The sequence below is a fragment of the Colias philodice genome, chromosome 11 (assembly GCF_061535455.1).
Source record: "Colias philodice isolate Cphi_HAF_F1 chromosome 11, ilColPhil1 Martin Lab GWU primary, whole genome shotgun sequence".
Taxonomy (NCBI): Eukaryota; Metazoa; Arthropoda; class Insecta; order Lepidoptera; family Pieridae; genus Colias; species Colias philodice.
This window is the reverse complement of record NC_143096.1, coordinates 3,685,744-3,829,922: the sequence shown is the minus strand read 5'-3', so window position 1 is coordinate 3,829,922 and position 144,179 is coordinate 3,685,744. Positions and strand designations below refer to the sequence as shown.

The 144,179-nt window shown below is 34.0% G+C and overlaps 1 protein-coding gene across 2 annotated transcripts; it reads left to right on the top strand.

Annotated features, from left to right (window-relative positions):
- The first annotated feature begins 38,276 nt into the window (after positions 1 to 38,276).
- Positions 38,277 to 122,975, top strand: LOC149484448 (GATA-binding factor C-like). Of its 2 annotated transcripts, none has more exons than XM_089700641.1 (8): positions 38,277 to 38,572; positions 45,690 to 46,066; positions 66,805 to 67,335; positions 78,202 to 78,347; positions 103,758 to 103,892; positions 120,812 to 121,022; positions 121,257 to 121,396; positions 121,849 to 122,975. In XM_089700641.1, the coding sequence occupies exons 2-8, from the start codon at positions 45,823 to 45,825 to the stop codon at positions 121,873 to 121,875; spliced, it is 1,434 nt and encodes a 477-aa protein (XP_089556767.1). In that variant the 5' UTR covers positions 38,277 to 38,572; positions 45,690 to 45,822; the 3' UTR covers positions 121,876 to 122,975. The 2 variants fall into 2 exon arrangements, with proteins under 2 accessions (XP_089556767.1, XP_089556766.1); XM_089700640.1 differs by having other exon boundaries at positions 78,202 to 78,353.
- Positions 122,976 to 144,179: the final 21,204 nt, after the last annotated feature.

Genomic DNA, 144,179 nt, shown 5'->3' with positions numbered 1-144,179 from the left:
ACCGATTACAATGAAATTTTGTACATACACACATAGGAAAATTGGAAAAATTACTTTTGATCCCGTAAATCCCACAGGAATGGGAACTATGCGGATTTTTCTTTGAAAACGCATGTATATTAAGTATGTATTTCAATAGTAGTTTCTCATCTATGAGAACTGTCATTTAATCAACCGTTTAATTTTCACATAGTTACACATTTAAAGTAAATGTGTAAAAAAATTTCCAAATAAAAATTCACTCACACACAAATGTATTTATTATCTAAAGGAACAAAAAAAACGTAAGCGTAAGATTGCACAATTCTTCTAGAGTATCCATCTAACACGCAGGCTAACACGCAGGCTCGAAATGCAGTGACACAGACATGTATTGATACATGTCTGTGTGCAGTGAACACAATCTAGCAAATTTCGACGGCGTCCAATCTACACGTCTCATGTTTTATACCCATTTTTTATTTAGCTCTGGAAATCTAAAACAAAATGAATTTATTAATAATCTAAAAGAGAAACAACAAACTAAACAGATAAATCAAATAAAACAACCACGTGGTATTTTTTATTTTCCTGCTGTAGAAAATTTACATCTATTATTTGCTACAACAACTACATATAAATCTGATATAAGAAACAAAATAAATAAATCAACGTTAATATGAAATAGATTTTTTGTCATAAATCGATAATATACGCTAGATGTGTTACAACACTACGGTAGTAAACAAAATGCCAAACGTGATAATATTGTGACATTTTTTAAAAATTATTTCATTCTTTTGTATTCCACAACCCCATCAAGTGGGTAAATGTTACAGTTACAACATAAACTTATAAAAAAGCGCTTGATAAAACCTTCAAATAGGGTTAGAACATAAATATTTATCAATTTGCTGAAAATCACTTACCGATGGAAAGATATTTTTTCATTGTTTTCATCCAAAACTCCCATTTGACTAGTAATAGCCGGTAGCTAAACATACAATAGTCATTTTAGCACACTGACAAATAAAAAGAAACACTATACACTTTATATTTTCTAAATATTTCGTTAAAAACACTTGACGCACCGAGACCTCCAGCTGGAAGGCAAACAAAACATAGCCGGCGCGCTACGTTTGAAGACAGTGCAGATACTCTATCGCTATCTCAATCTGACTTATGCTGTTATTGACTAAGAGTAAGTAGATTAGAAAATATGTATTTTGTTCTGTCTCAATATAAGAACTCTATAGGTTTATTCTCATTTCTCAGAGGGTTTATTCCTCTGAGGTGTCTTCCGATATGCATTGCAACCACTGCACAGTGCTATCACTGTAGAAAAATTCGTTCCGTTATGGACTGCCAGTATACTGCCGCAGTACCCTAGGGAAATTTATGACGTCATTAATCGCCGCCATATTCTACTGTGAGCACTGGCGTTTTCGAGGTAAGGTATAAAGGTACTCGCAGTACTTTGATCACGTGATCAGTCCACAGAGCAAGTAATAATTAATATGATCAGTCAAAACCACTCGAGTGCCTAACGTCTTATAAACAAAGCTACAGTATAATCAGAAAATTTTAAAGTTCTGTAATTAGTTTGGATTAATAAATAAAACAATGGAAGAATTGCAAAAATTAACTTTATTAGACTGTGTTAAAAATGTTCAATACGAGCTGAAAGTTCTTTTTTATTCTTTTTTATGAAAAAGTACTTACTTTTATTATATTATAAATTCAATTTACAATTAATATTAATTAAAATATTTTTAATTGGACAGTACTCCAAAACAGTTTATTTTTATGTTCTAGAAAACTTTAATACACTCATTTGAATGCTGCGTCAAAAAATGCGGCTGACAGTAGGTATACTGGATTGCGTTCCATTTTAAATCGTAACCAGTATAACTGGCTATAAAGGAACGGCTTCACAGTATACTGAATTGACGTCACACCTTACAGTGGTCGCAGTGCATAACGGAATACACCCATAGAGTTTGCTCACAGATTTCAAATATTATTTTTTCAGTTTATATTTAAAAAAATGCATTTTCTGTGATTTTTACTTATCTGTCCCAAAAAAGATTTGAACGACAAGGAATTATTAATGAATGTGAACGTTACCCAACACTTACCCAATGATATTGTAATTAAAAGGTGCAGTTAACTTTTGAAAGCGCGCCCGGGTCGGCACGTTGAGATGTAGCTAATTAGCCAGAAATGACTTCAGTTGTCTCTTTTTCATAGAGTCTGTGTGAAAAGAGAACCGTCCTAAGATTTGAGGGCGCCGCCGCCTCTGTGATTAATTTCCGTGTTTATGATGTTGACAACACTGTTATGTCATTATAGTGTGACTGTACATTTTGATTAGTTAACTGTTAGGGCGTATTCAGAAAGAAAGCTTGAAACTTATAAGCGCTTATCGGCGCTTGTCATGTTCATATATTTTCCTGTCAGTGCTGGTAACCCGCGCAGGAAAATATATGAACATGACAAGCGCCGATAAGCGCTTATAAGTTTCAAGCTTTCTCTCTGAATACTCCCTTAGTAGATTAACAGTTTGACGTTTGACAGACGGCTGGATTGGGTTGCCGTGGTTGCCATGTAAAAATCATATCGTTAGTTCCATTTTACGCCACGCCTATTCTCTTTTCACACAGACTATAGATAACTGAATGCTATGCTATGCTATGATGACGCGGTTGGCGCAGTGGTAAAGTAACTGCCTACTGAGCCGACGGTCCCGGGTTCGATCCCCGGTCAGGGCAAATATTTGTGTGATGAACTCAATTATTTGTTCTTGGGTCTGGGTGTTATTATCTATACAGGGTGTCCCAAAAGGTTACGTAGCTAGGAAGAGGGGTGATAGGGGTGGTCATGAGAGTCACCAGAAAAATAAAAAAAAAATTCCCCTCTGGGTATTAAAAAAATAAAAGGCATTTATAAAAAAAATTAAAATTTTATACCTTGTGAGGCGATTTTGCCCCCGATGACCTACAATTATTGGTATATTTAAAAAAAATTGCTGTAATGCTATCGTCAATAACCCCTTTTCAAATTGAAATAAGAAAAACAATACATATCTAACCAATATTTTAAAGAAAATTAAGTTTTTGTCCAATCAAGGACTTAGTAATTACGATTTCACTCAACTTCCTCTAAGTGTACTGAAAAAAAAAAGTACTATGCAACTCCGGCGAGTAACTTAAAAAGTTAGGTAATTTTATTGCAATTCCAAAATGGTATAACACTTACTTGAAAAATTCTTATTAGGATATGTAAAGATAATTTTCGGGAACAATACCCCAGCAGAACAAAACATACCAATAAAACAATAGTCTCAAACTCGTACGCAAATAGTACATTTTTAAATGTCTATTCTGTTCTTTAAAACTTAAAAAGATAAATAATATTTTATTGCAATGGTTTTAATTGAAACTCAAAAATAAAACAAAATCGTAATTATTTATTTAAACAAAATTCTCGAAATGTCTACCACCAACATAAATACACGCCCTACATCGTTTTAAAAATGAGCGGGAGATATGGCGGGCAAATCTTCTATTGTTTATTGATTCCGCGGCCTCTGTAATCCTCGCCCTCAAGTCAGCCAAGTCCCTGATGGGTTCTCCGTCAACTTTTTCTTTTATAGCACCCCAGTAAAAAAAGTCTAACGGGTTTAAATCCGGTGAACGAGCTGGCCACGCTATAGCACCGGCTCTTCCCATCCACCTACCAGGGTATTCTTCATCTAGGAAATCCCTTACAGGACGTGCATAATGTGCTGGGCACCCTTCATGCTGGAACCACATATTCCTCATTGTTTCTAGCGGCACATCTTCCAATAGATTTGGTAATTCGTTTTGTAAGAAGTGTAAGTACGCCTCTCCAGTCAGTGCCTCAGGTAGCTCAAAGGGTCCTATTATTAATTTACCATTTAGTATTCCGGTCCACATGTTCACTTTAAAACGATATTGGGACCGATCTTCTCTAAGTAGGTGGGGATTTTCTACGTGCCACTCGTGCAAATTGTGTAGGTTCATGTATCCGTCCTTTTTAAAAGTAGACTCGTCGGACCACAGTATTTTATTAAAAAATTGAGGGTCCTCCCTATGCATGCGCAACATCCTACGACAAAATGCAAGTCTCGCAGGATAATCGCGTGGTAACAGACCCAACGTGAACCACCAAACGTGTTTAGTTTGGTTACATTGTTATTGGTATGTTTTGTTCTGCTGGGGTATTGTTCCCGAAAATTATCTTTACATATCCTAATAAGAATTTTTCAAGTAAGTGTTATACCATTTTGGAATTGCAATAAAATTACCTAACTTTTTAAGTTACTCGCCGGAGTTGCATAGTACTTTTTTTTTCAGTACACTTAGAGGAAGTTGAGTGAAATTGTAATTACTAAGTCCTTGATTGGACAAAAACTTAATTTTCTTTAAAATATTGGTTAGATATGTATCGTTTTTCTTATTTCAATTTGAAAAAGGGTTATTGACGATAGCATAACAGCAATTTTTTTTTAATATACCAATAATTGTAGGTCATCAGGGGCAAAATCGCCTCACAAGGTATAAAATTTTAATTTTTTTTATAAATGCCTTTTATTTTTTTAATACCCAGAGGGGAATTTTTTTTTTATTTTTCTGGTGACTCTCATGACCACCCCTATCACCCCTCTTCCTAGCTACGTAACCTTTTGGGACACCCTGTATATGTATTTATTAAATATTATATTTATCGTCGCCTAGTACCCACAACACAAGCCTTAATTGAGCTTACTGTGGGACTAGGTCGATTTGTGTAATAATGTCCTATAATATTTATTTATTTATTTATTTATTTATTTATCTTGTTTTAACGTCTGACTGTGGGGGCGTGAGCGGAAAATCGAATGTTGTCCCCTGCTTTTTAGTATGTATAGCCAACAATCAAATTAAAATATCTAAAAAACAGTATTTAGAATAAGGTGTTTCATAGCCAAATCAGTCAGAAACTATGTAAATTCTTAACCTGTAATCCTGTTAATACTGACGAATTGAATAGAACTCTCCCAACTTATAACATGGTGATTTTTATCCTATTCGTTTCATCCGCATTGCTCCGCTCACGCTCCGCTCCTGTTGGTCTTAGCATGATGATAGGTATATAGCCTATAGCCTTCCTCGATATTTATCGGCTATCTGAAACTGAAAGAATTTTTCAAATCGGACCAGTAGTTCCTGAGATTAGCGCCTTCAAACAAACAAACAAACCCTTCAGCTTTATAATATTATTAATTATTATACATATATTATATTAGTATAGATTACATACATACAACTTTTAAGCAAATAAAAGTATCATGATGATTCTAAAGCTTGTTGTACCTATTGTAAAATTTTTAAGAAAGAGATTCGAGCCAATCAAGCTCTAATATTATGCACTGAGAAGAAAAAAATCCATTAAAAATTTCAGTGCACATTTGCTTCAGTAACCTAAATCGTATTTAAGGGTGGCAGGTTGACTGGCAGCAAATATCATAAATAAATATGCGATTGTTCGGGACAAAGGAGCGGGAATGAATAGCGTTTCTTGGCGTTATCGGGTAAGCGCACGCGCTCCGCCCGCCGCTGACGCGTACGTATCCGAGATTAGTTGATTTGCCGCCACGCGGCGCCACGTGCGCTCTGACTACCCGCCAAATAAGATTAACGGATTTGCACACTACAGATTGCACACGAATGGGCAGGAAGTGTAAAGTGAAACGGCGGTAATGAGATCAATTGATGGAATGTTATAAAAATATTTTTAATCATAGAGTATTGATAAAATGGACAAAATTAGATAATTCTTTATAAAAAAGAAGACGTCTTGAAGATTTTATAGAGAACATGGGGATATAAGGAATTTGGCCAACAAACTTTACAAATATTATTTTATTTGTTTGACTTTATTTCTTCAAGAAAATCTATAAATAAATAACTAATAGAGTAGGATATTGGATAAAACATTTTACATTACCAACAATTCAATCTCACTCAAATAAAATATTGAGTCTGTAGGTATTACTTATTCTTTTTTCTTTTTCTTTAACAAATTAATACTCAAACAAAACAATTAATTTAACTCATTCCTCTATAATGCAGATCTCATACGTTAAATAAAAAATGTAAAGTTATTCAATAGCATTTATATCTAAGTTCGGTTAAAGTTGTACCAGTACAATCTCAATGGTTTATCGCTAGATAAGGGTTGCAGGTCGTAATAGGATCAGATTTAGACACGTGTGTTGCTTAGTGATAAGGAGCCCTCAGTGAATTTATGTTCATGGGGTTTTGTACGATATATTTTTGTGGCCAATAAGACTGTCGGTTTATTCTTTTTTTCAATGGCATGTAAAGATGAATTAGGTATTTTAAGTATACAAACCACAGACTAATAATACAAACCAAACTATAAGTAAAGCTGCATATAAGACGTATAACTTACTAAACAACTACAGATTATATAATTCAATGATTGTAGGTATTTTTTACATGTTTTGATTTAAATGTTTATTGAATGATATTAATCGGGAAAGATTTTATGAATGATTAAAAAAAAAACGAGAAATATTGATTAAAAAAACGTTTTCCTTCACAAGTTTGCTGTGTGAATATAAAATCAAAGTTCATTCCTATGAAATGACGTGAAATTAAACGAAGTTGTTTGCTTCACTTGGTTTGAGTTGGAAGGCTAAGTTATGAGTAGGGGAGACCGGGGTTCGACGTTCCGATTTTGGAGTCGGAGGCAATATAAATGTAATAGAAATGTTTAAAATCAACGATTCCTATATAAAATGGTGCATAATTTATCCTTGTTTCAAATTGTAAACTTAAGTTCTTTGAAATAAGCATATATTATTGCTCAGGATATTTTTTCTGCAAAAAGTCGACAAGGAACAACTCGCCCCACAAAGGGGCTGGTTGTTCCTCAGCTGAGGTAAGTTGTTCCGCTTATCAACTCCAGTCCCTAATAATGTAGTATTAGTTGGAAAGGTATTATATAAAATAAATTAGGTGTATAATTGAATATTTATTAGAGTTTTATTTAGAAAAGTACAAAATCTTAATGTTTTTTACAAACTTTTCAACAAAATTAAAAATGTAATGAACATAACTGCAAACATAAAATAATAACAAGTGTAGTACAACCTAATTAATAGATTTAAGAATAATAAACATTTTTAATATTACTCAATCAACTTTGACAAACGTTTGCTTGTCAAAAAAAAAATTCTTTTAATGAAAACACAAAAAATAACAAATTTTAACATTTCGAGTTATAGTTTCTTAATTCAGTCTTATAGCAATGACTTTACTTATATTAATAATCTAAACTTATAACCCACTCTGGAAAAACAGATTCATTTCAGTAACTTAAAAAAAAAATATTAAGAGTCGTCGTCAGAATTACAATTTTGACAAACATAAGAATGAACATCTTCAGATTTCAGACATTTTGAATGAGCCCAATTCTTACTCATGACGCATTCAATCCATTGTTCACCTGGTCGTGAGTTGGAATATAAATTGCAACATATTAGACAATACCATTCCATGGTCTCTTGTCTCTTCTTTACGATCACTTCCATGATTATCTTCTTGCAGTAGTTTCCTTTTCTCATTTTCTTTAACATTTGCGGATTTACTTGCCACTTTATAATTTCGCTTGTTTTTATCAGTTAATTTATTCTTTCTGACTCTTTTTTCAACTTCCATCGTCTTTATTTTACTATTGCTCTTTACTTTTCTTGCTTTTTCTTCAGCCAAAGCATTCTTTTCAGGCGTATCTGTCAGTATTGCTGATTTTCGTATTCGTCGCTTAGTTGTTACACACGATCTTGGCGGTGCTTTTGGTAAAGGTTTAATTGCTTCAGGCTCAAAAGCTCAAATGAAACCTTGCCCCGTTCGGTTTTTCGTTTATAATTTCTCATCCTAAAACAAAGTTTTAATTTTATTATTTACGTGTTCGTTACGGGGCAGGTTGTTCCGCGGAACAACTAGCCCCCCACCAGAGGAACTTGGAACCCCAAATTCCATTTTCTAAAGTAACATCCAATTATGATAGAATACGTTTGAAAAAGCCAAAAACGATATTAAAAAGTTAATCACTGTAGTTTGCTCGACAGATAATAGCAAGTAACACACAAATAGCTAGAAAATTGATTGAAATAGACCAAAAAGTATGATGACGAAAAAATTTACTTACGTGATGTTTGAGTGTCACCAATCGACTACCACGCTAACACGCGGGCAGACCGTCACTAAAATGACTGACGCAAATGCGCGATGATATGACGTTTCGCGATGCACTTCACACTTATTGCTATCTCTTTTCTTCGCGGAGCTATTTCAATCGGAACAACCTACCCCCGGCACTTTGAACCCCGGCCTCCCCTAGGTAAGATATCCTTCAAAGGAAATACCTACTTCAAGCAAATAGTTTTCTGCAACTTTATTTGTAGATATTTTTTTTTTCTATTTTCCATATCAATTTAAAACTCATTCGCATGTTGTTGTTAGAAAAAGAAAGACACCACCTACAAATAGTGTAGGTATTTTATCTAATTTTAGTGTATTATGTATAGGTCCGATATTTATAACAAAAACCCAATTTAACCTTAGAATTGTTTATTTTAAAGACAAGAAATGTGTGATTAAAATTAAGGCTGATAACTAATTAAATGCTGATTGCTTTGCAAGCTACCTAATTCATTAGACCTAAAATGGCATAACATTCATTGTATTCCCAACCTTTCCCTACGAATTTCAATTTAGTTTTTCGCAATATACAAAGCATACATCCGTCATCACCTTATTATACAGGCAATTATGAACGCAATACTACTTGACTCTGTTTACTCCGTGCGAAAGGAGCCGGCTTAGCACGTCACATTAGTCAAATAAATCCTTATAAATCGTATGAGAACAATGCACGGCTTCTAATAGACATTAATACAACATTAGTTGTAAGGGCGACGGCACACGACAGCAACGCCTTGTTTGCTAACTGCCCTAATCCACTATTTGTAGTTCGGGATGGATATGATTTTGGAATGTATGGGAGACAATGAGACGGTTTTTAGTTGTGTTTTATAGGATTTTGGTTTTGGATTGATGGTTATAAAGTTATTTTAAACAATGTTGTAAGAGATTGTATATTAAAAAGTACTTGAAGGTAAAATAATTAATGATGCGATTATATTCGGTTAATTTAAATTCCTTTTATTTCCTGTGGGATAAGGTAGGCTTACAAAATATTAAAACAAAGAATAGCTATTCTATTCATTCTAAATTTATAAAAAAATATTTTAATTTAATTTATTATAAGAATTTTAATAGTATGGAACATTTAAAAACATGATTTAAATATTTGCAATACACGAGAAAAAAGAAACAAGCATTTAATATCCGTGTAACTTGATACTTACTACGCACTCCTAAACAGAGACAGTCCTCGTAACCCAGTTAAACAAGCACACCCTATATTATTGCCAAACGCCGCTTAACTTCTGAGAGGAAATCCTTTTCCCACGAGCTTTATTCAAACATATGTAAAGCGTATGATGGATGACGCCGACGCCGCCCTTACCCGGGGGTTAGCCGTTTAAATCACAATCACGCGACCCCAAATTTTTTCTCTGGTCACCGATATAACACGGCGAATTTATAATGTAATGGATACTCCGCTAATTCTATGAAAGAGTTCAAATGGCACACGTCACGTTGATTGCGCTTTTTATTGTTATAGGGTGTTGATTTTAAAATTTGCAAGCTATTGTTGATTTGGAATGGTCGAGAGAACTAGACTGTCTGGTTGTTTCTCATGTCGAGAAACCTTCTAATATTTCTTTATGAACTGGAGCGTTTGTGTGCTATTGATGACCATTTTTTTTTGGTTGCTGGTCTACACCCATATGATTTTAAAAATAATTAGTATTTTTTTACAAAGAATACTAAGCATCTACAATAATGTTTGCTGATACTCTTCGTGGAAGAACGCAATGTTTCATAGTCAAAACCAATGATATTATAAGTAAAAAGATAATATCATATCATTAGTGAAAACAATAAGCAGTTCATAAACTATCATTACTGTTGTGTTGTATAATTTCTTCCAAATCTGTCCAGTCGAATTTACATTCAACCAACAACCACCCCAACGTCTAACAAACCAATCCAATTTATTACAAGTAAGATTTCAAAATAATCAACGTGATATTCCAACTAAGCATCGAAACTCAGCATTGATCTTGTACGGGTGGAGGCCGGAGACTTCAAAGTTTTCCCATTACGCAGTTCGCAGACATTAGCGGCCCGCTTAGGTTCATTAAAATTTGTCATCTTGTCGTACGTATACGAGCAACTTCCAAATGGATGTAGGAACTTGTCTAAGTGAAACTCGGCTGACGTGAAAACTTTCCCGCGTTTTTTGACTGCCATTTTTTTTCGACGCCATCAATTTCTCAGCCCGTCAAGAAGATTTTTCGCACTCGTACCAAATGCGGAAAAAGAGTAATTTAAGTTTTCTAGAAGAGTCGTTGCGTAGGAATTATGATCTTTGTTTTCAAAGTTTGATTGATTTATGGAGTTCACTCAGTTTTCGGAAGAGGGTTGGAGTTCTTTTGAATAATATCAATTTATAACCAGAGATGAATTAAGCAGAACATTAGGTAAACAAAAACTAAATATTCGTTTATCGGCTAAAAGTTTCTTTATTATTCGTACATATTTTTGGTAAGTTTCTAAAAAAATTGGACTAAGTAAGTACTAGATATAGACATGAATGAGTTATTTAATCCTTGGTTCTAAAATTACTTCCAAATACATTTAAAAACACATAAAAAGAGTTCGATTAATCTCATTAACGCCACGGATTAACTTAATAAGACAAAGACTCGATTTAAAATCCCAATTAGGTACGTCCCCAAGTGCAGTATTAAACGGGAATCACTTCGACCGCCCCAGCATCAGTCCATTGTTGTAGGGGGTTAAATGAGCTGATACGAAGGGTGTCAGACGATAGTTTAGTTTTAAATAACAGATGTAATTGTGTTCGAATGGCTTAACACGGCTGAATAAATTATTAGCTGGTGTTAGATATGTCTCTGTCGGGGTGTCTGGAGACAGTAATATGAAATGTGATAGTAAAAGCATAAGACGTAGTATGTATTGTAGAGCAAGTTAGTAGTCTTCCATCGCTATAGTAAATTTACCTAGAAATTACCTTTAAAGTTTCTAATATCCTACAAACGTAATTTTTTATCAGTGAAAATAAAAATTCATGTATGTGAACCCTAAAACCATTTTAAACATTAGATAATATTACGAAATGTAGAGCAGGTAATCGATTTAACTCTAGCATGCCTAAACAACCTCGCGGATGTATTACTGGTTCTCCAGTAGTAATTAATTATTATCTATGTTATTAATACCAAAAGATATATTAATAACAAACAGATATATCTCTAAATAAAATGTTATGATTTAATAGGATGCGGTGTAATCAAGGGTGGTAATGTAACTGGATACCAGTAATGTCAGTAAATCAGATTTCGGCTTGGGGTGACTTATCTCACTCGAATTAAGGGGATCCTATAAGTTTGTTCCACTTGGGACTTGAATAAATGGGCCTAGCTTTATTTTGTGCACAATTTTAACTTTTAGTGTCAAACTAAGTATGTAGCAATCTAGTTTCTATTTACGTAGATTCGTATGCAAATACAAAATTATTAATAATCTTTAAAGCATAAGAATTTCATGCCAATTTCATATAGTCATAATTAATTTACTTACACTTTTACTTAGTTACTAAATGTATTTGATTACGAAATGTACCAACTATGAGTTGACAAAAGCTGTAAAAAGCTCTTAAAATAGTACTGAGTACTTGTATATAAATTATGATTTATGTGGAATAAACTATTTATGGAATCGTCTACGGTAGCAATTACAACATAAACCTTTATAGTACTAAGTGGAGTATACCCTTGAACTAGAAATAATTCTTATCACGTGTATTTAATTTAACATTGATACTAGTAAAGTGACATTCCGAGCGCGGTTTGATTAGTTTAATCAAATTTAATGATTACTAATAAGCAGGCTAATTAGCCTGATTATTAATGTACAAGAACGTTCATAATTAAAACAATCTAAAACGTTTGTGTGTATTTAAATGTAATAAAAATATAACATAAAAAACATGTTGCAGACGCGTAAATCATGATCTTATATGATTAAATAACAGTAGTATAATAAACAACAGTATTATGAAGGAAATAATTAGAAAGTAAGTGGGCCATGTTTCCTTATGATGGACTTCCTCACAAATATAGATATAGAATTTAAAAATATTAATATTTATGGCTTGACTAATATGAAATTTTGCTTAATCTTGACCTACTTTGTCGTTAAATTGGTGTTTTTGTCAGGTTATATTATGCAAATCAATTCATCCAAATAATCCGTATTCTCTAACTTTACCTCTAACAAACGTCGATATTGTATTTAAATTAAAATGAAGTAATCAATCCAAAAATTCCCAGTCAGTTTACGCCGTGAATTGAACTGAATGGCAAATTCATATAATACTACCATGGCTGCAAGGGCGGATCCAGCCTTAGTGCCAGGGGGGGGTCACATAGACGTGGGCAATTTTCAAAAGCTATATTTTTGTAATTTAATTGATACGTAGATTAAAAACAAAGTCAAGTGCGAGTCGGATTCGAGAACCAAGAGTTCCGTACAAACATTTTTATATGTTTTAATATTAAATTTATGCTCTTTGCAATTTTTCCTTTATCTGTGCTATAAGAATAAGACGTAAGTTTCTATTAAATAAATATTAAATATCAAGATTCTGTGTTCACGGGAAGTACCCTCTAGGTTTTGATTCCTGGCAACACTTGCGAATGTTGATAAGCATGAAATGTATGTTTTAGCAATTTTTCCTCCATCTGTGCTGACATTGCTTTTAACCAAATTTCAGAACTCTGTGTTCACGGGAAGTAGTACAATACCTATAGATTTTGATTCCCTTGCGATAATGTCGAAATTTGCGATAATTTAAAGCATAAACGTCTGTATCTTTTGATTGCGTTGGCTTATAAGTTTGATTTTTTCACAGCTATAAGGAACCGTAGATTTGAGTATTCGGTATGAATTTCAGATTGATACCTCCACGCGTTCCTGAGAAAAAGGGTCTTGACAGGCAGACAAACTTGAAAAATATATATTTTTTGCAATTATTCCTGTATCTGTACTATAAGATGTTGCTTTGTACCGAATTTCAAGATTCTGAGTTTACGGAAAGTACCCTGTAGGTTTTGAGTTTTGATTCCCTTGCGAATGTCGAAATTTGCGAAATTTTTCGGCATTTACGGCTGTATCTTCTGATTCGTTGACATAGAAGTTTGATTTTATTCTAGCGTAAAGGTATTATAGACTTGAGTATTTGGTATGAATATCAAGTTAATACATGCCAGTTAATACAGCGTTCATGAGTAACAGGGTTGTACCTAAGTTAAAAAATTTTAAAAATATTTTTTTATATTATAATCTAAGGAAAAATTCATGCTTTTCGCAATTAGTAAACAAAGTCGTTGTCTCTGTGCCTATGTCCCTATGTATGATTAAATCTTTAAAACTACGCAACGAATTTCGATGCAGTTTTTTTTAAAGATAGAGTGATTCAAGGGGAATAGTATATAATTTATAAGGATTTAGAGAAAGCGGGCGAAGCCGCGGGTGGTAAGCTAGTCTGCGTTATAAGACGTTTGATTGTACTAAATTTCATGACTCTGTGTACTCGGGAACTACCCTGTAGGTTTTGATTTCTTAGGGAGTGTCGAATTTTGCGAAAAATTTCAGCATTTACAGCTGCATATTTTGATCGCGTTGGCTAAAACGTTTAAATTTTTCACAGCATCAAGGGACCGTAGACCGTAGGATTTCGACATTAGCAAGGGAATCAATACCTGCAGGGAGCACCCTGTCCCGTAAACACAGTCTTGAAATTGAGTAAAAAGTATCGTGTAGTCGTGTGTATAGCACAGATGTAGTAATAACTGCGAAAACCCTAATTATTTAATTAAATTAAATAAAAATATACATGTATTTAATTGATATTCACATCAGAACTCAGGTCTATAATAACTTAAATCTGTTATTTAATTCAAATTCTATGTCAACGCAATCTGAAGAAAAAGCAATAAGAGCCGCATATTCTGTAATTCGCAACTATATACTTGCAAGGGAATCATCAATCAAAACCTACAAGGTACTTCCCGTGAACACAGTCTTGAAATTTGGTTAAAAGCAACGACTTAAGCACTTACAAGCACAGATAAAGAAAAAAATCCTTTAAACAAAATTGTAATACAACATAATGAAAAAATATGTTTGCTCGGAGTCCTCGGTGCGTGAGTCCGACGCTCATTAGGCCGATTTTTTGTTGTAATTTGGCTGTATTTTCTATTGTTCATTTAAAAAAAATTTTGCTATTTTATGTCTTATCCACGAACTGGGATATTTCGATATTTGAGGTTTTGTGTGAAAAGTGTAACAGCAAAAGTTGTAGAAAAAAAATTAATTACATACAACTTTACCATTACACTTTATTCCGCAGTTATAGATTTTTTCAAAAATCGAAAAACCTGTTTTTTGTCCTTTAATTACGACCACAGGTCGACCCTAATAAACTTTTTCTATAATTTTTGTTATATTCTCTTCCGTTACCGTTTATAATTGATTTCATTGTTCTATATTAATTTATGTCTCAAAATTCAATAAAAACATCATGTTGAACAGTATTAATTTGTTAATTTAAAAAAGGTAATATTAAATTAGTGGTCCACTTAGGTCGTGGACCTAGCCCAGGGGGGGGTCATGACCCCGTGACCCCCCCCTGGATCCGCGCTTGCATGGCTGGTTATTGCGATCATAATATACGACACCAGGTCTCTGTAGAAGGAACATAATACCTATACGGGCTGATGATGATTCAAAAAAGATATTTTAATATAGATACCAAATTATATCTTAATGCTTTACGATCAATTTTCAGGAAGCGCACTACACATAACCCTATAGTTATACCACAGATAATATAATACTATATACTATTATACTATAACTGCGCAACAATCACAGTAATACAAACAAACAGTTGGTAAACATTACCACCAAATAGCCGCAAAAACAAGTGTTGACAAGGAATACAGTTGTCCTGGCCCTTTATCAATTGTACTTTATTGTCACACCATGTGCTCGGCGTATTTGCCTTGTTAATATGGGTTGTGGTAAGACTATAAAAATTGTTTAATCTAGGTCCATAGGGAATAGGTGTCGACTTGTGGTAATGTTAGTTGTTGATGATATATTAATAGAACGAAAATGATATATAAAAGAGAACTAAAAAAAAATATGGGATATAAAAAGGAAGTAGAACGTAACTTTAATTGGAAAGTTTAAAATTATTATCATCCTATTATTTCTACAAAATGATATACTTTTACACCTTGTTTCTAAATTGTTTTTTTTATCTTGAATGATGAATTCTATGTTTTTCAAGTTCCAACTACTCTTAACAAAACTCAGTATTAATTATTTTCCCACTTTGCACACCCTTATTTGACACACTATACTATTGTAATTAGAGGGTAGCCTGGCCGGAGATGAAGGCGCGATACAATATCCGGGAGACGCCATCCGCCGCACGGATCATGTGTGATATTGCGAAATCGTTGGATGCAACATCGAAAGTAACTATTAATTGTAAATTAGTTTATGTTTAATTAGATTTATTGCTTTTATTTTTACGATTGTTGGTAAAGATAATATAAAAGATGATGGATATAGTAAAGTTTCATGTGTTGTCAAAATTATATGAAGTTGAAAAAAATAGGTAATTAATTAATGATTACCTATTTTCTTCTTAACTTAATCGTGTTTAAAGAGATTGATAAACTTTTAAAGAACGTATTACAGAATGTATTAGAGTTGCTTTTATTGTAAACAAATTTATAATATGGAGGTACTTCTAATGAAATAAATAATACAATATTACAAATATATCGTGAATTTATTTCATCCTTTCACCAATGCATTTGATTTATACCATAGACATTATTTCTCATATACAGTTCGCTGTCTAACACCAGAAATTGCAAAAGCTAAAACAATTTAAATATACAGTATTCCAAATGCTCTAAACGACACAATAAAGATCGCAATCGCAGCAAAAACTGATTTTCCAAACTACCGAGCGAGCACCCTTCAGCTTCATCTAGTTTATTTTAAGTATACAAATGGGAGTGCCTTTTGTGCGCCGATGACGTCGATAAAGCATACCAGAGCAAGTCATCATCTCTCAAGAGGTCCGTTACCTCGGTCACTTCAGGCTTTTGTTCGGAAACAGGACTCGACGATTGACCGTTTAAGCGATTCTCGCTGAAAAGTGGTTAAGGATTCCACTTGGATTGCGTAGTTAGCGCTTTCGTGTTGCTACGTGATTTCACGTTCATTTGTTTATTGGAATATTGCAATTCAATAAGCTTATACGATTTGTAGCTTACTCCAATAAGTATTTGGGAACATTACGATATTTACATTGATAAATTAAAGTTAATTTTACAGGATCAAATGAACGTTTATAATCCTATTAGTTATTAATTTGTGAGTAACTACGTAGATACATTTTGCATTTAGAAATATATCTATACTTATGTCATGAATAAATATAAAGACACTCATAAATATGTTCGTACCTATTTCTAAATTTAGTTCTGTACCTTTTTGTACGCAAATTTTTCTTCATCTTGAAACATTGCTTTTATTCATAAAGTTCTAGAGAAGAGTAAATACTCAAGTAGTGCATTTAGTTAATTTACTAAAACATCAAGATAAGATCGATGGTTATTGAATCGGCATTCGAATTGCAATCACGCACATAGGTGGAATAGTAATGATAATTATTATCAGGCTTGTTGCGATAATACAGATTTAGATAGCGCTCGCCACCGAGATAACCTCTTACATAGCTAAGAGCATATAACGCGCCACCCCCTGTGTACCGTCAGCAAATAAAGACCGTCTTAGGCACGGAAATTTGGGAAATATTTTGTAAAGGAAATAAGCCAAGTCTAAAAAATTTAAAGGAATTTTATTTACATTTGGGTAAATCAGGGAATTTGAGTAAATTAGGAGACAGCTGTTTAGTGTTTAGTTTATCGAAGTTAAAGATCTTAGAAGATTCTTATTGCTTTATTAGCCTTCTTAAACTTTTCAATTTATAACTATAACATTTCTTAACATAGGTAGAGTTGTTGAGAAATATACAGCAAAATAAAATGATCATTATTCATACCACAGTTTCTACCGTTACCTGTATATAAATTGAAATTTATTTAAATCACCATTCATTATTGTAACATACATTTATTGTTAGTGAACCAGAAAGGTGAGATGGTTGCAAAATGACAATTGTAACTGCTATTTCTTTTCATGATTGCATCATCACAAGAAATATTATTTTGTGTTTAATGAAATCTGTGTCTATATTAACCTTTTTTATGTGTGGTTATAATTTTCCATTAAATGGAAATATATTTTTATGATAATCAATTTTAATGAGAAATGGCTTATTATTATGTCATCATGATTTATTTAAACTCGAAACATATGATTTTCTATGGCAATGTAAAATTTTGAATATGATCGTCACCTAATAAGTGTAGGTAGGTAAGTTTGCGGCAGGTAAGTAAATAAATAAGTAAATATTACATGATCTTATGAGATTTACCAATTTCAAAACGTATTCAGGTGGTCATTAAGAATCCTCAAGCTGAAAATGCTTTGGCAGAGGCTGCTTTTAAATCTCAAGATTTCCTTTTTGCAGTCTGTACTTGGCGGATTTCAGAAAGGATCCAAGGAGGGTGGCAAGGCCTCGAGGATGCGCCTAGGGCGGGAGGCGAGGGCCGTGACGTCACGTCCTATCTCGGCGGCCATCTTGGATTATCTCGTCGCACCTGCGGGGCGCGGGGGCAAAATCGACCGAATGCTTCTAGAGCATTTTTCATGAAAAATCTAAACAGTGTCTTCGACTAATGGGCGGTATACCAAGTGGCGTTGATATTTTTTTATTCTGATGACACGTACAAAGTACCTAAGTTACGACAGTATATTTGTGGATATGCAATTGAATTTGCTAATGTGCAATTGGTATTTACTTGGTCCTACCTAATTTATAAATATTCAGACAAGTAAAAATCAATTTAGATACACTTTTTCAGTTCTATGTTTTTACCTAGGTAACTAATCTATGTCTAATGTATACCTATAAGCCTTAAATATTCTTTAATTATTCTTGAATTGATTTAACAAATATCTAAAACAGATAAAGCACCCTAATAACAAATAATTGAAAGCTCAACAATGAATCACTACTGACTACACGATATGTCATTTAAATATTAATTTAATCTGGCCATGCAACGTTATCTGTCTGCGACAGTTCGGCTGATGCTATCTCTCCCCATCCCCCAGAGCTAGGCTTTGAAAACTTCAAACGATGATCTTCGTACACAAAGACCGCATTTCATTTTTACCCACTCCAATTTATAAAGACGCCCGCTAAGAAGGCGGAGTAATTATTCTGAGAGTTCCGTTTCTGGCTATTTTTAGTGCTCCTTTTAGTTTGTACACAAAGGCTCTGAAACAAGACTTCAGTAATGCTTTATATAAATAAAAAAAGAGAAACATTTGAGAAAAATTTTTGTTGGAAATCTGCAAATTATTGTTTACAATTCAGCTCTATTTCACATTCAAGTGAGTGTATAAAAACAGACGTATTCATACTTGAAAAAGTAGCTACAAACTTTGAAGAGGCGACTAAATGCACAAACCCTATAGGAAACAACGGGGCCTATGAAGTGGTAATCGACGTTAATTGTGGACCACCGCGACGCAAACACTTGGCTAAAACAATGTAATGTTATCATTAAGAGCGCGTGTCGGGACAGCTGCGTGTGCGCACCTACCGGTGGAACTGCGGTGCTATGATGTTGTTCCGGACATAATGGAGTTAGGGTAAACTGGGGCACGTGCTGGCACCCGGTGGGTAGACCTCCGTGATAGACACTCGACAATGGTTCACTGGCCAGAGTGTACAGGAAGGAAAACCTATAGATTATGAGTACCTACCGTGTAAATGGTAAATCAGTAAATTCGAAATTAGCTCTGTCTTATTATGACCCTCTCGTACCTATGCCAATGAACATATTTAAATGAAATTGGGAAAAGATTTAGTATCTTGGTAAATTACATAAGGTACTCTTTGTCAAGGAACATTTTATTTCAAGTTTTCTTAAAAAATATGAAATGGAAGATGCGAGAAATGCCGCCGGCTGAAAGCTAGTAAACTACCATACTCGTATATACCAGTAGCGTTTCATCGTATCGATGGGTAATAAAAGTAATATCTGTAGGTAATATGATAACACTGTAACAACTAACAAGGTTTTTAGAGATTTGAAAATATGCTCAAATAATTACATACCTAGTAGATACCTATGAAGTAAAACTACGTTATTATTGTTAAGTAAGTATTTTTGTTGTAACTGTTTCTAACGCAACAAGATAGTAGATAGGTATACCTACATTTAAATTTCCCATATACGAAACTTTATAAGAAAAAACTTTCAAAGATGTAATGCCACTAACAGTAAAGATAACACTATTTTATCGTCTTATTGGAGAGATTGCGTTGTGGGTCTTGAGTTATAAGATAAAACACTTATAAGATTCATGTAGAGCAAAAATGCGAAAACAACATACGATACAGTAATCACATATATAATGTTTCGTAAAAAAATAAAAAACAAAGTGTCAGCATTAATTTCATATTTCTTTGTTGTAAACCAATCAATAGAGTAGATAGAGCAGTAAAATTATTTACGTTACATAATTTTCCTTCTTTAATAAAAATATGACAACTAAAACTATAGCGACTAGGTAATATAAGTTACGCTTCGCTAGAATTATTGTAACCATCACAGATATCTATGTAGGTACCAACTACCAAGGTAGCTTCTAGCGGTAAATATCCAAACGCGGTATTGATAGGTATGACACAAATCGCTTTTATATACTGTCATAAATAATCGAAGAAATAATCCTATTGCATCCAGATAAAATTGCGTACCTCAGCTTATAAATAAAGGTAAAAAGTCAGCAAAGTATTCATTTACACGCTACTATAATAGACCGGGAGATACTGACACAAAATTTCGAGTCATTTGTAACAGGATGGCGGTTCTACAGGGGTCTTAGTACGCAATGACAAAAAGAAAAACGATGGTGTGAACGCTGGTACCGGCGGCTTAGTCGCGTGGGCGTTAGTTGAACTCGTCGGAAAAATAGCGAAGTCAAACGATTTGTAACACAAAAATTTTAGAATTTACCGATAGCCCATAAAAAACAAGTAGGCGGTAGTGTCATGCCATACTTTTCCGGTGTGACTTACAGCCCGCCATACCGACGCGAATGTGTTGATTTAAAAAAAACAATTCAACCATTTGTACCAGGCTAACTTTTGCACAGGTAACCATCGTCGTGCAGCCATTTACGAAAATCGCCATGCCATACTTTTCGGACGATTCCAAATGGTCGCCATACCGCTGAAAATCTGCAATTTTTTTTTTCGCCGAACCATTTGTAACACCCTAAATTTTTTTTTCAACAACTCCTGAATGATTATAAATAGAAGTGTGATAATGCCATACCTGTGGGAGGTGGCGAATGTGTATAAGATTTTTTTTTATTGTATGATTTTATTCGTATTTTGAACGATTTGTAACAGTATGGCATTAATCTTTCCTATAAGTTTGAGGTTCAACAAATATAAATACAAAATTTCAAAGATCTAGGTGGTAGAAATCTTCACTTCTATAAATTAATAATAAATTTATTTATGAAGTATGGCAGCACTTTTTCCCCCTACTAGAAGTATGGCAAATATAATAATGGTCACATTTTATCAAATACTCTCCAAAAATCCAAATGCAATACTGGTACAAAAAGTTTGGCGAAAAAAAAAAAATTTTGCAGATTTTCGGCGGTATGGCGACCATTTGGAATCGTCCGAAAAGTATGGTATGGTGATTTTCGTAAATGGCTACACGACGATGGTTACCTGTGCAAAAGTTAGCCTGGTACAAATGGTTGAATTGTTTTTTTTTAAATCAACACATTTGCGTCGGTATGGCGGGCTGTAAGTCACACCGGAAAAGTATGGCATGACACTACCGCCTACTTCTTTTTTATGGGCTATCGGTAAATTCTAAAATTTTTGTGTTACAAATCGTTTGACTTTCGCTATTTTTACGACGAGTTCGACTAACGCCCACGCGACTAAGCCGACGGTACCAGTGTTCACACCATCGTTTTTCTTTTTGTCATTGCGTACTAAGACCCCTGTAGAACCGCCATCCTGTTACAAATGACTCGAAATTTTGTGTCAGTATCTCCCGGTCTATAAGTGTTCTGATAGTGGCGAAGTGCGACTTCGGACGCAGTGGCAGAACACGTAGCGATCATTTGTCCTGCGCCCCACGCGGTCGGTGGTACCTTTATGTCATTTATTAGCTCCTAGTACTTTTGTATTAACTTTATACGTGAAACCTTAATATTATTGAAAATGTTTAAAGATTATTATTAATTGTTTAAGGGCCGATTTTTCAATGCTTGGATAAAAGTTATCCGTCCAATAAAGTATTACATACACGATAATATTAAAATGTCACGTAAACTGTCAAATACGGGCAATTAGAATACGTTTTTATAATGGTAGTTTTATATACCTATATTATTCGACGAATAAGTTTTATCCAAGCATTAAAAAATCGGCCCTTAATATTTTGTAAAGCATAGAGATGTTGAATTAAATATTGTTTTCTCAAACAAAATCGAAGTAGAATATGATTTAGGAGATTTCCTATTAGATTGGTTCTTATTTGAAAATGGTATCCATAATATTCAAAACAACTTCACCAAATTCTTCGGCATACAATCTTTAGCAAAATCTTATTGATATTTAGTTTCTATGTAGTATGAAAAAATACGATCACCTAAGTCTTTCTGATTTCAATGTAGAGTACTCCATAATTAAAACAATCCAACCTTACAATGTATGTGACTAGCTGTGGTGTATTGCAAAATCAAGTACATATTTCTTATAGCTAATGTGTTATTCTTTTGTAGGTATATTAACTTAAATTACTGTAAAGTTTCATCAAAGTCCGTCCAGTGGTTTTTTCGTGAATGAGTAACAAACTTTCATATATAGGAACATCCATCCTCAAAACTTTTTAATATTAATACTCTACAACAAAATGTTGAACTTGCAAAGAAAAAAGTTGAATTTCAATTGGAATAATACAGTGACAAGCCTGTGAAGACGAGCGCAACACATTTGAATAGTTGTGGTTTTCAATAGGCATAAAGAATAAACACCTGTTTGAATTAAAGGCGTGTCATAAAAGATAAACCAAGATGTCAATAGAATAAAACATTTTATAAAGCCTTCGAGGCGTGTCTGTTCTTTGAAAGAGGTAAAGCGTCATGTTTCAAAACAACGAATTTGATATTTCAATTTTTCGCGCGTTTTGTGACAGGTTGAGGGAATTTTAATGTCTATTCAAAGGGGTTTTTATATCGTTTCGGCGAAGCTGCTGGTGTCTAATTTCATAATCTTTGGATTCGTTTTATTATGGTTCGTGTGTATGTTAATTAGTTTTATTCCTTCACAGATTCTGAAAATATAAATAGTATGAGCAATAATTTACGTTACTGATGAAATATAATTTTACTTTCTAAAATATAAATATATAGGTGTATTATAACTGCACCAGAATTGGCCCGATCGGGTCGCTCGGTGGTCAAGGGGTTAAGAGTTGAAATGAGATTTTGCAACCGTTTGTAAAGATATAAAGCTTTGTATAAGTAGATGGAGATATTATAAATGTTAGTACAACTCCCAACTTACGTAGGAAGGAAATATGATAAGACCCATACTTGTAAAACAGGATTTATGTAGTGTTAGTATTTGTCTCGAGTTCTATTAATTTAAATGATTGAAAGATATCACAGAGATCGAGAACACGCGTCGAAAAAATAAATCATACGCTCTCAAAATGACGCCCACCATTAATAAAACTGTTTAAAATATATTTAATAATGTCCACAATGGGTCGGGGCACAATGCTCGACCCATAAAGGGGCATTTATTATATGTAGCGACAATATATCGAACACAAAAAGATAGTGTGACAAAGACGCGTACTTTTTAATAATATTGTCATTTCTCAGCAGCAGTGGACTCTTTCAAAAAGCCATAATGCAATAATTTATTTCTTTATAAGAGTTTTTTCTCTGTGGGAGAGTAAGGAGCCAGGTGAGCACGGGTTAACTGATTATTGAAGCCTTTATAGAACCTCTGTTTGATTCAATTATAGACTATACAAATGGTAAACATTTATTGATTTTCAGTTCGAACATTTTGTAGAGCATTTTTGGTATGATAATATTTTCTTACGTATTAATTATCAGAAAATTCATACTTAAGTAATTGAAGTAAAACTCTATCTTAAGATTAAATAACATATTATTGCAATTATATTACATATTTTAAAATACTTACGTGCGAGTAGGTGCTAAACTTATCTACACCTAAGCTACATATGTTTCAGCATTAATAATAATTAATCGTCATAAAAACTTTCGTAAACATAGGTATCTGCTACCTCTATAATATCTCAATGTCATGTTTTGTTTTCAGTATTCGATTCATTTAAATTATCCACATATTTATCGATTATAGAAAGTCTATCGTCTAATAAATTCGGTGCGAAAAAAGCGCGTTGCGTAAAAAATTAACGACAATGTTTATAGTCACAGTCGAGACGGGGTTGACATTGGAGCCACTATAAAATCGATGAAATATCTTTAAGGGGTAGCAATAATTCATAGTGGGCGATTCGAGGCAGAACCATTGTGACAATGTTAAAATGTTTGCACAGGTAGACACGGGCGGCACCCTGATGCTTGCGTGGCGCTAACATCATGAATATCCATAACTTCCTTGTAACGTCACTTTTTTACAATTGTCTTCAATGATTTGTTTGATGCCAAGCGGTACAACAATAGTTTGATCGTTAATAGCCGATTTATGGCGTAGTTGTGTATTTTTTTTGGTTTTGAAACAATTGTTGGTTAGATTAATATTTATTGTTGTGTAATGGTCCTTATAACTATTTATCTATCTAAGGACAATTGTATCTAATATAATCAATGCATGGCTTTGATGCGTTTTTATTATCTTCATTGAATTGATAGTATATTAATAAAATTAATCGTGAAATTCTCTATCCACTGAACTGTGTGAAATGAAAATCTTGCAAATTGAGAAATATTTATCTGAAAAACACCAAAAATTGTTTTGGTAAATATAAGTTATGATAGAGTAAACGTATCTTCATATGCACAGATAATAAAACATTCACACGGTTGGACCATAGACAAAAAAGCTTAGTCCACACGGTGACCACGCAGTCGAAGCACGTACAGGTAGGGCTTGATAGTTAAGTCCCGTCACCCGGGCGTTCCGGGAAGCCGCATGAAGTCGTCACGTGGCGCCCCACTGGGACCCGGACGGTAGCGCGCGGGCGGTCCCTACCCCCCCTAATTAATTTTGATGTATTTACCTTCATGAATGCGAGCGAATTAGCTCCCATATCTCCGCGAGAATGTCATGCAACTTCAACGCGCTTACGTAATTTTTATAGTTGCATTTACCGACCGTTTATCGATGCATTGAATTAGGGCGCGTTCCCACCGTGTCGTGACGACAGATAATCGTGTAGTTTTAAGTGTCGTGGCTTATATGTTTAAATGGAGGTGTTCACATTTAGAACGACACAATTTACTGTCGTCTACGTCAGTTCTTGCAGTGACGACACTTTGTCGTGACAGTGGGAACGGCAAGCACGACAGTCGTAAAACGATAAAAAATCGTGGACGGCAACTCTATGACGTCCATTGAACTCAGGAGAGTAAACGCACTAGTAATCACCAAGCGAACGCAGAGGCGACTAGATTTGTAGCTTGCTGATGATGTGTAAACGACAAAGCGACTGCCAGGAAACGATAAAATGTCGTCGCGATCCAATGGGAACAGCTAGATATGACAGTCGCTAAACGATAAAAAATGTTGACGACAAACAATCGTTATAATGGGAACAGGTAGAGACGACAGTCGTCGAACGATAAATTAGTCGTTACGACATAGTGGGAACGCGCCCTTACACTAAAAGCATTCTAACTCTATTGAATTTCAAGGTATTATACCAAATTTTTTGATGAATGAAATTGTTTAAAAGCACCATCTAGATAGGATAGAACTAAAATGATGACGTTTTTAGCAAATGTTTCATATCTCTCGATTAGATCGTATTTTAATTATTATTTACGTGACATTTTATTTTAACGGGATTTCGACATGTTTACGAAGTTATCTTATAATTATTCAAAATTAAATATCTATAATATTAAGGCTAAGGTGAACGGATATATAGATAAAATTTCTAAACATTTTTATGTATTTTATTATTTATGAGATTTTATAATTTTATGATGAAAATATGGCTTAAATGTAGTTAATTATAATCATCATAAAATACAAGGAAAACCGTATATCATCCTAATCATCACACCTCAACGATATGCCTTCCTATACGAGAATTTTTATAATAATTTTTATTTAATTAACTCGTAGAAGATTCATACATCGTAAATTTCAGTTACCTACATTATAACTGATGTGGTTTAATATCGGAATTATAATATGTATATGTCGGCGAAAGGTGTAGAATGTGGATCTATTTTCAAGCTGTGGGCGTTGCGTTGGGTAATCGAGCAAAGAAACACCTCTAACTCAAACATTTCTTTATTTACCACCGATTCGGAATGCAGTATCTACAGAGAAGAACCGGCAAGAAACTCCATAGTTGCTCTTTTAAATCATGTCAGTTTTACAATACAGTCATTTCTAATACAATTACTTGGTATTACAATATTATGACCACTAATAAAATAAATATCACAAATAAGTTATAGTAAGCTCGTAATAGATGTGCACTCGGCAACGGTCGGCGAACGAATGACCCGAGTCGTGCGCGCGCGCTGATTTATATCGGTTCGCCGTTCGTTATTTTTTAAAGCCTCGACGGTGGCGCCGTCATATATATAGAAGTAGAAAACATTAAAAAAACAACAGAGAATGATCACTTTTTCGTACCTTATAGTATATGTGAACATAGAGTGAGGTGGATTCAGTACCTACTCTGTAATATATTATAACTAGAGATATTATAAATAACACTATACAGGGTGTAATCGTTAAGTGTGCACAGGCGATTTTTCCGTAAGTATTACAGATAACAAAAAACTTTAAACTGATATCGAAAGTACTTAACCTAATGAGTAAAATGGCGGTAATAAATTTTTAAAAATAAATCGAGAAATATAAAAAAAAATATCTTTAAACCCTCCCATACATTAAGTATGAAATATGAATATCCCATATACATTTAATATGAAACATTTTAGCTTTCTTTTTCTTTTTTTTGGTTTTCTCATTTCTGCTTTAATTACTTTTTACTTCGCAAATTTGAAGTGACATTTTCCACGTTTTTCCGGACATTTTCACGCATTTTCCGGGAATTTTCCGGACATTACCCGGACATTTCTCAGGCATTTTCCGGGGATTTTTCAGGCATTTCCACGCATTTTCCGGACATTTTCACGCATTTTCCGGGTATTTTCCAGATATTTACCAAACATTTTCCGGACATTTCCCTGACATAGCCTGTAAATGGCTGGAAAATGTCTGGAAAATCCCCGGGAAATGCTCGGAAACTGCCTGGGAAATTCCCGGAAAATAACCGGAAAATGCCTGGGAAATGTCTGGAAAATATCCGGAAAATGCCTGAGAAATGTCCGGAAAATGTTGGGACATGCGTGGCAAATGCCTGGAAGATCCCCGGAAAATGCCAGGGAAATGTCCGGATAATGTCTGGAAAACATCCGGAAAATCCCCGGGAAATGCTCGGAAAATCCCCTGAAAATGCCTGGGAAATTCCCGGAAAATAACCGCAAAATGCCTGGGAAATGCTCTGAAATGTCTGGAAAATATCCGGAAAATGCGTGGAAATTTCCGGAAAAACCGTGGAAAATCCCTGGAAAATGCCTGGAAAATATCCGGAAAATGCGTGAAAATATCCGGCAAATGCGTGAAAATGTCCGGAAAATGCGTGAAAATGTCCGGAAAATATCCGGAAAATATCCGGAAAATGCCTGGAAATCCCCGGAAAATGCCTGAGAAATGTCTGGGAAATGCGTGGAAAATCCCCGGAAAATGCCAGGGAAATGCTCGGAAAATCCCCGGAAAATAGCCGGAAAATGCGTGAAAATGTCCGGAAAAAGCGTGGAAAATGCCATTTCAAATTTGCGAAGTAATTAAAGCAGAAAACCAAAAAAGAAAAAGAAAGCTAAAATCTTTCATATTAAATGTATATGGGATATTCATATTTCATACTTAATGTATGGGAGGGTTTAAAGATAATTTTTTTGATATTTCTCGATTTATTTTTAAAAATTTATTACCGCCAATTTACTCATTAGGTTAAGTACTTTCGATATCAGTTTAAAGTTTTTTGTTATCTGTCATACTTACGGAAAAATCGCCTGTGCACACTTAACGATTACACCCTGTATATAATAATGTATAGCTAGCTACGCGTCCCAGCTTTGCCCGGGCATAAACAAAATAAAATTAAGCCAATGTCACACAGGAATACTGTAGCTTTCGGTCAGTGAATGAATTTTTCAAATCTGACATTGTTTTCAGAACCTATTCATTATACACAAACAGACACATAATCAAATCTTTGGTTAACATATTAGTGTAGATAATAAAAAAGCATACTTACCACTTATAAAATAAATAAAATATATTTGTGAAGAAAATCGATTCCCTACATAGTAACCTACTGAAAAGTAATGAAATGCGTCGTTTCACTTTACTGGATCTACAAATAACAGATACCACAAATGCAAATATGTAATCATAGTTGATTATACACTTTTTTTAAATGCGTAGGTAATAGTTACCCGGCTCTACGCTGGCCAGACTTCTTTTTTCTAAGTTTTTAAATTATCATCGGAGACAAAACTAAATATCTTTCTAACATGTTCAGTGGTGGCTTATAAATTGGGTATCTAAACAAACTTACTTTTAATAAGTAAGTAGATGTAGATTGTAGATAATAAGTATAATATAATAGATGAAAAAGAAAGAATTTTCCTCAGCGATTTTATACAACAAAGATAGCTATTAAATACCAGACTATATTCTCAGGCTTATTATAACATGGTTACGCTTATACCAGTGCTATTAAGGGATCAAATTTGCGTACACATCCCCACAATATAGCATTAATGATTTGCCGTTACTGATCGACCCTCCGGCAGTAAAAGTCATTTAACTGGTGCGTTACGAATGCGTTTACGTGGAAATATGCGAAAGATTGAGTTTGAAATGTATCTGGAATAACATAAAGGATAAAAGTTCTTCTTCATAATCATCCTATGTGAGTTGTTACGATTAATAACCATTTTAAGGTAGAGTTAAGCTTCTTAGACATAATGTTATAATTAAAATTAAATAAATTATAGTTCTGAATTCTGATCCTGAAAAAATCGCAGTATCTATTCTTAATATACAGTTACCTACCTATGCTTAAAATACACATATAAGTCACATAACTAACTGTAAGGAATATTATGGAAATAGTAAGTGATTAAAATGAATATATGGAAGAAGGAAAGAACTACAAAAATGCTGCAGAAAAATAGAGAGCACCATTTAATTTTATGTCTGATCGTAGCTACTAGACATAGGTAAACAGAAACATTTGCGACGCAACCCAACGCTGTACGGGACAGTTTTATAGGCTTTTTATAACTTTTCTTCATTAAGTTAACTGCTAAATAATCGCTAAAGGCGAACGTTCGCACAATTCAGCCGAACATAAAATTGAAATTGCGATTTCGACAACACGCCCCAACGATTAGAATGTGTCGTAATCTTTGTCAACGAATTAAACTTTGACCGAATTATCGTCGAAGCGGCGCGTTCACATCGTTAAATTATCTCGTATTGCAATAAATGTGTCGTTGTTTTGATATAATATCGGCGTGTTTGGTAACATGGACGAGTCGTGTCGAATTTTAATAGAGCATGCAATGGGGTAGGCCGCTGTGTGGTTCCGACGCTCATTTTTTTGTAGAAATTGTTCAGTCGCTTGTCCGAAAGCTTATTGATTTATAAGCTTACCTTTTGTTTGCGGAAGAAAGACTTTTTTTGAATTCTTTGCGAAAGAATTGCATATTCAATTAAACTGCTTCAAATGGTTTTAGTCTATTTTGGAAAAAAATCTAACAACTAATCTTGATATGAAAATATAGATATTTTGATTTGAGTCTTGGGCTTGAAATACGAACATCAAAATCAAATGAAAGAATTTTATCAAGAAATTCCCTCAAAAAATCAAAGCGTTTCTTTATGTTTAAGTATCGTTTTTATTATGTACAAACATAAAGTCAGGCGTGAAGTTTAAACAATTCATGACAAAGGATAAATGCAGATGAGATGAACACCAGAAAAAATAATTTATTGAATATGTAATGTTGGTAGCTTTCTTTCTTTGTTCTGTAAATTTAGCAGAGAGCTCGCCTTTGTGCGAAATCTAGACAAAGACATCAAACAGACGCGAAATAAAGGGGATAAATGTGAAGTTTTTGTGTATGTCAGTGGCTTACGATCTGTATGCAGGTACTTTCATTTGTTATACTATTGGAGTGAAATGTTTTACGTAAATAAATAATAGAGATTACGCCTTTCATTTAATCCCTTAAGATTTTATGTGGATCAAGTATAAGTGGCAAGAAATATTGTGTTATGTTATGCTAACAGCTAAAGATTTGTTTTGGGTTCATACTTTATAGAGATCAGTATTTGTACAATTTTGTAATTACTCATTTAGATTAAACTGCCTACATAATTTAAATAAGTGTATTCTGTTCTGTAGGTAATACAACCGTTTTAAGTTTTATTTACAGAATAATTTTGATACATGATTGCAAATTATTGAATTCATCTTTGAGATTGCCAACTGACTTTTATAAGGTTGGGGCAATAAAGGCTTTTATTTTTTTTTGTATCCTTCTTATTTTCATGTAACTTTAATGTAGAATAGGTACCTATAAGTTGGCCCTCTGTTTAATGGCCTATGATATAATGTACGTACTTGTCTTCCATACAAGAACCACTTGATATATCTGTTATTTGTAAACATGCTACACAAAAAATCTGTGGCCAACAAATTTGCTAACGACAGGCAAATAATTCCCAACAAAATAAATAATAGATACTATTGTCCACTCAGTGTTGCCAGTTACTTGTGTATTGCCACCGTGGTTAACAAAAGATACCAATAAATATTAATACAATACAACGTCACCGCATTTGTTATGCAATTAATGGTAACTGCGTAAAAGTTATTATATATGGGCGTTAGTATTGTTATAATATTGACGCGAAGTTATTGTCATATATTGTACGCAATAAGAATCAAAATATTGTTAGGATTTGTATGCAATAAACGCCAAGTTCGATGGTTTAAAATATTTTTACGTGAAGTAGGTAGTGTAATCTACAGTTAATTAAGTTACTGAATATGTTCATTTACTATTATTTTAATGTGATTTAATTGAACTACAAATACTTACACTAAATCATAAAAATTATTACCATCAAATACTGATTCTGTATTTTTATAACATACCTACAAAAAATGTAGAGCGATTTGGAATATATCTATACACACTATTTTTTTTATTCTATATGTTAGACACCTTGTATTGCGATTTAAAAGTTTATCATAAGAAAAATAAAAACTGTAAATATCCATTTCGTCTATATTTTCGCAATTCTTAAGCAATTTCCTTAAGTCTTTAATCCAAAAATTTACATTAATCTGCTTCAGCATGTTCCTCAAATATTAAAAGATCATTAGCTTGTCACAGCCCCATACCTGCCTATTCATTATCTTGTCAAAATATTTCTCTCAAATATCTTTTTTTTTTGTAAAATTCCCGTGAATCTATCGAATTGTCGGGCAATGACATCTCAATATTGGCAACAAAGAGATACATTTGTCATTGTCCATTAGACGATATTGTTACGAAACATGTAAAATATTAACTTTTACTTTGAACTGATATTACCACAAATTGTATACGTATTGAGATATATATAAATTATAAGTAAGTTATTATTTAGGAGTTGAAATGTTTGAAAAAGCATGCGTGTGACTTACAAAGAAAGGATATAATAATCTACTTTTTAAACTTTTTTAGAATTTTTACCCGTTTTAAGACCGGATATAGTAAACTCTACCTTTACCTTTCTTTAGGTATTTCAAATAGGTATATTGTTAAAATACGCTAGAAGGATTGAGATTAATTATACTATGCTATTATACTATGACACATAAGGGTACATAATTTTTTGGGAGTGAAAAGAGGTGAAGTTTCATTGTAGAGAGGATTTTTAGAAAATACGTACCTACTGCACGATACAGCCCGTATTGAGCAATTTTCTCTTTATAACATATTGATATACCTAGACAAAAAGACATCTTAAAAAAATCCTTTGAGATATTACAATAATATGAATATGATGCATAAAAAAAATAATAATACGTAGTAGGTATATGATTACAAAGTGGTGATAATTTAGTGAATGTGGTTAGTGGTTTATGCAATATTTTTTTAGATGTATTAGAAAAGTTTTTGTTTATACACTTCGTTTGAATACTGTTTTACAATTTTATCATGCTCTACAAGAGTTTAGTGTGGGTATAATTATTAGCCTGTAGCGCATTTATTTTGGGGATAGATAGATAGTTACAGCTGTCGAAGGATAAAGTTATGTACCTACCAATTACCATGTATAGAAGAGGTTTGTCGCCGAAATATGGCTATAATAATTTTAATTTATACAATGGTACCTTTTCATTTTACCATGATATCTATTCTAAGACTTATACCTAAGGCGTACAATATATACATACTACACAACTCTTCAATAGCCATGCAAGTAGGTACGAATAAAGCACATAGCTGAATACAAAAGCGAATACAGCATAAAATAAAAATCGCATTGTAATCCGGTATTGGCCGTAGATAAGGAGGGTTTGTGACAAGGCAAGAATTATGTGCTCCAGAGGGCAATTTTTCTTTCCCGGGATTTATTCTCGTAATTTATTGAGGATCTGCCTGTATCTGGTCTAACCTGCGCGGGGGTCTAGTTATTCTAGCAATTAAAGAAATCTGGTTAATAATTAGTGAGTCAAGCAATCTATTAATTGTTGGAATATGACGTAAAAATTTGTTCATTAAATTAATTTTTAAAGGTTTTATTTATAAAAGTATAGTAATTTTATAATCACATAACTTTTAATATTAACTTATTTTGATAGACAATCCGTACGTGAATATAAACGGCCGGCGTATTCGCTCGTTCGTCTCTACCTTAGAAAAACACCGCATCAGCGCGTCGATCAAATAATATTCATATGAGAATATAACACTTATTTTTTGCAGAGCGTGCTTAGTCATGAATTATGGTGAAAAGTGTTTCTAGTACCGACATCGAGAGTCGGCTTAAACCAGTCCCTACCCCTCGACCGCAGTCGTAAATTTAGGGTTTCATAAAACCAGATCTGAGATAAGACACAGTGTAGAGAGAGCCCGGATCAAATGCGAACCTTTGAATTGCCATAGACAATAAAAATAACGCCAGCGCATCTGCTGATACATTCCGCGTCCTCGCCACAAAATTTGTCGTGTTTACATAAAATACGCGGCGATAGCGATCGAGGATTCACCAGAAATCGTGAAAAAACGAACGCGTCATTTGCAAGCGCACTAGCAATATGAAACGTACGTATGCGAGCAAAAAATCACAAGTAAACTGTCAAGAGGCACACAAAAGCGCATTATGATTTTAACAAGTTTCTGAATTGTTCGACTATTATGAGGCGTGTATTAAGCCTCACCAATAGTCAGGGTATTTGGGCGCCTTTGTGGCTCGGTATTGACAAATAACTTAAGAATCACTCTTAAAGCAAAAATAATGGAGGATTAGTGTTGAAAAGAAAGTTTTTTTCGTAGTACTTTTAGAGATGGCGCCATTGGCCTGGTATTGCATTAATCCCTATCTGCTCGGCTCGAGCCTTCTGTTTTCTTAGTGAAAGTATTGAAAATATATCAAGTGGAAGTTTTGTTAGGAGAAAAGAAGTTTGCGTAACAATGTAAAATACAATGATCGTTCGCTTCAAATGTTTCGCTTGCGTAATTAAAATTTGTACGAATCTCTGTTTGGCATTCGAGACTTTCTGTCATCGAGATGGTATCGCGGCACTACGTGTTCGAGTGGGCGATTTCGCTAAACTACGACTTATAAAATTGACATCAAAGCGTCGTATTCAGCACGAGAACGGGTTACAGGCAGCGTGTCGGGGACATATATTTAAAGCTTCAGTAGATAGGGGTGCAATAATTTTGACAATGACTAGCAGCCTTACCCGGGCGAGGCGTAGGCGCGGGGCGCGGGTAGCGGGGGGCAATCTGCGCACTAAATCACGCTACGAATAAAATTTATGGCGCCGAGATAAAAACTCGCAGCTTTTCTCTTTTACGTTCCTTCCCCGTCCGTCCCGCGCGCCTGCCCCCTCCCGCGGAAAATCCATAGGGATTTTTCCAAGTGTTCCAGCGACGGCGTGTGTGGGGTCGAAACGATTTTGTTTTATGCTTATTGCCGGCTTGCGATGTTTTGTTTTCTAAGTTGCAAGATAAGGGATTGCTGGCGAGATTGTGTTCTTAGTCGGACTAGACGAGGAGGGTTTCTGGTCGCGTTCTCGCTCATGTTAACATCTTATGAGTTAAGGGAGCGAACCCTTTTGCTTAGAAGTTGTTCTTAGCTACATTACTTCATAATATGTAACGTGCAATAAAATTTAGTTTTAGTTGTTTAGATCATAAGAAAATGATCCTAGTAGAATTTCAACCTTAAAACATACTTTGAATTACTTACATAATAAACAAAATATGTTTGGGGATTAATGGTTTTCATTCATAGGTTTCTAAAGCATTCAAGAAATTTTGCATCTTATCTACTTTGAAATTAATCAAAAATATTGAAAAGGTAATATTTTCAATTTGACCTTTGCATTAAGACATATCTGGATATGCAGCTGCAGGCTTAGCGTCCTAAGCCGTATTTCTAAAACTACGGATTTAGACCACAGCAAAAAGCATCACATTCACATCATTCCGATTGTCTTACTTATCAGTACTCAATCAGTGTTTACATTATTACAACGGCCTGATCTCCGTCAAAATAATGTCCCTATTAGACAACAAAACGTTTTCAAAGGAACTACAACAAAAAATGACAAAAATATCTACGCCAAGCGCAGAGATTACTCGAGAGCAAGGCCATCTGTGGATATTGAGACTATCTCACACGAGACGAGACCTTATCAGCCGATCTCGGTACGATTTTGTGAAGAAAAAGCGAAAGAAAAGGCTCCCATTTATAGCTGAAGAACCATAGAGTACAGCGCGCACGCCACAATCGCATTAGGTCGGCGGCTGTCGAACGCGATGATGATTTGAATTTCCATTGTTTATGGTGGCAGACATGTGTCAAAGTTCGATCGGAATTTAAATTCGGCTCCTTTGTTGTGTGTTTTTTTGTCGAGTTGTAAACACGGCGCAGTGATGTTCCAATTTGGTTTGGGAGGTTGTATCTATGACTTTCTTGTTACTTTGGTAATACTTTTGACGTCGGTATTCCGGATGAATAATTACGAATCATCCTCGTAAGGCCCCCGTTTCTTACTACACTACCTTCTTGTGTTTTTATTTCAAACAAGATTCGTGCTTAAATCCAGTTGGATGTCAGACACATTTCCTGCAGTCGGAACTTCAAAGAGAGCTAGCATCTGGTAAATTACCAAACTCGAAGCATGAGCGAGGGCACGACACAAAGCAGCGACCATTTTGTTCCGACACTTTTCAAAATTGGAACGTGACGGTTGCAAGCGCTGTCGACCAGAGACAATGATATGAAAAGGAAAAATGTAAACGGCCCTACGTTAAGCATAAGCATCGCTCAGTGCTATTTTATATGTGCCTCGTTGCACGTAGGCAATTATGACGTGTTCTGATTTTATTGTCAAGCGCATGAGGGTCGAGAGTGGCGTGTGTTTGAATAGACTGTTTTGCTGTTTTGGTATTCAGAGATGTTAATTTAAAAGTGCGTTCTTGAACCCTTTCAGAGGCATTGTATCTTTGTGTGCTTTGTACAGAGATGGTTTATCAGCGTCGCGGGGTACATAAGTACTGTTTTTTCATTCAGTAATGCTTTTACATTTCAAAGGGGTTAAATGTTATTCAGACTTGCTGCCCGCTTAGAAAACGTGTGGGTGTTTGGGGGATTGGAAAATACCTATTTAGTTTTGTTTGAGTGAACACACTGAATTTGGTTTGCGCTAATGTTCTTAATGTAGATAATGTGGTTAACATCCGTAACATAGAGGAAATTCTAAGTGTAGGTTGTTAACTTGTTAGTAGGTAAAATTAAATATCTACCATCTTATGAAAGTACTACTGGGGATATATAAAGAAGAATATAATATGACTTGAAAATCTTGAATGACCGGTTGGCTCTGGCTTGGAAGGCAGGGCCACTACCAACCAACCCTGGCTCGTGGGTTCGATTCCCACCCGGGGTAAATATTTCTGTGATGAACATAGATGTTTGCTCTGTGTCTGGGTGTTAATTATTATCTATATACCTAAGAATTTATTTAAAATTATATATATGTATGTATGGTTGCCATAACACAAGCAAAAGTTTAGTTTGGGATCAGAACGTGCCGTGTGTAAAAATTGTCCTGAAATATTTATTTATTTATCTGAATTAAGTCTATATTGGCACGTATAATTGGTATAACTTTTCTTGTGTCTAGTGTTAATTAGATATAAAATAATGTACAATAAAAATGTGTGTAAAAACATTTAAAAACAACCCAAGCAGTAGCGCAGACTAGCGGAGACTCACTTGATGGTAGGTGGTACCTAGTCGCCGCCGCTGCTATTCGCAGATGTAGAAAAATTGCCCTCGTATTGCCGGCTAAAACTTTCGATCGTTAATTTTCGATAATTATCGGATCGGAAGCTTTGAGGATCTATCATAAAATAAATCAAACATAAATATTATGTAGAGTACCTATCAAATTTTACTGAGTTTCATTAATTGGAACTGAGTGAATTTAGATACCAAAATAAAAAATTAAAAAAAAATTAAATTCCTCATATATCTACATATATATAGGCAACTTATTGAATAACACATGAGCTCGATAGGTTCGTTCACGGTATTTTATAGGCAGAGTTAAAAAAGTAGAGCTTTGATAAAATTATAAAGTTGTATTAAATAGCGAAAACCTCTGCAAAGTGCTAGTCGAGTCAAGTAAATTTTACTTGACTCGACTAGCACTTTGCAGAGGTGGCACTTAGATTGGTGTATTTTATATATAAAAAAAAATACTTATCACTTTGATTGAAAATAATTTAATAGAAGACTCAATATACCTACCTACACAATATTATGACAGTGTTTTACCCATCCTTAAATCCTACACTTATTTTAAATTAATTTTTGAATTTTTTTAACATTGAATAAATTCTGTAGGTAGGTACCTACCTACCTACCTACTTATGTTGCGTCATTTTCTTCATATTACCTAATTTTGGGTATCTCTATAGAGTAGGTAAATACCTAGATAAAACTGCTTTCCTTATTACAATTATCTATATCTAAATAAATTAAGTTTACTTACGTACGTAACCTACCTAATATGTAGGTACCTATATGTATTTAAGGTCAGATTTTTTTTAATTAAATAAAGATTTTAACTACATAAATATACCTAGGTAGATATTTTTCCCGACAAGAAATTAAAATTCTAGGATAGATAAACATGAAATTTATTCAAATAGTTGAATTAAAATTATGTTTTATTATCTAGGTAGATTTAAATTACATACTTTTATCCTACCTATAGCTGTACATAGTTACCTACTCCTAAACAACGTTTATAGAAAAACATAAAACCCCACACACAAAAATAACATCAATTATAGGGTATTTTTAAAACAAATAAAATATCTCTACATTACCTACCTATCTAATAAATAAATTGTTAAATAATATAGAGACATCTACTTTTAAATTTCGGTATTATTGCAATTATAGCCTATCCATCTACCTATAGTTACGAAATAAAATTATACTTAAATTTATTCATTAACATAAAAAAATCATATTAAAATATTTCTATTGAAATATAATTATGGATACCATTAGGTAAATCTACAATAACATTTTTATAATATGACTTAGGTATTTAAAGCTTATTATACAGACAATTATTGGATTATCACTTTCTTATTTTAACCCTATATGTAGGTTTTTACTAGGTACATAGGTAGAGTTGAGATGCATAATTAATAATGTAGAGCTATTAAAGCATTTTTATAATGCAATACAATTTTAATTAATATAACTGTATGATTTAATACATTTTGATTGAAGTTGATTTATTTATGACGTATTGAACAACAAGTTAAAAACAACATGAAAGTTCTATCAAAACCAAGCCATGGGTGAAGTGTAAACATTTGAAAACATACATTCGTACAACATTAATTACACAACTATAACATTAGTGAATTATGGGCGATCAATCTCAACAAATTGCAATTGTAAAGTCAAATATGTGAAATGCAAAAAACGCCATCGCACTCCCGCCATCCATCAAAGCGCGAAAGCGACTGACGCTGCGCACACAGCGACAATCTCCCGCCCAAAAAGAGAAAAAGAAAATTTAAAAGTGTACACTCCCATCGGCCCGCCTTCGCCGGCCGCCTGTGAGCCGCAGCCAATCCTGAGCGGCTGCGCTCAAGCGTCGCTCGCGACCGCCGACTCGCTCCGAGCGACTCCGACTCGCGCTCACAACAAAAAATCATACGACTGGTTTAGTGTCGGGTTGCGTCCCATCGATGCCGCTTCGCGTATCGCGCTCACTCGAATAACGGCGCGCCTGCGCAATATGGACTAAATATCATCCAAAACATCGTTCCAATCTCATTCCTAAATTCATTTACACAAGTGACCTGTGATATTGCATCAAAATGAACCTGCGGACGGAATGGAGCGCATTTCAGTGTTGTTTATCAGGCCAGCGTTATTTGTGATTAGTGATAGTGATCGACAATTAAGTGATACCCAGCTGATAGGGACATTTTAGGTATGTATTATAGTATTTATAGAATTCAATACAAACGGTCTTTAGATTAGATTATACTATCTAGAGCTGGTAGAGATTGACAAGAAAAATAAAATCTCTACCCCTTAATAAATTGCTTCAAAACTTATTAAAAGTGCTCAAAGTAGAGCAGTAAAAATTTTGTTATTAAGATTAGGTATATTATAATTCATAATATTATGTAAATAAATATTACAATAAAAGTAGAGTCAAGACAGGCAATAAATCTAAGGTAGAGCTGCATACATCAATTGCTCTATTGGACATATTTTCTTATATGAATACTAAATACAACATCATACCATGTAAAATGATTAAAAATTATTATAATTATATAAATATCATAAAAAACATCTTTATTATTAATGAAAACGATCATAAAGTGATTATTCATTGTAAATTGTGTTAAATATCTCTATCCGACGGCATTTAACGGTAGCATGTAAACAAACATAGGACTCATATTAATATTATACACATAATATGAGCTATTTTATTTTCTATAGGTACATATATAAATTATCCAATTGTTTGATATCTTAATAGTCAGTTTAATTCCTTAATTATTAAATGTGTACATAATACCTACATATTAAGTTACCTATAGATAGGTACATGTGTAGGTATCTAGTTACCTACTCATCAATTTTTATTATTATTTCACATTGAATTTAAAAAAAATATTTTTAAATAGATTAATTAAATTCATTATAGATAACCACCCAGTGTGTTTAACACTATAGGTGTTGTTTTATATAAATAAAAATATTTAAATAAAAATCATAATTTATAGCCAAATTAATGTTTTACTTTTTATCTACTAGAGCGAGCTAAATATAAAATTACGATTATTAATTGAAAATAATAAAAACAAAAAAGGCACTTACAATGCAAATATATTATCGGTTAAATTATCTGAAAGTAGGTAAGTACCGTACTTATAGGAAAAAATAAAATAAATAATTCATACCTAGATCTATAAATGCTTAAATTAATACCTCAGTTTAAGTAATTAAACAAAAATGATATTATAATTTTATTGATTTGTTTTTTATTTTTTGTATTTTGTAGAACTTAAAAAGATAAACTGGAATTACAGCTTCAGGTATATTAGGCAATCATTTAAAATTTAATCATAGCTAGATCAAATATATTCACGCAGATATTTTAATTTAGTAGGTATTTATTAGGTTGTGAGAAAAACTAAAATTTATTATGCAATGACATTTACAATGTAGGTAATACATTAGCCCGATGATTTTTTAACATTAATGTGCTAAATCTGATGAAAAGAATATTAATAGATAGATTTATTTTTTGTTATATTTAAATGAAAATAAGGTAGACTTTATCGTTAGTAATAATATTTAAATTTATTAAGATAAACATCTTGAGCTGAATTTAAATAATATTTTTATGAATTCTAATGTTGTCAACATGTTATTGCTTATTTTCATAATTTATATGAATTGCATAAGCAGTTGTTCTTTGCAGCATTATTATTTATAATAAATTGAGGGTATTTATATATTACATTTTTACATTATAAAGGACTATTGGTAGTTGATAGATACATAGTAACAAGTAACAACGCTAAACTTAATATGAAGTTATGAGTAGCTGTGTAAAAAAAACTTGCATTGCAAAAAATATAATGTGTAGGATGGTAGGTAATAACAGTCTGAATTTATTTTGTAATACAGCTACCCAAATATATTTTTTACATATGACATTAGGTTTTTTAAGATATCATTGAGAATTGAGATGTTTTATAACAATATATCAATATAATAATATACAACACATGTAACAGCAAAGATTATTGAACCTAAAAAAGCGTGTATGCATCGTTCATGTACACGGAGCAGGTTTGTAAACAAAAACTTATGTATTCCGACTAGTAATACGAATAAATACGAAAGCACAAATCAATGTCAATGTCAGATCACTGTTTTCGTTCTGAAGCCCTGCGTTTTCGGACGTTACGATTGGCCGCCATGACAGTTCGCGTTCGAAATTTGAATGCGGCCGATGCGCAAACGACGATTAGCATTCGATAAGATTACACATGTGTGCGTTACGTGTGTTGAGATTTCCGCTGGAGATACCTATGTAGTGGATATCCTGTAGGCTATTCTCAAATAATAGACTCAAACTCAAACATTTATTTATTAAATAAAACTTCTTCTAGAAGCACTTTTGAATCGTCATTACATATTTTCAACATTTACCACCGATTCGGAAAGCAGTTTCTATGGAGAAAAACAGGCAAGAAACTCCATAGTTGCTCTATCATGTCAGTACCTATTACAATTTAATTTTACAAAATATGCAACTATATATGTAGCTTCTCCATCGAACGACTACAATTTAATAGGTATGTTGATAAAGCCATGAAAAGCAAAAAGCGCATACCGAAGTACCTACATAGTTAACGGTGAAGTTACTATAAAAATACATTTAATTAGGTACCCTTTCTGCATTGTAACCTTGGCTAGATCGTTTTGCGAGTTCGCGCCTGCAGCAAATTATGATATTTAGGTAACCTATTGCTATCTAAATGTTATAATGCTTCTGGCTGTTAAATGAGTTGCTAAACTGCGAAATATACACTTAAATAATAATTTAATAATATGCGATCAAATGTCGTAGGAATCTGTAAAAATAAAAAGCTAGATATAATAACAATAGAGCCATAACAATAACATTTTATTTTCATATTATAAATGCAAATAATTTTATTCTTGTACAGAAATAACTTAAGTAAGTATGCATCTAGGTATAGGTATGCAAAAATAAAATACCTAAGTAGATCTATATTTAGACAAAATTGTCAGTTCAATATTATAAATCTTTAAATGCCAATGAAAATTAGGTTTTTGTCATCGTTGTATGAATTAAAAATAAAATTTATAGGGTAATAATGTGGTTAATTTAAATAACGACTATTGACCGCCCGCGGTTGTACATGTACTAATTAATTGTTTATTAGTGTTATGACAGCACACAGCTTCCGATCTTCAAAGAAAGCCTACAAGAAACAAAAACGACATCAATTTTATAATAATTTGTTTTTTAGGAGTTTGGAGGAAGAATAGTGGCTTATTCTGGTAACACTAAACATAACTGTTTTATGTACCTACATGTAATTATTAACATGTAATAAATGAACCTAGATTTTCTATTTTAAAGACTAATGAATAATAGTGCATGTCTGTTGTCAATAGGGTTTTACAAAACAGTTTGAAAAAATATATTTAAAATAAAAATAGAAGCAGCAATAAAAAGCACATAAATGTAGAGTTACATTAAATACCTATACGTTACAAATATTTATATGGCTTACCAATTACCAAATAATTGCATTTTTTTAAATTAGGTAATCGTAATTACATTCCAATTTGTAAACATATTACGGTAATTACTTAACTCCAAAATTTATAACAATCTTACACAAATAATTAGATGCAATATTTATTCATGTTTTTGTGGTCTCATGGTCCATTTTGGTCGATTTAAGATTGTGGTAATCTTTATAGCTTTGTCAAACTGTTGTACACATGGGCCTAACAGGTCCAATCAATTTATTTAATTGGAAACTCGATAATAAGCGGCACTTTGATAATGTTTCTATTAAGTAATTAATATTTGTTAGAACACTTTTTGACTGATGAACAGAAATATTTTTGTTGAGTAAGAGTTAATTTTTGAAAACGGTAGCAAAAGTACCTACATGATGGCATAGTGTTTTTTAATAGTTTTTTTTTTGTTTAATGCATTTGCATTTTAATAGAGTTTTATTTAGTTGAACTCAATCTGTATTTTCAGAAGTTAATTTATATTATTAAAAGATAGCAGAAGACAAAGAAAATCCTAATTTATCCTTTCGCATTTTCTTTAAAATGTAGAGAGAGATTGTTATATTTTTTACAATTTTTAGTTTATTTCTAATTGATTTAATGCAAAAATAATTATTTGATTCAACAGTTAATAAATACTATATGAAAATAAATAACGATGTGGCAATGTGATATGAAACCTTATCAGAGATATGGAGTTATGTTCTGTGATTTATAGCATAAATGTTCTTGATAGTGTTCAATTTGAGATTACGCTTATCTATCGTGTTTGTTAATTTTTTTTTGGAACTTTATAGTTGAGGGATTTTTTTTGGCTAAAGTAGGTTTAATTGTATATTGTTTGTTGATTGTTCTAAGAGTAAGTAATACCTAATTTAATGAATAGGTAGGTTTGTAGGTACTTACTGTTGCATTTTGACTGAGTTTTCAATCTCTATTTTTTTTTCTTTAAAGAAGAGTAATTCTGTGTTTTTGAAGAAATGTAGAGTAGGTAGCTTAAAGTTTTAATTTATTTATAAAACAGGGATATGTCGTAAAATAATACATGAATTTACATATAGTCACAGAATTAAAAAAAAATTGAGGAAAATTTTTATTTTAGCCGTATTAGGTTTAAATTACCGAATATTTTATAGATTTATATGCATATTCTAGTGAATTTAACACCCCACAAATCCGTGTCATAAATATTTATTCGTCTGGTTTTCATAATACCTAATCAAAGATTTTTATTGTATATATCTGCAATTTTCTTGTTCATTAGTTATTTTATATTCTTGACATTTAAACAGAGCAATAATAATATGTTCGGGCGGTATTTTAAGAGTCCTGAATACATTTTTGGCTGCAAAATGTAGGTTATATTTAGAATAAACTGGTTAGATTAGCTATTAGCTAGGAAACTAAAACTGATTGTTATCAGAGCTCTTTCTATTCTTGTTTAAAATATTAATAATAAAATAAATTGTTATTTACACTTCCAGTTAGTGAATTAATGAAATTACACGTTCCCAACGTCTTATCATACGTTATCGTTCCGATATTATGAGGAAATCACACAAAATGGACGCAAATTGCGATAAATATGTGATTTCTTTTATTTTATCTTTAATCCTTTTTTCAGTCGATGGTCAGATAGCGGCTTTAGCGGTTGTGATAGAAAGAAGGGCTTAGTATCATTGGTTATGCCTGTATTAGTGGAGATTTCATCTTATCAGCGTAATTGGTAAGAGTTGGATTTATTATTGGCCTTGTGTTGAGATGCCGTTGATTTGTGATTGATAGAATAGGTAGTAATATAAGGGTTGCATAATAATTATATAATAAGTACTTAGTGTGTATAGAGGTTAGGGATTTGGTTAGATTCTTATAAATGTTTCTTAACACGATTCTTCTTATTCTTTAAATACATGTTTAATTCAAGCTGAAGCAGTAGAAAAACGTGCTATTACTTTCATTTTGAACTTCTAGGAAGATATTTACAATATTTAAGTTTTTTTTAAAACCTAGGACGCTACCTTGTACCTACTCTTAATTTTTGTTCTTAACAAGGTAATGCGTTGTTGAAGCCAAAATATTATTTATTCAGATGCTTTTGTTTATAATTACATTTTTTTAATAGTGAAGTGCATTGACAATTAGGTACTAGCATTAGAAGACAATCCTACTTCTGCCTGCGCTCTATATGTTTTATAACCTTAACGCACACGTTTTTTTTAATCTGTAATAAGAATAACAGATAAAAAATAATTCATATTATCAATATTTGGACGGGAATAACTACTGTAAACTAAATCAGCGCGTGATCACAGATTATACTATCTTATTGACACAAGTTAGTCAAATCAAGAGTTATCAATGATGCCGCTGTATTGACATGCATTACGCGATTTGATTTAAAAAGTAAACCTTTGATAAGATTTTGTCTATGGTGTTTTTAACTTTCGAACTTTTTTTAATGTAAATTGTCTATGATATGTTTTTCTTTTATAATTTAAACATGCTGAGATCCATTTGAGAAGTGAGTTTCATATTGATATCTTTTTACATTATTGTGGAGTTTTCTCTACCTATGTTTGTTTTGACTCTACTAATATGTTCATGTAATGTTATTCTTTGTATTTTTACCAGATAATATTTAAAGAAATTACCATTGAGAAATTACTCGTTATTTTTAGTGCGTTATAGTGTAGGTAAGTTATGTACCGTTTTTATATCAACAAGACAGTATTGGTAACCATAATACCTATTATTATAATCCAATTCTCAGATATCACTGCTAATAATCATACATGAGTATGTAATTTTTATTCGATGTATTGTAAGTAAAATTGTAATGTATCACACCCAATAGTAATTAAGACATTGATAATGTTAAAACGATTTTATCTATGAGAACTGACATAATCTTATCATAATACAAATTAATTATTAATACGTAAGTGCTTATACGAGCATTAGTAATCACTGCATTAATACATTACATATTTATTGCTTATATTTTACGCACAATTGATATTAATTGTGAGACAAAATTGCCAAGTAGGTGCCCTTATTTCTTCAATTCATAAGGTAGAAAAAAGTATATTTTACGTTTTTATAGTGCAAGTTGTGTTGCGATTTGGTAAGACTATAAATATTTACTTCTTAGGTTTTTAAACAGCTACTGTTTTATGTAGGTACCTACGTATCGTATTGTATATATGACCATAATAAATCATCAAATGAAGCAAATTCTTGGAGCATGTAAGTCAGGCCGATACATGCATAAATAAATAATTTATTCCCGACGCGTCCAAGACACCTCCATACTACAAGTTTCTTATATAGGTTTAGACAAACTTGGCGATTTCTATACATTCATGTCTTATACAAAATGTGAATGTCCACTTTGTTTATTAAATTCTTCTGAAAGATTTCGACATGCGGGTCGGTAGCGGCTTTAGTAATATTGCCGTCATCTAGATGCAGTATAGATAGATATCTTCAGTTGGCTTAGCGGTAATAAAAATCACGACTCAGTTGGCTAACAACGCTTAATGCCCGGTAACTTATCGCTCGTATCGAGTGTTATTTGCGGTATATCAGTTAATCAAATTGGAAGCGCGTCGATATCGCGGACGTCTTTCGATAGCGCACCGGTTTATCTTAATTGATTGTCTCTTTTTGACATAATACCGATTTATTTAATCGTTTCATTTGCTTTAATGTGCGAATTACCGCTGCCCTTATTGTTTCAGATACGTGCGGCATGAGGCGGATCGATCCGGGACGGTCAAACTTCAGCCGTTCGGGATAGGAACGTTATTTCGTAAAGACTGAATTGAGATGATAGGAGTGCGGACTCATAGTGCGTGTGTATAAAAGCGATGCATGGTTTGTGAGATCGGATCAGCGGTCATGGACATGAGCGGTGAGGGTGGCGGAGCGGGGGCGGGTGCGTTGCAGCAGCGGTGGTACGACAGCCGCGTGAACGGCAGCCCGGCGGCCGGCGACGTCTCCGAGACCAATGGGGACGGCTTCTTCCACTCGCCGCTAGAGGGCGGCCACCACAGCCGCGCCCGCTACTACCATCAGCAAATGCATGCCCCTTATTCTACTGCTGTTGGATCTCATGGTGAGTTCAACATTTTCACTATTACTTTTCTTATTCATAAATCTTTTTGTAATAGATAGGTACCTACTATATGTGTATTAGATGCTATCCTTGACCTTTATCATTAGACATTAGAGACAAGTCTTTTCAGTCGTTAAATTGTAGCCAAAGAAGTTATGCGAAGTTTGGCATTTAAAGTTGTCGAGCTGACTGTTATGTGTGTGTAATTTATAAGTATTAATTAAATTTACGAATGCTAAATATTTCGAAGATTCGCAATCGTAAATCACGACAATTTAAATTAAGTACGGAAAAGTTAGCAGAACCGAGAGCCGTAATAATTAAATATGTTAAGCGGGTAGTAATTCCGTGAGACTGTCAGTATTTAAAGCAAAACGCGGACGGTAGGCAGCCCCGAATCTTATCGCGCATCAGACGATATCTCTCCAAAACTCCACAATTAATTCAACAGAGCCGGGCCAGTCAAAATCGCCATTCTGTAAGGTGACAGCTTAGGTAAACACGATCTAAAATGGGCCTCGGACCGTAAAAGAAAAAAATCATTCCATACTTTTTGTTTTTGCTTTTTAAGGTTTAAATTTTATGGTCGCTATAAAGATTTTCGTGGGGACAGGTGGCTCTGCTTTATAATTTAACTACTCGTGGAAACGCACACAAAATTTAATATTGAAGCTCGTCCTTAAAGGCTAGATTGGCGTGCGGTGGACGTTTTTTAATTTATTAAGCGGTGCGTCGGTAGTGATGTGACACTCAAGAAACTGTGTCAGTTCTCGGAATCGGAACTGGGAATCGATTTCGTCGCGTTCACAGCAGTTATGTACTGTAGTTTATGTGTGTCCCATCCCTGGTACGATTTTAGCCTGTTTGTAAACGAACTCTCTTATCGTGTTATGTTCTCAGTCACGATGCGGCTTCTTGATGCTTTGATTATATCTAAATCTGGTAAATTCATTTGTCGACACACGGCAGTGGACGGCCCGATTAGCCACTAAAATTACTTAAAACATTGATTGTCATTTTATTTTATCATCGTATAGGTAATCAATGTTTGAAGCAATGAAATAAGGTGATTTGCTCAAAAATTATATTTGTTTATTTTATGTTACACAAGTTTGTTGTATGTTAATTTATCTTGTTCTTTATTGTAATAACGTGCTTAAAAATTGTCTGAGTAAAAAAATTTTACTTAGGAATGTTTTTTGTACTCTACAATGTTTAAATAAGAAAGAAATGTACCTAGGTTGCCTCGTAAAATTGTTGATGAAAACCATACATTTCATATAATTTTTGAGTTACAATGCTTTTAAGAAATAACAAGGACCAAAATATGTCTTTGCGTCTATAATAAGGTCATACTAGTCCATACCTCACGTTTTTATCAGCGCACATGTCTTAGGAGAACGCAGAAGATATTTTTAGAGACTGTAACTCAAAAATTATATGAAATGTATGGTTTTCATCAACAATTTTACGAGGCAACCGCGCACTTGACCCCGAACGCCGCATAATTGTACTTATTTATTTTCATAAACTAAATGACATTTATTTTCATACAACATTTACCAACTCGCCAAACGAGTACATCTTTACAGCAATATTGCGGTTATATTTTTTTTATTTATTACCATTTAGAGCTTTTTACGTGGTAAAGATAGAAGAAAGATAATGTCGAATTTTTACTTGACAGATGGATTATCTTTACAATTATTTGAAGTGATACTACTTACTTAATTTAATATTTTATTTCGTTGTTTATTTTTAATGTTTTTATTTGCGTTTTGGGTGCTACTTGGGAGTAAGGCGCTTAGGTACCTATAGTTAGGTATTTACCTACGTCAATAGTTCGAAATAAAAACTCCTGGGGTAGTAGTATTTAGGTACCTGTATATACGATAGAATTTAATTCGTAGAAAGAAGACAACAACGATTTGTCTTACACAATGTACAGGTTGTTTCATTCATCAAGTCCCTTAACTCAAACAGGCCATTAAATAGCTAAAAGTGTATAAAACATAATCCTCAACCGACAACTAGAGTGTTTTTCGTTTTTTAAGGCTCTCGAGGTAGTAATGCAGTGTAATGTGATACCCGCCCGGCGATTTGACGCACCCGCTATAATTTATTTGATGCTGACACGATTGATGATATGGACGAAATTATTTATTTTATAACACCTCTGTTTCATTACCATATCGAATTTTTGAAGTACGAAAAGCAATTTGTGCTTCAACCGCTTATTTCAGAAGATATGGTATGCGACGAGATTATGTTTCGATAAAGTCCCCAATAATAGATCACTATCTAATTGATTTTACACATGTTCTAGCCAATTTAACCCGGCGTCATTGTGGTAGAAAACAGATGCGCGAACGTTGAGGTGGGTCAATATTACCCATATATTTTATAGTTGTTATTTTTAAACTTTTTAAGAAAATTAGTATTCTGTGTTATTATTGTAGGTTATAGGTATTCTGGTTTTGATAATATAAAATAAAAATAATAATTAACCAACGTTTTATTCACTTTAATCAACTTTGACACAAACTCATAAAAATAGGAACAAAATATAGACCTCTTACGTTTTCATGTCATAACTACGCTAATAACCAGTAATTTTGGTTACAAATAGCATTTTTATAAACTTAAGTCTAATATATTAGAAAAAAACTTTTACAAAGATAATTAGAATCTTCGTTGTAAATGAAATCAATACAGAAAGCCATGATGCGTTCAGGACAAATAAATTTGGGGCAAGCTTGACAAAAATGTTTTGTTTTACTATTTTTATTTCCGGACACACATAACATATTTTGCGGGAATTGCAGGTGGCTCCTCTGATGATCCACCAATAAATTCTCTGATTCTTTTACCCATTTGTCATTGCTATCGATCAATTCCTGGCGAATTTTCAAATGTTCTAAGACCAGAGCAAGACCTAAGTTTTTCAAAAAATTACGTCGCTTATCGTTTGGTTTGTTTTTATTTATGCGACGTATTATAAGCGCATTAATTCCTATGTGTCGAACATGGCATAAAAATTGTCAGGGGCCACCTTTTGGAGTTACGACTCACATCATATGAGGCGCAAAGTTCATCAGGGACGTCAACCCCATATTTAGCTTTATTGTAAAAGGTATTGAATTCGGGTTTTCGCTTTTCTCCGCTTGAAACACACTCCGCACTCTAACATGATCCTCTTCTTCTACTTCATCATCATAATAAGGTAAGTCTGAGTCAGACAGAGTCTAAACCCGCCATGATACGTGATATTTTCTATTCTATCCGTTTATAGTACCTATTTTATAATAAGTACCTGTTAGACAAACAAAAACATTAAATTCACAGAAACAAGCAAAAAAAATGTTTGCAGACACCAAGAAATCATACACAACAGTAAAAATCGATAACTTAGCCATGGCGCGAAATTGTTACATCAATTGTGAGGATGGGTCATATTTACCTTTTTCGTAAATACACGCGTGTAGCTCCCAGTACACTCGACGTCGAAAGGATTTCACTTCCAAAACGTTTAATGTACATTATTAGCTCCAGCTACTACAAAGAACAGCACAATCGTGCACGTAATTACAAAGATATTGTAAATTATAAACAAGCCGGGTCATTTTGACCCAACCTCAATGACGCCGGGTTAAATAGAGTTATGACGCTTGGCATCTCATGTTGACATTTGCATGATTTTAAACTTTCTATGATGACCAATTTGTAGCGTGTTTTAAATTGCTAATGTATTAAGTTGTAACTGTATAATAGAGGATATATTATAGCCATCGTGGAGTGTAGAACAGGGCTTAATGTTGGAGATACTGATACGTATGTGATGTACAAAACAATGAATTGGGTAGGCGATGCTTAGACCAGACACGGGCGTATTGTCATGTCGACGTTAGTGTGAAATGTGTAGGTAGGGCTTATAGTGCATTATAGATTTGAGTTTACGCGGCGCTGGTTGTTAGTATTATCTTACGGGTTTTTGTATTTATGAAATAAAAGTTTACAATTTAGTATCTATTTAATGTCGCGGCTTAAAAATTCATCCTCAAATCGATTGATGATCATTTGCATCATTGTATAAATTTACTATCTAGGTATTTTTATATGAATTTTCACTTGTTAAAAATGTCATAAAATCGACCTAAGTAACAAGTTAGTTGGTGTAGTAACAAATAAAATCCGAAGAGCAAGATCTTTCTGTGATTGTGAAGAGTATAAGAATGAAGATGTGAAGCTTAAAAACAAGAAATTATTAGGAATTAAAGCATAAAATAGGCAGAGAAATTCTGTCCCGTTAACTAAGCAATAAAATGAAAAAATATAAAAAGACGTAGGTATCGTGTGTCCGGGAAAGTTAAATAAAACAAACATTGAAATTAATCTGTATCGGCGAATGATCGTCCATGTCACACATTTTGAAACAATAACGTCAAACGTATTTGAGCTTTATAATTATGGCAAAAAGACTGTAAGTCCCATGTAGCTATAGAATATATATTTAATATCTATGTTAAAATTATGTTAACAACGTAATTTCATTATAAAGTCCCAAATAGCATAGCGACAAAGAAATTTACCTAATATAAAGTTGCATTACAATTTACAACATTATCCTAATACAATGTCTTTAGATTTTATGTTACGCAAACAGTGTACCTAGGTACTAATTTACAATAATAGGGTACCTACAGAATTTTATGAAGCATTTATTATTTGTCATCAAAATAATAATGACATGTTCACATTAATTACTTTTTCGTCTCTACTAAACATTTTCCAATTACCTACCTACGCTTGCAAAGTCACTTCAAGTTGAGATGTAACAACTTCCCTAGGTATATGTACCTAGGTATATGTTGATAGATACCTCCCTGGATCAATTTAAACGACTAGCTTTTCCATTCATGAAATATCAACTTTACCGTTTTTAATTTCCCGTCTCTTCATGTCACTCCTGGGTCAATTAGCACTGAAGCCATCATACTTTTATTTGTGTCTGGCTTTAAAGTGTTTGAAGTTTCAATTTTAATTAATATTCACCTTCGTTTTCTGCCAAAATCGTTAGTCACTTGGCATTTTTAGAGTCGCAAACATTCGTTGTTTTAACAAAGAAATGCCAGTTATGTTTAAGTGGCGTTTCTCAAATTTAAATGTATTATTTTGAGTGCCGTACGCCTGTTTTACAATCAAGTGAAAATCAAGAAGCGGAACTGTTCTAAAGTTTATTATTGTGCGTTGTAATAGTTGTTTAATGTACATGGCTTTGCAATTTAGAAAATGTTATTGTTATTAGAAGAAATGTAGGTAGGTTAATTTGCACTGAAGAATAATATAATACATATATAAAATATAAATACATATAAAGTTTATTCTCAGATCATTACATAAGTGCTCATTAAATTCCATGTAAATTAAAAGAAAACTCATGCAAGATTTTCCGATGCATCCAGATAATGCAACTGCAACAGCCAATCGGCAAAACCGCCAACAATGGAACGATAAATAAAAACGTATTCTAACGCAATACGAATTGTGCGTAGCGTTGCGTGCGTAAAAAACGTTGCGTTCAGATTGGCGCAATTAGTGCCGCGGGGCGGGGCCAGCGCGCGCGCAACGACATGTCCTCCTCACGCACACCACCGCAGCCGACGCTAAATAATGATGCCATGAAACTTTAATTATTTCCCCCGAACCAGACGCATTCCAAGCGAAACCTATGGGAACACTTGATCGCTATTCTAATCCCCCTATCGACTCTATCTATTCGTAAACGCTACAAGTTTTTGCCGAGATAACGCGCGAATTAAATTCGCGTTATGATTTACAAAACATGGTCAGGCCTCCGTCACTCGCTCAAGGTCGCGCTATAAGTGCCTACCGCACAGTAGGTCGGTACCGACCCAAGCGGCAGTTGGTTGGCACACGCGAGACTGCGCACCCGCGTCACGTTTCCCGCGCTCGCTACCAAGATGCCCGGTTATTGCGTAAACATTTTTACTTAATTTTGACAAAGTTTTGATGAACCGGCCAGGAAGTACTTTGCTGAATGAGTTACAAAAAATTAATTTCATTCCGCCTTGCCCTTGCTTTCCAAAAGATTATTTATTAAAATTATTCATAAGATTCAGAATTTTTACAACAGTTAAATTGAATAACCGTAAGTTCAGCGATGGTAAAAAAAACATTGAACATTTCATAAAATTAAAGCACATATAATTTTTATCTGTATTGGTCTTGTGGCCGCAGATTCACCCGAATGAACCCTCTACCCGTGAACCCGTAAATCTCAGCCATATAGTCAGCAGCCCCCGAGCCACGCAGTAAAAAAGAAACTCACAAACCTACCAGGCTACTTTTTATCCAGGAGACACATACTTATAGCGGGTCCACGAGGGTGAAACCGAAGGAAACAACTACTATCAATAAGATTTCATTTTTTTTATTGTATAATGTAACAAATATAATTAACAATAAAAAATTAAGTGTTTCAGCAACTCCGTGTTTAATTTACGCGCTCGGTACAACCCTAAAGTTTTCGTTTGATGACGCAATCACGCGGCGTGCGCGGGAAATTCGCTTCTCGGTGCGTGTTCGTAGAGTACATTTCTTACTGCAGCCGAGTTGCGGCGCATTTTGTAGGTAAATATAGCGTAGGTATTTTAGCTTTTGTATGGGAGTGATGTATCTGTTACGAAGTAACTATTCTCTAATCTGTGACATGGTGGCTAATTGTTTCGTAGATAACTTAACGCTAATTGAAATAGAAAGTCTGTGGTGTTATCGTGTTAAAATGTTGATTTTATCAAATTACATTAACTACGTTCTTGAATCAACTTTTTTTAGTGCGTAATGACATATTTTATTGTCGGACGTTGAATTGTTTTGTTTCTTCCTTATACGAGTAGTAAGTAATTTATCCTTACTTTTTTCTTTCAACAATGAAAATGAATAATAAAAAAACAGTTTGTTGTTTGATAAATTAAAATAAATCGATTCTTGTATCTACTGAAAAGTTTAACAAATGAAAAAGTTACCGAAACAGAAACAAGCTGCGCTTAAATATTGTCCTTAGCTCTTGTTATCAATTTAAAAACAATTTGAAATTTGAACTATTTTTCGCACAATAGGTTATTGAACGAAATATGAGTCTGTACAACAATTTCGAAGTAAATTAAAAGCGATGTGTTCAGGAGCCGTGGGCGGCGGACTGGAAGCTTACTGTTAAACTTTCCAGACGATTCTGTTCAGTTCACATACCGAATGTATGGCGTATGTTCACTTTTTATGATACTATAATGAACGTTTTTTTGGAATGATAATACAGTTTTAGTAATTTTCTTGAGAAATAAAGTTATTCCAAACTTTTGAAAAGCTTAATTTTTGGTAGAGCATCATATACTGGATTTTTTATGGATACTTATTTTTATTTCTTTTTTGACGCTTTGTATAGTTATTTTTTGTTTAAAAATTGTAGCCTTGTTATTTTTTTATGTAGGTAGGTATATAGTAAGAATGCAAAGGATATCTACTTATTCGAAAAGGGTTGCGACGTCATCTGAAGTTGCATCGCATTTAATCAGTCAAAAGTTTTGTACTAAGCTGTCGATTTAATTTATCCCTCATCAATATTCATAGCTTACATTTGTTATATACCAAACCGCTTCGCTCAATCTAATGGAATTCACGTATGAAAAACATCAGTATATTCGATGTAACATCGAATGATAAATATTAAAGACCAAAATGATGCTTAAGGAATGAGGAATGAAATAATTTTTTTGCACATAACCGTCTCAGATTAGACCGCGAGTTAGCATTCTAAAGGCTCTAATAAAAAACGGAAAGTCGCAGAAGCTTCACGATTAATTAAGTCAGTCCGTTATTCATCAGAGCGGGCGTTTATTGGCCGTCACAATTCATTTAACAGGCATTTGCTTGTTCAATATGACGCAATTGTAAATACATATTCGATCAAAATTAAGAAAGATAGTTTAAGAGTAACAATTTTAATAATAAACACAGATAGAGAGGTGCGGGTGGAGAGAAATTTTGACAAACTTACAAAAAAGTTTTATCATACAATTTTTATTAAAAAAAAGGTGAATTATACCTACCTACTAAGTTGCTTGTGAGCTCCGTTTTGACAAGGAAAATATGCAGGTTTTTATCTATTACATTGAAGATAAATATAAATAACAACATTAACGTGTAGAAAAACGCTTATTTGTGGACATCATTATCATTCGAATCTGATAATTATTTGTGTTTTATTCGTAGATATAATTTTATTTTTTTATTAAAAATTCATGTCTAGATATAGGTACTTACGATTTAAATATTTATTGCAGATTGATATTTTAATAAAATATGGCCTATCTTTTTTCAATTAAATAAATATTAAGCGTGACATAAACCGTAATTTAATCAAGCTTCGATCAACTATAAACTTCAAATACCTAACTATACGAAAGAACGTAGGTAAAAAATTGTATTTTTATAGATTTTTCCGGATTCACATTTTATGTGTGCAATAAATTCGTTTAAAGGTTATAATTTAAAGAAAAATAAAACTAAGACGTTTATCATAATACATATAATTTTAGATAATTTTTTTGCCCATCCTTGACTAATACTGAAAATACTGTCATATTGATAATAATAAGTAGGCACTTGTGATAATCTTACTATCTGGTAGATAAGATTTTGTTTTCCGTCGGAGTTTTGGCGCAGATTTATTTGCTTACACCTTCACACTTATTTCAATGTCGATCAATATCTAAATAGATAAGTACATGTCTTCTATCAATGAATTTATATCTAGACTAGCGTTCCGCGCGCGGATTCGCCCGTGTTTTCAAAGAAAAGCTCGCATAGTTCCCGTTCCCGTGGGATTTCCGGGATAAAACCTATCCTATGTGTTAATCCACGTGACATAATTACACTATAATATATACTATAAATAAACGTTAATATGTGACATCTCAATGAATATGTGTGCTAAATTTCATTGTAATCTGTCCAGTAGTATTTGCGTGAAAGAGTAACAAACAAACATACATGTACACATAAACATCCATCCTTACAAACTTTCGCATTTATAATATTAGTAGGAGTAGGATTTTTTGTAGTTGGGGACATAAAAAACTATTGTGGATATAAGGTATACTTAATATTGCTGTAAAATAGAACACAAGGACAAAATATTGAACTATCATGGCTCGCATGTCCCAGCAATGTAAACTACACTAGTTTTTAATAGAAAAATCGATTAGTTGCAAACAAATAGCTCGAATAGAAAACAGTGTTCACTTTAATTGGGCCCGCTGTTGAAACTTTCCGATCGATATTGCTTCTAAAGCACGGTACTAACCTAAATACGTTACTTTTGTAGTTTAGTTTGTTTGTGAAAAACAGTGTTGGTGTTACGGTTAGTCTTGTAAGTCGGTCATAGTATAATGCATGAAAAAAATTGCAGCCCCGTGGAGCCTTTATATGAACCGTGAAGCTTTTCATATCTTATCTAGGTAGATATAATACCATTATAAGCTTCCTTTACGTCCTAGAAGATCTTTGCTTCAATAATAATTTAAATTGAAAAAAAAAATGGATTTAAAAAATATCTGTTCTATGAAAAATAACCATTTCAATGAATGAATATGAATGGCAAACTAAAATGAGCTTATGAATAACCTATATGCTTTACTCGTTTGATTGTCTTTTTTTATTGTAAGCGGAACTTCCTGTTTATCTATGTAATCAGATTTTTCATGCTTTTATTGGAATATTCGATATAAACAGACCGTGTAAGAATCGATCAAGAGAGCCACAAAAACTTTAATCAATATTAGCTCTCCGACCCCTCTTATTAAAAGGTAATTAACAAAGTTGCTTACGTCATGACAATATGCTTAATACACAACTCGCGAGTGAGTTTTTCTAATCCGTAATTATTGGGGTAAAAACGGACCCCAGCGCTCGGTTCGTTGAACAATCACCGGTCACTAAGACCTAAATGTATGCAAGCTTGTATATCTTTCGCGTGATTAACTTTGATTGATTGCATCCAAATATTGACGACTCACATTTGAATCACTAAGACTATAACAATCAGAGACAAAACATATGCACTGTAAATAAGAAGGAGAGAGATAGCAATCGCATAAATTCCAGATTACGAGTTTTAGCAAATGCGACACGATGCAATCCGATGGTAATAGTTGGTGTTGCCGACTTTATAGAACGCGAAAGAAAAAATATAGCACAATTTTATTATGCCAAAGGATCCGGTTCGGTGAGTGAGAGGTAACCTTTAAGTTTATAGCCGTAAGGTTCACGTTTTGCGTTACGTAATATAGCGACGGGAACAACGCTGTCGGGGTTTCGTTATCGATAACACTTTTAAATAAACAATATCGGGAATTACGGATTTAATTAATAACACGAGAAGGTTTTATAAGATTGATAGTTGTGTTTACATTGTTATTTATCGGGTCCCTTCGTCCAATTTGGAGGCTGTTGCGGGTCCCGCTTGTTTCCGGTCGATTGCCGCGCTGAAGGTGATTCGCCGAGAGCTTGATGGATGAAGGTAGAGAAGGCATGCGGCCGACCCGACTCAATTCGTGTATTCATTTACCAAATTAATTCTACATCTCCTCGAGTGACCGTAGATACATATTGCGATGAATTAAGAGTCGAATTTCGATTGTCTAAAGAGGTACAGGTTCAGATATGTTTGTAAATGAGTTAGTGTGGATGAGTCGGTGGTTATGTCACGATTTGTCATTGCCATGCGGTTTGGGATGAACTTTAAGCAGAAGCAATGATAAAAATGTCATGTTAATGAACTGAACTAAGACTAACTGAGGAACTATCTAGTTGCGAATGAATAGAATTTTATTCGTACTGACTACATCTCAAGAGGAAAAACGTAACGTCAAAATTCTTTAAATATAATTACGATGTGAGCTTTTAATCCACTGAAAATATTTAAATTCTATAAATAAAACTTATAAGTGCCGGCGAACAATGCTCGGCATTTTAAGCATTCAGCGAGTGTACTGTGTCTCGCACCTTGCAGAAATCGCTCAGGCAAGAATCAAGATTAATGTTTTCATTACGCCATAATTTCTAGTTTAAAACATTTAGGGCAGAGGGCGTTAGCGTCGCACGAGTCGGTTCCGCCTGGAAGGCTATTTTCGCAGCACATTACTGAGGATGAATGATTTCCTGGCGAGCCATGATTTATATTCCGTTGTTACGTAGCTACCAGCTAGACTCTACGTAAACTCATTACCGACCGCTTGTAAAGAATGGAGGTGTCCATTCGTAGCTTTGTATAGAAACTATCGCATTTGTCTTTCTTTGTTAAGTTCGCCACGCGATCGCACTTCCACCGTGTACTTATCGATTTACGTAAGCTCTATTGAGGGAATGATTAAAACGTTCGTTCGTGATATTTTATATTTGCAAATGGGATTTTCTTATGATTAAGTGTTATCATCAATTATATTCTCTTATCATGCATACGCAACCACAATGGTTGCGCGTAATAGCAATCAGCCAATCAGGAATACTTTTCAATCCGCTTAAAATATTAAAAAGATAACGTAGGTAAGTAATTAAGGAACTAATTATATTCATTCACAATTAATAATAATTGTATTATTCCACTGAGGTATTGTAATGTTCTCCATATTCCATGCTTACAAAACCAAGATAAACACGATGTATGTATATTATGTACAAGCACAGATAATATAAACTGCTACAAGGATCGATTGTTATTCCAGTGTTTGTTATAGATTATTTTTAGTGGTGATAATCTGTGGTTTGCGAACGCGTGCCCTCTCAATCACTATCATCAAGACCCTTGCTACGGGTGCATTTACTCTTACTGCTTGTCTCGAGTTTGTTTTCTAAATAACAGATAATTTTAGTATGAAATTACTTTAAAAATCCGAAAGTAAGCGATAATGTTTGCCTCTTTAACGCCGTTTATGTTTATTTATATTTTATACACAGGCCAATTTTATGTCCTTTTGCACCGTGTGATTTTTAATAAAAAAAGAATATGTTTATGTCTAGTGACGTCATTTGTTTAATTCCTCATTTGTAGGTATATTGTGATATTGGAAATGATCTCTAAATAGCGCCAACAATGGCTGCAACATTGATTAATTTGCTGAGTAAGATATAATGTAACTCGATTTATCTATATCAATTACGTTTATGGAATTGTATTTGATTGTACCGCCGCAATCGCTTTTAAACGTAATTAATATAGATGACAAATTTTCTAGAAATGTAGTACTGACTGATTATAACACGCAAAATGTAACAATATACCTTCAATACATTATAATACATTTAATTTTGAAAGAAAATTGTACCTACGGTTTTACAATTATTTTAAATAAGATGGCGTAAGTAAACTGTGTTCCCGTTGATGTTTCTAAACACGTAATAAATGTTTATGGTAATTACTGTAATAAGATAATTATATGAGTTAATTTTAATACATGAAATCGTTAATTTGCATAACCAGTAAGTCGGTAACTATGATAGCCAGCGTTGTACGGAATTCGAGCAACAGTTAGTGCATTTTAATTTAGCCCGTTCACTGGTCTATTTATGAAATTGTAGCATATTGTCATTCAGCCGGGTACGTTGGTCGCGTATTTTTCTCGATACCGTAATGCGCAAGTCACGAGCGGTTATGTAATCGGGCTGCTGACCGGCGCCGTCATTATAGGCATTATTATAGGAACACCGGCCCTCTCGCCCGGCCATTGTCAAGATTGTGGGGTCAGAGAGACCCCGCGAACGTTAACCGACTACGTAATTTCGCTATTCCTATAACCTTATAAATCGTAGCTTGTAAAACAATTACTTGCTCGTTGAAAAGCCAAGATCACGTTTAATGATAGAAATCGTGATCGAGCTACGGTTATTAATTATGGAAATGATTATGACGACTCATATTCCACTCATGTCGTGCCTAATATTATATACTCCGATATTGTTATCATTGAAATCATATGGCAAGTGCCAAGGCTATGTTTTGTGACGAACGACGTTTGTTCTAAGGTCCCTCTTTGACGTGCGAATGCTAGTAGCTGGATTAATAAATGTGCGTTGCAAAGATCAGGGTTTAGTCATGTTCTGAGTTTATCTTCATTAGTTCCTGTGCTGCATAGACTGCATACTTTAAGTCGGCATACCTGTTCTAATTTTAAACTTGTAACTAATGTAATGCTGTATAATTTAAATTCAAATAGAATTGTATCAGTGTAAAGCTACCAGCTCATCAAACCGTGGTCTGTCGTAGCAAGTGTAGTGGAAATTTTCTAGAGGCTGCGCGCACGCCGCCGGCATAGCAAGGAGCGGTGCGTTTGATGTGAATCATTAGCAGGGCTGTCACCTAATGACACGCTTGTATTTAGAGCATGGCTTATTATTTAGTTTTTAGCTACTAAGGTTTATGGCTCTTGATATTGTCTGAAATGAGGTAATGAAAGAAATGTTTTAACATTTCATTTTCGATTAAAATTTTTCCTGTTATTATGAATAGATGAAATAAATACGTTATATAGGTATACTGGTTATGAAAAACGCAAATGGCCATGCTATACATAAATTGCTTGGTTTGTTTTCTTTAAACGACCTGTCTGTCAATAAACTCCATATTAAGAAAAATTAAATCGTTTTTTTTTTTGCAGCTGGCAACCCTAATCACAAATGTACCGTGACATATCCGACTGCTCTGTGCTCGATAGATTTTTACGGATCTATTAACATGGTTGCTATCGCCGAACATTTTATTTGTAACATTAGCTGACTAACCGATTCTTTTCGTGGTTAAACACCGTTGTCTTTGAACTGACCACATTATAGCCGGACCATTAATGCGGAATGTAAATCCGAGCTATATGAGTACACGGATTAAATTATAATTTAAATATAGCAATGATAAAAAATATGGAATACGTTATCTATACTAGGACATAAATATTTGCTTTTGTCTGTACAGGATATAAAAAGGACACGCTTAGAAACATAAACTCATAATAAAGTCCCATTTCCCAATAGTCCACTTAAACAATATTAATTTAACCAGTCGAATACTAGCTAAAACAAAAAGCCGGCTACTTCCTTCCTTACTCGGAAACGAAAGAAAGCCATCGACAACGCATCGAACAATGAAAAATTTATTAAAATGCAATAACAATAAAATTCGTGTCCGGACATTAGTGATGTTAAGTTATTCTCCAAACGCCACTTAATGAGAAGTGATGGGTTCGTAAGAAAATAAAAATACAATGTCCCACCCCGGGTTTGGAACCGTCAGGCATTCATATGCAGGGCGCAAGCCTTGAAATTACATGCCTTGTATGCAAAGAAATGCCACGGTGGAGCCGAATGTGTTGTCAAATTACCTAGCTTCGTGGTTAGTTTTTGGATTAGCGTAATAATTGTATCTAATGCTTTATTGCATAATAACTCAATCTCATATCAATTAGCGTAATTTAAGGTTGTACATAATTCAAGTATCACACAGTGACATTAATAAAACCTAATGATATTTAATGTGAACGTAGAGCCATAGAAATAAGTTGGAATTCAAAGTTTACAAGGAGGTTTTCTGTGTACCATAAATAACCATGCAGGTCTATTTAATAAGGTCATATTGTAAGCAAACGCGACATCGAATCGTATGGAACCTGTTTCTCGCCAATACAAAACAATCGCCACGCGGCCGCTGTTAGACCGTTCACAATTCATATTTATTAAGCACTGGTTATAGTTTTTATGGGAAGTTTATAAACGTTCTGATATGAGGCCATAAATCTCGGCGAGACACCCACGACGAGTTCGCTCTAATCCGAGATGGCTTAACGGCTGCTGTTTCGATAATTATATTGACGTGCCAGTTTGGTTACTCGAAGGATGTAAATCTACTACTTTTATTGTCATTACTCTATAAAAATAACGGTGATGACGGATACGGTGAGCTAATGAAATTTATAGTATGTTTATACGTAGGTAGGTAGGTTGGTACGCTACTTACCTTTAAACTTTAAAGTTTGCAACCGCATGAACTTATAAAAATTTGAATCGCTATTTTGGCAACACTGAGCTTTAAAGTGTCATGCAATTTTCACAATAGTCACAAAGTTTTATGTTGAGTATAAAATAATGCTGAGCATAAGCTCAGCATTATTTTATACTTTTATGACTCTTTTACATCGAAACGTGTATATATTTTGTATGTATGATCTATGAAGAGTGTCACCAAATCGATTATTACTAATTGTCCAAAGAATTCCAAATCACACCAGTGCGTTTAGCTCGTTGTTATTCCTCGTGTAGCCTCTCACGGTACAGTAGCTCGATAATAAGAAATGTAATATAAAAGTATTATAATCCAATCAGAGTGACGTGAGGTGACCGCCCGGGCTCACGATTTACCATTCGGGACGCGGATGGCTGGTCGTAAAACATTTTTTGGACGAACACTTATAAGAATTAGAAGGACATTGTATTGAATCGGCGCATAATGATTACGTAAATGTAAATGATAGCATCATGTGTGGCATGATGAATGCGGTACTGCGTACTCTAGTAGGTAGTGGAAAATGCATTTCAAATGTTATAGGTTAATAATACTTAACCCATTCGGGGGAACGGCCCGATCGGTCCACGACACAATAGATTTTCTATTGTGTCTGTGATTCCGGGGCCTGAGTTATTAATGCATTGCTACTGCTAGATACAACCTAAAAATAACGTGTTTCAATATAAATTATAGGTCTATTTATACGTAGGTTAGGTGGCAGTAGGTAAGTATAAAAATTAGTATCACTATGCAAAATATAATTTGACCATGAAATTCAACATTTAAATTAATCAAATTAAATAGGGGACTTGTTAGTCAAAATCTGAAAACAATATCATTATGTTATCTTTAACATCGTCACCTTGGAGCCGACACATTAGAGGTATGTATACTTGATATTTACAAGATTATCAACATAATATGTGGGAATATTTTGTAATAAATTCAACACATTTATCAAAAAAAAAAATCATCACCAATGTCTCAAATTGCATATTCCCACGCTGTAAACGTCTCATTTAAATAAATTATTCATATATATCGATTCGGAAACTGCTTTTATGAGTCGTCAATTTTGTACCTACTCCAAATATGGGCGGTCGGTTTGTTTGCATGCGAAACTAGCTGCAACTCGAATGGCATAATAAATACGATTATATAACAATTTAGATGTATCGTATGCAATATATCGGTGGTTTAGCATCACATGTTTATAGTGGGTATCTTAAATACTCGATACGACGATCAATAAATTAAAATTAATTCGGCGTGCGAACGGCAAGATCCGATACGCGATATTGACGCCTACATTTATCATTCGCTAACACGTCGGACATTTCACAGGGATTCGGCTGTGGCAAAGTAATGTCTAAAACTAAGGACATAAGGGCGACACGGGTTTCGATGATTGAGCACGTAATGATGGTGTGAGAACAAAGGATAACACGCCTAAACTCGATGTAGCTAAGGGATATGTTGCCTTGTGAGTTTATTAAGGCTGTTGATACGCGCGCCGGTACGCAGCTTGCATGCGGATAGGGTCGTACGATCAGCAAGCAAAGTCGACCATCAAACTATATTAGTTTAATCTGTAAAACATTTTTATTAGTCAACCATTTCCAATATTTGAATAATGTAACTCAAATACATAAACAAAACCCAAAGGATACTTTTATTTGATTAAAATTATAGGACTTTTTTGCTAGCTGTACTCGCAAATATATTGCGGTAGACTGAACGACGCTTTTGTGGCCTTGACGCCTACAACTCTCACCTTTCATTGCGGACAGTAAAGTATGAACTATGAAGTCCAAGTAGAAACGTGTGACATGTTAAGCCATCGCTCGTGAGGACGTAAACGAGCTTCTTCTATTCTCTTTGTATACATATATTTAATATTCTATTTCAAATAGTGGTCAAGGGATTTGTGATTTAACCCTTAACTAGAGTCGTGAACAATTGTTACGTGTGTATAGTCGTGGGTCCATTAGACCCATGTATTTTTAAATGGTCATAATTACTTATTTATGCATTTATTTATGTAAATTTAAATAAAATATGATATTTTAGTTTATGAAGAATATATATTATAAAAATCAACAATTAGAACTTTTATTTACTTAACATAATTTCACTTATAAAATCAGTCGTTGTTTTCTTATACAACAAAAAGGCGTCTTACAAAAATTAAAAATCTCAACGAAATTTTTATTTTTTTTAAATCAATTTTTTTTATCTAACTAAAAAAAGTATGTTGCTTCCTAGAAAAAACAAAAACAAACTAAAAACTCTTATATATAAAAAAATAGCAATCCCTAATTACGTGCAAGATTTACAAATTATATTTGCTCAAGTCATGCATATAGGCTCCCTGCATTTAGTGCATAAATGTACAGTTTTTGCTCTTTTGCCAGGCACACAGAATGAACATCGCTTCCTTTTATTTTTATCTAACAACAAAATCTACATCATCATCGGAAAACTCATTATCTGATTTAGTTTCTGCAATACGGGTAGGTGTTGAGTTTTCATCGGAGTCTTCATCATTTCTTAACAATTCTTCATTTAACCATTGTTCTAACATCTCTTCGTTATCAACACATATACTTCTGGGATTCTACATAGCGATAAACTAAATAAAAATACAATAATAAATTTAATAACGAAAATAAAAAAGATACGTATCTATAGTCGTGGGTCCAGTGGACCCCTGTAAAGGTCAGTACCTACCTAAGGAGTACCGAGCCGAACACGTCTGTCTCACAGAATACGCTCCGGCGTACTATAGGAAGGTACTGAGCAGTGGGAGGTTCTGCGGTAAGTGCCGTGGATTAAACGAGACTTTAAAAACTCAACCTGGGTCCATTGGACCCACGACTCTAGTTAAGGGTTAAGGAGATTTAAAATGTTTTTTGTATTCATTGGAAAATTCGGTAAAAAAGCTTATTGAGATAACTTTTTAAAAACGCATTATTGATTTGTGACTAGGTACATGAAAAATGTTACCAAAAACCGTTACAAAAGTGGCGTCTCTGAAACCACACTTGCAATGCCCCGCGGCTCGGTCTGATAAGCATCTCTAGTTGCATCTGCCGAGCGGACACAGGCAGGGGTTGGGGTTCAATTCCGGTGCTTTGTTTGCTGTGAGAACCCGCTTTGATTGGTTTATGATTTGATTTCGTATTTACTTGTTTTGTTTGCTTAGGTACTTTTCGCGGGATTATTTATTGGCACAGTTTTGAATGATATGGATTTCAGCGTGCGCTTCTGAATAGTGTATTGAGATTTATACAGTTTGTTTAAAGAACTGCTACTGCTAGTGAAATAAGGCTTCGATTTTAGATGAGAATTAAATAAATAAATCTGACTTTGAAACTTTTAGTATTTACATGCAGTAAAGAAAAAAATACAGCTTCAAATTTAGAAACTATACATTAGATTGGCGCCAAAATAGTAGCATAGCGAAATCATTTAACCCGGTACATTACGCACGGTTTTATTGAAACGTCGCTTTGATGGTACGTGGTGGGGGCAGGTAGGGCATGTGGCTAGATGGTGCGATAAGGGAAATTATTCATACACGCTATCGCCCGATCTGCTATTGTAAGGGGTGGCTCCCGTTGGCGCGGCCGCTGTCAAAACGTTGTTGTGTACGCGGCCTTATTGTGCTATTCGTTTTTCCGTAACTATATGAGTGAATTAATTTTTAGTTAGAAGCACATTTTGTATCGATTGGTTGCCGATGATATAACGATTCTTATTTTCGCTTGATAATTTGTACACATTTCATCGCTTGCATTTTAAGCAAAATTAAACTCTCTACTGTAAAAATTTCAAATTGTTTGATCACAATACAAAACAAAACTTTCCTTACATCCCAGTCACGAAAAGTTCCTCATTAACGAACAGTTATCAACAATCATCTAACGGAGACTTTTCATACCAGTTTTAAAGCCCCAATAAGAGCCCATCAAATCAATCCGTCCGTCCAATATTGTAAACACACAATCACTAATGAATTTCGTGTGCCCACTTACCTCATGCTAGACACTACGGGTGCACGTTGATAACAATCTGGGACTTATCTCTCTGATCAACACCTGGGCAGGATCGATGCGGGCAAGGGTTAAAAAACTAGTTAAATTTGAGCTCCACTCTCATATATCGCTCGCTGGTTATATAAATTCTATAGTTTTCATGTTTACGACCTCATTAGATGTTCGAATAACCTACTTAGATATTTACTTTGATTTCTTATCTGATTCTCGTTAGGATTGTCCTTGTGAAAATGTAGCTACTAATGTAGGTGCATCTACGTTATTTAAATTTATTTTGATTATTTAAATGCTAGAATTTTTGAAACAATGTTATGTCGTATATTTTCCTTAAAAATAGAGATGTGATTATCTTGAAATATTTTCAAGCGACAATGTTTCTGTATGCGTATACAATAACTAGCCATAGAGATAGTTTCACGCTGGTAGTCGAAAGCAGCAATTTGTATTGTAAACATGAACATATATGAAGCGATTGAAAACTGTTAACATCTTCGAAGCCAATAATTAGCGGCCCGTAGCGCACCGCATGTTATTCCATTGTACACAACTCACAAGGGAAGTACCCTACGAATAGTGAGCCAATAGTCACACAGTTATTAAAACACCCTTGCAAATGTACATATGTTCGAATTCTTTAAATAATAATCGTGAAATTGAAAGGGGAGTGAACTTACCTAAATTGTATTGGTACATATGGTTTCTATCAGCGTGTTTTATTGGTCTTTTGATTAATGCCGTTTCGCTGAATCATTGAATTGTTGGGTTTATACGATTATGTATGTGGATGACATTGTTTTATGCGTTTTTGGGTGTGTGTAGTAATATATAGTGTGAATATAATGTTTGCCAATATTTAAAATTTAATATGTACCTAGGTAAGAATTTAATTAAGGACAAAGAACCGTATGTACCTACCGTTACATCATTTTTTTATTCGTAAGATTTACTTAAAATAAATAAAAACATGCGGTATAATAACAATTAAGTACGTTCTTAATGAGTAAATATCAGAATAGAAACTCTGAGATGAGAGAGATTTACACTTTCAGATAATTTAAAAAAACGTAAACAAATCACTACACTATATAATTATACTGACAAGTGACAGAGTAATTGTTAAATTAACAAAATTTCCATACAACCGGCTATTTTAATTGCCCTTTGTTGCCACAGTTCGGAAAACTCCAGCCTTTGTTTTTACCGCGTCGTGACTTGACATATTGTGTACGAATTATCAAATAGCCATTATATTTATTTTTAATATAACGTTAATCCTAAACAATGAAGATGTCATGTGAAATAGTTCTATTATTAAGAAAATGTTATCTATACCATCTTAATAAAGTAATTAGGCTATTCATTTTCGTTCAATTAAAGGCTTGCGATAGTGACGTCTGTTTATTACACAATATATTTTAACGAATTTAATTTACTTTTTGTTTTCTTTTGGTTTTGTAGTTCATTATCGTGTCGAATGCAGATACAAGCGCGAGTTTATTTAAAAATAGATATCACAAGTTGTTTATTAATTAACGCAACTGTTTTCTTTCTAGGTCGAACGTTAAGTAGTGGTAGTGGTCAAGTGTGCAGGCCGCACTTCCACACGCCTTTGCACCCGTGGCTCGACTCCAAAGCGCTCGGCAGCGGCGCGTGGGGCAGCGGATTCCAGCAGGACGGCGCGCCGGCGGACAAGCCCCTCTCCCCCGCGCAGCACCCGCACCCCCACCCCCTGTTCTCCTTCCCCCCAACCCCTCCCAAAGACTCCACGCCCGATTCGGTGGCGGCCGCCGCGCTCGGTCAGCAGGACTACCAGGCGGCCGTCGCGCACGCCACCGCCATGAGCGTCGCCTTCATGCAGCAGCAGCAAGAGCTGCCGTTGTGCGGCGACGTCAAACCGATGATGGGCGCGCCGTCGAAACAACGCGAAGGTGCGCAATCTGACTCGTGTCCTCAAGAGAGTCAGCCCTCTGGAGAATACAACGCGCAATACAACGCCGCCGGCGGCGACTACTACAACTACCAGGGGAAGGGATATAGCGCGCAGCAGCAAAAACCGCGTCCGAACAAGACGCGAACGAGCGCCGGTGAGTTCGCGCGAACGTCTACTGCACTCGCTCGCTCGCACTCACACCGAACGCTTATCCGATCATTCAGACCAATAATCTTATCACTAACTATCAAGTTATACCAAATTCAACCAATTTGATTATTCAGACAACATTTTTTGAATACCTTAATACCTTTTTATCAAATTTGAACCAAACTATTCGAGGAAATACTTTAATCATAAAAGTAGTTAGCTTGAGTCACAAATTCGTGACATGAAAGCGCTTCTAATAACTATCTGAGACAGTTTAACAGTACAATATGGCTGTCAAGCTATAACAAGATCTGTCTAAATTAAAACCAGTAACGATTCGATATTGATAACTTCTTCTGGTCTAGATAATGATCTGATAAGCGTGTACTTGCACCGGGATAATCACGTGTTCACTTACATTCACTGGTGTTCTGGTGTCCCAATAACGCTTTACTAAAACGGTGGCGGCTAACTCATCATAGTTTTATTGGTGTTGGTGTTACTAATACAATTTGAAATAATACTTTATATTACCGAATAACACACTTCAGTTATGAAACAGAAACAGAATTCTTCGCTTCGCTCGATAAAAGATTTTCCATATTGGAAAAGCAAATTTAATTTCGTGACGACGTGAATTAAATTAAATGTGCTCACATTAAAAGAAATATTTTATCTTAGATACATAAATAAATTGAATGACGCTAATGGACGGCAATATTGTAAGGGTTTTTAACAATACAGGCTATTTCGAATAGCAATAGAATTATACTAATCGGAAAGTAACGACCTAGCTCAAGACCTTAACGTCTAATTGATTAACGATTACGTCCGATACAATAATACAATATTTGCATTCATTACGGTAATAATCTAGCATTCAGATAAATAGTGTTACATAAAATCGGTGAGTAAAAGCAATTAATTACGGTCTAATCTGTAGAACATTTTTAGTATATTTATTCGCCGGCTCATTGTTTAAGTGACATGTGAACAATCTTCTAAGCAAGTTAAGTTTCACATTACCTAATTGCTGGGTGCTATTGTTTCTCGTGGGTTGCTTTTAATTTTCGGAACGATTTTTGAAATTATGCTGTGACGAAAGTATGTCAATCTTGTTTACTTAACTCTATTTTTTTGTAGACAATTTTCGGGTCGTAGGAAAAACACCGCACTTATTTATTTAAATAAAATTCATACCCTTTCTTGTTGTTGTTTAGAGATTGAAAAGGTAGATTTTCGTTATTGTGTATCATTGTAAAGAATTCATTTACAATAATTAATATTTATGGACTTCTCACATAGGTACTTACCCATAATTTTAATAAAACCTTAGTTAAAAGCTCAGAAAAGCTCAAAAAAGGAATATTTAAGACATATTTGTCAGTTTCGGAAAATGTTAAATACAAAATCCAGGTTAATGAGTTAAAAATACAATTAAATAAAATTTTCAATTTGGCAATACAATAATTAAATCTTTAATATTATATATTGTTTCACTGACCTTTAATGTTAATGCGACCATTGTTCCTAACAATTGTATGTGTAGTTTTCGCAATCAAGACCCCACAGTAATATGACGAATACCCTGTGTTACTGCGAATTACTCAACATTATTGTACAACAAGAGCGCTTTATTTTAAACATAAATATGTAATTATAACTCTCATAAAGCTTTGACAATGGTCGGGAACAAAAGGCAGTACTTATTGTCTCTTATAATGGTCGGAATATAACGGACGTTGATATTAAATAGAATTATGTTTATTGGATATTTAATATTGATCGTAATTTTGCTACTTTGATGTAGCTTACGTTTAAATACAGCAATATTTATGTATGCGAGCTTTTAAACACAACTATTTGTAGGTTGAACGGAACGTTAAAGTTAAATACACGAAAAACGTAAAGTTTAAAAGCTCTACTATAGATATAAATTCACACTTTCGCAATATCGTTATTAAATATTGAGTATAAATATCCCACGGGGAGCGGATCTAATAGTTAGCAGAATTTCTCAAGGCAGTAATTGGCATCGTATTGAAAAAAGTCGCTCGTTAATTGTTGAAGAAAAACTGAACTATGAGGCAGGTTGTCAAAGCGTCATTAGATAAGGTGTGATAATAAGCCCTGGCGGAAACGCAACGTTTTTATTTACTGTATTGACAATATTTATGAATGTTATATATGAGCTGTTCGAGTTAATTGTTTTATAAATAACACTTTACTTATTTAAACTGATTTTCAAGCTTATCGGAATGCATTTTTATCTAAAAGATTTTAACAAACAAACATTAAATATCGTTTTTTGTAAATTTTGTTTTTGTGTGCATTGTACAATAAAGTGTTTTCTATCTTTCTATCTATCTATCTATTATTCATTTATGCTTTCATTCATTCATTATTTATTCATATTTTAGGAATAAATACTCGGATAATTTTATAAACTACAATAATAAAGTATTTAACAACTACAATGTTAACACAACAGCCCGTGTTCGTAACTCGTTCTAAAGTGTACAAAAAGTTCCACAAGGGGAGGTAATTGGAAATTGCCTCTCAATTTATTTATTTAATCGATAACTACTCTTTGCGATTATTTCATTTACTAAACGTTTAAAAAGTGGCTTTATTTCGTTCATTGCAATGTTGGTGGTACAAATGTGAAGGAATTATCTGAAAATCGAATACGGATTGAGGTTTCATAAATATTTTATGGCTCCATAATCAACATTACATTTCCATGTTTTTGAATACAAACTGTAAACTAGACCTTTTTGCTATGAAATTTAAATCCAATTGCAAACATTGTGACAATATTATAGCGGATACTAATAATGTTTGTTTTTTTGCGAAAATTTAAAAAGAAATTTATTGATATAAAAAACAAAGCTCATGTCAAACGGTATAAATTTTTGTAAGTAATGGAATATTTAATTGTATTAAAATTTTCAAAAAACCCACATTTGACCAACTTACATATCTACTCATAAATAATAATAAGCAAAAAATGTAAAACATTTTTGTTTTCGTTTATTTTAATTAAAATAAAAATCCCACTAATAAGCTTAACACGGCAGCTTTTTACGCATAGATTAACGTGTTTTTTCTTTTCATTTTGAGTGGGAAAATTCGAGAAATACTGTGTTACATACGACTTGCTGTTTACCCCGGCGTTGCCAGGGATGATCCGATATAAAACAATATAAATTATTACTCGGTAAAGATAGCTTTCTAATGATAGAGCGGTGTTTAAAATCGATCAAGTATTTATTTGTTTAAATGGTAAAAAAAAAACAAAATCTCTCCTTTGCAATATTAAGAATAGCTGTATCAAAGTCTTTGTTTATTTTATTTTTCCGGTAGCTTAGGTATCGGTAAAGTTTACTTAGAATTCCGCAGCCGACCTCAGGCTCGGTTCAAGGAGAACGTTCACCAAAGCCTTATCGCAGGATGTGGTGGTCTATTGCAGGTAGACTTGGCAATGACCCTGTCAGAATATATTGATATTATTGTATTGATTTATAGACAATTCAAGAATAATAAAAGTCTTCAAGAGCCAATAGAGGTAAGCCGAGCCCTCAATTTGGAATATGGAAAAACGTAGCGGTTGTTTTTAAAATCGGTTTAAAAATTTACAATACTTATTGTGTTATAATATGTGTTGAGGATAGTGAAATAGCAAAATAATTAACTTATTTTGTTTCAAAATTTAAGCGTTAGGATTTTTTTTGTTTTTTATTTCGATGAAAAAATCTACGAATAACGAACTTAATTAAGTTACCATGTCGGATTTGATTTGGTTTTTTAGTATGACTTGCTTAAATATTAGTTACTTATATATACTCGGCATCCTTGTTCTATAAATACATACTAAAAACATATTACTCATTTATAGATACAGTTTTAAGATTATTCCCAAAAATATAATACAGTGTCCTTTAATGACTTCGCCAACAATAGAACAGTAGTTCATCAGCGTCCGTGACCCGTTACCGAAATCAATAGCATTCATATACAGTTGCTGTAATTTATTAAAGATTTAAAAGCGTTAGTTTCATCTGAATCCGCTTGTTTAGCACGAGGTCACTTCGCACAATGGAATGGGCTACATCCGGGCACCGTACATTATCATAATATTGCTTCCACTAAGGAATATTTTCACCTATGAATACAACCTACTTGTATCTAATTTATGCTGGGCATAACTGGATTGTTTACGCGATTACTGTTTGATATTGTGGTGAAATAAGTTTAGAGAGATTATCCAAATAAAGGTTTTATTACGTATTGGAGAATGGAGACGTGATTTTTTGTATGCAATTATTATATAGGTCTGTATTTACTACTAGCGGTCCGCCCCGGCTTCACCAGTGGTACATATTTCGCAATAAAAGGTAGCCTATGTTCTTTCTCAGGGTCTAAATATTGTCTGTGCCAAATTTCATCAAAATCGGTTGAGAGGTTCCTCTTTATAATATTAGTATAGATTTACTATAAAGCTGTGTAGTACCTAGATAATGATTATGGAAATTACAATAACATATTATTAGTGAGAATGAAGCTACCGTGACATAGAAATAAGATTAAAAATATATCAATAGGAGGTACGTACAACGAGTAATATAATAAATCATACATCCAATTCATATTATGCTTCTTGTTAACGTGTAACATATGAACAAATTAGTACAATAAAAGATAAAATAAGTGAATTATAACTGCTTGAATCCAATATACTATCAATGATATTTGTAGAGTAAAGCAAATTGTACGAGTGTACTTTCTAAAACAATGCTTACGTTCACTAAAATGGCATTTAATTTAATCTACAATTCCAATGTTTCGACAGTAATTCAAATGCAATGTATCTCACGGAACTTAATGCACTTTTGAATGTTATGGCTTTAAACACAAGGCCCTATGAGTCATAATCGAGCAGGCCATATCTTTTGCGAATTATAATATGCAGGGACATTTCTATTCGGCTCACGTAATGTTGCTAAGATGTTTCGAAGAAAGTTGCGCAACCAATTAGCGAACTCACCGACTAGGTACCAGATTCCAAACTAATATCTAAAAAATGCATTCGAAATCAACCACTGTCTCAAAGGCATAAATGTCATATTAGTATGCAGCAATTTTAATATTTCTCATGTAGGTACATCCGCGCGCTACGGGCTGGCGGGCAGCAGGAATGAAGTGGTACTTATAATTGTAGAGCTATATCAGTTTTGTAGAAAACAATACTTTTTATGTTAGTGTTAAGAGCTATTTTGTAGTAGCTACATTTCCTTATCATAATTTCATTCAAAGAAATTATACAAAATGAACTTTATGTTATTCTGTAACGTAATATAGGTAAAAAATGTTAGGGCCTCTTTATTTCATACTTTGTATGAACCTACTATGTTCACTAGCAAAGTGTTGATTAATAAAAAAATCAACAAAAACACAACAAGTCGTTAAAGTTCAGTAAAAGTATCCGTAGACAGAAATGAATTTGTAGTATTCCTAACAATCAGTCCTGCAGAAAAACCTAACAAACAACAATAAATCTTCATTCGCAGGTTTCGATGCGTGACTCTAAGCCATATATAAGAGTCGATTTAGAAATTTGGAAATGTTCATTACACCATTGTTTTTAGCCTATTCACGTTTGGTAACCGGGCGTTAATGAATATTTTTGTAGCCGAGTATTGTGTACAGCGAGCGTCACGGTCTGCTGCCAACATTGTGGGATACAATTGCACTAACATTTGCATATGACTTCGACGGAAATTCATTGAATAGTTTAATTAAAAAATTTAAATAAACATCTATGTTCTAATTTGTATACAACAGTTATATGCGGTGAAAACAGCAAATAGATTCCTGCCGTGTATAATATGTGTGAGGCTTATTGAGCCCTTGTACGTATAATTACAGGGAGTTCATTGCAACTGTTCGTTGCTCCGCCGTCAAACGTAATTATCTGACCGTATGCTAATAACCAATGCAAATATGAATGGCCGCCCGCCAGTGCAGGCGCCGTGAAAAATGACTTCATTCCTTCACATAACATCGCACAACGCTCCTACTCTACATTATTATAATCGAAATTCACCTTCGATTTGTATCATAGCGTTAAATACCGGCCGGTGAAAACCACGATCGAGATTGGCTTCCAGTTTCTATTTGCATACTTACCTATAATTAAGGCGTAATAACAGCCTCTGTGGCGCAACAAAGAATAAGTTTTAAGCAATAATTTAATGGTTTGTATGCAAAATAGCCTCCGTTACGTGTTGATGGGCCGCTGCGCCGAGAGAGCGTCACGGTACACGAGAGAGAATTAGTCCTCCGTTTCCCATAGCTGCTTTAGTTCGTTCCACAGTTACATTGAAGTTTCGATCGGTGTGGAAGTGTTGGGGTTACACCTCTCGAGGATAACGTTGTCAGTCAATACGTGAATTCGATGGAGATCTGTTTTCCCCACGCATGAGGGGCGTGTGAAAAGTTTTGCGCTCTCGACGGGGCAGGAGTAGTCGCTGGAGAGTCTCGAAATATAAAAACCGCCCACTCGGCTACGTAAATATGGCAGATGAAAATCTTTTATCGCGGTCACGTAGCACCGCCGCGTCACGACCGCACGTCACTCCGGGCAATAAAGAGCGAGCCGCATTCTAATTTTGAACAAACACTGGAATTTTTCGCTCAAACTTCTGCAGCCTTTTAGGATAGGTTTATCTCAAACTGGACAGGCACCGTTACGTGCACGGTGATATCTTTATTTCATGTCGAAATCACGTTCGGAGAGTTGAGCCGGTAGATCATTCGATAGCCGAAATATGAGGCATAGTTATAACTTTTATACTACGATGCGTACGTTTACCCGCTCTGTTTTATTATGGAGTAATTAATCAAAACGCTAGTTTCTACGTTTAATAATACATGTGATTTCGGCTTAGAATAGGGGCAGGCGGCTGTAAATCTTGCGCTCGCCGCCGGCTGCTTCGACTTTCACAAACGTTTTACCAATATAGATGTTACTATTGAACGAAATCAATGTCTACGCGGGACAGTCTCATGATACCCCACGCTCCGTCTAATATCCTGTTATTTTTTTCTAATAATCACTATTGATGTTTATTTATTAGAAACCTTGTAGCAAATTACAGGTTTTACCGGAGCAATATTAAAAAATAAAAGGGTTAATCCAAAAAGTGAGTTGTCGGTTCGATCGCAATAAGTTTTCGATAAGGCCTGGGAGATTTAATTGCCGGTTGTGATCTGGTTTTATATACAAAAAAAGATGAATGGCCCGAGTGCCTAAAGCATCGGGAACATTTTGTTTTTGTAGGGATATTTTTTTCTATGAGACATTGGGTCACTTTCACCTTCGATCGAAATCCTCGCGCGGCCATCATTATTTATTCAGCGCATCGTTGCGTATATCTGGGAACTCGGATAATCAGATCGAGATATGTGTTAGAGCCCCCGCAGACCACAGACTTTTTATCGGCCGATAGTTTAGTCGGGTTGGCCTGCTAGTACGCACACCGAGCCAACTAAACAGTTCAGTCGGTTATGAGTGCGCAAACTATCCAACAGTCTGCCGACTATTTGCTAGTTTCTAACCAACTGTTGAAAAGAGTGGTCGCACCGCACAATGAAAATTAATAAAACATTGTATAGAATTGTTATTATTGCTCTCATACACCGGAGGAGGAAAATTAAAAAGAGAGCCCGAGAGTATTGGGTGCATCCTATCTTTAGTGATAGATTAAAATGGAAAATTTTACACTATGCATTCCAAATTACTCCATTACCCGAAAAAATTTTCGCCTTTTATCGAATGAGCATAACTAGCTTCAACCAACTTGTCAAATACAGAGTACCTACTCTTTTAAGTCTTTCTTATAAAGTGGAGGGCGTTTTTCGACTTCCTCGATCAAAGTTACGATCGAAAATTCCGAAATAAGCGACTGAGAATTGAGCGACGCCATTTTACAAAACACGCGCGGTTGACCATTCGCTGTCAAAGCTCGGAGCGAACTGAACTATTGGCCTAGTCGGCCGACTAAAAAATCGTCGTGTTTGCGCGTGTGGTAGGGAGCCAATACTGATTATACAGTCGGCCGATAGTTTGCCGACAGTATAGTTTGAATTGAATCGGGAAGCCCATCAAACTTGTTTATCGGCCGATACCTAATCGTCATAGTGTGCGCATTTGCTTACATCTGCGTACTGATTAAGTGCCCGACCAAACTATCTGCCGATAAAAAGTCTGTGGTCTGCGGGGGCTCTTATTATGATATAGATATATAGTATAAGACAGAATGTGGCCACTTTGCGAGCAGCAAAAAAAAGGTTCATTTGTTTATTCAATTCGAGCACGGAGAGCATAAATAAAAACCTCTAATTCAAATTGGTACTTAAAAAATATAATGGCACTAATTAAAAAAAAATTCTGTCAAATAAACCGCGCTTTTAATAAGCTTGTAAGGTGGTAGGGTAAAAGTGGGATAGATGCCGCACCGGGATAGATGCCTCATTTTCAAAAAACCTCACTTCCCAGAGTCGTGACTACGAATTAATGATTTAAATAGGAGCTCCTATCACCCCGCACCTCGGGTACGCATGAGCTGTTGTTTGGTGAAGACGTGTTTCGCTAGTGCGTGTTATAATATCCGCGGCGAACTTCACGAACACGTTAAAATTTAAAAAGGTTGATATTTGCCTTTACATAACTTTTTAAGTATTAATAAATTTCACTATATTTCTTATTATGTCTATACACTGGTTCATTAATTACAAATCTAAGTGAAAATAGTGGCTCTTTTGTTTTTATTTAATAAAAAAAACTACTGGGGCAGCTATCCTTATCAAAAAGTATAGTTGCCCCTTTTTTTTCGAGGGATAGATGCCCTTAGGGGCCTCTAAGGGCATCTATCCCTCAATACATATGTACATGTTATTATCGATAATCACAGGTACTGTATATATTTTTACCTGATTGCGTCAGAGGTTTTCTCTATGTTAACCGATTTTACTCGTTTAATTTGCTTTTTTTGTTATGTATACTTACTTATTAATGATCTGCCCTTATACTGATTGAAGGAGAACCACGCCACGAAAATACAAAAGAAAAGAAGGAGTGCGAGCGCAAGTATATTCTTGGACAACAGAACAACTATGTTAACATGACATTTGCTGATTTATCATATAAATTTTATTAGATTTCGCGTTTATAGAGTATGTAAGGCATCTATCCCACTCTGCAGGCATCTATCCTCCTTAGTATTTTCACGGTGGGGCAACTATCCAACTAGGTAGGCATCTATCCTCAAAAAAGGTGTTCTACAAAAATGTTTATTACACATTATCTATAAATGATAGGATAAAAAATATATATAGTAATTCAAAACAGATAATTAACCTAGCTATATTCATACAAAGTGTTCGTATAAGATTCATGTTTTTAAAATTATGAGGCTATTTCAAAAAGTGGGGCATCTATCCCACTTTTACCCTATGCTATATTATCAAAGCATATTTTATCCGAAAATATTGTTCGAGATAAGGTTGGCCGAATGAATTAAACGGGTGTATTTTGTGGGAACTTTTTAAAAGGATACGAAGGTGTAACGAGATGAGATTTTATATTCGACCTCGGTAAATCATCGATATTGTAATCGAGTTTAGAGAGAAATTGTGGGCGGCGCGCGCGCATCCCATATGTGAGTGAACGCATCCTTCTTAACAACTTTTAGTAGCAAGTAATTACTCACCTTTTCGAATCCCCAATAAAAAGTCGCGAATTTCGTTCGTACATGTGATACCGAGTAATTGAATAAGTATTCTTCCAGAGGGCGGCTCGTCTTGAGGGTTTATAAACAATCTTTTCTTATTGGCATGCTTTGACAATAATCTTTCTTTTACAAAAGTATTTCGCCTTTATAATACCGTAGATTTTATTAAGCGTAGATTGCAAGTTTCTGTTCGTATTTATGGTTGAGATGTGGTGCTTCGTAGAAATTGTTTTAAACGCGATTATAATACAATTACAAAGCGTATTAGCATGTGTATAGTAATTTAAACTTGTTCTGCTCTGATTCCATTTATTGCTCATAGCATTTTTTTGCAACAACATTTTTTCTATCTTACGTAGTAAAAATATTTGTATAGACAATAGTTACTTTTTATTTACGCAGTAATTACCCATTCAGTTTTGTAATAATGTACCTTTATCTGTCTTATATTTATTTAATTGTTGCATCATTCCGGAGTTATTATTTTAATAAAAAATAAATACAAAATTTGTAAAGCTGGACTTTGCATGACCAGTAATAATATAATATCGTTATATCTAAATTTTCCTTGCGTGTAAAAAAATCTTGATGTATTTCAACGAGCGAAACTTGTCTTGCTTTCTCTTGTTAATTAATATAAAAAATTTATGGTAGTTATTATTATTAATTGAGGAGTTAATGGTTTGTAGTGTTTTGTAACTGTTTGTGTTGCATGCTTAAGTAAATAGTTAAATTTGATTGGTGATTGTTTCTGAATGTGATTTTTCTCTCATCTTCCCCAGCCTGCCAGGAGACAGGTAATCAAATCATCCTTTTGCTTATTAATACATAAAAATATATCTCAACTAATATATGAACCAGTTTCCATAGTTCTCTACCATCTACCTCCAAATCAAATCCTCGTTCTTTACGTTGTATATTTTGAACTTCATTAAACTTTCTTATACATATTAAATTAAGTCGATAATATAATAACAAAACATGTTAAATAACTCGCTTATAAATTCAGTATTTTTTCAATAATCCGATCCAACATTGCTATCTATACAACAACACTAACACAAAATTTTCCACAGAGGGTCGAGAATGCGTGAACTGCGGCGCGACCAGCACGCCGCTCTGGAGACGCGACGGCACCGGCCACTACCTCTGCAACGCCTGTGGGCTCTACTACAAGATGAACGGACAGAACCGACCCCTCATCAAGCCTAAACGAAGATTGGTGAGTGTAAGAATCCGACCAATTTTGTTTTTTGTGTTCTAGCGTAGCACGTAGGGCTGAAACCTTTCCTGAAAACAATTATAAATGTTTTAGCGTCGCGGATAATTTGCTCAGAAGATCATTTGAATTCAGTTTTAATGTTTCGTTAGAATTCTGGTTAAGGTTTCTGAACATCACATCGAACAGAATATTAAAATTTAGGACACCCTTTAAACAGTCCATAAAACTCGTACTTTATTGAACCAAACATTAAAGAATATAAGCTTAATATCCAAGACAAGCAGAATGGGTGTTGTTTACAGTTAAGGGGCAGCAATAAAAAGGCGGGGCATGCATATGAGCACGACATGACATTAAGCGCTCCCACAAATTGGCCCCTTAAGAAACCTGAGCGTTTCGACGAAAGACCACAGCGTCCCAAAACTAGCTTCTCTATGACCGCCATAAATCTTCCACTTAACGTTTAATCTAAGGCCGGGGACGCATAAAACTGAAACAATGCGACATTTTCGTCGAGACGTCACGTCGGAGCGGCATGTTCGCCTAACGAGTGGCCCGTGCCGGCAATTGTACAATTTACCATAATACCCTTACTGCGAACATAAACTAACTCGCATTTCTAGTCTTTTGTTAGCTAAATTACGTAATGTCCAAACATGATATAATCGGACTTGCAACGGATGTAAAACGACTTTACTCACTCTTTTCGTACCGAACGTTGATTTACATAAAGTTTTTGTAAAATATTTTAGTTTGCCGCTCGGCCGTGTCATGGTTTTTAAACCCGGATGTGTGAGTACGTAGTTTTAATAAAAGTCACTGTACTGTGGCATGATACCGTTAATACAGTGGTTCAGGAGATTGAATTCTCACTTTTATTTTCGTTGTGGGAAATTATGAGACAATGCGTTCGTTTGTGCATACTGAGGAACATGCTTTTAAAATAATAATTTACTAGAAGGTACACGAAAGTAATTTAAAATAATTGCTCTTACATTAAGCACTATAGGTACCTTTCATGTAATTTTGCGCTTTAATAAAACGAATTGCGAGACAAAATTTTCTACTTTAAACTAAGTTAGAATGCATAATTTATAAAAAAGTAGCACAATTTCGTAAAAAACAAAAGTAGGGCACAGTAATTAAGGTAATCCATTAAGACACTGAGACCTTCTTCAAAATAAAGTGAATAATTGGACAGTAAATTAAAGAACTGCACAACAATGAATTACGGAATAAGTTCTGTTTTTTAAATATATAATTTATAAAAATATTTAAATCACCGAAACGCACTTGACACTAATAAGAAATATGAATTGTAAGACAATATACGTATAATATGTTAGAACTTTGTTGTGCTATTATTTAAATTGCCTAATATATTAAAAACAATGGTTCACATAGTTAAGCATTACATATAACTTCGTTAAATTTTTATGGTTTAAAATTGTGATTAATTAAACTTTATTGAAGGTCAGTCTGTTTTGTGTACAGTATTGTTTTAAAGTAGTATTGTAATAAACAGTATTGATATAAATTTACGGAATAAAAAGGCAATATTTATTTATTAGTATTTAAATTTATTCCTGATCGAAGCAATTATTTGTATATTTTATAGCAATTCAGAAAATGAATGCAGTATTTTTCACAAATCTTCAAGATTTCAACATTTTATTGCTGATAATAAACTTCAATACGAATACAAATTCAGTAATAACCTCATATTCAGTAGCAAAAGCGTTTTACTTTTTCTACAGGGACCTTTTTACTTTAGATTGGCCTGAGATAAAATTTTATTGTTCAAGTTACAATACTTGTTAAATTAAACATTATTTTATGTGGAAAATACAAACGAAAATACGAAATTTAATATAAAAAAAAAATCTTAATTTATTTTTAGTTAGGCATTCGCAATAACATTTAACATTAAAATATATCTCAAAAAAACTTTTAGTTAATTACATTTAGGCCAACCGTTAATCAGGACTAAATTCTACATTTTCTTACATGCATTAGATGATAATTAAAACAACAATCTATGTAAGATATTATTGTAAAAGAAAGTCACGAGACAAATAGAATACCTTATGCACATAAAGAGTTTGCAAGATTGCTATGCGCGGCACAACTGCAATTCATATAAATATTATTTAGAATTATGAAAACAAAAGGGCCGGCTACACGGGTCCCATGCACCTGCATAGACTCTATAGTTTATACGTAAAGCAATACAAGGTCTTTATGATTTATTTTGCAGTTCAACATTCAACGTGAAGCTTTGGAACGTAAATAATTTATAGTTTTATCGATTAATTAGTTTGTGAGAATGTTTTTTTTTCTGAAAATTAAAAAAAATCACACATTAGATTTCTTTAATTTTTTTTTCACGCTAAGATTAATTCTCTTTATAAATACATGAATATTATCTATGGAAAATAACACTAAGCGGCCTTTACATTTGGCTAAATTCAGTGCACTAAATGAAGACAGTGAGCGTGGCGTAAAAAGAGCTTGCTCTTTACACTTGACCTAATTAAGCTGGCTAAACTCAGTAGGGCTCTTAATTTTTTTATTAAGAGTTTTTAATGTAGCGTTTGGCTCGAATTCCTTGTAAATTTCCAAAAGGACTCGTTGCCCCTCGTGTCGATAAGTTTTATTTTTATAATCTTTATGGGTTTTATCCCATAAATAGGCCATTTCCTTATACAAATCCAATAATTTTAATATTACTTCTTTTTCCTTCGACATTTCGACCTGTGATTTCGACGGCACTCCACCGCGAGTGGCAGTCGGCGGACAACTGAAGGCATTCTTTGACTAAATCGCTTTACACGTGGCTAAATTCAGCATGCTAACTGATTTAGATCGGCAGTGACGACTCTGATTGTCTAATTAGTGTGTCTTACAGTCTGAATGTCTTTAGAAATGTCTAAATTTAGAGACTTTTTCATTTAGTGCACTGAATTTAGCCAAATGTAAAGGCCGCTTAATCGATCGTAGAAGATTCTTATTCTAACTTCGACTCTACATTGTCAGTAAACAATAATTTTATTGCATAATATTCTCTACAATTTTTACATTGCAAATTTGCAACCCCAGCCTGAAGCTTGCAATAAAACAGTGAAGCCGTGTACCATAAAGAGTTATACACATTATGAGTGTTGCCAGGTTATAAATTTAATCTGTTGCGACTTTACGCGGGAGCAACGCGTGCTAACATTATATTATTCTCTTATTTTTATAGGATTTATATCACGAGCGATGAGATCTGTGAAAGCGTGATAAAATATGCATTTTATATAGCTTACTTTACAAGAAGAAAATAATTGTATTGCGGCATGAAGAAGATTTGTTGATAGTTGACTGGCAGATATTTTTGCGAATTTCGGGTTGTGTTTAAACTGATGTTTTAAAATAAAAAGGGTGGTAATCTAAATAAGAAAGAATATATTATCTATCTATCAAATAAAAGAAAAGCTTTATCAGAATTTTTATAACCCGATAAATATTATATCTTTTCAGGGCTAGACTCATTCACATTTAAAATCTTAAGGTCGTTCAATAATAAATCACTTATAATCGCAATAAAGTTTAATTCAACTCTCGCGGCTAAGATATTAAATCAAGAGAACAACGCTATACTTCATAAACAAATGTAAATTTAACATAACCTTGCAAGATAATGGGCGCAGAACAACCGCAATCACACCTGTTCGCTATCACATTCGCTTCACTTTACTATTCAGCATACGTTCATTACTTACAACTCATTCATTAAGCTCCCAATAAAGTATCACCCACGCCATCTATCTCGCGACTAGAATGTCACATTATTAGGTACTATCGAGTTTTATCACATAGTATGATCGTTACATGCTCGCTCCGTGCATGAACAATTCAACAAGGCGGGCGGTCATAGAACTCGCCTATTTGGCATTCAAAAGCCCAACAAGTGCCAAATAAATATTACAATAAGAATTCTATGGGCTCACGCTTAAGTACGATTCGGTCCCACACTGTCTGCCTTATGTGAAATGTGACGTCATACGAGAATGAAGATTTATGTCGTTCCGAACTTCGTTATTGGTAACTCGTTTCGACTGTTTCATTTATAACTTTGGCCGTTACGGCGCATCGCATTCGTGCCTTCATACATATAATAATCATAAAACGCAATATACTGATATAACGTAAATTATGAAGTGATTTTATTTACATACTTACTTAATGTATTTGAATAATAATAAAAGAGCTTTTCAATAAATAAATACGAAAGCAACTGTAAACAAATCTGATCAAGTCCTATTTATAATATGTGAATGGCAAATGAGCTTTTTACCCATTAAAACTCGGTTTATAATGCAATAAATCTAAATAAAAATGAACCAGCGCTAATTAAATATAATGTTTCTATATTGGTTCGCGTTTTTATTGTTCGGTAGGTTGGTGGCGACCGCGCTACGGCCGCTCATCGATCACTGCGCGATGTCGAATAAATCCTGCTTATATTTGTGCCCCAAGTTATAAGCGGACGATTCATTATAATTCGAATAAACATTATTTGAACATTTAAAAACGTAAATGTGGTATTAACCGTCGTGTACTCACTCCTTTATAATTAAATCAAATACGTTAGCAGTATCAAAGTATACTGCAAATCTATTTGTAGATACTTACAAAAAATATAGCGTCAAATCTAATATATAATTTAAAGCTCAAACACGATTTTATTCTTATTTTTCAGCAACTCAGAACAAAGAATGAATGCTTCTGCAATAACTTAGCACTTCTCTTTTCACACGAAACCTTCGAGCTTAATTCTAGATAACATAATAAAAAGGTTATAATTGAAAGAGACGTTTATTGAATTAATGAAAAGCTAAAATTTATACCTGCTATCTTTACACCATAAACGTTGTGTGTATTTTTAAACAAAGCCGAAGATTAAATATATTTTGACATTTTAATGAAATTATATTCAAAACACGCAAGTTTTACTTAGTGGCTAGTTAAGTTGCACGAATTAAGCTTATATTAATGAGTCATTCGTTAAGTTATGTGCCGGGTCGTTCACGTGTTGTGGTCAAACGGTTTACCGATTTTCCGATTTGATATTAATTTGATATAACCGATTCGTATCGATCTAAATATAGATTGTGTGAATGCGGTTATTCGGTTTCTTGTCATTGTGTTATATGTATTCAAATTTATATATGTATTTTTGTTGTAATGTAGCATTCATTGTTTATTTATCGATTAGTAGATAGATTAAGATTAAGGAAGATTACCAAAACAAATGTAGACAACAACCATAATAAGTTTAGATAAGATTTTTCCTCACTTTAAACATAGCCGGAACGGGTTACTTGTTTTTTTTATTTAGTTTTGCTTGTTTAAAGCCCAATTCATTAAGATTTAGGAGTAGATTCGTACAATTTATATGTTTAACATGTGTCTGGAATATCGTTGACTTAATTATACAGAAATGTATAATTTTATAATCAGATCGAGTACTCAAACGTGTATTTAAAGAGCAGTATTTCAATGTATTTGATAACGATACAGGATTTATATGCAAAGAACGTAATAAAATACTAATTAACATATAGTTCACATGTGTTTTTGAAAATGAAATAAACGAATGGTTAATTAATTCTATATTTTCAAAAGTATCAATTTTAGAGAATTTGGTTTTTCACATGAGTAATATGAATTGAGTAGATATACTTTAATCAATAGTAAGTTACAATTTAATAAAAGCTTCCGTTAAATTACTTATTTTATTAAACTCGTTTTAACATATTGAAGTTTATCATCAATAACCACACACAGTCGCAGTTAAGTGATAATCAATTAACCTGTTTATTTGTTTTATTTTATATCGGAAACAAGGCAATTCCTCGAATATGTTCCCATCAGTTCCCAGGCAACACGGAGTTTTATACAATGAGTGACACCGGGCGCTGCTTGCCCTGCGGGGGGCACTTGCGTACAATTTTATTTCACTCTACCTGGTCACTTTTTACTCTATAGTAAAGAGGTATACAGGTCGGTTGGTTAGTGCAGGTTCGATTCTGAAGGTTGTAAAAAGGTTATAGTACTTTTGGCGGGTTTTAATTTTGTTGTCATAATAACCGTTTATTGATTTTCATGAAATATTAATTCTGGTCTAAAAACTTACTGAGTAAGAATGTGACCAAGTAAGTAGATCAATAAATTTATTTTTAAAGTTTAACATTTAATACAACGCTTTATTTTAAAAATAGCAGAGCTTATTAATTATAAGGCGACAATAAAATTAAAAGCGCGCGATCATAGCCAATAATCAATTAAACGTATAAAGAATTTTTATTGTACCGGTGAAGCTATCGTGCGCCCGCGCAACGCTCGCGTCTCTTTTATTGCATTTCCATAAACACCGACCCTTTTTTATCCCACGACCCGAGCACGAGGAAAAAATTCCACTTTTGTCAACGCCTTGATTGATATGGTAACCTTCCCTTGTTTTAGCAATAACCCAGACTTTTTTCTGTACGCCTCTTACATTTTTATTTGCTCCGTTCAACTGGTTTGACATATCACTAAATTTTGTAAGAAAAATTACAAGGCCTCTACCGGTGGCCCCGGTGAGGTGTTATAAATTTAAGAGTTTTTCTAAGCTTCAGAATGTTTTTACGTACGCAGTCTATGTACCTGCGTAAGGCGCCAGTTGTGACATTTATCGTCAGGATATTGGGAAGGTATTAATGTTGATATTAATAACGGGGAAGCAAGGTTAGGCCCATAAATTCGTATGATCGAGTGCGGTTGTTTTGTCTGCCACAATAACGTATGACATTTTTTTGTCATCTCCCCCGTATTATATTGGAAGCGATTGATTTTTTATCGACAATGTTACGTGAATTAATTTATAGTATTTTCCTCTTTGTTTATGGCCTGATTCTTTGGACTTCAAACAGTTTGTAGAAGATTTCTCCAGGAACCGTAATATTTGTGATTTTATAAGTATATCTAACGTTGCGTCGGTAGCTGAATAGCAAGGTTTGTAAAGGATTAGGGCTGTATACATAATCAGTCGATTAGAGATATCGGTTTAGAATGAAAGCGCGGTCGATTTCACGCGTCGGGCGAGGAGAATCGATTGCTCGCTACGTGTTCCCAATTGAGAACTCGAATTACTACGATAAAGCGGTTACCTGTGTCAATAAATAAAGGACTATACTTTGGATATTCATAATTTAATTAGTGACCAGGAATTAAAATATCTTTTGTGAAGGAAGAAAAATAAGCTTTTCAAGCCCATTTTAAGCTTATATTATTCGAAGAAAAGTCGTGTCAAATTTCAAGATAGTTATGTTATGTTCAAGATAGTTAAGATATAATACCAATTTCTTTATAAGACACTTTTTAACTAATGTACCTATATCACACATCTATTCGATACCCTGGTTGGCATAGATACTCTTTTTTTTGATCCATCTAGAACGATATCTAGTACTCCCATAGCATTTAAAACCACCATCAACCTTCTGGATGTCGTTCACGTGTCGTACAATTAGGAGCAATAATAACTCAATAAGAACGGTTCAGCGTGTACCACTAATCGGTTCGCGGCTCCACGCGTTATTTATCGGTAGCACAGGGACGTGATTTTGATTTAGAGCCTTAAATTGCACGCCTCGGTATTGTGGGATATTCTCGGTACACATCTACTTATTTGTAGGCTTACGTTGTAAGGCATGATGATGATGACATGGGAAGACGTCAACGGTCATAAATTTTCTTGAACAAACATTTTATATCTAAGAACTTAAAAAAAATGGCCCTACACCTACAGCCATATCTCAGATTTTTAGAAAACTGTTCAATGAAACTTAATGATGATTTTTAATAGGTATATTATACTATATCTTTTTTGAAAATTTACGATTTAGATTCTAACTAAATCGGTACCTTAAATGATTAGTTAGAAACATGTTTTCGTAATGAACCATCGATTTATACGATGTTTTATACTATGTATTTTTAATGGTCCCAGCAAAAAATAACCTTTCGTACATTTCGACTTAGGCAATTAAAAGCATTAAGCAATCATTTGAATGACATCGAACTACCGTATTACGTTATAATCTGGCGTAAGCTCCGTCCGGACTGACAGGCAAGTAAGTAGCCACTGATCGTGACCAGCCAAAAATGTATGTATGCGACCATTGACTTCCTCGGCAATTAGCATAGCAGGAAGCGGCATCTGTCATTAGGCCGTCAGCGCCAACTGTTCTACCGAAATGCATTACAATCACAGTTTACACTTACCAGAGATATAATTAGTACAATGCGTATAAATAGAAATAAATAAAGTACGCGAGGTGGCAGGCTGCAATTTACTGATGCGTTCGGCCACTGGTCAAATTATTGGTTGCGCGCGGTGTCTCATTGACTAATGACGCGACTGGCCGACTGCTACAATGCTAACATGCTGTTATAAGCATATTTAATAAGCGCATTGTTTTATACATTTGTTTTAGAGTGCTAGTTTTTATAGGTAATAACATTTTCATCAAGTTTAGAACTTAAAACTCAAATACATAAAATTTTGTAGTTGTAAAGCTTTTTAATGCCGGTAATGAAAACAGATTAAAATTGATTTCTTGATATCACTTAACGAAAATATCCTGCACTCAGTTCCAAATAACACTAAGCAATTTCAATAGATACTAATAAAGATATATACAAAGCAATCTCTATTAACACTTCAGTATCATTGTATCTATTTAACGGTATCTTTAAATGTTAACCCCTAAGTCGCACAGGCGATGTTCGGCCCACGCGGCCGTGGTACAAGCCACCGCCGCTCACTTCCGCGTCTACGCTTGTGGTCCAATTGGACCAACAGAAATGTCGAAACCTATCAGATGGCTACATTTCGCAGCACTTACGAACTGTACAACAAATGTTTTTTACAATAGTCGAGTTTTGTCGACAATTCGATAAAATACTCAAATCATCAACAAGTTGCTCCGTGATATTTTTGTGAGCGATAAAAATGCTATGTTATAGAGTCTAAAAGGAATGTGTTAGTAACGATCTATTGCCACCGTATGCTATTCGGTTACTCCTGATTTCCATCAGCTATCGATTGTCGCCAAATGTAAGGGTACGCATACAATACATTAGTATGTATCGCGTGATCGCGGCAGAAAAGACGCGTAATTGACGCAACGATATTATCCGCGCCTCAGGATCACACTCGCAGCGATAGCCTTACGAAAAATATTCAAAGCGAAATGCTTAATGATGCATACATTTATGTAATTGCTGTTTGTTTTTGTAATCACGCATAATGTGACGTTAAATCGTTTGATTGATTGCACTATAAACAAGTCAGGTAGAATAATTACATTTACAAATGCTGGCACTTGTGAATTATGAGTTTATAACTGTGTATGAATGCGTGGCAAGTTTGAAATCAATGGATCACGATGGTGGTGTATTATAATATGTTATCTAGTTCAAATTCCTTGTTAGGGTACATATGTAGGTATAGAGCGATCATTGTTCGAGCGTGTTAAAGACCGGTTGGATGCGGAGTAACGAGCATTTCGTATACAATAGACCTTTTAGCGTCATGTGGACGTACGTCAATCGCAAGTCGGCCGGTCACTCACTAGTGAGCCCTTGCCTTTATTATTTCGATGTGATATGCTTACCGCAGGCTATATTTGATGTAAATATATTGTAATTATTATAATAGTGGTGATAGTAGAATTTAGTTTAATTGGCATTTTAATATTTCTCATTTTTTTTAATATAACGGGTTCACCCTAGTTTCGCTCCACTTGTTCTATATTTAATTTATGCTACGAATTATATCTGTGTCAAATATCATTAAAATCTATCAATGCGTTTATAGTGAGAAGCTACTACATATCTAAACATTCAAATATGCACAAACTTGCTAAATATTTCAAAGTTCGTATATAATATTCTGATAGCGATTAGGACTAACAGAAATTTTAAAATATATGATCTCCAATAGCTATAAAGCATAGTCTTTTTAAAATTCGCTGTAAACAATAAGACCAAAAGTGTAACTGAAGTTGACGATACTCGTATATTGCCACCACACACATCACAACAAACGGCTATAAAATTAATCATATACGCGACTCGGACAACTATTATAACAAAAAACAAGCAGAGTCGGTTCGATTCGGATGAAAATAAAACATATCCAGGGGACTGACGTGCGTCCGGCGTCACTTAGCAGCGCTGGAATGATGTGACGGCTCTTGCCGATCCGAATTCCTTTTTTATATTTAAAATTAAAAATAAAAACACTAGCTCTCTGAATCTGTTCCATTGTGTTCACGTTTTGGAAAAATTTAAATGACCGAGCGTTGGTCGCTTTTTTGAGAGTCGGAATGTCGAAATCGGCGTTTAAATACATAAAGATTCGCGGTTTAGCGCCATGTTTTTTCCATTTTCTGCGCATTCTTTCCCGTCGGATGTGAGGCGATGCGGTAGATTTGGTCCGAACCCCGCGGTGATAGAAATAAGTTGTTAGTGTTAACGAGTGCAAACTTTTGTAAGTCAACACGTCGGTGACTTATATAGGCCCGGCAATGCTTCGTGTAGCTAGTAACACCTGTTTGATAATGACGAACCGGTCCGCGTACTTTATCGATTAATCTCTACATTTTACTTCACACTGAATGATAAAGTATGGCTTCAATTACTAGTATTGGGATGGAAGAGGTTGTTCGCGAAACTGCTTCCATTGCAGATATTTAGAGTGGCAATATGAATGTATTTATTCCGGGCTCAGGGCGGCCTCTGCCTAACAATGCTACGCTTGTCGCTGCCACGCCGTTCTCATAGGGTTGTAGCAAACCGATTATAATTGTTCTATGAAAATTGTATATCCTACCTCATAAAATTTTTTGACACGGGCAAATTTAACTTTTTATTTGATCAACTTTTTTGCCTTTGTGACTCTATAATCTCAATTTATCATTATGTCTACTTCCTCTGAGTATACTTTTTCGTATTAGTAATTCTTCAAATATAATCTTTACTTATGGTCAACTCTAAATGAGATCTTCACTATAACTCCCAGAGCATTGCATTCCATACTGCTCAAAATCAATCACACTAAAGGCAATCGTCCACCATCCAACCACCTTGTCACTAAAAATCTATCAAGCTCTACTTCTACGGGTATAATTTCCCATCAAAAACCTTTAGTTCCAACCCTGTTTCGAAGGTCGTGAATCAGGGCTGACATTGCCGCCCGGTGGTCCCCGCGTCACATACATTTACATAAACCTTTATATTGTTGCTAATACTTCATTACTATTGAAATTGTTCAACGTATTACATTGTGCGTCAGATTTGCTTCTAGTGGATGCTGATTAAAAACAAGCTTAAATGTTAGTAAATTCTATACCTTCTGTATTTCCTATTTTATTTATCATACAAATACCATATGAATTGTCAATTGATGTCGATTCTTTTGAGGATATTCGATCTTCTTAGGTGGTTAAGTCGTGTACTGCACGTATACACTGTATATGCATAGTAGAGATAGTTTCCAAAATTGTCTATTTGTTTACCGTTTATACACTGTTTTTCCGAGACACTAGAAAAAGTATTGCACGCCTCATAAGCGAAGCGTTGAGGTGGGTACTACTGTCACTTCGCGCAAAACATCTGATTTTTCAACTTAAAATGTCTTTATGTATCATACATTGCACTTGTAAGATAATACATACACACACATATTAAGAAAAAACACTATTTTTAACATTCATGATATTTTTGATGTCATTTTTGTTATTTAAACTAGTTAAAAAACAGTTTAAAAAAGTTCTGTCTTGGACGTCCGTGTGTCTGTATGTGCGGAGGATTTTCTTGTTAACACGATAGCGACCGAAATACTTTACTAATCGAGTCTTTTTTTTTCTCTTACGCTTGAGTATGCTCAGGAATAGAACCCTTTCATTTTTCAGGGTCTGATTCGATGTGGTTTAATTGTTATTAAATAAACAAAAATAATAATTAATAAATAATTATTAAAAAAAAATTATGGGGCGTGCACTTTTGGATTTTCCAAACTATTTAAGCCTATCTTCCTTAAATTATTGTACACAATTTTATTACACGCAACAAATAATTAGGGATTATTTTGAAATGTTTTATCGTGATGTTACACGCTTGTATTTCAGAAGCAAAATGGATAACATCGAAATTGTATGTAGCTGATATATTTGTTCTATTTGCTACAACTTGTTCAATAATGCATTATGACCTTAATATCTCAACGAATTCATTGCGAAAGCATGCAATGGAATCCCCATTACATTCAAACACAAGTTCAACAGTTTAAAATTATAGCTAGTTTATAACAGTGTTTCAAACAATAGTTAGTAAGTCAGCTCATATCTTAGCTTGTGCGAAGCCGGCGGCAAGCGTTCATTTTCATTCATACAGTTTTGTTCATTTTGCGTCGATTGTCATTGTGTTTACCGCGTTTACCATTGTTCGGGGCCCATATAAATTGGATCGCGTCGGTTTACAGCGGTGACAGGTATATTTGAGTGCTCGATTTTGGCCGATAATTAATCCGTATTGTTAAATGTGAGCCCACCCTTGTACGACGAGCGCCGTGCGGCGTGCTTCGCTCTTGTTTCGCTGTTCATTTGTTGCGTTTGTTTCTTACAAGCCCGCCGTTTAATTGTTCACTAGGTCAGTTTTCGACGCTGTTCCGACCTTCTTGTATGCATTCCTTCTCTTTTAGCCAAGGTTAGGGTATGTAGAGAATTCACAGATAATTGTCTCAATGAATAAGAACATAATATCAATAAAATATCAATAATTGTTTGTAAGAATTTTCATAGCTGTTACAACTGACACATCCCTAAAGTACTTCTATAATTATAATAGTTAGCACGGGTGTATAAATTAATGCGAATAATTACAAAACAAGATAATGTTCAATTGAAACGAATTAAGTCATATATTCAACGTATTTAAATAAAAACATGGGTCGGAAATTGTTATTTATTATACGCGATAAATGTGCATTAACTACTAAAATTTTACTATTTATAGTTTTTATTATAGTACCTATAAAGTGTTCGCTTGCGTTCGATAAATACAGTCATTGTTTAACACCCCGTCACTCACGATGTTATTATAAGAAAAAAGGTGAATTTAATGAACTTTAATTTTTAACGTTGTTACTCGAAGTATGCATTTTGTTCGCGTGTCGAGAAAAAAGTCGATTGCGACTATAAAGAAAAAAGTTCCTTACTTATTTCGAATGTCATTTCACGGTCACTTAAGGTTCTTAGAGGTAAAGTATTTAATATATTGTGATTATAATGTGTTGATATTTAACACCTATTTGCGGAATTACTATTGTTTTTTAATTTTCTGAAACATCAATGCACATTAGATATGAATTATGATTATCCACATAATTTAAATTTATTTAACAAATTCATTGTAATTTCAAATAATTACACTACATACCTTTCGCTATATGAACGAAACCGTATAGAGGAGCACGGAAAATTTAAATTATTAAATTGAGTCAAATGCCAACCTTAATAGAGACACCAAGTGCATTCGTGACTAATTTTTAAACGGCATATTAACAAAAAATTGCAATTCGCACGTCACTTTTATAAGTTTTATACCAACTTTATGTGCATAACGTGTTTAGTTCAAATAGGTACATTAATGCGCTAAATGTCAAAAAATATGGATCAAAGTACTTAGTGTAGTGTATTAAAAGGAAATGGCAACCGCGAATGGGTGTAACACCTGCTTAAAGACATACGATTTATTGAACTATTATATTGATGGTACTTAACCTATGAATGCAATGGGCAAATTTTACCCGTTTTGTGTATAACGTAATAGACGTTATTAGAAGATGTTTAGCTTGTACAGTAACATCAAAAGTATTAGTTTTTGCTATACAATACCCAATTAGAAATTAAAGACTTCTTCGGAAGTTCGGGAAGTTTCCCCGTGACCACGCTCGCTGTAAAGTGTTCGAAACGTCCGCGTCGGGAAAAATAATATAATGAATAAATCGCGTTTAAAATCCGTTAAAAAGTTTTTAATTTCAAAATGTATAATACTCGCGTAAAATCAAACACTAGATATTACACAATTATACAATTACGTATTAATATATTTTAGATCCACGAATAACTTTAGTCCTTCAAAACGGTACACTTGACGGAGGGTAATTAAACCATCAGATAGGTGGTCCGCTCCGTGTATCAACTTTTTATAACATAAAGCCTAGTTGCCACTCATTAGTTACGTTCGGTCTGTCACAGAGGAATTATTAAATGTGTACGAGGCATTACGTCTCTTCGTATATGAGCTGTCAGGGAATGACGAGCGCTACTACCGTCAGAGTATTCGTATAGGAGCTACCAACGTTGACAAGTGAGCATTTTAGTATAGTTGGTTCTTTGATATACTGTTCCTCTTGCTATTTCGGTTAGAGTCCGGGCTGTCTGGCTGGTCGCAGTGGTTGCGTTTTTTAGTGCGCATCTCATCTGCACAGGATAATTTCCTTAATTTTAAGTCATTTTTTAACGCGTAATTTTTAATATTTTACCTTTAGATAGATCCATCAGACATAATTTTTTTATTGCAAGACGTTTTTTTCGTTGTTAAATAGGTGCCAGACGCAATTTTTTATTTCGTTTTTATAAAAAATTCAAATTATTTTAGAATGTCTGTAAATTTCATATTATGTTCTTCAAACATAATATAATCTAAAATTAATTAGCCAGACGCTAATTCGATTGTTAAGTATTAAATAATGTGTATAAATAAAAAAAAGTAATGAAGCATGCAGCTCATCAGCTAGTGTATTTTAACTATGCAACAGGAAATAATTGCAAGAATACAATATTATTTACACTTGTTCTTATAAATAAAAGCTAAAATGAAAAAAAAAACATAAAAGTGAAAAATAAATTAAAGTTACCATACATTGAAAAGAATGGAATAAAAACTATATCAATGAAGGTTAAACAATTACATAGCATGAATTTATATAGGTATACTAGCGGTCCTACATGTATAAACTATCCTATCTCTCAAGTTGGATCGAACTGCACATGGTGTGCGAATTTTATTATAATCGGTTAAGTGGTTTAGGAGTCCATTGAGGATAAACATTATGACACGAGATTTATGTATATATATATAATATATATTAAGAATTAAGATTAATGAATTAATATTGTTATCATCATCACTACATAGTATAAAACAAAGTCGCTTTCTCTGTCCCTATGTCTCTTTAAATCTTTGAAACTACGCAACGGATTTTGATGTGTTTTTTTTAAATAGATAGAGTGATTCAAGTGGGAGGTTTATATGTATAATAACAACCATTAAATAGTGGAGAAGTACTGTTATTTTTGAGGTTTCTAATGTGATTTCGTAAATAATTACATTTTTTCCACTTACAGTGCAAACGCAGGCACCCTACGAGTTTTATCAAAATAATGTACTAACTATAGTACACATTGAAAAGGTCTACAGAAAAGTCCGTGATGGTATTATATGTCTATCTCTTATGGATAACCCACAATAACTTTTTTTGTCATTTACTTTTTACGACAAATAATGGCTAATTTTCGAAGCGATTTTAACCAATACAGCATTAATCCTTAACCAATTAAAGACCTTGAATACATTGTTCATTTAATATAAATCTATATGGCCCTTTACACCGTATGATTTAAGTGAATATTTTCGAAGATATTACAGATTTAAAAATTGCGGGACGTAGCATTTGCGGCCAGCCGGCCGCCCGGCTAAATATTTTATACCCGTGCGAAGCCGGAGCGGGCCGCTATGTTTTTATATTCAACGTTCACAGTTTTTCTGTAGTGTATTTAGTATCAGCATTGCACCCGTGCGAAGCCAGAGCCGGGCGGGTCACTAGTTAATATTAGAAAATTTAACTTGTATTGGCAACACTGTATTTTGTCTGTGGTTCTTTTTCTTCTTGTACGCGGTGTGTAATGTGTGGTATTAGGCAATGTGCTATTGGAAACATTATAAATAAGGTTATGTAATCGTTGTTTTCATTTAAACCCATAACTTAATAGTTAAGTAATAAAAAAATTGTTTTGTATAGAAGATTGTTGATGTACCCTAATAGTTTAATTTTTAGCCTAAGGAATAAAATGTACTAATGGAAGGTACTTGTTCCCACAACACAGGGAATCCTAGAGTAGGAACAATTCAATTTCTATGCATCTTATATTTTCGAAAAAAAAAAGTTATTTTTTATTGTTATTTAATTTTCGCGGCCGACCCTTTGTATCTCTCTTGCACTTTAAACTATCTCTCCATATACACAATCATCAAATCGTTATACTTACCTACTTTCACTACGTTTTTATTTGTACATATTTAATACTTAACAATCGAATTAGCGTCTGGCTAATTAATTTTAGATTATATTATGTTTGAAGAACATAATATGAAATTTACAGACATTCTAAAATAATTTGAATTTTTTATAAAAACGAAATAAAAAATTGCGTCTGGCACCTATTTAACAACGAAAAAAACGTCTTGCAATAAAAAAATTATGTCTGATGGATCTATCTAAAGGCAAAATATTAAAAATTACGCGTTAAAAAATGACTTTAAATTAAGGAAATTATCCTGTGCAGATGAGATGCGCACTAAAAAACGCAACCACTGCGACCAGCCAGACAGCCCGGACTCTAACCGAAATAGCAAGAGGAACAGTATATCAAAAAACCAACTATACTAAAATGACTTTTTTTTTAACGTTAACAGCTCCCGTACCATATCCACTGAGTAACGTATGTTGAAAATATTTGACCCCAAGGTTACTCTGTATCTACACAACGGTGATCCGTTTGACGTTACTGAGCTTTTAAAGTAGTACGCGGCTTATGTCATAATTGATTGCTTCTAAGTTTCTGTACCTAGCTTTAAGACGAGACTTGTTATGTGGTTTTCGTGGTTGAATAATAATTAGAAAATATGAGTTCGATAATATAAATGAGCTTAATTAATTGATTAATTCTGGGAACGCCGAAAAAAAATATGGAGAATTCTAGATCAGATTAAAATAATATAATAATAAAATACTAAAATATATCGTGAAACAAATACCAACCACCTTCAAGCTTTATAACTACATAACTTGAATTCAAGGTTGCCTTTTAAATTAGTAATATTCATTAGAAACAAAATGCCACACGAAAATGTAGAATTATATATGGGTTAGTGCACTTTAGACGTCACGGCATCAGTTGATACAAAGCACGTCAGCATTTGAACGACGATCATGTTTTATGCTTGTCAACTTTAACCGTACCTAATTTAACTCTCGCTTCAGTCAAATCACGTATGAGAATATATCTTCCTTCAAAATAACTGAGCCTTTTCGCAAGTACGCCTCTCTTTATCATCCTTTAAAAATGATCCAATTAAGGGTAGCCATTACGTTCAATAAGTTACCTAAGTTAAAATCTCGCGCACACCCATTGTAATAACGCTCTCAATATTAAATTTTAACAAGGTATTAATTAAAAAAACTAAAGCGAATTTAAATTTTTCTCAGGGCGCACGAGACGCTCGTTGTTTTATTTTTAATTCATTTTATTCGGCGCTGGTCGAGCGGCGTGTTCCGCCCACCGGTGATTTAAAATTTTGATTTATCGGCGTATGCGCCGCGTTTGAGTCTAGCTCGCGGTAATTATAAATATGACGCGGTGTTAAACTGCGCTAACTGACCCCGCGACCCCACGGGCCTTGTTCGCGCCATTTCTACACAAATAATAATACAACTTACAACAACCCACCAAAATACACTGCGTGATTCAAACGATGTTTGTCAAACTGTAAGCAGTGTCGTTCCCACAGTCAATATAAAATGCCTTATCAGATATTTTGATTGAATATTTAACACTGCAATAAATTTAGTATTTACATAATTATGTCCTAGGATATAGCAAATATTTCTAATTTATTTATTGCTGCCGATAAATCTAATTCAGTATTAAATCGATTATCTGGTTTTGCTTATTTAATATAATTTAATGACAATGATATTTCAGTGGATATTAGATTACCTATTTTATATATTAAATTAAATTGTCAAATATTAAAACCACATTACCTTTACAATCAACTTTTGTAGAAAATTGTTAGTAGATCATATTTTTTGTTCAGGAATTTATTTTTATCGAATAGAAACAATTAGCATTTTGATAGTTAGTACATTTTCTACATCTATGCAAGCATAGAAAAACCCACATTTGTAAAAACATATCAGAAAGTCAAAGCAATTGACACAAGGGGGCCGCAGCTATATCAATTTGAATGTAAATTTAGCACATCAAAAATGGACCCTAGAAAGCAAGTAAGTGCTATAAGCAGCTGTTCCGTATTTATGACTTCCCACTACGCAGCTTTCCTACGGGACCATCCACCTGTTCCTTTTGATTAATTAACCGACCCGTCATGTATGTGACATAACTGCGCTGTTTCTTTAATATTTAGCGGCTTAGATCCGCAAATTATCAATTTTGCATTTTAATTATACGGTTTAAACGTCTCGTGGCAATGTGGCAAAAACGGTACAATTAGCTGTAATGTATGTTATGGTCCTGTCGGACTTTTATAAGAATTTCTTGAAGTTTTAACTATCGGAAATTATCATAGACTTTGAACAAACACGCAAATAATACATGAATAAATACCTAACTGAGATAGCATCTCTTTATTTTCGACGTCTAAGCAACATGTTTAGCCTTAGAAACTTTATATACAGTGGTGGTCGTTTAATTAGAAACACGTAACACGATGAAGTAGTCATCAAATTCATTTAACATTTATGTATTAACGTATTAGAGATTAAGTATTATTTCATATGTAATAGAACACCCGTTTATCTAGTTTTATAAGAAATTGCTTAATTTTAATCAAACGTTAGCTTAAATTAATAAAATTAAACAACTTTAAGTGAAGTCTGATTTCCGAGTATTTTCAGTCTGGACAACAAATTAGAAACAGCATGGTTCAAGTGCTCCAAAGTCAAAACCTGTTGAAATGCCACCAATATTTTTTTCTTCTACACATATTTGCACCATTTTTTAAACATTCTATCTAAAAGTTTCTGAAAATTAATTTGCTTTGCAGTAAAAATGGGTAAAAGTAAGATTTGTGACCCATCAACAAGAAAAATAATTTTAAGCTTACATTTTGACAAAAACTAGAGTTATAGGAAAATTGAAAATCATTTAGAGTGTTCGATAAAAATATATTCAATGCTATAGTTTATTTAAAAGAGCATGGTACTTCCGATCAAGTGCCTAGAAAAGCTCGACCATGAAAAACCACTGCACGCGAGGATAGGCAAATGATTCTTTTGGCAAAGATGGATCCATTTAAAAGTTCAAATTCTATTAGAAAATATGTTTTTGCAAACGTCTTAAAATCTCATACAATATAAGCCACGACGTTGTAAAGCCGTTGTTGTCTATAAAGATTATAACAGTCTAAAAACAACCCCATACATGCCCATACTATAATGTTTCCTCCGCCATGCTGAACTGTTTATTTATTATCTAAGGCCTGGTTAACTGAACGACGCGCGTATCCTTTGCCATCAGAATTGATTAAATTAATTTTAGTTTCATCCCAAAATAAAACATTTTCACTGGCGGACTGTCCACTAGTAATATTTCTTAGTAAATGAAAATCGTTGTTCCCTGTACTGCCTAGTAAGAAGCTGTACTTTTCTGGCGTCTCTCCCAATAAATTTTGCCTCGACTTACTGCCTGCGAATCGATCTCATCGACACATTGCGAAGTTCATCTTCGGAAAAAACCTAATTTAATAATAGAATTTGAACTTTTAAATGGATCCATCTTTGCCAAAATAATCATTTGCCTATCCTCGCGTGCAGTGGTTTTTCATGGTCGAGCTTTTATAGGCACTTGATCGGAAGTACCATGCTCTTTTAAATAAACGATAGCATTGAATATATTTTTATCGAACACTCTAAATGATTTTCAATTTTCCTGTAACTCTAGTTTTTGTCAAAATGTAAGCTTAAAATTATTTTTCTTGTTGATGGGTCACAAATCTTACTTTTACCCATTTTTACTGCAAAGCAAATTAATTTTCAGAAACTTTTAGATGGAATGTTTAAAAAATGGTGCAAATATGTGTAGAAGAAAAAAATATTGGTGGCATTTCAACAGGTTTTGACTTTGGAGCACTTGAACCATGCTGTTTCTAATTTGTTGTCCAGACTGAAAATACTCGGAAATCAGACTTCACTTAAAGTTGTTTAATTTTATTAATTTAAGCTAACGTTTGATTAAAATTAAGCAATTTCTTATAAAACTAGATAAACGGGTGTTCTATTACATATGAAATAATACTTAATCTCTAAAACGTTAATACACAAAAGTAAATAAATTTGATGACTACTTCATCCTGTTACGTGTTTCTAATTAAACGTCCACCACTGTAAATGCTCGATTTCTCAATAAATTATATTCAAAATAGCATGACAACACAACATACGTATGAAGATTAACAATCGATACGCCTTCGATAAAGCCATAGCTTTTCAATCAAGCGCTAAACAGTGTTACAACGATTAGCGAATTCCAGGGTTTATTCTACGCAGGCTCGAGTCCCGACATTGTGTACTTTGCCTCTGCTTGTATCCAATTTGATGAGCGCTCCCAGTGTCCTCTCCCATTCAATGCAAATTCACACGTTATAAGAAACGTTCAACGCGGAATTACCAACGTTTAGTCGCCTCTCGAACATAATTTTATGTTTGTTTCTTTGTATTATTGCCGCGCTATTGCCATTTCAATGAAACTGTTTTTTCCTTAAAATAAATTACAAACTATTAGATTACAAGCAGGTGTACGAAATAGGCTCAATAAAACGGAACAGCGTTTTATGTGATAGTAAATTATTGTCGTCTACGTTTTTATTTCTATGTACCTTTAACGCCGCTCTTTACTTGAATTCTTTTATGTATTTGTAGCAATTTGCTAGTTAATTTATTTAGTGCTTTAAATTAATATTTTCGTTCAGTACAATTGGTTGGTAGGTAATTTATTACCCACCTTATTATTTCTCGAACATGCGATGTCTATTAACATGTGGTTAATATGTGTTTTTAAGTGTCTTTTGTATATTATTAAAGTATTAATTCAATGAAAAAAAAAACTAGTTTCGTATGACATTATTTGTAAAGTTTATTACCAGAAATATAATTCTGACAGGCTGTATGTGCTATATTTATTATGTAGATTTAGGAGACAACATAAAACTGTTATTTGCTTAATTTAAGAATTCTAAAAGTTGTGGAATTTATTCTTAGAATATTTTTCAAGATTTAATAGTTTAAAGTTGAAGCTTTATTTAGCATCAAAATGAAATTAAGTCATCTTACCAGCTTGTATCAACCTCAGTGCTCAATTATATGTGTCATTTAATCTTTATAGAAGCCGAGAAATGATAAAGAAATAATTACAAAGTTCACGTTCGGAAATTCCGTGTCCACTATCTTAGCGAGGCTCTATTTACATTGTACACTAGCGCCATCTATCAATGTCTCTCTGAACTAATTATAGCGCATTCCCATTTATTGTTATTTGCATTCTTTATGAATATGCATCTGGTGAATATTTCACAAGTGGCATTACGAGTGATTTAATTCCGTTTTAAAATTTAAGTATTTTTACGGTTTACGAAAATGAAAAGGGTTTATTTATTAGCTATCCCAATGACTATGTTTAACGAATTGAAATTGTGAAAACAAGATATTTATTATTCTTATTGCGTTACCCAACAACCACTGTTACCCGCTGCTATAAAATATTTATTATACTTATTTACAAGCGCAGTAGAATGTAGGACCAGCGTGACGCTAGCGATTACGTTTCGTCGATAGTATCTCGCTTGATGTGTCAATCTGTTCTATCGCGATACTATTGCCTATTGAGTAACCGACAAGCTTTGTTAGTTTTGTTACCGTGATGGACAGAAATTCGAACCCCATTTCGAATACTTCAGATAGGCATCTCTAGCTTACGACCTATTAGCTCACTATGAGAGCTTCCATTTCTTAGAACGCAAACAAACTCCTGAAAAATCTTATACGCAGCTTGTATCGCTCTTCTTTATAAAGCTCCCAGGAAACTAGCTCAGAAGCCACTCCTTGCATCAAAGTTTTGTCGACCCTTGCTCTATTTGAAAACCACTTTACCTATAGATGTGTACGGGCCCCATTAATACCTACACAGCACACAACCACTATAAACTTGTACGAATTGAAAGCACCTCGGTGTGAGTGAACACGATGAAAATCTTTATTTTCACGCTCTATCTCTCTTTATCTAATCGCCTCAGTCAGATAAGGACGGAACGCCGGAAAAACTGGTGCGGGGCGAGGGGTAAAGGCTACATCGATTCCGCGCTTTCACTGCTAGGGGCCATGTAAACCTTTAAAAACAGCAGTGTTGCTATACGATTGTCATCTCTAAGTCGTTACTTATAGGAGAGAATTTTCAGTATAGAGCTATCACTGGTAAATGGATTGCCTCCCTCTTGGGGGTTCTCATAGTGGGATCTAGATGGCGTAGATATGCTGATATGCGGGTATGTGAGCGTGATGTGACTGAACGATGTTTGCATGTGTTGCTCCGAATATAGATTATAGGTATGTTTGAGTCGCTTCCGATGGGTTAAATTTTGCCTCTGTTTGCAAATATATGAGGGGTTGTAGGTGAGCGTCCCTTTTTGTAATATAATTTTATGTTTAAGTGTAGATAGGTGGATAGATTAGGGAAGACGGAGGCTGTGATTTGATTTGATTAGGAGGTGTTTGCAGTAGGGTCGGGAGATAAGGCTGATTGGATCGCGAGGAGGCGAGGAGGGCTGGGCTTTATGGAAATATGTTTTAATGTGGGTGGCTTATTGAATTAGCCAACTTTGAGTGAATTGGAGCGAGATTAATCTGTTTGATGTGTTTGGTGTTCATTAATTAATAACCGTTTTGTATTTGTAAATTCATTTATTTAATTCGCGTGTATAATTTAAGCATAAAATACATATGGATGAAGCGAACATACGTTTGAAAATTAATTCGTTTGACTGAGTAAAGAATGTAATTATACGTGAAATTGTCCACTTCAAGGACAGTATTATGCTTTATAAATGCTAAGTTTTGTCCAAAACAACAACAAAAGGCATGTTTTTGTTCGCGTCGCAACACAAAGGAGGCCTGATGTTGTCACAGCGTGCTCTCCTTTGAGTTTACACTACACTGAAAATTAAAGTACCACCATTACAATATGTACTGAATTTTGTCTATTTATCCGAGTATGGCTCTTTATCTTTGTCGGCGTTTATCTCATGGTTGTTTTGGAAGCTCGATATCGATCGCGGTGGAATGCTGTTGACAGTGAAATGGGTATAACAATTAATAAAACTCTTCCGTCGAAATGTACAAGTGTCCGCGTGCTTCACGTTTTTTAAGTGAAGAATTCAAGGATTCTTCTATTTTTTCGTTCGTCGGTACGGCGAGTTATATATGAGCTGAATAAAAAATAATTGTGCTCGTAAAATTTACGACGCTTTCCAGCGGTATCGGTGTTTGAGGAGCGAAAGTAATTCGGTCATAAAATTACGAGTAAACAGTCATTTTTCGTTGGAAATAAAAGCGCCCCCACGGCCGGTTGACTTTTGTAATCGGCTTAGCGGCGACCCCTCCGAATTAACCAGCAGATTCCCCAGAGACGAACGTGATGCAGCGGACGATATAGTTTGATGAGAAACTCTTATCTCCAGCTTATAAAATCGGTTTCGCGTAATTGACTCGTAAAATTTAGGGCTAACTTTTCATCCTGTATGGATGACTAATAAATTGCGACCCGGTTTAGTTAGTTATCGCAATTCGAGAACATAATATTTATTACAGGTATACTATCTAGTATTCTCTTTTTACTATTTATCGTGATCAAAAATACTGTTATCTTAAAAATCTAGATTCGCCCAGACAAATATAATATTATGTAAATGCGTTTTGACAAAAACACGATTGAGCTCTACTGTTCCCAAGCAAAGAAAAAGCCTGGCTAATAAACCGAGCTCTAATCTAATAAAAAATATAATCTTATTCTGGCACAAAGGAGTCGCCATGACGCGGCGAATATCGACGCAAACCATTTAATATTTAGGTATTCCAATATGCAGCTTGAGGTACACGCGTGTGAAAATGCTATTAGTATTAAATTGCTTAATTTCCATTTTAATTTGTTATTTATTTATACGATTCAATAAGTAAAAAGTTGGAAAGTCAGACATGTGACTACAAATTTTACAATTTACATTGTAATTTTAAGTGCGAAAATAATATGATGGACAGAAAAATGTGTTAAATTCTTGTCTATAGATACAAATATGTTATTATTTTTCATGACTTATTTGATATACCTCTTTATTTTTATTAACCTTTAATAACAGATTATTCTAAAAAATAGGTTCAAATAAATAAGCACTTGAAACTTTTTTGAATCGTCATAAAATAGTTTTACCCATTACCACCGAAAATATATGATCATATAAGTATTAGCACCAGCTTCCTAGTTATCACTGTAAGCTGTTGTGTTCTCGACTGTACCCAGAACCACACTTACGATATTACAGCGGACAATACACCGTTTCGGTCACGATAATCTTTGGTAGTATTCTGTATTCGATTCTAGTTACAGAGAATCGATCAGGATCGAACTTCGAATAGTTTGTAATACTTTACGACCTTTTTGTTCGATAAATGACATGACAAATTAATGGATTTATTATGAGTAGGATTGCGCGTTTCGTTTTATTTCTCGTGTCGGTTTAGGACGAATGCATTTTTAATTGAGTGAGGCACTTTTGTGGACTGTATAAACGGCCACCGGGTTGTTTTTTGTTTGATTGACGTGTAGTAATGGGCAGGTGCGTAGTCGATGGCTGCTTCGCTTTTTGATATTTTATGTCAATGTGCTTCTTGTATTTCCTTAGCTTTTACTTTGGTTTTTTTTATGACGGTGCACAATGTAGAGCAATATGCCAATACAAGTTTTCATATGTGAATTTCAAATTCTCCTGACATTAAATGTATAATAAATCTCATCATAGATACCTTACTCAACAATACTACTTTATAGTTTGATTTTAACGATATACGCTAAAGATCCTTGCAGAATTAATCAGCCTAGTTCACAAGCAAATGCATTTCACACTCTATTATATTTATTGTTTCCCTAAAATGATAAACTAACAATTAATATTGTATTGTTATAGTCGCTACAGTCAGCGGCAAGGCGGGCGGGGACGTCGTGCGCCAATTGCAAGACAACCACCACCACGCTATGGCGACGAAACCAGAACGGCGAGCCTGTATGCAACGCGTGCGGACTATACTACAAACTACATAATGTAAGTATTACAGAAGTTATTCGTGAAGGAAAATTTATGCCGTAATAAATAGTCGATAGTTTTGCTATATTTGTAATAATAATATTACAACTCTTTATTCAAACAGTTAATACGTAATCAATGAAAACAACTTTAATTACACCATTGACACAAATATTCGTGGTCCGCGTAAATACAAATTAAAAATTAATGCCCAAAATCTTATCTCATGACATGATCAATTCGTAAAATTGTAATTATGACAGTAACAGAATTAAGGTCATTTTTCATAAGGTACTTATTGAACAATACCTAAAAAACGAACGTAATAATTTCCCTTTTGAAAAAACTTCTTTACAATTTAAGCATTAGCTACTGTCTACTGAACAGTGATTGCAGTTCGCACTCAATAAATAGCAGGGTAGAGACCAGTTATTCTGGCCGATTTAAAAGTCCCCTATAGCCCCCAGAGGCGGTATCCTCCCGGGATGAATTGACAGTATCTTAGCGACAACCGCTTTGGGATCTAATAGCCCACACCCTCAGTAATGTGTCATAATACTCGATGCGAATGAATAACGACTCAGTTGTGACGTTGCGATTCGATGTTGGTGGACCAAATCGCTTTTGAATGAGAAATTAATTAAAATGAAATAGGATTAGCTTCGGTTGTTATGGTTTATAATGTACCTGAGCAGAGAGAATGATTTGTTGTTCTTTATTGTTAGGATTTTTGTTTAATATAAACGTTTATAGTTATTGATGTTGTAAAGTTTGAAAATAATGCTATAGATGGTTAAGTCTACGGTTTTATTATAGAAAGTGGAAGTAGTAACAATTGTGCCATATAAACAAAAGTTTCAAAACTCCATGACATCTAGTGCTTAAGATTAAGCATATAGCAAGAACTGGTAGCAATTCTCACGACTCTCACAGCCCCGTAGACGCAGCATAATAAACAAAGTCCCTTACAGTAAGCGATACATTCGTAAAAGGAACAAACATAAGCGGGTAGGTTACAATAGCAAAATTAACTGCCGATACGACCCTTGGCGCACTCGAGATTTTTTGTTGAAATGTATACTTTATTGCCTTTAAAGTGCCCGAACAACAATGTTGTTTGGTCTAATTATTTGGAAGCAGCGACAAAGGGAAATGGGAGTGGATACTTGAACGTTGAAGGAATGATGGGTGCACAATACGGGAATAAAGCAGTAGCAATGACACGACGGATGGTACACCTTCTCATAAATATTTATAGAGCCCTTTTGGTATTTGCGACCGAATGCTGCCTACTGGTTACATTTTATTGTTATTGAAACGAATGTTTAAAGCTACTTTGTTCTTTTAGAGTTATATATTGAGAGGTTTAAAATTGTATTTATTGGTTAGGTGAAGATTGTCTCATTTAAAAATATGGAGGTTATATTATTATTTTGTCAAAAAACACTCTTTAGATTTAATTTTGAAAAAATAACAAAGTTAAAAATTAATCTAAAGTTCTTTAATGCTGTTTTATTATTAAAAATGCGATTGTTGCGCTCATTGTTATTATTTAAATTAGCTCAATCGTTTCAAGTCGCCACCATTCATAAGCTCTTGGTATAAGTGGCATTGTTTTATATTAAACATATTACATTACTTATTTTTGATTGATATGGGAAAGTTTATTTAAAAAGACGATTGAAATTGATTCATAAAATATTTCGCTTCGCCAAATAATACATTTAACCAATATAGAAACCGCATTATTCATTTTGATCGCATATACTCAATAGGATTAACTCCGTGAAGTTTAAATAGAATCAATATTTGTGATAAGCTAATGTACTTCTTATTACAACACAATACATACTAAAATACAATTTACGTATATTTTTATTGAAAAGGTGGTTGTCTGCGTGGGTTTTTGTAAAATTGTTTATTTAATTTATCACGCTCGTTTATTCGGTACTTCCTTAAGTTATACGCGATTAGGTTTTTGTGGCTTAGATTCCATTTTTTGTGGAACCTTTGAAACAGATCATTGGTATTAACTTTTTGCGATCGTCTGTTATTGGATCACTTTATTGTTATTATATTTACTTAGTTCCTTAGAAGATTCGCCCTTCAGCTTTCAATGCTCATCAAATTCAAATTAATCTTGTTTGTACGAAATTATTCATTTGAACATTGTATTTCTAACTAGTGATTTCTACTTACTGTATTATTACGATGCACTTGGTACAAAAAGAGCTATTAGTATTTATGAAGTGATCAGTAGCTGAATGAATGTTAACACTAAAACAACTCGAAAGTGTTATAAAATAAAAAAGTACACGCATTGCTACATATCTTTGAAATAAGACAAAGCGATCCTTATTTGTTTCATTATAAAACACTAAACAAATCATAAGCCAAGGCGCTTTGGACCATTCTAAACTAGATCGTTACGTTAAGTGCCTTCTATTCAAAAGTATTGGATTACCAGGTTGCATAGAATGCTAGAGAGAGAGCCACCATAATAACAGCTCAAATGATACATTTCGAATACAATGGGGCGATCAATTCAATTTTTGAATTGAGAACGCTCTCCTAGTTTTTTTTTCTTCGTCTAAAGTGCTGTTTTGTTCAGCCAACATCCGAGGGATTCTGACAGTCACTGTTTTTTCAACTATTTTTCTTTTACATTAGATTTTAATGTTGGGTTATTGATACAAAGTAAATCTTTGAAGTTTTCGTCGGTGCATTAACATTTCTACGCGATAATTACTGAAACTGCAAGACTATTTCGAGGAGCTTTTGAAGATAATGTAGGGCTTTAAATTTTAAAATAGAGGCTCGAATAGTACCAAACTGTTGAACCTAATCGCGCGTGAGATAAAAAAGTTAAATTTTCTCATTACACTACATTACACATGCACTGGCTGGTCGCCAAACTGCCGGTACGTTGGGCGAATGTTATAATGACATCAATTTGAATATTCAACTTTGAACAGCAATTTCATTAACATAGAGCTTGAACCTGCTGTTTCATTTTACCTCAAAATATTCAACCGTCCTTGGATTATTCGTGAACCACCTTTAAAATTATAGTTCTCCGCCGTCGCCGTGTACGGTGTCGCTTATCAATTTGGAACTTTCTAAAATAATTGTATCGTAGGGTGATAAAAAATATCGACAAGTGCTGTCAAATCGAACGATCTAATTTCGCCAAAACGTGATCGTTTGTTTAAAATAAAAGAAATAAAGTGGGCGTTCGTGCAGTAGGCCGGAAAGATTTTATCTGTTGGCTATACAGAAAAAATGGCGCCCACCGGAAGTGTCCGAGCGCGGCGCGCGGCGTGTTACCATTTTTTTCTTTTTTTGTTTTAAATGGCTTTTTCCCGGCAGCGTTCGGCCGGAAATGCGTTTGCGTAGAACTGGCGAGCGATGCCCGCCAGTGGCTCGATAAACTTTATTAGCAATTTGGAAGCTCAATTCAGATTGTTAGAGTTTAATATCGTGTATCGGTGAGCGAAATAAAACCGTTTTGTTGGTCTGAAGACGGAGTGTTGCGCTAAATAGCATGTTTTTATTCATGAGGCTCTCATTCCGCTTAGCGAGCGATTCTCAGCTGATTTATTGTCTTTGTGTTTGGGAAACTGGGCTTCTTCAGGTTATATATTGTTGTTTTAATGCGTTCCATTCGAATTCTTTGCGTCTTTGATAACCGTAATTCTCAACATTAGGTAGGTCATATAATAATTGTCTTCTCATACTTACACTAAAATAGTTGAAATTTTCTTACAAACACGATTTTATTTCTATACTTATTCATATTCCATTTATTTTCAACGTTACATATTTTGCGTTTTTTATATGAACCATAATTACTAAGATTCATCGACATGTAAAAATTTACATTATTTTGAAGGGGGCTTTAACAAAAGGCAGCTGCGCGACAGTTCGATCGTTCGATGCGATAAACGCGTGTCCTTTGCGCAATTATTGTTTTTTCTTCATAGAGATTAATGCTTTAAATAAAGCTAAATTATTTATTGAAGTTTCGAAATATAGTTCTTTTAACGACGCTCGAAGGTCTAGGAATAGAAGGTCGCTCTAAATTGTCTGACAATGTGTATCGATTCATAGCATTCTGAAATGTTATAAATAGTATGAAATATTCTTTTATTACTGATTCACCTTGTTCTCTAAACTAATAAAAATGAGAACGTCCACGGCACTGGTATTCAAAACTAAATATTAAGATAAGATTACATCGAGATGTTAATTACAAGTGGATATAATCATCAGAGATGTGGCCGTGTGCCAACGTGTATCAACGACATCTAGCGTGATCTACGGGCAAGGCTCAGCTTGATATCGACTGGGGTTTAAACTTCAGTTTAATTATTCTAAGAAATTGTTGAATGTTGGCTCTAAATTCTTGGGTAGAATGTCTTTGATTTATTGATAGTGATAAAAATAGAGATCGTGTTTTGCTTTTCACGAAACTAAAAACTAGTTTAATTAAATAGCGAAGAGCGTTAGGTTATTCACTGATTGGTTGCATTTAGCATTCTTAAATAAATTAAAAAATAAATTTACCACTTATCTTCTTTCCTAATACATTGATTTTAGTAAGATAAATCTTATTTTTAATGTTACACCGAGAGAACATGGTAGAGAGCTCTATTTCTTGGTTTACTTATTAGTTAACTTCTCCCATATTTTGTGTCATAACCCTTTCCTACCTTTAATAATTATGAACCGATAATTAGGCCTAACATTTGTTTAACCCGTTCAAAGTACATTCGGTAGAGCACAGTTAATTAACTCGTACATGAAGCATAGAGTACCGCTCGATTGCGCCCAACTTCGGCCCTACATCTGTAAACATCTCAGATAAACATCTGACGTTTGACACAAAGCGCGGTTGCTAGATAACATCACAACTATCCGGATACCTCCTACACCCCACATCTAATTATATTTGTTTATCGGTACATCGATGTGCTCCACTGCGAAACTGCGTTTTCATAAGCACAAATTTAGAATTATCAACTAGGTGATCTAAACAGCGCGACGTCGAGAGTCGAGACGCTCCGTTTTATTTTAATTTTACGTGAATAAATTACGAATGTCACGGCTTTCAAATTATATATTTGAAAAGGATAGCCGTAATTGAGCTGTATATGTGCCGTAACAAAATTAATAATTAAAAGTTTAATTCAGGCCAGTCAGCGGGATACAGTGGTTACATTAAAAGTACAAAATTTAATGTAAATTACCACACACTCTCGAAAGACCCAACACAAATTACAAATTGAATTTAAAATAATTGTTGCCCCGTTTTACACCGTTACCACGCGAGTTAACCGAACTTGTAACGACAAAATAAAATTTATGACATCTTATTCGAACTCAAGGTGTAATTTGATTGAAAGCACCAAAAAACTCTGATAATCATATAATAAGTCGTGGAATAATTACTGGGGTCTTAGGAGCAGGTGCGAAGCTCGGGCACGCGCTGCTTGCGGCCAAATCTAACCGACGAGACATTCCCGCACAACTAAAATATCGTCATACATTGGTCTGTCATTGGGATATAAGTCTTTGTGTTCTAAATAAAAGCAGCAATGTACTGTAAATCGAATTAGGATAGCTAACTTGCCGTGGTAGAGGTCGTCCTTCGCAATGACATCGGCAGATATAAAATTGTATAAAAATTAAGTATTTACCGTAAATTTGTCTGGTCTCGTGGCGTAGTGAGCTACAGCTGCCTTTATTTAAAGTTATTGCTATTGTTTTAATTTCGTTTTAGTGGGCCATTAAATAACATTTTGTGGTTATGAAGATGTCGCTGTCGTAATAATTTCGAAGTAATGAGTAATAAGTGTTATAGGGTGGAGTCTCCTATTATCGGCCTGCTCCTAATATCGGCCTTTTCGAGAAAACGGAATATAACTATAAATATCGATCTTAAATCATAAAAGTTTTTATGCAAAAAGTGACTCTATATACATAAGCAAAACCTCCCAAATTTCGGTGTGGGTACCTCAACTCTTGAAAATTCAGTAAGCCATAGAGCACGTGCAGGTAAAAACGTGCGTAGTTTGGCGGCATTGCGTAGTCAAATCGCTGAGTCGACGCTTTACGTTGATAAGTATTTTAATGGAATTAAACAAACATATAGTATTGAATTTTATGTGTTCTCAAAGAAAAACAGTCAAATGATCGATAAAATATTGTGTTTTTACATTTATTTGTCTTTTTAATGAAATAATTGCGGGGCCGAGATTGGGGATCTGTATTTGCTGATAAATCTCAATATCGGCCGGGTGGTCGATATTGGGGTAATGCTGATGAAAGCTGTAGAACCTATCCTGCGAAGAGAACAGGCTGGATTTCGCCCTCACCGCTCATGTACGGACCAGATCAACACTTTAAGAATCATACTGGAGGAAGCATCAGAATGGCAACGTGAGATTTACCTCACATTCGTTGACTTCGAAAAAGCTTTCGACACAGTAAAATGGTCCAGCATCTGGTGCCGACTCACCGAAATAGGCGTCCCAGATAAAATAATAAACTTGCTGAGAGCTATCTACAAGAGTTACGTATGTAAGGTCACACATGACGGACTTATCTCGGATGACATTGGTGTGAGTGCAGGTGTGAGACAGGGTTGTTTGCTATCCCTCTTGCTTTTCCTGGTGGTACTAGATGGCATAATGCATAAAGTCAACGAAGGTAAGCGACGCGGTATAGAGTGGGGGTTGACCGACCAATTGGACGACCTAGACTACGCTGATGACCTGTGTCTGCTCAGTCACAAACACGTTGACATGCAGTCCAAGCTTGACGACCTTCAACGTGAAGCTGCCGTCTGTGGACTAAAAATTAACACCCTAAAGACCCAGGAAATGCGCACAGAGGGGAGAAATTCTCAACCACTGACTTTAGGCCCACAACAAATAAAGCGTGTCCAGCAATTTACATACCTCGGCAGTATTGTGTCTAATTCCGGTGGAACTGAAGAGGACATCACTTCTAGAATCGCCAAAGCTAGGGCAACCTTCGCGCAGCTGCGACCCATATGGAAATCAGAGAAACTAACGCGTGGAGTGAAATTTAGAATATTTCGCTCCAACGTAAAGAGTGTCCTCTTATATGGGAGTGAAACGTGGAGGGTGACCAAAGATATCACGCATAGAATCCAGGTCTTCGTCAACAGATGCCTCCGCCAAATACTGCGAATCCACTGGCCAGACAAGATATCCAACGACAATCTGTTGGAACGCTGCCATGAAACTCCTATATCCCGTCAAATCTTACGTCGAAAATGGACTTGGATCGGCCACACCCTCAGAAGGAATACTTCACATATACCTAGGCAAGCCCTGGAATGGACTCCGCAAGGGAAAAGGAAGCGTGGCCGTCCAAGACAATCTTGGCGACGCTCGGTGGCGGCAGAGGCTAGGGCGATCGGGTTGACGTGGCAGGAGGTGAAGAGCGTAGCCCAAGACAGAACGCGATGGCGGCGCACTGTAGACGCCCTCTGCCCCACATAGGGGCCACAGGACATTAAGTCAAGTAAGTCAAGTCACGAAAACTTCAAATAACATGTTTAGCTATTTTATATGTTAGCAGTGATATTAATAAGGTTAGAAATGAAACAACAGCTCCTTTTGATCACTGGATCCTAAAGTCGGCCGCCTAAAAACGATTTTTATTAGCTACGGCCGATATAAAGCGAATTGTTGCGTAATAACGGCCACCTTAGTAAAACCTTTTCTACTACCGTCGGACTTTACAATAAACAGGGAGGTGATGTATTTTAATTTTTGTTAATTGCTATGCCAAAATCGTGCCAGCACAATCTAAACTAGCAAAAGATCAACTAAAAGTAAAACGTTGGCTATTGCAAACGTTTTCCTTTTTGTTGACCTTTTTGTTTGTCCTTTTTGTTGACCATAGTAAAATTATAGAGACAGTGAATGCCGTCAAAAATCAAAATATGAGCATCAGAGAAGCATCTCGACAATACGACATCCTGAGGACCACTTTACAAGATAGACTTCATGGAAGAATAGACACAGAATGCACAGTTGGTACAGATACCGTCTTAAACCGAAATGAAGAAGAAGAAATTATTGTTCAATGGTTGATACGGATCTACGGTTTACCTATCTACGGTTTTCCTGGATCACGTGGCAACGTGATAAATGGCGTTAAAAATATTATAAAAGAAGATAAAAGACCCAATCCGTTTAAAAATGGAAAACCAGGGAAAAAGTGGTATTCCTTGTTTTTAAAATGAAAGAAGCTGGCCAGGGCTGTAGTTACAGAAGAAAGTGGTTTAATGACTTACAAGAACATAATATAAAATCAATCGGAAACGGAAGACATATTACAAGACCCACGGATAATATTAATGGGGATGAGACGAGCTTTAGTATATTTCCGAAGACAGGGAAAGTAATAGGGCCTAAGAGATGGAAGAACATTTATGAAGTTGCTAAGGGCAGTGAAAAAGTAACAATAAATGTTTTGCTAGTCATATCTGCAGCAGGAGAATCTTTATGGTTGTTTTCCCTACATCCGTAGACCACCAAAAGTAATCTTTAATACCACACCATCCTCCTGGGTTCTTGGTTTATCAAATAGTGGGTGGATAAGAAGTGAAGTAGTATTCTATGAATATGTTGGTTTAATGATTGGGTGATTTCTTATAACATTTCCAACCCAATTCTTTTTCTAGTTGATTGACACAAGTCTCATTTAACCCCGTATCTTTATTTGTTTTATAAGAATACTGAACTTGGTATATTACTTTAAATTTTTAAGACAATGTAACGAAAAGACCATTCATGATAGGCGAGTTAAAAAAATGATTTGTATCTCAATCGATTATAAAAAAATTTACCAGTTTTAAGTTTTATTCATCTAACTTCACCTAAGAAAAGGTATGCCGATATTAGGGCCAAAGACGGCAGATATTAGGGTGTTATCTTGCTGTTAGTGGCCGATATTGAGGGAAATCGGCATATTCGAAATAAAAATTCTATATTTAATAAAGTAACAATGGATTCGTAATTTTGCAAATGTAGTAATGGAGTTTCAATATCTATCTACCCGAAAAAGGCACTGTAAGAAAGAAACAACTAATAATGTAAAAATTACATCCAGTCAAAGTTAAAAAAAAGTTGACATGGCCGATAATTGGTGCCACCACCCTAAATGTAAAAAATGGTGAGATGTGAATTTAATTTTTTTACATTGAAAACTTAATACGGCTGTGTGTATTTCGCTTCAAGCAATTGATGTTATACTTGACTGATAGTTAAATAGCTTCGTGTAAAAAATAACATCAAAGATACCGTTTATTAGTTAATAATATGCTGAAGTAACTTATGAATGTGTAAATATGCGTGAAAAGTGCAGGCAGACATTACGCATTAATGCAATTAACATTGTATGTATTTTTTCTAGTAGCTTGAGGTGCGAATTTACATTTTCATTCCGTAAAAAAGTATCCATTAATATAAAGGACTCAAGGAGGGTAGTGATGTGTGAGTCGGTTATATTATATCGATGATCTCCGTGTCGACATTTAAAGCGGCTCGTTGGTGAATCTGTATGAATTAGTGTAGCGTGGTAGCCGTGTGAGATTTAGTGCGGACGTAACGGACATCTAATTGGACCGGGTTCAGTGCCACAGGCTGACCATAAATTTATTGTTTTCCATAATTGTTTTTGAGATATAGCCGTGCGAGGGTAACTTCATTTTGATTCTTGAGAATCAACTGCCGAATGCCGATTTATTTATATTACTCATTTTAATAATTTACGACCGCTTTATGATAATACACAGTAATTGTTTCAATGGAAGATGATTTATAAATATATTATACCTAATGAATTTAAAAATTCATGATTGTTATGCTCTATCTGATGTACGTATTTGTCATTTTGTTATTATGTGGTATCGATACGTAGCTGCATATGGAAAATAATAGGCTTATAAAATAGTAATCAGTATTGATTGTTTGCTTCGTATGTAATTAATACCATATCTGATTGATATCATACTTCTGACGTAAACAAAAGAAATTACCTACAGTAGTGTAAGAGTCAACTAGCATTGGATTCATTTCGATAGTAGGTACCTATACACAAAAGGCAGCCCTTCTAAGGTCGTGAATATAATTATAGGCATACTTGCGAGAAAGTCAGTGTGCTATAAATTGAGAATATCGATAAATTTGGCGCGGTATAAATCGTATTTTCAATTATCTTTTCGAGAAACAGCTGTCCGTTGCCGACTACTGCCCGGAGTATTTATTTTAATCGTACGCTCACTTCAAACAAGGAATGGTGTTTCATCGACATATCTTCGGGCACATCCTTAATTATGAAATATTGCTTACGTCGCAAAAAAGAGCAATCAACGATATGATGAATGATATTAAATGTACTCAGAGTTATTGGCACACTTCGTGTTCGTGTGATTTTTTTAATCATAATTTTTAATGTTTTTATGAAATCTTTATGACACTATCGTGGAAGGGAACGTATATTAAAAAGTTTAACATATACTCGGTAAATATATGAGTTAAACATAGACTATAAATATACATTATTTTTTTTATCTGCACATTATATTTTATTTGTAACTTCCCAATTAAAGTGCTGCTATATCAAAATATAATTCACAGCATCTACAATTTCTATACAGTTTTGAACTTTTATTGTTATCTACCTACTTAATAAATTATTTTTCATTAGAGGATGAAGATGATAAAAAAAGTAAAATTTGATTGTTAGGCGCTATATGAAATAAATTCTTAGTTTTCTAACGCGTATAAGTCATTATCAGTATGTATAAATCGCAGCCACACAAACTAATAACCTTTTTCGTACAAGATGTGCAGGCGCCAAGCCGCCCGATTGCCGCGCGCTAACTACGCGGAACTAATTCTCCGTCACCAAAAGAGCCGCTCGCATTCAACCAAACACATTGCATTAAAAGTTTAAAACATAGAACCCCTTTCCTTGATGCAACGTTTGAGATCGATTGAGCGATGCAAATATGTGGCGCCACGGTAGAAAAACTATTTAAAAAACCAGGTGTAGACACTGAAACGATGAATGTTTTTGTATAGGAAAGTTTGTCAATGTGGTAACAAAACGCTCTACGGAAAATCTATTGGAGCTTGACTTCTCATATTTTTGTCTACCCAACCACCTACTAGGATTGTCCTGGTCGAACTTCAACCTCATTTAAACAGATATGTATCATGAATTTATTATGTTGTTCGAGTATTCTAATTCCAACAAGAGAAGAAGCCTCACAAGTCACAATTGTATCATCGATGACGTGGTCCTCTTCAGCTACAACCTTTATTGAAATATTTACCCTATAGAGTGCCCCATATTATCACTACTTTGCAAATAATTTATTTAGACATATTATAATACTGCACAAACAGTAGCGTATTAATAAGACGTAGACGATTCCAACAACCCGCGTGTGGCCGGGTCGCGCACAATTGCATCTCTTGTTTATTTTGCTCCACGCTACATTTGCCTTGTCCTCGGGATATTTTAATTGCATGAAACACGTCTCTGATTGGATGGAGAGATTTTTGAATCTATCATCGATTATAGAATTAGGTAAGTTATGTTTTTTAATTGTAGAGCGAATGTGCATTTCTATATCTAACTTAAAAGTAAAATAATGTGAGACTATAAAAACTTTTCCTGGAAATACATACCTATAATTACTTGATTTTTAATTTTGGATAAAAAGAACCAATCATTTAAACACTAGGGAGTGTAGGTATTTCATACATACGTATTCGTTAAAGAATTATGAATATAGGGTATGCAATTACATCAATCAATAGATATTTTGTAGAACCTACTTACAATATATTCTAGGTATATTTACTACTCAATTACTTAACAAAAACAAATATAAAACAAATACTCAATTGTTAAAACAATGAGTTTGAATGATTTATAGTGTACCTACAGTCACAACGATAGGAGCTACGTTTTGATTAATCAACTAAGATTTATGATGCATTTGTCTTATATAATTTATTCAACTACTATATTATACACTAGGTAGAGTAGGTACCTACATAGGAACTTGGTAATTAGAATAATTAAAACAATTTGCATTTCAATTTGCTAAACGGTTAAGAAACAGTATAAAGATAGATTTTATTTTATTGTTTCTAGTTGTAATTTTCTAACACATAAAGTTAACATATAGAAAAGCTTGATAAAAAGGTTTATTTTTGTAATATTGTACAATTTATATGTATCTCTATCTATTTGTGTTGAATTTTGAAATGAACAATTACAAGAATAAGACTTATAGATATCACAAAAACCGTAACGTAGAGCCCAACTCTATTCTTATTATTTATATGGAAGTGTATTATGAACGTTGTAATATATATGAATGTACTTACTCAATGATATATGTGCGTAAATGTATAAGAAATCGCAGTTGCATTGTCAGTTAAACGCCACTAAATACCGTATCAATCACCGGTGGCAAAAACAGAAGTCTCACGTAAGCTATCAGTTTCAATAGCGGCGAACATTGCTTTTTCTCGATATTGCCTCGTTTGTTACTTTATACGGTAATTGATCGCTAATTATTTAATTTTACTGTGAATTATGTTTAATTGTTCTGTGAAATTTATAACTCGTTTGAGAATAAAACTTTTTTTACATTTTTATGTGATATTTTTATATGTTGCTTTGAAGTTCCTGATGTCATAATTTGTTACACACCGACTCCAGTTGTACTTCATTGCAATATATAGTACGTTTCGGAATATGTAATGTAGGTTGTAAAACAATTAACTTTTGGTAATTTGTTCAACCATGATTAGAAGCAAATAATTAAGTTACAACAGTTACACTGAAACAATGAGACATTTGCATTATTGCCTTAATTATGTTTGTCTGTGAAGCTTTCTAGATGTCGGGAAAATTGCATTTCAGAACATTTTCCACGGCATTGTGATGTGAGCCTGTTATTTCCCCGACTGATTTTATATACCATTTGTATGTAGGCAGTTGGGCACAGATAGCGCTCAATCTAGAAACCTAACGTCATTATACACACGCATAGTCACATAATATAATTCAGTACACGCATATTCGCCGGCAATTTACATTTATTACACGTTCATTGCGTGAATCGTTTGACTTTTTTACTACTATTTTGCAATAAAAACTTCGATGGAAATCGTACATTGCGTTGAAGTCATTGTAATTAGTACACGGTATGTAACTCGTAAGTTACACTGTAGATAACAGTTATTTATAACTATCATTCACATATAATTGAGAATGAAATTCTAGGCTTGTCATCGCGCGTTAAATAGTTCGTAATTAGTGTGATATGAAAGTATATTTTATGCCAATTATTTATTTTTTACTATCGGTGTCATATTACGAAAAGAATTAAGTACCTACATTGATTATGCTCAAGTATTTAAATACAATACAAACAACAGTTTTCCGTTATAAATTATTTTTCAGTTTTGAAATAATGTGACATGAATGCGCCGTATAATGGAACGTACAAGAAATTATACTCAATTCCGCATACTCCAGATAAGTTTAATGTTCAATACAAGTTTTCCATACGATTTAGGAATTCATACGAACAAATGTTATTTCCTCACGCTACGCACCCTTAAAGGGGAGCTCTGTTTCATAATTGCTCACTGACTTCTAATGCCTGTATTCGAAAATACATTAAACATCATTATAATATTTTTCACTCATTGAATTTTATACTGATTAGATACAATCTGATATACTATCAGATTAAACGATAAGCTGAGGCTTATTGCGTTTTTACATGTATCGACTTCCTTTTTAGACACATTTCATCGTAAAGAGTAATTAAAAGACATAAAGTAGTTTAAGTATTTAATTATGAAGATTAACGGTATGTTAATAGTATTGCTTTCAAGCTTATTATATTATTACCATGACTTTGTCATATATAGGCACAATAGATATGCTACGTGTGATGTAGAAGCTGTATGTATATAAACTTTTTTTTATTACTTATTGCAGTAAAATAAAAATAAATCTTTTAATAGAAACTTGCTTATTTACACAGTTCTAATTAAAGACAATTAAACGAAGAATTTACATTCCTTGTTATATTGATGTGAACAATTCACATAAACACAATTCACAATTTTACGTTGAAGATAAAGCTTGTAGTCCGGAAAGAAGTAGCTTTCATTAAACAAAATGGAGTCTTAAACGTACGATCAAACACGTACTAAAGTTTAATTTATTTATTTATTTATTTAAATTCTTTATTTAACACACACAAAAAAAAGAATATACACAAAAATAAAAGAACAAAAAAAGAAATTAATTGATATTATACGAATGGTTAATGAACCATTCGTAATATTAATTCGTAATATATATCGATAAAATTAATGTATGCAATATTGTGCCTTATTACTATTGTGTCAGTATCTACAATAACAGTAAACAAGGTGGAATTGCATGCAAAGTGCGTATATCGTTAGCGAAGTAGCGGATTCACTGCCACAACCAAGATATGTCTGTTCATAATTATGATCCTTCCCATTTAATGGGCGTCTTGCTTTCTACAAACGAAGGAAATCGGCAATATTACGGTACCTATAAACCAAAATAAATCAGCAACTAATTAAATGTACAAACTAATAATGAACGAGCAATGCTTAACTCTATGCACCCCACTTCATACCATCCAAATATTGACATAAAATATCATAATTATAACACATATTAGACTACATTGTTCGCACACAGGTATATATTATTATTGAGTATACAGAGCATATCGTCTCGGAGAGGGAACAGCAATGTAATTAACCTGACATAATGGCCAGTTATTAAGCAATTTCTGCACCAACATGGCGGATGTCTTAACTATATAACTGCTTGACGGGCGAAGTGAAGAATGCCAGTATTTCAATATGATGTACACCTTCCGCGACTCCGATTATGGAGCTATAAGCCTTAGAAGGAAGTATATTTCGCATGCAAACTACGTACGAATGACCATGTGAACCCGAGGACGTTTTCCTGGTTGGATTTTAATACCATTTTTATAAATTGTGCGCAGAATGCAAGGTGTCGTTATTTGAACGTTTCAGAAATGTTTGTGGATTTATATGCTCATAGCATATAAGGGAAGTAGATACACAAAGTATATGAAGTATCAGATACAGAGTAGGTACGATTGATGGTAATGTCTGATTATGCCACCAATTTGGAAAGAACGTGAAGGCTTCTCAATGACCTAATTACGCTGCACTCGCAAATCTGCCGGCATATGCACTAATATTAATGCATTTTATATTGGTTCAATTGAAGGAGCGACGGCGCGGTATGCGGGCACGTTGTGTGGGCGATTCGCGGGAACATATTAGGGCCATTTGGAATTAGCACGCACTGTCCTGCAACATTTGCGGGGAATTTTTTCAAAATTAGCCTCTTAACCTAAATTAAGGACGCAATTGTCCAAGTCGTTCTTGCGTGTGGACACTTTAATAAACGCATTTTATAAAAGTAATTTCTATGTAACTTACAAATTCAGGATGCGCTACATCTGGCATATGAACTTAAGAATTCAAAACAAATCGGAACAAAGCTTTCGCTTATAACTTTTAAAGTCATACAATAATAGCAATTTTCAATGCCCTATTACCGATGGTTTTCACTTTTGTCACAAAGCCTATGAATATCAATTAGGACATAGGTTATACACCTATGTCTAAGGCATGGTATCCCAATATCCCAAAGTATAAATAAGATCGGGTCAGCCTGTCCTGGTGTTGGCGGCGAACATTGAAGCGTTTAGGGCCACATGCCGCCAAGTTCCAAGGAAGGCGATGAATAACTCATTGTCCATCCGTCCGTCCGACGTGACGCACGTTTCTCAGAACCGGAGTGCAGAAAGTGACCGAGATAGTTTGACCTGCGAAATACACAAAAATTCTATTACCCTAATAATCAGTAGGAACTCTTATCCCTATCATATGATACATCACATATGTTTAATTCAAAGCACGTAATGGTACAAGGAAAATCAAAATACTCTTTTTACATATTTGTCATCAATTCGTAAAAATGGTTAACTCATACGCCACAAACGATGATTGTTTCTCTATAAAATGATTTACATAATATCTACAGTTTAGACGTTTGTTTTGATTTTTAAACAAAACAATATAGCGCTATCGATCTTAATTACTTGAGTTAACTTTAAAATTCCATAATCTAATTTAAAACGGAATGCAAACGATCCGACATGCCATAACTGTTTCAAGAAAAAATTCTCTAGCCCCGCAGTCTAGCTATGTGACTCCACAGTTTGAATTGGCAAACCGCAGAACTATCGAAAGTGCTTCGAAGAACTTGTCCCCAATGACATCAACTCGCATTTAAATGTGCGACCGGCAAGAGGAACTGAGAATCAGTTCCCGTCATTCCCACAAAACTAAAGAATACAGTCACAAAGTGCATCATTGCAATAATTAGGATGCAAGCAGTGTTCCCTTCACGCATGTCGGCATCGGTCACCAAACAACTAAATATTCGCACACGACTATTGTGATACCATTTTATGGTCCCGGCTGCTTTTATACCGCTTATTTAGCATTCAAAATTGGTATTGTAAATGTTTTTTCATACCGTTTTAATGTCATGTCATAGCAATAAAGAGGAAGGTACTGAGTCAGTTGTTACGATTGTTAACCTCTTGCTATGTGAATTTGCAATTAATTACTGTAGTTTTTATGTGTAGTTAGAGTGATTTCTTATTGGGATACTAATTGCAAAGGCTGCAAGAAATAAAACAGGATATGTAAATAATCAATCATTAAAGAGTTTCTGCATGTATAAAGATGGTAATTTCTTTGCTGCAGGTAAACCGGCCACTGACAATGAAGAAAGAAGGTATCCAGACAAGAAATCGCAAGCTTAGTAGTAAGAGTAAAAAGAAGAAAGGCGGTATGGGAATGGGTGGAGGTGGGGCCTGTGCTCTCGCCTTGGGAGGAGTCATGGGAGACATGATCAAGCCTCTGGGAGATGCTTCTAAGGGCTTTGGAGGGTCCTTCCCTTCAGCTATGGATTTCGGTATGTATTTTGTTAAATATATGAGTAGTTTTCTATGTTTCTATTTCTTAAAGTTAAATCCTACAATTACCAAAAAAGTGCGGGTTTAAAAAATTAAGTAATTCAGCCTATATTTCTGTATTCAGAAGATTTAGTAAAACAATAACACAATTGCCTTACCAACCACTATCGTAAAACCTTACCAATAGTTATTTTCGTATTGAATATTATTAACCTATATTTCCTTGTCTACAGGTCAGCACCAAGTGGGTCTGGTGCACCCGGCGGCTGCGCACATGTCGCACTGGTACGGGGCGCCGCACCAGGGCTTCGCCCCACCGCCCGCCTCGCACAACCCTTACCACCACCATCACCTTGCACAGCTTAATTCTATGGTAAGTTCCGGAAATTATTCTTCAAAATAAAATGGAAATTATGTCCTTCATGTTTCCTTTTTCTTATTATCTAGAAATAACGAAGTCTTAGTCTCGTAAAATGGCAACGAGAAAGCAATTTTTAGTAGCTTGACTTCAGTAAATAAAAATACATGTTGCTCTACATTGTCTCATGGCTCATTTCTTTGTTCATTCCCATAAGAATCAGATACGGAGTTGATAATCTCTATTTTAAATAGGTAGAAGAGTATTTATGTAAGCTGGTAATGCATAAAATAAGTAAATGATAATGTTAATAGAGCTTTAATGTATAGATTTGAAGAAAATTTCCAGTTTGCTACAACTGGGTTGTCTTTGTACCTATCGACGACTATATGATCTGATTTTTACTAACTAAAAATACCTACTATAAAGATTTTAATATTGTATCTAATAATAAATATTGTCCACAGACTGGCTGGAGGAGCGAGTACACGTGATAAGCCTAGCGGCACCGAGAGAAATGTTTGCAAGTCGAGCTGCGACCGCGCGCCGCGACTCGCGACACTCACAAATAGATTCTGTGATTTCACATAGCTGATGTACTGACATAGTTCGATATCACATCGTCACTTAATTCATAAGACTGTTACAGAATTGATGTTTGCGACACGTTTACAAACGTACACGCTGATTTGAATTTAACATATCCGATTCAAAATTAACCTATACCCAGTTTCGACTCCAGTGTGAATTTTGATATTCCGCGATTTCCTACAAGTATTAATACTGAGTGTTTACAACAACTAGAGAAATTGTACAGTATTATAATTTAGATAAGTTCTTGACTATGTCCGCTTAGATGATTTATATAATTAAGTAGGTACTGTTAAAATCATTGTGTATTTTGTAAATATATTAAGTTATATTCCGTTCCTGTATAGATTGTTTTATTTTTATTCGTATTTAATTTTGAACTGTTCGGTTCGCTCTGTAGGAATTGTGATGTGTTCAAATTTTTGACAATTCGTTTTTTTGTAAATTTGATTTGAGTAGTATATTGAACGAAATGCAATAGTAATTTATATGAATAGTTATTAATCATATAATTTGTAAATAAAGCGATTTTATTATCAGAAATATTGTTTACGTAATATAATCAGTTGCGAGGTCACATTATTTGGTTATTTATGTTAAATTGCCATTTCAGTTAATAGCGTTGTATTGAAACATTTGTATTACTGTATCATTTAAAAATTAAGAGATTGTGTGGCCATACATAAAGGGAGATACCATTTGTGGGTTCAGTATAGTTAATTAAACAAATTATATGTAATGTACGATTAGTTGTGATAAGGAATGTAAATACTGGCCTCACAAAAGGTATCCGGGACTCAAAATATATGTACATAATAAATTGTAAATGGAAATTTTCTAGAAGATAAAACAATATAAATTGTAAATTAGTGATCACTCACAGTGCAGAACGCCCATAATTATATCCCGTACCTAAATTTTTAGTTTTTAAAACAGAACATTGTGAAGTTGTGTATTTTAAATAAAATTGCGAATAAATTATCAATAATTATTGATATTTCAACACGGCTTTTATTTTCAACTTCTACAACATATTTTTATCTAATACCTAATAATACCTACCTACACAGAACACTATTTCAAAGAAACACTCTCAATTGCATAAAGAACTATCATTTTTTTAAACCTTAAAGTAATTCAAATTGGCATCTATAACTATATTGAAATGCAAACACAAAATTGAGCATGGTATTACGATCCGATCTCCTTATTTTCCGGTCAAACAGCTCGAGCGATCTACGCATCCATTTGAAGTCGAAATTAAATTAGAAATCGATTCAATTGACCATCCTCTCCGTCTTTGCCGCCATAAGTCACCGGATCAATTCCGCTATTCCGCAGAAAAAGTCCAAAAGTCGCGTTTATCTCGCGGCAAATTGAAAATGCACCGGGCCGTGAGATTGTGACGTAACGGGGCCGCTGCCTGCGACATATGGACCTATTCAATTTTAATCGCATTTCAGAAGAAAGGACATCGGATAAAGTACCTATAAAGCGTTCCCCGACCCGATATGCCTTAGTTAATTTTCGTTTTATTTGCGGTATCGCCGCGTCCGGATTTCGAGGGTGACATTGTTGCTACACAATTAATGTTTGCAATTGATCTTTTTAAGTTGAGGATATCGTTAGTTTGTAAGAATTCCGCTTCGCTGACTTCTGTGGTATTGTGGTCGACTCTTAAGAAACTTACTCGCTCCGAAATAATCCAATGAATATAGTTTATTTTTTCGCATACAGATTATAAGGGATCGTAAATTGCATTACGATTTCGAATTAAATGTTGTAGTAGAAATCGTTTGGCGAATAAAACACGTCCCGTTCGTGCAACTTACAAGAATTATTAAGTGTTAAAAAAGGTAAGGAACGTTTTTCAAAAACGACACAGTTTATTTTAAACGAGTCTTGAGACAACGGCATAAGTCACTAGGAGCTGTGATATATGCGCCGTGGGCGCGGGAAAAAATGTCGCCCAACAAAAAGCACGCCATCACTCCCCACGATTTATTGAGTACGGCAACACCGTGGAATATTCGAGGCTTACAACACAGCAAATATCCTTACACCTACCAAGGAACGTGCGAGCCCCCTGATGCGACGAACTTCGCACTTTGCTAACTTACGGCTCGTGATTTCTTGCTGCGTGTAACATACACAACAAAGTATTTGAGTATTGTAGCGTGCATTCATTATAGTTATTAGGCTTCCTACGACACACAACATTTCTACTACTTTGTAAACATAGAGATATCATCAGTACGTTGATGATTACACTTTCGACCTATTATAGGTACCATACAGGGCATTGCATACAATTTCTATAACAACTTACAAGGCATAAATCAAACAAACTGGCGTAATACTTTACTCGCAAGTGTCGACTAAATCCTATAAGAAGTAAGTCGTAATAACCAGCGAGTCGAGAGAAAAGGATCGTCCACAGTCGACTGCATCGAGCCGTTTGATCCGGGAATCAATCTGGGACTTAGCTTATCTTCTTGACCCCGGTATCGCAACACCACGGCCACTATATATCCTTGGGCAATGTTTATGAAACATTTATAGATTACACTTTGTTACCTTTTTATTTTATGGATATGAATTTACCCCTATCATAAGGAACCCTACCTACTCTTATGATTTTTAGTGAACAATAGGCTATTTGACAGTATAAAAAATAAATTACTTTTTTGTGTAATCCATATATATATAAGGTTTTTGAAGCGATTTAAATTAATAAATGATATAAATAATAACTTATTTATTTATAAATCGTCGAGAAAAAACATCATATTTTTTAAAATGACCACGTGACCGAAAACATCCATGATTGGCTGCATCTGCCATGACGTCACAGCGGCGTAAATAACAAGAGATCCCAACGTTTACTCACGTCGTTGCTGAATTTCGCTTTTGGTTTTGTTTCTTGTATAACTTATTTCTTGTGATTCAAGGTGTCTGTAATCAGTTTTGTTCTTTATGTGTTATTTTTGTTTGTCATGGAACCTAATTTCGAAAAAGCAGACAGTAGAAATCTACCTAAAGTGGACGCTATAATTAGGAAATAATATTGTAATACTGTGCTATAATGGTTGGCATGTTCTTTAAAAACAACCAAGATTCTCCTCAATTGAGAAATGTGAAAACAGCTACGTAAGTTAATATTTCAATCGTCATTCACTAGTAATTGTACCTACAAACATGAATCACAATAGCACAATAATTATGAAGCATACATTTTTTAGATTAAGTCCTTTATTTTTCATTTCAGCCATCCAGTTTATAGGATTGACGTGTGTGTATTGATTATTTTCAATATCAATACAAACACGTCATCATCAATTTATATGTATATCATTATCTTACCTCAAGCAGGTAAGTAATGAGACGATTTATACCATGTATTGCAAATAAAATAAACTGCTTACTAGGTATTCAACACCATACTTACATCGAAGTGGTCTTCACAAAAAAATATAACTGTTTTAATTGATATATCTAATATCACTTGGATTTCTGCGAGCTAACTGCAACCACTTTCTACGCATTTTTATATCTTTTGGAGCACATATAAATAGTTTGTCAGGGGTTTTAATAGTCGTATTTCTGCATCCAGGAACTACACACCACCTATAAGAACTCATTTTCTGGTTTTTAAACAGATTAACTTAATTATACTATAATTAAAACAAAAACGAACAATAAGTACTAGGAGCAAGTTGATGTTTACGCCGCTGTGACGTCACCATGGTCGCGAGACGCCATATTCTTCAAAATTGTGTTTTGGCGGCGTATTTGAATATCATGTTTTTATTTTCCATTTTCTCAATGAATAACTACAAAAAATTAAGAAACATGTGTTTTGTGTGCTCTATAAACGTATCTTAATAATTTGAGACAGTTTTCAAAACCTTGTCAAATAGCCTATTAAGGACAACCATGCAAACAATAAGTGGTAATTTATTAAAGGTTAGAAAATTTGATTATGAGCAGAATGTGAATATTATGTAGGTAGGTAGAATTACAGCTTACTATAATTATTATAAATCATATGCTATGACTTCTGCTTTAACTCTATAACATTCTACGCAATATTAAAATTTACCATTTCTATTCAATCCTATATATGTAATTCACAAATCACAATGTCAAACGTGCCATCACTTATTTTAATATTTGAATCACATAGAAAGCCAATGATGATTTTCACCTGCCCGACTCCCTCGCATTAATATTATAATGTATACAGAAAGACGACCCTTAATGCAGTCGACAGAACTCCCGTAATTATTATTTGGTGTAAACGTATTGAGTCCGAGTATTCGGGCCAAATAATCTTTTTGTTGTAGTAAAAGTATGCTAATTAACGTAACGGACAGTGAGGGTCGGCAGGTGAGCTGATAAAAACTGACAGAACTTTGATAAAGTGACATAAAAAAATGTTAAAATAATTTAGCTACATTTCGGTCGCGAATTTTGAGACGTCAAAACTTAAAAGTTGTTAATAAAAGGTAGCTATGACAGTACGATTTACGAAACCAGTCCGTCCGCGTCGTCTTGAATCAGGAGTTTAAAGTAATTTATTAATTGGGATGATAGCGTTACTTTTAAGGATATATTATGGTCATTTGCCATGCCATAGATAGATATCCGTTAATTTAGGGGTAAAAAGTGAATTCTTATAATATTGCGCCCTTGTTGACCATCGCTTTCATAGTGATGCTATGTGAAATCTATTAATTTTAGTTGGAATCAATCACTTCTCTTCAAGCGTAGAGTGAACAGGTACCTTCTAGGGAAGCGCGTACCATCTTAGACCACATCTCAGCTTAACATCAGGTGAGATTGTGATCAAGCTCTTCCCTATCGACAAAAAAAATAAAAATAAAAAATAAAGTCGAATTTTATACTCAATCTGTGCTATTTAAAATTGTATCCTAAAACTATTGATATAGCATCATAGAAACAAAAACAAGAACAAATTGCGTCATATAAAAAATAGTCTTATAAAAGCTCATTTTACAGTCATGTGTTACTCGAACGAAAGTAAAATCGCATCAGTGGTTTTGTTTCAAGCCGTTGTTTAATGAACATAAAGTATTAAAATCGAGGGCACCTGTAGGTAAAGCTGCGTTGGGGTCATTTATGGCCTCTGATTGCAAACCTGCCTTAACTTCCGACCAGGTTAACGGGTGTTTGGACACACACCTTTAATCTTTCAACGGCTTCACTAACTACAGGGTCTTTGACTTGTACGAATACGTAATTAGCATTTTTTTCGTTTTTAGTCTTTTGTTGCTACACGAATAGGGAATATTAATATGTTAGTAATTTTTTGAATACAAAAAACTTATACGAATCATATGTTTTAGTAGTCACTAATTAGAATATAGTTCACATTGAAATAATAATCTTGTATGAACAAAAGGTAGCTCATAGTGAGCATATAGTATATTTACGTGATCATCATCATCCAGTATGGCACTCATTTTATATTTTAAAAGAGCAAGATAGTTCTTGCTCTTACAGATGTCTCTTACAGATACAGATAGTCCTGTAAAACATCCAGAAATAACTAAGATAATAAGAAGGTGACTCTGGTTGAATTGATTGGGATTTGGAACTTTGATTTAAAAGGAATATTTAAAAGTTACACAAATTCGTTGGTATAGCGCCCGGCAAACTTCTTGGTCAAAAAGTAGCATGGTGGGGGAAGTTTGCGCATCAAGTTTTAGTACATTTTTATATATGCAAGCTTCCCCCACTACGCTTCTTTTTGGCCAAGAAGTTTGCCGGGCGCTATATTAGGGTGCATGTATCTGCAGTTTCTAAACATATGTCTTAAAGCTTAATCTAAGAATTTTGCACACTTAAATAAAAACTGCATACAAAGTGTGTCATATTTTATTTATTGCTCTTTCACACTCCACTGACTGATATTTTAAACAAATGAACTCTTGAAGCGTGGACATGAGCAATCACAATCAAAAGAAACGCGATACTCTGCGGCTACAACCTCCGTCAGGGGGTATGCTGCGCACGCGTCGATTGCACCTGTCCTTGCTAAGTTCACTTAATCTTTTTGTTAGTGTCGCAGACTTTTTATGCTTTCTTTGAGACACTTAATACTGCTTGAAAAAAATATAAATTTTTAAACATCACACGGTATATCTTATTACACACTAAGCTAATAATTTAGTACCTACTTTGGAATCTAAACATCTGATACAGACAGGTATTATATACTCTACATTATAATGTTCATGATAAAAAAATAGTGTAAATTGTAAACTCGTATCCTAATTCCTAATGCAATTGTGCATCCAGTATCCCCTAATTATATAGAGGCATTATTGCAATCTCATTCGTATCCTTTAATTTACTCTTTCTATTTTAGACTTTAATGTGATCTGATTTTCCAATTGGTATAGCTATTAAACTAAAAGTGATGTCCCATGTCCCCTAGTGGGGTAAGGGGCAGATGCATTATACATCTGTTTCACCGATTGATTTTCCTTAGGGACAAGTAGGTGATCAGTCTTCTGTGTTCTACCAGACCGAGACATTCTTTTTTTCTTAGTCTGCACCGGGAATCGAACCCAGAACCCAGGTTCTACGCTCACGCGTCAACCACAGTGCCAAGGAGGCGGTCTATTGATCTATTGAACTAGGCACTACTTAAATATTCTTGAACTTTTTATACTAATAACTGACTATGCAGCCAATGCAATGTAGTTGTAGCTTTCTTTTGGGATCGTTTGTATTACTGATCTTTACTTGTTCATTGATTTAATGAAATTATGATATAGAAAAATTTACATTTTTCAAAATGAACGGAGGATTTTTGTACTGCAGATAACAAGTAAAGATTTGAAATTAATATCACACATAATTTTAAATATTCGGATTTAATTTTTGGTTTTGAATTACAATTTGATCTAAAAATCAATAGAACCTTGAATTTTATGTAACAGATATAATCTCTTTGAGGAAAAAGCAGGGTAAAAATATATTTTATTCATTTTATTTATACTTATTGACAGAACTCAATTTTATAATATTTTCAATTAACATACATATTAGCAACATTCACGTTAATGTTATATGGACAAAAAATAGCAACATCCATATTTCAACGCTAGTACTACAAAAAAATTGATCGTTCATTTAACGATCGGACAGTCCACATTAACTTTGCCATCAATAACTGTGATGCAATAGTAGCTGTTAAGTTTAGCGCATCTTTAAAAGGGATTATTAATTTTATGGGTCCCTTAAGACAGTTATAGAGCAGCCGAACAAATACACCTGATCAATTTAGTCTTGCACCTTGCTTCGACTGAGTGCTGGGTACACCTGTCCCTGTCTTACTCTTTTATTTTAATACTTGGGTGAAATCACTGGAATGGAAGTAAGGTAATCAGATAATCCTTGTTTGTTAATAAGTTAGGATCTACTATTAATTAGGGCCAAGTCTAGAGCATGAGAGTTGGATAGAACATAGTCGAATGGGGCCATTTTCACTTCGGGAAGTAACAGCTATATTATTATGTTAATTTAAGATGTAACAATGTTATATTTTTGCAGTATGTGTTAGACTGTTAGAGAACGGGAAGCGTATGTAGGTATAATTGAGAAAGACGTTACATATGAGTTATTGTTATTGCCAGAATATTGAAATGAATACCTAAATCTATATTTCTTATCCCGTTTGAAATAAAATATCAAATATATAAATTAGAATTGAGTATAATAGAAAACTTAAATAAATATAATTGATAAAACAAATACAGGCATTGTTGTATTTCTATATCAAATTATTTTAGCATTTCTCCTTTACACATGTTTACAAGATATTCAGATTATGTGGAATTCTATTCATTGTTAAACATCGATACGAGTGTACTCTCATAACGGTATTTGGACTGCATTTAAAGGAAACGTTGGTTCATTATAATCGATTAATATTACTATTATTCAACACTTTCTCTATTTTTTTTATGATAACTAAATAAATACTTTACTACCGTTGACTTCGACATACTGTTGGGTTTGCTGCGTTTAATTAACATATCTCCTTCGGTAACTGACTGGTTTCGTTCCTACCTTACCGGTCGGAGGCAGCGTATCATGATAGGTTCTAAACACTCGTCTTGGTGCGCAGTCTCTGCTGGTGTTCCGCAAGGCGGTGTCCTGTCTCCTCTCCTCTTCTCCATTTTTATCAATTCCTTATGTTCCCGATTGACGGCTCTGTACCATATGTATGCAGACGATTTACAGATTTATACCCAGTCTACTATCAATGACTTACCTAAGGCAATAGATTTTTGTAATAATGAATTAGCTTCTATACTTAGTTGGTGTGATGATTTTGGACTAAAACTAAATCCTTCTAAAAGCAATGTCATCATAATCGGTAGTCCTTATCTTATTTCTGAAATCGACTGGGGTATTTTGCCTAGCGTCAAAATCGGTGGCGTAGTCTTGCCTTACCAAAAGGTAGTCAAAAACTTAGGCGTTCTGTTTGATCAAACGTTGTCCTGGTCTAATCATATCCAGGAATTGAGCCGTAGGATTTATGCCGCTTCCGCTACGCTCCGAAGGCTTCGTAACTTTTTGCCCATTCCCACAAAAATTATGCTAGCACAATCCCTTCTACTTCCTATTCTTGACTACGCTGATGCATGTTTTCCTGATTTATCAGTAGAGCTAACTGATAAACTTGAGCGACTCCAAAATTTTTGTATTAGGTTTATTTTCGGCCTTCGGAAATACGATCACGTTTCTATTTACAGAAAAAAGCTCAAGTGGCTCCCCATCCGTTTTCGCCGGAATCTTCATTTGTTGCAATTACTGTTCCGTATCCTTTTTGATCCTTCTACTCCTATTTATCTCAAAAACAATTTTTCCTTCCTGCACAATGAAAACTATACTCTTCGCTCGGCTGATAGACTCACCTTGAGTGTTCCTGTTCGACGTACTCACTTCTTTGCTAAATCGTTTGTTGCCATTGCTGTCAATCTTTGGAATTCTTTGCCACTACCTATTAGACAAGCTAAAAATGTATCTTCCTTTAAAAACCTTTTGCGATGACACTTTCTCATTACTGCTTTCAACTCGGCACATTAACTATGTATTCACATATTATTATCTATACACAGATATGTATCTATCTATGTATTTATAGTATTTTATATTTGTTTTATGTAGCATGTATGTATTTAATATTATTATATGGTATCATGTATATAAAAATTATAGTCATATAAGTATATTATATTGTGTAAGTAATTTGTATGATGTATATATTAATGATGAATAATATAATTGTATATATTCGAGTGCAGTATATTTATCCATATGTATCTTTATTTATATATCTATCTGTAAATATATTTTAATTATTAATTTTATTTTATTTATTTATTATTTTTGTTTTTTTTTATCCTTGCCTTTTTTTTTCTACCACCTACCATTGTCATTTAATAAGCTTGTTACCTTTTGCCCAGGTTGCCTGGAAGAGATCACTTCTAAGTGATAAGGCCGCCTAATAAACTATACTGTTTTTTTTTCTTGTTCTGTATATTAGCAATAAGTTTTCTATGTATAGTTTTATTGAAGAGTAAATAAATAATAAATAAATAAATAAATACTTTGATGGGTACATTAAGTGTCGGACTTTGTATTTGAAGTGGTTGTTTCCTCGACACAAAATATTTAACTTTGTTTCAACGATGTGTATTTTATGGGTAATAATATAAGCAGGTTTTGTGATGGATGTCCTGTATATAAAATAAATAATGAAGAATACTTTTCAAAGTCAGCAATTAGCTGTGGTCGTTAGAAAATCATATTTGAGGTTTTCAAATACTACAAATAGTAGAAAAAAAAAGATTGGTATGGTAAATGAAAAATCGCTTAAATTTAGAAAAGAGAATAGATTCGATCCATATGTGGCATGACTTCATTCCCACCTGTGACCTGATAGTGTCTGTCTTCAATCTTCATCATTTTTACGGCCATCAGGCAAAATATTTGGGCCAAAATATACAGTTCAAAACATATCCAAATTAAATATGTCACTGGGTTTTAGGCACTTTCAGCATTACATCAATTTCTTTATATCTATGCCCGAATAATATGCATTAAAATAAGCCTGTAAAATTCTACCGATCTCGTGCAAACGCTCGACTTTGCAACCGCGACTGGAGTCGTCATTAAAATCAATATAGATAGGGGATTAAAAATAATTTAGCTGATAAAGTGATGATATTGTATTGCTAGTCACTTCATGATCTACTAACACTCTTCAAATTTAGAAAGATGCGATTAAAGTTGTCTGCTCGAAAGATAAAAACTCTACATATTTGAAACTGCTCGCATTTGAGTTGTTTCACCTCATTACGTGCACGAATAGCGCTAACGCTACTTCTGTTGTATCGACCTATGTTTAACTCAATTCCAACTCTATTCCTAAAAACACAAAAACCATTTGGCAGTGGAACATAATCGATATTTGCATTCTACTGTTTGAATCTAATTTGCAACTATAGACTCAAAGGATATCTTGGGAAAGTTGGGTATTCTCTGTTTTATTAAATGAGGTAATTTATAAACGGTTTGTACTACAATTTGATCTTTATTTCTGTGGTTATAGAGGGCAAAATTGTTTCAAGGATAATGTTGTTGGAAGGTGTGAAGACACGCGCAGGCTGTCTCGTGAATGCGACAATTTTGCTCATTGAAATACTGGAACTAGGACTAATGCCTACTATCCTTTATGTCTCCAATTAAAATAATTCTCGACGTATAGAGGATATGTTTGTTGCAGCGAATTCCTGTCTGCGATTTGAATTTATATGCTATTATATTGTTATAAATAGATATATCGACTGATTGTGTTTGTTCACATGGATTATGGATAAGAAAAAAGCAGTATCTCTTATTATTTTATCATTGATATACAATAGTAGATTATAATTTTGATTCTGAATTTTAACATTCAGTAGTATAGGTTGGTACTACATTTGTTTTATAATTGGCAGCAATGCAATGTGCATTTACCATTTACCTTTTTAAAACAAATCTAATATGTTCTCAATGTGTTATCACACCATATTCTTGATTTTGAGAATCTTTCAGTAATTTTGTCATTAATATTGAAGACTAATTAGTATTTTAATAAAGATGTTAAATAAAATATTAAGATGAAATCTACGTAAATCGCATCATTATCATTACCCCAAGCAAGTGGCGTTACTCTCTTAATTAATTGAGAAGTTTTCAGTGGACGCGTGTAAAATTTACATAAACAGAACATTCACTATCGCAAAACAAAAACATGATTTTGAACTCGGGGCGCACAACGAATAAATCGAATAAAAAAATCGATTTTAAGCGTTCGATCTGCGTTGTGGATGCAATTAAAGGGTTCTGAGAATCGATGCCCGGAAATTGCATGGATCCCGCACGAATATAGAGCTACGCTATACCTTCAATTAGATTAAATTCAGACTTTCAGATACCACTACTTGTTTTGAGATTAGTTATATGATGTGCATTGTTGGGTAATGTGAAATTTTGATGCGATAAAATATACAAAAATATTGAGACCTGGAGCCGGAGGAGAGGATAGAGTTCGATTTTTCCTTTGTTGTTATTGATACCTTTTTTGAAGTTAAGTATGAATGTAAAGAGTAGAAGAAATAGAAGATGGAAATTGTTAACTATTACTTTATGTATTCCTAGTTTATATTTTATCTGGTTAAAGTTAATATTCTTGTAGGTATATAAGTCTTGGTAAAAACTCTTTTCTAAAACATCACAATTATTTGAAAAAATATGTAAAGCTGGTTAGTATATTTTATGATGAATTTTAAAACTGCACTTGCTATATTTGGAAAAAGTATAAAAATCTTGTATCTCATAGTAATAAAGATCTGCAAAGATCTGTTCTCCGTATTTAATTAATGTTTTTCATCTAAAAAGGATTCGCCAATATTTAAGCGTTGAGATTCTCTCAACTTATCAAAGTTTCATCGCAATCGAACTAATGATTCGAACGCTTTTGGGACAAAGAAAGAAACCATTATCATCTTCAGTAAGATTTGGTATCGTGCCATTTCATTTTACTTTTTAATATTTCATTGCATTGTTTTGCAAATTAATCACCTATCTATATCCATACTGATATAAAAATCTGAAGAGTTGGTTTGTTTGCTACGTGCTACTTTCAGAAAATTACTGGTCCGATTTGAGAGGTTTCAGTGTGATAACCTATTTATTGAGGAAGGTAGGTAGGCTTAGGTATATTATATCATCATCATCATTGTAGGGCTAATAGGAGCGGAGCGGTGCGGGTAAAATCGCAGGGCATAGCTAGTATAGTATAGAAAAGGTTCGCTTGCTTTTGGAAACTTGAGTGAAAAATTGCTCTCAGAAACCGAACCTTTACGTCGACTTGTGTGACTGTATACTTTACAAGAGAAGATAGTATAAGTGAATGGTTGAAAACTGTCTTCGAATGTAACTAGGGAACGTGACTTCACTTTCAAGAAAGTTTAGATTTGTTGCGAAGCTAATCAGAGATTTTTAACATAGTTGTATGTAGGTACATATCCTAGTTTCTTAGTTCCTGAATGCAAAAATATATCAGCCGAATCCTCCTTTTTTGAAGTCGGTTAAAATTTAGGCTAAAAGATACAATGATTTTTAGATACATTTGTGGTTTTACCAATTACTGGATTGAAGAATTATCAATTCAAGAATTATCTAGAATTAAAGAAATAATCTAGTAGGATCTGAATAAAATAATAATTAAATCAAATCAAATAAATATAAACAGGAAAATTATGAACATTTTGAATTTAGTATCCGATTTCACAAAAAATGTCACATTCTAAATTTTCCTGATTTTGTAGTCTGTTGTGTGGGAACTTTTGTACAGAATACATAAATGGCTTTTTATTAGTTAATGAGGCATTAATTAATACATTGATTATTAATTTAAAATTGATATTTTCTATAATCGCATATGTATAATTTAAATAATAAAATTACAATTATTATAGGTACTACACATTACCACGGACGTTAGAAAACCTACTGAACTTTTACACATATCATCAAAATCTATAATCAATTATTATAATCAACTGCAGCATGCAACGCATTTAGAAATGGCAATTAAAATGAAAATAATAATTAGCTCATACGGTTCTAATTAATAACAAACCAAGCGATCGTTTATCGTTATCAGAAACAAAGCTCGGAGACGAGCGAACAAGGTGTTTACCATCCCGATTCCGATCGAAAAAAAACGTGACACAAAACAAAATCTTTAGCGAATAAATTATATAGTCTGTGGCCGGCCGTGTCGTCGCTTTAATTGGGCTATGTCGCTCGGACAACGAAAAACCTTACATTTGTTAGGTATTCCAAGAATTGTACACTTGTTGCTTTCGTCCATTGCTTTGCATAATGTACATAATGAGTATACGTGCAACGCGTTTATTGTTCCATTGTATGTATTTTATTGGATAATTACGTTTTATGTACCAAATGTACGCTGTAATAGGTACGTTTGAGTTATAATTTCATTTCTGCTATTGCATTCGTTATATGAAAATAATAGCTTGAATGAACATTAAGCGAACTCCCATTTTGCGAGCATAATTACTTTTATTACGTTTGAATTTGTTGAATTTTATTAAATGTGGGTATGCTGTTTGTTTTTAATGAATTTAATTTTACCATTGTTAGTAAACTTTTTATTAACAAGGTCTATAAAACTCGTTTTATAGTTGAAATAATTAGACACGTATAAGTAATAAAATTGGCAGTGAATTTTTAGTTTTAGTAAATGTTTTTGATTCTCATTTACATAGTAAAGTACCAAAAATTGCAAAAGATACTTGGCTCATAATACATAGTGAATATAATTTAAAAATATTATGTTTGTCTCTACAATTTGCATGGCTTCAGTGACTGGACCGTTGCAAAACGCGTGGTTTTTGTATCAGATCCAAAACGAAGTGTTTTCACTAGGCTATAATAAAACCTTATCGTATTCGCTCGAAACACGTTTAGATGTCATCTAAAACATAACATCTCTAGAAGAAAAATTCGAAAAAGTCTCAAGATAATTCCGTGAAAAAGGATTTCGTGTAAAAATCTCAGATGGTATACTAAAGTGTAATGACGCGGCGCGCGTGTCACTGAACGTAAATTGTTTATTATTTTTATGGGATTTTCATGGGAGCGCTCAGCCAACGCATTAACTTACCTTCATATTATACTGTTTTATTATTTTTGCTTATGCCAATGAATATTAGCTATTTTATTGCCGAAATTCTTGTGATAAGGTCAAGCAATTTAGGTGAAATACGAGTGTGAGTTGACTGTGCTTTCTTTGGAATTTTTTTTTTGTTGTAATAATTTTGAGTATTAAATGTTGAATTACAATAAACAATATTAAAAATATAAAAAATTCCTGTAAGACTATCTGTGACTATGTCCCAATAAGGCTATTAGATAAAACACGTTGATAATAATTAAAAGTGACTCTATTCTTATTAATTTCTTCATTATCAGAATTTAGATATCTACCTGTAGTATACAAGACGTGTAATACATATTTGTAAAACTAACGTGCCTATAATTTGACATAAAAATGTACAGAACTAAGTGTGTTCACCACATATACAAAATGGTACCTAATCATAGTTCTTTCATGATATCCCATATCTACATAGTCTACAAAAAAATCGTCATAACGCTAACATAAGACGCAAATACATCTCCCGAGGTAACTTAAAGCGAAGCTATAGGAGGGGGGACCGGGGAGTATTGTGTACAATTACCTCCCCCGGCAACAAATGGCACCTAAACGACCCATCGCTGGTGATTTGTTACCAATATGCTTCAAGATTTGGAACACGGAACCTCTTATACTTTTCAACGATATATCTTGTTCGAAATTAGGTTTACGGCCTTGCGAATCTTGTTAGAACTGTTTGTATACGGAAATGAATTAGCTTGGGATTATGTTTAAGTTTTATGTAATAACTGTTTGTGTTGTGTAACTCTCCAATGAAATCATTGGAGAGTTCTCTTGAAGATATTTCCTTTATTTCAATATTGCTCGTTAGTTATTAGGCCCAAATAAATGTAACTCTTATTTTACATATCGTGAGCGATATTTATTTAAACAAGGCAAATTCTTATATGTGTTTCTATAGATAAATAAGAAAAAATACTTTCAACATTTTCCCCTCAGACAAATTGCACTTTGTACGATCGCATTCTTCAGTGTAAACCAAAACAAACCAAGCGTATTTATAGACAGCCCATTACTCATGGATGCCGTACAATTTCCTAAGAAACCGCCAATCCCACGTAACACTAAGGATCACACCTCATCAACATAACTAAAAAGGTGATTAGCATAAGCGATTTCAGTTATTCCAATCCAAATTGCGTACGTTGAATACGCCAGCCGTTAATCGTTTAGAACAAGACAGGCGCCTACGAGGGCGGGGCTCGCCTTCCTCCAACCGTATAAACAACTCAAGTACAACATTTAATTATCGCTCTTTATTAAACCACGCACCTATACGAAGAGCTGATACCAATCGCGGACGGATAAAACATCGTTTGGACGAGAGGATATTATATTTAACACCTTCTGACTTGTCCGTTTTGAGAGAGCATTGTGCTCTATTGTTCGGCATTAGATTGGATGTGTGTATAATCGATGGACCATGACGGTTCCTAATTTGATTTATTAGGAAACGTTCTGTTTAATGTAAATAGTAATACGTCATTCTATCATTTGTTTGGGAATCGATTTCATAGCTGTTATGAAAATATTACACTAAAACACTGAAATAAAATTAAATAATGTTGTGCTTTCTCTAGGTAGAGCATTTACAAATAAGTATTCGTATGTAGTTTGAAAAAAGTTGCAAATATAATATAATGTGAATTAATTTTTAAAAATTAGCCTTGTTAAAATACTAAATTTTACATTAAACTGTGTCTCTATTAGTGTCCGACCGAAACTGGTTTCCAGGCCGAAACCGAAACCGAAACCGAATGTTCGGCCGTGGCTTCAGTTTCGGCCGAAACCGAAACCGAAACCGAAACTCACGTGGTCAAGTATGAAATTTCTAAAAATACTGAACTTTGGTGCATTTTACCTATTATTTTGCCTTAATTAGGGCATGAAAATGAAAACACAGTATATTAAATTTGTTGTAATCATTTATTTAATATAAAATAAAAAATAATATTTTTAAAATATTAATACATAGGCACTTAATAACAATTTTTATTTTTATTATTTTTTCAAATTAAGTTCTAAGTAAAATCAGTCATCTAAATCAAATCAGTAATTGTTACTGTTACTTTAAATACTAAGTTTTGGTATTTTGAGATCTTTCTCTTTATTAAAGAGTCTTTAATACTTTGGATTGGTATTTGTACTTAGGAGAATAATCAGTCTCTTTTAGGTACCTATTATATAAAAATAATAATTATTAATTACTATTACACCCAGTTCCAATCTCAACATAGATAATCAAAAATTGTTTCCACCAGCGTGGGTCAACCAACGTTTTGACTTTTGACAGCGTCCGTCAAAGCGTTGCCGAGGAAAACGAAGAAAGGCGAGCGTGAACGTGTGTGAACTAAGTTCACTGAACTTGCGAAATAAGTTTCGGTTTCGGCAAAAGTTTCGGCCGATTTTGGCCGAAACCGAAACTGCGGCCGAAACTTGATTTTTGGCCGAAACTCGGCTGAAACCGAAACCGAAACCGAAAGTTCGGTCGGACACTAGTCTCTATCTTTCTTACTCGTATACCGGGGTCCGGGTGTAATCGTTAAGTGTGCACAGGCGATTATTCCGTAACTATTGCAGATATAAAAAAAATTTATACTGATATTGAAAGCCCTTTACCTAATGAGTAAAATAACAACAATAACTTTTTAAAAATAAAACGGGAAATATCCAAAAAATGCACCAAACACTCCCATACATTTAGTATGAGATATGACTATCCTAAACATGTAATATGAAAGATTTTCGTTCTTTTTTTGAATTTGTGCTTAAATTACTTCGCAAATTTTAATAAAAATTCATTTAGAAAATGTAAACAGAGCTCGATGTGGAAAACAATGGTATTCCAAAACGAGGACGTCACTTTGAACATTTGCTTTGAACACAAAATGTACGGAAAATTCAATGTATGTATGTTTTATGTAAATAAATAAATAAAGTTTTTTGATATCTGCAATAGTTACGGAATAATCGCCTGTGCACACTTAACGTTTACACACTGTATACAACAGCTGCTCCTTTTAACGTTCTCTTAACATTCTTACCCTATCTTCTACCAGCTTTAAATATCACAATGTAATTTCACAATTCATATTACCATTTCACAATAAATTAGCGGTGAAAATAGCTCATTATGTATAAAGATTGAAGTGCGCAAAACGGATCAAATGCTTGGGGGCGCGAGTTCTGGCCGGTACATATTTTATCATGTGCGCTCACGCCTTGACCTGCCGGCAGTCTTGCCCGCCCTTTGCAGGCACGAACTGGAAGGATTTAGCAATCATTTCTACAAATAAAAATATCTTTCTCATTATCTAAACTACTTATAGAAAAATACAGTCCCGGAAGACACAATCTATCCTTTTTAATATTCCTTCAGAAGAGATACCTACAGCCTACAGACATCCTCTCAGGATTTAGGTTTATACCAACCATGCAGGATAAGTTTGCATTGACATATCTACATTTCGTTAAACGTTTTTGTTGCCAATTTCCTCACGATGTTTTCCTTCATTATTATTTGGATTAGTAGTGGACAGTGGTGACCTGGATAATCTTTTTATAGTAAAAGTGTTGATTATAGTCTCTTTTTAAGTAGCATTATCGTATTTTTTGTGCAGTAATAATAATTTTATCATAAACAATCTCGCTGTTTATCATAAAATAACTTCATAAATCGATAAATTTATTCGAAAAAGTAATAAATCAAATCAAAATAGGATATTGCAAAGTATTAATGAATAAAATCTGACTGATAAAGATGTATTACAACCGATGATTATTTATGACCCACTTCAAAGGCGATAATTTGCAGATATGCTGCATAAGAAAGTATTGCAACTCTCATTTGATAAACATCAGGGAGATATGATCTAATACATCCATGAGATATGAATCCGCGCAATGATATTGTTATTAACAAAAAAATAATATCTAAGTTCCAATCATGATACGGTTTCGTCGTGTGCCATTCCAAACGTGGAGGTATTCTAAGAGTGCAGACCCTGGACGAAATATTCCTCATCACACGATCGAATTTGCTGCGAGTTGCGACCATATCGTCTCTTTTTGCTGATTACATCTCGTTTATGAATTCCTTCTTTGCATTCTGCAGTTGAGCCGACCATGGTATTTGACAGGTTTGATTTTTTTGAATGGGAGCAACATGCTGACAACATGGCTAACTTTGTAATCAAAATGAAAGAAATTAATACCATTCGATATGGAAAAAGGCAAATATAAAGATGATGGCCTTAACTTAATCAATCAATACAACACGTTATTCGCTAAAACTAATCCTGAATAGAAACTGACTGAAAACATGACCCGGGCGAGTTAGTTTTAAAAAGAGTGAATTGTACTTTTTCTTCGATTATATCAAATATCCATATGTCTGTAATTGCATCCAACTTGTATATTAAATTTAATTGGTAATTTCTATGTGTTGCAAAATAATAAAAAATGAGATATATAAAAACTTGCAAGCGAAGAAGAGCTAACTCCGTCCCTGTTTACGCCCAACATATAGAAGGGCGCTTGAAACATTGCAAGCATAATCTTATTGCAAACCATCATAATGAGATGTTATTTATTGAGCAATTTCTTTATTAATCACCTTCAGGTCGATAACCGCTAAAAGGTTAATAAATTGCATTAAAAAGTAAGACTAAATTTGGAGGTCGAAAGTGTTGGAACTGTGATGTAAATGAATTTATTGTTACATGAAAGTTTAATCTTAAACTTTTAAGTTGAAGATAAGGTTCATAAATGATGCATTAATATATCAATTATGTGTATACTATTTTTTTTTGAGTTTTTAGAGATACATTTCTTAGTTTTAATTTAATAGAAAATGAAACAGAATATTTTAACAAAGATAACCTTAATAAAGCGTGTTATAAAAATTAGTACTTTCAGCATAACGAGAGCTAAAACATCATTTAGATATGGAATCTCAGGCTAGGGTTCCGCACATTAACACTTAGGCCCTAGAACTTGTTAGACGCAATATTATTGGTATCAGCGGTCTCGTGGACTAAGCCTGTAATTTTCTTAACTAGCCTTACCATGTAGTTTCGCCTGCAGGTAAAGGGATATCGTTCATCTGTAGCACCTATTTATAATTTGTGTTCAATTTATTGAGCAATGTGACTGGCCGATGATTTTAAATCAAATGTTTATCTAGTGTAATGTTAATCTTTAATTAATAGTTATTAATTAAAGAATAATAAAAGAATAATATGTATTCTAATTTCTATCTTCAGGTTTTTGTATTATATTTGTTCAAGTCAATCGAAAAAATTGTAAGAATAGTTAGTATAATCAAAAGTTTTTGCGCACGTCTACACTCGTTTACATGTAGAGCATGATATGATCTTTCTACTCTGATATTAATTATTGACCCTTACTGTACATTTATGCCAATGTACTGATGATTAAACCAACAAAATACTACTCCGAAATTATGATAGTATGGAGAAAATGTGCGCACAAATAATATAACGATTACACTGTATATCTTCAAACCTGTACAATAATGAGTAACACAAAATAAATAATAGGTACTAGCAAACTTTAATGACTCAAGTTATTAAACTATTATACGCTCCTCATTATTGTTATGAAAATAAATTATTAGAACACGATAAAATAACCACGTCACTGAAAAGGTAATGAGGATACATAAGAATTAAACTGAGGCAATTAAAAACAAAACAAAAAATGTTTAGCAAGCTGCATTGTGTTGTATCGATCGTGATAGAGGGTGTTCTTGCATCTTTAGATATATTTATTTATGTTCTACATATTGTATACAGAATATTCATGTAGAGTTTTAAAGGAATGTGGATGTCTCGTATTCTTGCGGTGTAGATTTTGTAAAGATGTTAAGCGAGCTTGAATAAAACATAATCTGTTCTGCTTTCTAATGTTACAATACAATTTATTTTGGGTTAGTTTCTCTGTATAGAACAAATTTAATAGGTCAAAGATACTTAACCTCTCATCGTTCTGTACTTATTGGCATTAAAAATACTCTCATAAGACATTTTTTATATCTATTGGAAATTGTGGAAAATATCAAAAGGTAACTAGTGAATGTTTAATGACTTACCTATATTATCATTGAAGAGTTAATTTATACGAATACATGATATATATTATAAATCTTACATAATCTAACAAATTATAGCACCCTGTATACCATAGAGCTAGCTAGCCACAGTGACTCAGCACAACAACGTTCTCATGTGGTTCGCGGCTTACAAACAAATAGTCGGTATCACAGTTTGAGAACCTCAGTGCTGTGACGTCATCCGATTAGCTTGCTCAGCACAATAGGTACATGCGGTTCTGAGAAATACTTTCATACGTGTGTTTGATGTGATTGACATTGAAATCCATGAGGTTGATTGGAATGTGCTTTTTATGAAGCAAATTCTAGTATTAATAGGAGCATTGATGATGAAAAACTTGGTCTACATATTTGTTACCAATAGGTTGGGAAGTCGTAAGTCGAGTAGGATGGCAAATAAGATGGCTCATAGAATAAAACATAGCAAGATACAACAAGTAACTAAAATAACAAGCAAGATATAAAAATCCACCAGAGGACTGAGTCAAGATAAGTTTTCTGTACTATTTTGAATTATACAAAAATGCTGCTTCAATATCATCACAGTCTTCACGTCCATTAAATTAATTGAATCCTGCAGAACCTAAAATCATGGGACAGGATTGAGTTATTTTAGTCGCCTCAGACAGCATCGACTTAATGAAATAGATTTACTTATATGTTTCCATTTTTTAGATTTCTATTTTTAATTTTGCTATTTTTATGACACCAGGATGCTTTGATAATACTTCATACAAAATTATTGCATCTTGAAAAATTATCAGAGCAATTCTTAACTACTCCAACTGCCTCATCTACTGTTTCCTATATCTTCTTGTCGTTTTGCCAATCCAGCTTAACATATTGTACCGATACAATAACACAGGTTCCATTTCTTCTCCACCTGGACCTTCCACCACTAATCGGTTCACACAGCCGTCACACTTTGTCTAACAGTCCAAAACAACAAATAGAGAGGCGATACCCATTCACAAAACCTATTATGTTAATTTAAAACACATCAGAGGCAGATAAGATCGCGGCTCGTTCACACCACACCTCCCGAAACAATAGTTAATAAGATGATTTATATCGATATCCAGATAGGTGAGTTCGACACGTCTAACATCGCTTTAGCATAATCTCGATTTAGGATCGAGTGCTCTATCGATTTGTGCTGAACAGAATCGGTGTATGATTCCCATCTGGGCGACCGTCTTCCGTGTTTCAATGAAATACCGGTCATTACTTTCTACATTGCTTAAGTTCCATGGAACCATTTACTTCATCGATATTTTTAGGATTGATACAAGTGTATTTCTTCAAATATTACTAGCGTTTTATAATAGAGTCGTCTTTATATACAAAATTAATAAACAATTAGTATTTAGTTTAGGATACCAGAATGTGTAAACATATTGGAAACGAAACAATAATTCTGAGCTGGTACCTTCATGTGTGCATTACATAAAATAAAACACTATTAGCTCTTATATAACATTACATTCTACGCGATTGGTACGCAGCGGAGTCCGATCAGGGAGACAATAAATCATTAATTACTATTGTATCACGATTGCAGAAACCACAATGACCTAGTAGGAGTGACGTTACCGCCCAGAATGTGGCAATTAATTTGGTAAGAGTTGGTTATTTGGCGTACCGCAGCATGACGCGGAGGTTTGAACGCCCTCTATCTTACTTATTATAAAATAATGAAAGCCGCGCCGCCCGCTGCGCACTACAATTGCTCTCCTTAG

What these genes read in the sequence shown, in the direction of transcription:
- LOC149484448 (XM_089700640.1), top strand. Translation starts at nt 45,823, where the DNA reads ATGGTTTGTGAGATCGGATCAGCGGTCATGGACATGAGCGGTGAGGGT. An exon ending in CAAGACGCGAACGAGCGCCG is followed by an intron (nt 67,336 to 78,201) that starts GTGAGTTCGCGC and finishes AATTTTCCACAG; the next exon opens with AGGGTCGAGAATGCGTGAAC. An exon ending in TTGCACAGCTTAATTCTATG is followed by an intron (nt 121,397 to 121,848) that starts GTAAGTTCCGGA and finishes TATTGTCCACAG; the next exon opens with ACTGGCTGGAGGAGCGAGTA.